Genomic DNA, 144179 nt, shown 5'->3' on the forward strand with positions numbered 1-144179 from the left:
TGTTCGAAGTTACAACAGTCTCCGGGACAAGTTTGCAATTCCGCTGAGTGCAAAAGTTGTCACCTTAATTTTTGGAGTTAAGTCAAAACAAAGTTGATAACTTGGTTGGTATTGGTTCCCTGATATTTGTCCTAAAATGTTTTGGATCTAGCACCACTGTTGAAAAAGTTATGCCCCTTTTTTCAACAATTTCCTCAGAGGAAAAGTACTTTTCCTCAAGGGAAATCAAATTTCCCTGAAGGAAAAAGATTTTTCCTCAAGGGAAATTGGTTTTTCCTCAAGGGAAAAAGATTTCCCTTAGGGAATTTGCTGCATAATTATTTCCTTTGAGGAAATTCTATTTCCTTAGAGGAAATTCTTTTTCCTTAGAGGAAATTCTTTTTCCTTTGAGGAAATTTGCAGCTTCAAATTTTCCTTGGAGGAAATACTTTTTCCTGTGAGGAAATTTGTAGCTTCAAATTTTCCTTGGAGGAAATACTTTTTCCTGTGAGGAAATTTTTGACAAACACTTTTCCTTGGAGGAAAATTCAAGACAACAAATTTCCTCTAGGGAAATCATTGATCTTCAAATTTCCTCTAAGGAAATTTCTGAAGATCAAATTTCCCTTAAGGAAATGTTTTCCCTTTTTTTACTTGTTGAACATTTCTTCACTACACCATGTATACAAACAGTATGAATATAATAATAACAAGACTGTATAATTGATGCAAATGATATTTAAAACTTTAATAAATGTTTGACTCAACATTTTAATGACATTGAAAATAATACAGTCTGACTGTTTAGATCTAGGTATTGTTTATACTTTTTTTATAAATTTAACTTTGATTTATAATTTTTTTTGGAGCAAATGCTTCTATTTTCTTTGTAATTGTTTCAATGCGATACATTAATAAGCAACCAATTTGAATGTCATACCATTTGTGGTGTTCTAAAGAATTTGTTTATATATTTGCAGATTAAATAATAAAATAAACACTTTTCGTGTTATTTTAAATTAGAATTTCTTCTGTTTCAGCTTGTGTACAGTTATTCAATCCACTACGTAAGAATTCAGTGAATACATTATTCCATTCACTAAACAATTCCCTTCAATTCTAAGAGAAATCATTTTTGAAAATTGTTCTTCAATGATCTTCTTCTGTATATTTGATATGAGGGAGCGATGTAAATGAGTGGATAAAACTGGTGTTCCTTTTTTCAACAACAAAATAGTATTTGTTCAGCATTCTCCTTTCTTTTGATTAAGATATGTTGTTGCTTTTATGCAATAGTGTTTTTGTGTATCTATGATAGAACTCCATTTTGTTTATGGTCATTATCATGTGATAATGTTGAAATTTCCTATTTCTTTTTTGCAGGAAAGCACACATTCCATTTCAAATTAATCCAATTATGCACTATGTAAATAAATTTCAACTATAAGTTTCCTCTTCAGTAATGACCTATTGATCATGAAAACCAAGATGTCTGATCACCTATAAATACACAAAATAAACAAATAAAATGTTATAAATGGAGAGAGAAACAGCAATAAATGTTTTTCATGTGTATCTTTCCTTATTAAAATACATTAAGTAAACTTGAACTCGAGAAAAATAAATAACTGCGATGTAGACTAGAAAGTATAAAATGCCAAATAAAGTATTCACGAAAAATTAGTTGATTTACAGAAGTCAAGTCCCTGTTTGCAGGAAATTTACATCATTGGTTGTCTGGTGGAGAGTTGTCTTATGGGCAATCATACCACATCTTATTTTTATATAACCTTGCCATATTCCTATTGTGCCTGTCCAAAGTTCAGAGCCTGTAGCTTTTGTCAGTTTAGTCTGACACTAAAATTTAGTGGTTGTTGTTGTTGTTTCATACCGGTCATATTTATTTTTTGTAATTTATTTTGTTATAAACTAGGCAATTACCATGATTAGTTTTACAGTTTGGATTGTTTCAATGTTTCATCTTTAGGTCTTTTATAGCTGCCTACTTTGACTATAGTATAGGGTATGGATTTTCTCATTATTGAAGGTCGTAACAGGCCTACAATTGCTTTCTCAAAGCCATGATAGTTTTCATATTTAATATACCACATCTTTTAATTTTTATAGTAATCATGATACTAGTAATCATCTTTCAAGTTCAATAACTTTTTTAAAATTAAAAGGTGCCTTACCATTTAGGTTTAGTTGGCTTCTGCAAATTTTACATTGCCTATCATTTCTGCTGTATATAATTTCTCTGTATCTTCTATAGTTCTAGTCCTATACATAAAAGAGTAAAAGTTGAATGACATCTTGCATCAATATTTTTTTCTGTTTAATGTACATTATGTATATTAATGTGTGTTTAATAAAAATCTAAACCATGAGTGCTTGATAAGCTTCTTGACCTTATAGCTGGTCTTTAAGCTTTAAATGAATTTTAATGATCGACTAAACAACTATGAGCACTGTGCAAATAAGACCCCTGCCCTCCAAAAAAAAAAACATGCACAAACAGTGGTATTTATTGACATAAAACATGTATATAATTTGGCTCCATTTATAGATATATATCTCAAGTGACTATAAGTTTAAGGCTGTGATTTTTTTTAACAAATCCATAAATTTCTAAAACCTTTCAAAGTTTTTGAAAATGGACAATTTTAAAATAACTTTGCAACAACTAAAGTTCCTTAACTCTGCATCTTATAAAAAAATATACATGATAAATAGGGAATGATACTCCAGCTTGCATATTATTCAAAGTTTTAAAAGAACGGTAAAAGTTTTACTACCAAAATTTGAAATTGATCTGATTAAAATTGTGATAAAAAGTATTTAAAAAAAAGTTTAATAAAATTTGGTTGAGGGAAACTTAAGTTAGAAGGCTGAAACATTTTTTTCCATTTTTAAAGAACATAACTATAGAATTTAGTAAAAGAGACACTACCAAAATTCAAACTTAATCTGTATTTTGTGATGATAAGCATTGTGTATTGATTTCATAACATTTGGTTGAGACAAACTAAATTTTAGAGAACAGGAAACCAAAAATTCAGCATATTTTCCCCATTTCTAAAGGGGCATAACTCTGATACTCTAGTACAGTAACACTGACATCACTAAAATTCAAACTTGATATGAGAATTGTGATAATAAGCTTTTGTAAAAGTTTAATTGAATTTGGTTGAGGCAAACTAAAGTACTGTAAGAGAACAAAAAACAACTTTGGGACAGACGGACAAACGATCTGACAAGTGTTAAACATTATGCCCCCTCCACTTTGGGTCATAACAATAAAAAGGGAGTTTGTCAAGATATAAAAACAATTCACCAAAGTTTCATAAAAATTTGTGAAAGCATTCTTGAGACTATCCTCATGATCCTAATCCCAAGTCATGATAGCACAATGACATAAATCAGATTTTTTTTTTAATTAAAAGGAAAATTATCATGTTTATGTTATACAAAAATAATTCACCAAGTTTCATGAAAATTGCTCAAAGCATTATTAATAGTATACGTACTGGAAAAATCCCCGCTTTTATGAATAAAATCCCTAACTTTAAATTAAAAATTTTAAATCCCTAAAAATTAAAAAGGAGCTTAATTATCATGATTATATCAATAGATAATTCACCAAAGTATTATGAAAATTTTATGATTAATGTATTCTAATTCCAAGACTATCTACGACATGGTTTGTTTGAATTAAAAAAGTTGGAATAAAGTACCTGCTAGAATTCAGGAGAATTAGACCAAATCAGGCTATCTTCTAGATTATCAGACAATTGACTGTACATAGAAAAGGAATTTTCTTTTTTCTTTTTTCTTATTTAGCTATTTGTTATCTCTGTCCTTAATATATACTGAACTAAGCCATTTTTTCACATATTTTTTTTGTTTTTTCTCTCTTGTGACTTGTTATTTAACATAACAAAAAAAACCAAAGGCAATGAAAGAGAAACTGACAATGCCGAGGCAAAACATAAGATGCAGAAAAGAAAAACAAAACAAAACACTAAGCAACACCAACATCACCAAAAAACTAGTGTTGAATTCATGTGCTCAGTCAGTCAGTGAGAGTTCGCAGATCCTGACCTACTATATCTATGCTTAAAAACCTAAAAATCATATAGTTTTAACATATTTTGTAAATTTATACTTGATTAAAATGTTGTCATAAATAGCATAGACACCTCTGAGTTTTGAGAACCACATGTGTTAATTGTGCGAGTATAATCATTGATAATCATGCACAAGATTGACTTTTAAAAGCCTATATATTGAAATTTTCTGAAAATATTGCATGCATTTATTAATATGACCAATTTCAAGAAATGCACAAAGATGTGAGATGATTTATATAATTGTAATTTCAGGAATTTACAGTAAAGGCTTTTATCCTCACTGCATTTTGCACTTTTCCTAATTCAGGAGCCAGAAGTGATGGCCTTTGTGACCTTTGTATGATTTTTATTTTAGTTTCTTTTTTTTATATTGAAGAGTTAAGTATGACGTCCATTATCACTCAACTAGTATACATTTTTGTTTAATGGCAAGCTAAAGCATGCCTCACAGGCACGGATCCAGGGGGGTGGGGGTAGCGCTGAAGGTTGGACATGTTGGAACCCCCTTTCTTTATTGGACGATCAATGCATTTGAATGGGGACATGTAGTTGGACACCCCCCCCCCCCCCCCAAAAAAAAAAAATTGTCCTGGGTTAGGAACCCCTCCTTTATATGACTAGATCCACCCCAGTCTCAGGTTGCGGGATTTTCTCGTTGCAATGAAGACCCATCGGTGACCTATGGCTGTTATCTGCTCTTTGGTCATGTTGTTATCTCTTTGATACATTCCCCATTTCCATTTTCTTTTCGGTTCTATTATAAATATTAGAAACGAGTTTGGCGCCTTTACAAAAATATAATTGTCTGTGCTGATAGGGGAGTATGTGTGCATACCAATATTTAAATTTTCTAGGCCTTCTTTTTGAATATTTTGTGCTTTTCTTGGTAAAATACTGTCAGACCTCGAGTGCTGTTGTTTTACAAAAACGGTCAAGTAATGTAGGGGAAAGAAACTAACTAAAAAGACCAAAATAAGCCACAACTAATGGGGGTCTCATTGGGGGTTCTGTTCACGGATCCCGCTTAGTTACTACTTATTTTTTTAGATTCTCGCATGACAGGGGCGGATCCAGCCATTTTAAAAAGGGGGGGTTCCCAACCCAGGATAAAGGGGGGTTTCCAACTATATGTCCCCATTCAAATGCATTGATCGGCCAAAAAAAAGGGGGGGGGGGGTTCCAACCCCCGGAACCCCCCCCTCTGGATCCGCCACTGCATGATGCCATCCCGCGTACACTATGTAAGTGAACAATTCTGCTATTTTTGTAATTTCCCATGTCCCGCTAAACTTCATTTCGCGTTTTCACGGCACAATAATTTGAGGGAGGATAGGACCTTTATCGGGACTGCGGGATCGGGTGTTTTTAAGCTCTGGATTTCGGGATTGACCCTTTCGGGATACGATAATTCTTTTTTCGAATTTCGGGACCTCTGGATTTCGTTTTTTAGGCTCGGGATTTCGTGTTTTTAAGCTCGGGATTTCGGGATCAGTACCCCTCCTACCCTCCCTCATAATTTGACTTTCATGTGTCACGTTTACAAAAAATACGCCTCGACAATCCCGAGTCCCGCTCAGACCCCCCTTATAGGTACATAATGAATAGTTTACTATGTAGTCAGTAGTCGGGTCAAATACACATGTATACACTTTAAGACGACCTTAGATTCATTTCACAGCGAAAATACTCATTTATATTGAACATTTTAGATCACTTTACATTTAGATTTTATAACTTTTAAAATAAAGACCATATAGATTTAAGATCATTTAATGTCTTTAATCGAAAGATTATAATTTGTCAATGCGCAACTGTAACCAGGTACTGATTTTTTTTTTGCATGCGTTAAGTTAAAAGTGCCGGGAATAGAAAAGCAAGTTAAACTTCTCATCTGGACTTTTTAATAAGTCTGTATACCGGACCTCTTCTCTATTTTGGGATTGAAAAAAAATCTAAAGTTAAAAATGCGGTTTTGAGCCTATTTCTTCTTTTTAATTTGGTAACACGTTAAGCCATTAGTGACACTAATATGGTATATTACCAATAATAAGGCCATATATTTCGGTGTGTAGAAATACCGCAAAAGACTTCTTAGTGCACTAAGAAGAAAGTTTTTGCATTAAGGACACTAAAACGATGTTTTAAGATCACAGCGAACATGAATATAAGAGGATATGATTAAATACCTCAAATCTATAAAGTTAGGTATCAATAGATTTTGTAATTTTGAAGTTAAATGACTTTTTAATCAACGCCTGCCACTCGCCACGTGACCAACGGTTTATTGCAGATTCCCGAATCATCATGTTCAATCAACCTAATCCAATAAACAATTGTCTTTTGATCGTTACTTATTGATTAATCAATGGTTGTTAACCTAACGGTTTAGCGTGGTATAAATTCAAGTTTATGAAAGAAAAATAAAAAATAAATTTTGTGTTTTAAAACTTTGCCTTTGTTATATATATTTAGTTTTTAAGGAAATTGCTATGCAAGCTTTTTTTTTTTATTTAAAGAACCCTATTTTGAGATAAAAATTGAGAAACAAATGCTTTTGATATTTCATTTCCTTACTAACAACACAAGAGTTTACATACTATCATTATTCCTTGAAAGACATTTGAGAGTATGTGGTGTCCATGGGGTTCTTCAAAATCCGATTACAGAAGTAACATATAGAAAAACTCCAAGAGGTAAAATTATATTACGTTTTAAAAAGAGAATTATAGAATAAATCATAACTGTCTTCTATGAACGATAACTTTAAACTGGTGTCAATGCTTTTTTTTTAACAATTCATCTTTATTTCAACAATTGAAGATGAATACCATTTTATTTTATAATGTAATAAGCACTATGGGCAGGCGCGGATCCAGAGCTTGAAGTGGGGGTTTGGGGGAGGGGTTATGTGAGAAATGTTTAAAACACTAGAGAAGTTTTCATGTTATACCAAACCATATGTTTTTCAATAAATGACACACTTTTTGTTCATCCGGCATATGGTTACTCTAAATAAAATTTTAAGTATTAATTTTATAAGGTTAATTATTTGATTACAGATCGTATCTACCCGTTTTGCAATTGTTGTATCACTCTAAGGGAGGCTAATAAAGATATTTATAATAAAATATAGAGATAGCAGCCTTGGATTGTCTTAATTAAACCTTTGGTCCTCTAATTATCAAGTTACCCTCTGGCCAATGTTATTATGACTTGTGTATATTTAAAGAAGTGTAGCGACAACGTGTCACCCTATTCAGTGCTAGATATTCAAATTATAGTAAAGATAACATTAAAACAAGAAATGGTTAATACAAAAAATATTTTAAGATTTTCAACCGGGGGTGGGGGGGGGGGGGGGGGCTCGCTTTAACCCCCTAAATCCGCTAATGATGTGGGAAAACTAAATCATTTAGTTAACTTAATCATATGACTCTTAAGCCCGTTCTGCCATTATTAAGAAACGCTAAAGAACGGAAATGTATGATTTTAAGATTTGGAAATAAATGAAATTGGTGTCACAAATGGTATGTCTGCTTGTATTTAAAATATTTTATAAATAGATATAATGCTCATATACATAATTATTAACGGTTGTTTTACTTCGCTTATTTATAGCATTTAACTTCGTATTCTTATTTTCGGCATCAAATAAAAATAATGGAATAAATATATAGGAAGTTCCAATCAATAGACAACGTACAGAACAGAGCAATTCGATATTACTTAGGCGTTCACAGATTTGCACCAATTCTAGCACTGTATGGGGATACTGGATGGATACCAAGTCAGTTTCGGCATTGGGTGAACATTATTCGATACTGGAATAGGCTTTTATCGTTTGAAGACGACCGATTAACGAAAGTGGTGTTCAATATGGATTATGATCGTTGCACAAACAATTGGTGTAGTGACACTAAAGATATTTTCACTAAACTTAATATGTTACATTATTACGAAAGTAGAACAATGGTGGATTTAAAATCTTTTGAACAAATTGTACGAACTTATTACAGTGATATATGGAGAGAGTCCTTGATAAATAAACCAAAGCTACGATCTTACTTAAACTTTAAAACATACTTCGAACTAGAGCACTATGTAAAACTAAATCTTACGAAACACGAGCGATCTGTGCTAGCCCAGTTTAGATGCGGATTATTACCGATCAGAATTGAGACTGGTAGATATATTGGGGAACCAGTAGAAAACAGACTATGCCGATTTTGTAATTCTCAAAATGTTGAAAGTGAGCTACATTTTCTTATAAACTGCACATTTTATAATGATATCAGACAAACTGTTTTTAGCGAGATATTAATGGTGCCTGACTTTACGCAACTAGATGAGCAGGGAAAATTAACATTTCTAATGGTGAACCATCCAAGGAAAATAGCTAAATACTTAGCAGCGTCACTTTTCCGTAGAAAACAAACAGTTTACTCTAGTTAACATTCTTAAACTTTTTCACAAACATTAGTTGAATAATATATGAACTTTTACAATCGTTAATTCTTAATCTATAATTATCTGTATTTAAATTTAAATTGGCAATTGACACGTGATATTAGAACATTTATATTGAACTAACAGTAAAAGGTGACTTATTGGTCCATTGGGCCGGGTGTATTATATATGTAATTATATTTTGTACAAATTTATGCTGATTTACACATGTCACTATAATAAACAATTTACTTACTTACTTTATATTTTAAAAGACAAGGAAAGTGAATTAAAAAATATATACAACAAAAATAAGCGAAAGGAGATGTGGTACGGCTGTCAATGAAACACCTATCCACAAAAGTTAAAAATGAAGAAGATGTCAGAAATAAATTGGTCATAATTTATTTACAGTCTAAAACATCGAAGGGACTAAACATCAACCTATACATATTTATACTTGTAATGCATTTGTATATAAACATCGAATCAGAAATATGTTCCTTTCCTAAACATGTTTAAAAACATTGCTGTGATAGTTATCAAAAGTACCAGGATTATAATTTAGTACGCCAGACGCGCGTTTCGTCTACACAAGACTCATCAGTAACGCTCAAATCGAAATATTGATAAATGGCATAGTTCTTAACATTAGAAAAATGAATGAAGTATTGGCAACTGGACGTTAAGCAACCAAATATCAATCCTCACTTTTCCGTGAAGTGTTCACAATTATTTGTCTTTTTAAAATTAAAAGGATGAAAAATCCCAAACTGAAAAGAGTTGAAAATACGCTATTAATTTAGAAGTAAAAAATATAGCAGACAGAATAAATACGGCAAAAACAAACAAATGAAAAAAAAATAGAGAACAATTTGAAATACCATATACATGTTTAATCATTATACTAGTAGATTATTCACGGGCCAAGGTTGAGCGAACATGAATTGCTATCGATTATACTAAAGGTGACAATCAACTTTTTGAGGCACGTGTCGAGAAAACATTAGAAAAAATATAATTTAAAATTATGAAAGGAGTAGGTCCTTAGTGCACATTTTTGTTCTTAGTGCACTAAGGAGGTCCTTTGCGGTGTTTCTACGGACCCCATATATTTGAAGCTGTTCAAAATTCTGTACATTATAGGTACGTGTATCAGATCGGACAATAATTTTCATATATATAAAAAGAATTACTGTATAAGTTATCTAGTATGAAATATGTCCACTGGACCGACCGTGTAAGTGCTATATATATTATATCATGTATATAGCCAGTCAAAAAGATGTGGTATGATTGCCAATGAGACAACTATCCACAAAAGACCAAAATGACACAAACATTAACAACTATAGGTCACACAAGGTCGTTAAAAACTTCCATTTGTTGTTGTCCACTGAAAATAAGCTCATAAAAGCACGAATCCCCGTTTACTCAATTCCACCTTTATTTGTTAATATTTCTTTATCTTTTTCTTTTGATTTTATCATATCTTTTTTGTGAAATATATTTTGTGTGGTCGAACATGAAATTGCCTCCGATGCTACAAAGAAAATTTGTTTAATGTCATCTGTTGCAATATATGCTAAGTACTACACGTGGACAGGATGTTCCTCAGAAAATAAGTTATACACACCCCGATATAACCCCGAGGGTACACGCTACTGTCATATGGAAAATTACTGGGTCACCTGTAAGATGGTAATCAGCCATGCAACTAATTAGGTTACTGACCATGTCACTTCAATTTAAAAAGTTTATCGTTAGATATCAAAATGATAAATTCATTTTAATTAAAAATTTAAGAACTAAAGGATTTATCATTAAAATGAAGTGAAATAATTCAACCAAATCGTATATAGATTATATACATATTTTTTTTTATCTATGCCGGAAAGAATTGAAAAACTGTAATTATAATTTTTGATTTGTTTTATAGAAATCTGTGTAGGTCTCATGAAATGGAACTCACGCAACGCATGCCTAATTAAGATTTATAAATTTATTGAAAAATATAACAAAAATTTAGTTTTGATATTAAATTAAAGTTACCTTTCCGCGCTGTAATTTATTTGATATGACATGAATCAAGCAATTTTTGTTGAGGGATTTATGGGTTTGTCCATACAACGTATAAAAAAAGAAGTGTATGTTATTAGTATTTCACATGCCTTGTTTTCGCCTTGAAGCTCATTATTCAGAGTGTTTCAGACAAGATGATGAAAATAACGTGCAAGATACTTTTTTCGATCATCGTGAAGAGACAATTTTAATTCCCATTCCTCGATGCACTCTTCCCCTGTTGAATTGTATATTTATAATTCCTCGTGCTTTTAATTAGCCCCCCCCCCCCTTTTCGTGGTTACCGTTATGCCAACAAATACCCGGGGCTTGATTTACATGTAAAATCATGGGCGGATCCAGCCATGATAAAGGGGGTTCCAACTACATGTCTCCATTAAATAAGGGGTGTCGTTGCCGCTGGTTTTCTACGGTTACCCCACCCTTTTCATATAATTTAGATTTCAAAAGTGTATACCTTATTCATATATTGTGTAGGTTAAAATGTTATCTTTTCCCATATTGTTTGCGTTTTGATTGGTGTGTAATGCAACAGTGCAATACCTAAGTGTCAAAAGAGAGTTTTTCCCGACCTATTCACATATTTTTAAGGTTCCTATATACAAGGTGATAGGACGTTCGGTTCCGTTGGAATAGGTTACCTTTTCACGCTATGCCTTAAAACTTTTCCTGATGCACAGGTAACCTATTCCAACGGAACGTCCTATCACCTTGTATATAGGAACTTGAGAGGATTCCCGAGATTATCATTTATGCAATGATTGCTCACAAAATGCTAGGGGAGGCCAACCCCGGATTCCATCCCCTTCGACCCGCCACAGAATACAGATATAATTGATAATTGTTATTTAAAAGTCATATACTATAGCCACTATAGTACTAGAACCGAACACCTGTTTTCGGATATATATATATATACATACACCACATCTTCCTATGTCTATATAGCTGATTTACCGTAAATAACTGCGAGAAAATGAATAATACACAAGTTGATAATTGTCTCTTCTCTGCTAATTTTAATGTGCATGCAATATTCACTCTGATTTACTTGTGAGACCACCGACACTAATAATAATTACCTACAAAATAATAGGTGCTCCTTTACTGGGAAGAACATTTCGGATCCGATCAATTTATTGGTTCCATTCCCCCATTCTACACTTCTCCTTAGAAAAAATGCCTTGCAATGCGTCATAATTATCTGGACTACTAACTTACTTCCATATAACTTCGAAAACAGACTATAATCTATTTCACTGGATGAGATTGGGCTCACGGATATTTTAATGGATTGGTAATTTTTATTTATAGCACAAGTTTACAAAGCAAGATTAATCACATTTTTCACCCGGCCTACAAATCAAATGGTTGCCTCCTTACTGACTTACACCTACACAAGCTAAAAAACATATTCATGGGGGGGGGGGGGGGGGGTTCAGATGGGGGATGCTTGCCTCAGTCATGTTTCTGTGATTCCCTATATAATCAACAAAATTTTTCACACAAAAAGGGGGGGGGGGGGGCAGGGATTTCTCCTTAATAAGAAGTCTCTATTTTCAGCATAAGCTCATATAAATTTGCCTTTTGAAGAACTGAAATAAATATGAGACGGCTAATGATTTTTCAGATGCTTTACATTAAAGAGGGTGGTAAAGGGGGGGTGCTTGCACGAAAAAAAACGTGAAATAAGACATAATTTCACGTTGAACGTGAAATAATTTCTGTAATGAACGTTGCACGAAAAATAAATACTTTTATTTGAACCTTTTGTGACCTTCTTGTATATATTAACTCTTTGTTTTACTTGATATTCCCGATTTAGTATACACATTTATGATATAATTGGTTTACGGCTTTTAAAAAAGTATTTCTTGACGATCCCTGCCAAGTGTTTGAATTTTATTTGAAAAATACCGAGCACGCAAAATAAGACTTTGAAAATCACGATGCACGTAAAATTAAATAAGCAGAACACGTTGAACGAGGCACCCGTCTTGCACGACTGTACGTCAAATAAAAAAGTAAAAGCACGTTGAACGTGAAATAAAAAACGGCGATCACGTTGCACGAAAATAACCCTTTACCACCCTCATTAAAATACATCCATGTGACATTCACAATTATATATAGATCCAAATTTAAAAAGCTATTTTTTTCAATATTTAAATAATGTAGGATCAAATCTTGATACATGTATGTAGTTGAAATTGTTAGCTTTAAACATGTTAAACATTAAAAAATGAACACCCAAAGTTTAAACCACGTTTAAACATAAGAATGACCATGTAGTCTTTATTAATGTATGCTATTGCTATGAAACTAGGTCATTGTAGGTAAACTGTCATCTATTCCCTTAAATCTTTGTTCCCAGTCACCCCAAGTTTGATTTAAATTAGTCAAGTATATCTACTCTATTAGGTCTCTAGTTTGGATAGTTAATAACTTGCAAATTACAAATGAATTAAAATCATACTCCTCCCAAATTTATTTCTTTAAATATTATGGATGAAATACATGTAGCAAGTAAGGGATGAAATTAAATTGGATGAAATGTGGCATTTTTTTTTTGATAAAGTAGTATGTCGTCTGATGTTGTCAAACTTAATAAAAGACCCTTAAGGGGCGGATCCAGTCATTTTAAAAAGGGGTTGGGGTGGGATTCTAACCCAGGACAAAAGGGGAAGGGGGGGGGGGGTCCAATTACATGTCCCTATTCAAATGCATTGATTATCCAAAAAAAGGGGGGTTCCAATCCCTTGAACCCCCTCTGGATCTGTGCCTGCCCTTTAAAAATAAAATTATCCTTATTTTGAGTTAAAGCTTATAGATTTTTCTATAATGCTTCTCAGCGCCATTTTAAAAGGGGGGTCCCAACCAAGAGCAAAGAGGGGTTCCAACTATATCTCCCATTCAAATGCATTGCTCGGTAAAAGAAAAGGATTCCAACCCTCAAATCTATGGTCAGGTTGTTGTCTCTTTGACACATTCCCTTTTTCCATTCTCAATTTTATCATGTAGTCGTCGTTGTCCCAGGACATTTAGTTTTCGCTTAATAACTTTAGTGCAAGTAATAGAAATCTATGAAATTCAAACACAAGGTTTGTGACCAGAGTTTTGTTCAGAGTTTAGGAATTACATGAATTAGGGGCCAATAGGGGCCAATATTAAACTTTGTTTGATTTTATAGAAAATTGAATTATTGGAGTTCTTTGATATGCCAAATCTAACTGTGTATTTAGATTCCTAGTTTTTTGGTCCTGTTTAAATTGGTCTACCTTAAGGTCCAAAGGGTTCAAAATTAAACTTATTTTGATTTTAACAATATTTAAATCCTTGGTGTTCAGATTAATATGCTGAATCTGAATATTTACTTAGATTTTTTTATTATGGGCCCAAATTCAAGTTGATCCAAATCGGGGTCCAAAATTTTACTTTGTTTGATTTCAACAAAAATTGATTATATGGGGCTCTTTCATATGCTGAATCTAACCATTCATTAAGATTTTTGATATTTTGACCCATTATCAAATTGGTCCACATTGAGCATGTTGAGTTCTAAAAGGTCAAAAATTTAACTTTATTTGATTTCACCAAAAAATGAATTATTGGGGTTCTTTGATCATGTTGATATGCTGCATCTAACCATGTATTGAGATTTTGAATATTGGACCATTTTAGAGGTTAATTGTCAATTTAAAATTTTTAAGTACTTGGACCGCATTCATTCTGTGTCAGAAACCTATGCTGCATCAACTATTGAATCACAATCCAAATTTAAAATTCAGAGTTGTATTGAGCTTGAATGTTGTGTCCATACTTGCCCCAACTGTTCTGGGTTCAACCTGTACGTTTGTATCAAGCTGAGCCATGCATAGCATTTTTATCTGATTTATATATTAATTTGAAATTTTGACAAGTGAGACACATACAGATTATACTGTTAACAATATTTCAGAGTTTAACGTAGTCAAGCGAAACAAATTTTAGAAGAATAGTTGAATCATGTCTTTGTTGTCAAATGAAAAATTAGTACGAACACAAAGAAAAAGTATGGGAATGTTTGTTTTTTAAACTATTGACCAGGGTGAAAGTCTTTGAAAGTCATGACTGGCAAAAAGTTTGTGAAATGAAAAAGCACAAATATTCCATTCTTTTTAAATATAACTGAATATAAAGAAAAACACAAACTGATGTTTTATAATAGTTTTTACCCTTTTTATGTTTTATAGGACAAAAAATATAGAAAAATGATGAAAAATATAAACAGTTACAATAGAAATGAGCGCAAAACAAGATAAACAGAATACAACAAGGCCTAAATGGTAAGACCACTTCTATATACTGTAAATTCAGATTTTTCAGGGAAGGGACAACTTATTGTGATTACAAAAAAAATCTGCATAAAGATCTATATAGTTACATGATATATATATATATATATATGTTTCTGTTATCAAAATATGATTTCTTATTTTTGCGATACTCACCCAGTCACATTATTCGCATTACTAAAAAGTTTCGATAATTTCTGAATTACAGTAATAAAAGAAATTGCCTTTGAATGATGACTCATATAAAAATAAGAAAATGTGGTATGGTAAATGAATGACTTATCCACCAGAGTTCAATGAAGCGGATGCAAGAAATTAAAGGCCAATCATGGGCCTGCCTTCAATAACGAGAAAACACTTCTTTTATAGGTCATCCATTAAAAATCTCAACATATAAAGATTTAAACAATCCAATTTAGTTCAACATGTTCAAAGTCAATAACAATTAATAAAAAAAAATCATGCCTAATATAAAATATTGTTTGTTTCTTCAATCCTGACCGACCCTGCAAAAATGGCCCTACTCATAAAATTTTATTGTAAAAACTAAGCCAAATATTATTTTATTCATTTCTGATTTTCGGGCTTGCCGGATCATCCGATAATATTCAGGCTTTTTGGAAAAATAAAATTATTTACCTACCTACCTACCCACACCTGGCTTGTCAGAATAGGGATTAGGGAAACAAACAATATATTAATTTAGGCCTCATGTCTGTGAGCACTCAACCTGACCATAATATAGGACAGTGGTTCAAATATTAACACAACATATGAACATTCTATAACAACTATTGCAAGTGGCTCAACTTTAAATATCACTGCAAGGCACTAAACAACAAATATTAAATCTTGGACACAAAGCACTGAAATAAGAGAACTCATAAGCATGACAAGTAAGAATATCAAATGAAAGTTTCTCAAAATGTTCATTAAAAAACATGATAAAATAAGCTTATTTATATTGCTGTTTTTTTCTCCATTTATAACATTTTTTTTTAATTTTGTGTATTTATAGGTCAGATATCTTGGTTTTTATGATCATCAACAGGTCCTGCAGGTCTATACTGAAGAGGAAACTTAATTGTTAATACTTTTCTACATAATGTGCTAATTGGATTATTAATGTGAAATGAACTCAACTGTGTGTTTTTCTGGAAAAAGAAATAGAAAAAATCCTACAAAATTGCTATAAACAAAATGGAGTACTATCAAAGAACACAATTGTGTAAAATGTAACAACCTACATTCATATTAACTGATGGATTATGGAGAAATTAAGAAAAAAAATAGTATCTTTGTCATGTTTGTTGTCGAAATAAACACCTGCTTTATCAATTCATGTACATGGCTCCATCATATCAAATATACAAAGAAGATGTTTGAAGAACATACGTTGCCAAAATTTATTCAACCAATTGAAGGAAGATGTCTTGTGGATTGAATTATTTATGCACTGAACTGTTATGTAGGGGGTCGAATACACAGCAGCTGAAACAGAAGACAAGTTAATTTGACATGAAACATGTGAAAAGTGTTTATTTTATTTAATATGCAAATATGAGCACAATATTAATAACATCACAAATGGTATGATATTCATAGCATTTTGCTTATTATTGTATTGTCTTAAACATGCTAAACAGTCAGCCTTTTGTTTTTGTATGTTTAATACTCACCATGAAAATTTGTATTACAGTATTAAAGTTTTAATTATCTTTTGTATCAATAATTCAGTCTAGGAGAAAATATATTAATACTGTTTGTACTGTTATGAAATTTCCATAGAGGAAAAACATTTCCTTAAGGGAAATTTGATGTTCAGAAATTTCCCTAGAGGAAATTTGAAGATCAATGATTTCCTTAGAGGAAATTTGTTGTCTTGAATTTTCCTCCAAGGAAAAGTGTTTGTCAAAAATTTCCTCACAGGAAAAAGTATTTCCTCCAAGGAAAATTTGAAGCTACAAATTTCCTCACAGGAAAAAGTATTTCCTCCAAGGAAAATTTGAAGCTGCAAATTTCCTCAAAGGAAAAAGAATTTCCTCTAAGGAAATAGAATTTCCTCAAAGGAAATAGAATTTCCTCAAAGGAAATAATTATGCAGCAAATTCCCTAAGGGAAATCTTTTTCCCTTGAGGAAAAAACAATTTCCCTTGAGGAAAAATCTTTTTCCTTCAGGGAAATTTGATTTCCCTTGAGGAAAAGTACTTTTCCTCTGAGGAAATTGTTGAAAAAAGGGGCATAACTTTTTCAACAGTGGTGCTAGATCCAAAAAATTTTAGGACAAATATCAGGGAACCAATACCAACCAAGTTATCAACTTTGTTTTGACTTAACTCCAAAAATTAAGGTGACAACTTTTGCACTCAGCGGAATTGCAAACTTGTCCCGGAGACTGTTTTACGTTTAAGAACACCAAGGAAAAAACAAGTTTGTATTGTTCATAATGATTTACCTAGAAGGATTCATTTGTTGTGAATAAGAAATATTTCGATTTATCAGTACCATTATTGCCTATATATTACAAAATGAGATTTCGTCTGAGGTATTTACACTGGTGGTAAGCGGATGGTCGTAACTAAAAGTTACGACCATCTGAATATGGGAGACAACTCTAGGGATAAGTTTTTCTTTTCCGATTTTCGTGCAGTAAAAGGTTCATTTGAGTCAAACCGCTTGTCTCATATACACATATCGTGAGTGCATTCTTATTGAAACCAAATTTGACACATAAAATCATTCCAATTTTCGTAAATTAGTCATTCAAAAATTCGAGCATGATGGTCGTAACTTTAACTTGTGATGGTCGTAATGTCAACTATAGTATTTTGGATGATGGTCGTAACCGACACAAGATGGTCGTAACTTTGAAAGATGACCGTAACTCAAGTATTTGGACGAACTTTTATCAAGCTATTTTAAAAGTACTGTGCACATGCATAACCATGTTAATAAACTCAGTTGTTATATAAACGGTTTACTACAAAAAATATTATTTCATTTGTTACTCTGATAATGGTATGCAGAAATTAAGTTAAAGAATTATCAATCATACATTTTTGATATGTTCCAAACGACCATCATTTAGGAGAAACAGTGAAAACTAATCAACTCGCATTAAGCCAAATAGTATGTTAGGGTGGAGTATTAATATATTTTTACTGTACGTTAAGGCATAAAATTGTTGAATATTTGCTTTCAGATTTTTTTTATTTACGACTTTTTATTTCCTGCAATCATGTCGGCAGATGAAATTATTGAACGTACAATTTTGAACAATCTTCTTTAATTTTTAATCAGCTATTGCAGTTTTTATAAACCATTGGCTTTCAAATATTCGGCTTTTGGTGAATCATGATTAATGAAAATCCACAAATGCCTGGTGTTTTTATCGTGTTGTCTTTATTTTTTATCGATTGCATGACGATCTTGCGGTATATCATTGATAATTGTTGTAAGTATTGGTTCAGAATAAAAACTTAATCCATGGTGTCGCAATGAACATTGTGTTAACCTAGAAAGTATGAATAAGGTTGAGATATTTTACAATGCTACACGCGTGAATTTAAGAGTAAGATCAAATATCAGTAGTTTGTAGACAGGCTTGTAGCTAGGATAATATTACAAGGTAGAACTAAATGTACTGCGGCAAATATTACATACATATTTGCAGGTATATATTTTAGAATGATACACGCTTTGAATTTAAGAGTAAGATCAAATATTAGTAGTTTATAGCCAGCCTTGTAGCTAAGATAATATTACAAGGTAGAACTAAATGTACTGCGGCAACTATCACATACATATGCAGGTTGAAAATAATATTTATGTTATATGTTTATATTGTATGAATGTACTCGGATTTAAAAGACCAGCACGCTGAGTTGACGCATAAAGATCTATCTTTTAAATATTATCCTGGCTACAAGCTATGTATGAATACTGTTTGCTGAAGTCCTTTTGCTGAAATTCAAAAAAAAAAAATACATTATCATCAGCATTTAGTAAACAATGTGAATTGCTGACCCCATATTCTTTAGAAAGAAGTTTAAGGATCCATACTGTGAAGGAATTTTTTTAACTCGTGTAGTAATTTTGACTCTAAATATGCCTCCTCTAGTAGTGTGAAAGATGATCCCAAATTGTCAAGCCTGTACCAGTATCTGATCATAGACTTTGCAATGACAAAATACAGAGTGAATCTACCGAGTTAAGAAAGATTGGCAAAATGTGTTTCTCTTTTGGTAACACCAAGTTAATGTTTACAAAATTCAATGCGTAGTCTTTCTGAAAGAATCTTGGGATAATCCTGATCTACATTTTTTTGCTGAAGTTGAAAAAATGGCAAGATCATCAGCATATGTATAGTAAAGAATAGGCTGGTCGTGAATAAACAACAGCTGGATCAGGGGAACTTTTAACACAATCAGGAAGTTCATTTATAAAAATTTTAAACAAATTTGGACTCAAATTGTCTCCCTGTTTTACTCCAACTTTAGTTCTAAAGAGATCTCTTACCATACTCTCTAACTATATTCAGTAGCTTAAGTTTTATCCCTGGGAGAATGACAGTATCAAAAGCCTTCTGGAAATCAACAAATCAGGCAAACATTCTACCTTCTTTTGTATTACAATACTTATTTATAATAGTTTTTAGAATGAACATATGGTCAGATGGTCGTTTTTTTTTTTTTTTGTTTTTTTTTTGGTAAACCACATTTGGCTCTCATCAATGATATGATATTTATCTAAGGATTTACAAAGACGTGTATCAAGTATCTTATTAAGGCTTCCCTAATGAATCAGCAATTGTAATTCCTCGATAGGTATTAAGATCGGATGCATCATTCCCTTTATGAACTGGTCCAGGTTCATGGTATTTTCCATAAGAAAGACAAAGATGTATAACGGATAGCATGGTACCAATAGGCGTATTCAGAATTTTCTAAAACCACGGGTAATAATTATACCTGAACTTCGAATTTGCACCTTATAATCAGCTTGACTATATACCAAATGACAATAAGACTTCTCAAAATCCAGGCTAAGAATAAGATGTATGTTGTTTAATTCGATTACGGACCTGCGAATTCGGGGATATGGTCTTGTCTCGATAACGATCCCCATAACATTATTTTGACTCCTTACTTATGCTCTTTCGACTTAAAGTATCGATTTTAAATTGTAGATTTTTCTTTTAAATTCCACCTAGTAGGTACATACTAGTTTTTAAAAAGTTTATCTTTTCAATACATGCAAAATATAAAGAAAATAAATCAGGATACTGTTATTTCATGTGATGTCAAATTTGTTAAAATCGCCTTTTCTTAATTCGTAAATAAGAATGATCATAACCAGAGCTGTGTGTTAAAATGAATTCTCCACTTTTGAGAATTTATATTGTTATTAAACTTAACAGCTTATAATTAGTTGCCTTTTGGTTGATTTTATACATTATATTTTAAGTAACAGTGACTGGTCATTTCATTTTGTATTGGTTTTTTTTTTTTTCGATTCGTTCCAATTTTCTTTCCTTTCGCACTTTACAGGTATCCCTCTCTTCACCTCTTTTAGTTTTTATCATTTAGTGAAATCAACTTCACAAATATATCATATAATATATTCATATAACAAAAGACACGTTTCAAACTATTGACTTGTCTTATTAGGTCCTATTTAATAAAGAGTTACCACCATCACAATTTTAAGTTACGATCATCCTGAACATTTTTGTTTTTTTTAGTTACGACCATCATGCTCGAATTATTGAATGATCATTTTACGAAAATTGGAATGTTTTTATGTATCAAATTTTGTTTCAATATCAACGCACTGACGATTAGTATGTATGAGACAAGCGGTTTTACTGAAACATTTTTTTACTGCACGAAAATCGGAAAAGAAAAATGTATCCCTAGAGTTGTCTCCCATCTTCGGATGGTCGTAACTTTAAGTTACGACCATCCGCCTACCACCAGTGATTTAATCGCTGAAAGTGCACGACTATCTTTTCACTGCGATTTTTCAATAAGAATTTGACAATGTCAATAAATTGCCAGAACATATTGGACAAAATTCCAATTCCGGCTATCAAATGTTTTCAAAGGGATTACGTTGCGTCCAATTCAGACAGGACAATTATTTAGAAAAGTGCAACTGTGCAAAAAAAGCTTAGTTCTAATGTGATATTTTTTTATAATTTCATTTTTTGTTAACTAATTCAGCTGTCAATACCTGTTATAAAATCTATCAAATTTCTGAGGTTGTCTCAGTTGAATTCTTCATATCGTCTAGACCTTCAATGATTGACGTTTGTCCGACAGACTAGTATTCAAATTCTAATTTTAATTTCCATCTTAGTATTTCTCTTATCTTAAGATAATCACGACCAACTAAGTCAAAATGGTTCTAACCTTTTATAAAATATAAAAAAGATTAAGGCAATAAAGTTATATACGGAACGGACCAAATCGATTGGAAACATAACAACCAGGAGAATCTTTGATCAAATGCAATACAAGTATCAAAGTCTTAGTCTGAATCGGAATTCAATCCAAAAGAACTATGACACAATACAGTCTGCAAATGACCAAACTTTTATAAATAAAAAAGACTTGTTTTCAATTCATTGAATGTTGAAACTGGGATCATTTTCTTTTTTAAAAATCCAAAGAAGTGTTTTCTTATGACGGACGAAGATGTCTGTTACATTTGCGATCTTTGTCTTCGTTAAAGTATTTTTGTGAAATAAGTTTATAACAAGAATGTGTCCATAGTACAGGGATGCCACACTCACACTATCATTTTTCCTGTTCAATGGACCGTGAAATGGCATTCAAAACTTTTATTTTGGCCTTTAATTTAGAAGATAATATCATAAGGAACATGTGTACTATGTTTCAAGTTGATTGGACTTCAACCTCATCAAAAATCCTTGAATGACAGACTTTAACCAAAAACTTTAACCTGAACTTTTTACTTTCATTTTCTATGTTCAATGGACCGTGACATTGGTGTCGAATCTTTAATTTGGCATTGAAAAAGACAAACTCGTATAATGGGGAACATGTGTACTAAGTTTCAAGTTAATTGGACTTCAACTTCATCGAAAACTACCTTAACCAAACACTTTAACCTGAGCCAGACGAACGAAAGGACGCACATACCAGCAAAAATACGTCATACACGCGTTTCATCTACAAAACACTCATCAATTACTGTACTGCTAAATCAAAAAATTTGCAAAAGCCAAATGAAATTCGAAGTGGAAGAGCATTTTGAGCCCTAAATTCCTAATGGTAAACAGGAGCAAAGCATTTCTATTAATATTCCCTGTTAGTCAAATTTTTATCCTTCACTTAGCGTAGATGAAAGCTCATAGAAAAGAAAAACGATCGATTCCGATTTTGAGATTAGAAGGTCATGGTCTCAATGCCATTTAAAAACCCGATAACCTTTATCAAACTTATACTAAATTCTCCCGACAAAGATTGATTGTTAGAAAACTGTTTCCCAGTTTCTAACAATGACGTTATTTTAGATAAATACATCTTTGGACATACAGCCGGTTTAAGACATACAATGACAAACTGGGTTTCGTAAAGACTCCTATTGATTTTGATTTCTATCAGGAATTGCTTTGAATATATACGCATATCCTTATTTGTATCAGGTATGTTTTGTCAAACATTTACAATTTAATTTCATGATTTATTAGATGAATGATTGTAAAGTGTACTTGTCCGTCTTGCAGGTAGCGTCTGACATTGACCTCGTATCAGTGTTCGTTGGTTAATATCAAATTTCATAGTTTCAGATTATAAAAATTTATGTTGTTTTGTTTCACCACATTCCCAATAAAGATGGTTTAGTCTGACTTATTTTTTATATGCGAGCATCCGTAATTTGGTTGTTGTCTATTATATGTGTTTTTTTTTCGTACATCCGTTCACTGGTATTCTCACTTTTATCATGATTAACTTTTATTGCTGAATATACGACATGCTTCCAATTCATTAGTTTCAAATGTAATCAAACCTATCGACTGTGAGGTACAACACTTTCTGTCAACATTTTTCTTTGAAAAAAGAGAAATTATGGCATTCTTAAACTTATTTAATAAAAGCAAAATTATTAGTATTTATACTCTGTATTATTGCTTTATCAAGTGTGTTTTCAATTGTTTAATCCCCATTCCCATGTTTGCCGCAGTAACATTCCATCTCTCCATCGTACGGCGTTTATATATATGATGATAGTTGACCGATCATCTTTACCCACTATGCACTTTGTTTATTTAAACATGTACTGACACTATACTTGCTCCAATACGGTTATAAGAAAGACAACTGGAATCGACATTGTAAACATTTTACAGTCACAATGACTAATTGATTGATCATTACCATGTGTGTGTGTGTTTCAACTTACAATGACACCTGCAACTCTAGTTTTTTAATTTTATTCAAAATATTTATGTATAAAAAAGCCAATTTGCCTAGAGTATTTTGACGAAAGAGATAAGCTTGAATGCGAAAAAGAACTCGTGAATAATAGCCTTGCACAACGTTTTGCTTAAAAAATGCAACCTTTGATTATGTAAATTAAAAAAAACAAAAATCCCAAATCACACGAACAATTAATGCTTTATCGAGTGATCCGCACGTCTCTTATAATTTAAAAGTCATCTTCCATGTGGCTGTACTCTGTAGAATCATCAACAACAACGGGTTTCTCTCTATCCGGTTCATGGGTTAGATCGTAGTTACTCTCGTCTTCTATTCCTTTTCCTTGCATTGTGTCATAATAACTTTCATTCGGACTCTGATTCTGACTTAATCGATGGTGGTCTGTGTGATCGTATGTTTCATCAGAATCAGACTGTCCGGGTGTACGTTTTCTACTTTGTTCCTGATTTGTTGGTGACTTGCTTGGCTTGTTTACAGTAGCGTATATTACTTCTTTGCCTGAATCTATTGGCACATGAACTGCATTCGATCCTCGTTTTCGTAATCTATATTGAATAATAAAAGTGAGTTAAATTATTTCCTTTAAGACTGAAAGGAAGGAACTTTAGTAAATATTGAAATAATGAGGTCATAAGATTCAACAATTGATATTCCGGCAAAAACACTTTCTAAATTTTTGGTGACATCATAGCAATACAACCTTTCCTTCGATATTTTTTTATCTGATCACGAAAATTAATTCCGACTTAAACATAAAAAACATCTCCATCCTTGAAGTTAAATGGTTTCTCTCTAATGTATTTAGCGCTAACGAAACTGTCATTGATTGCGCTTTTGTCTTTTCTTTTTTTCATCTTTCAATATTTGCGGTATTGTTATTACTATTATTATTTATTATTTATGTTATATAAATATTATGATTCATTTGATCAATATCTTAATAATAATTTTTCGAATGGAATAGAAAAGATAGGTTTGCATGTACCTCATATAAAGAACTATGATCATGGAAGCAACTACAACTGTCAACACTGATGTGATAACCAACACAGTAACCAGTAGTTCTGTGATAAACAAATGGTTTAAGATAACTACAAGACTATTCTCATTAAACTTGTGTTTAAACAAGAGATTGTTGTAAAATAAGGAGTTGTCGTTTTTGATTTAAGAAATAATTCATGGAAGCCCTAGAGTTGTTTTCATTTATATTCGATTATTTTACCTTGAGAGTTAGGAGATACAGTGAATAACAAAATGTCCTCCAAGATATGTTATCGTATGTAAATATATATGTTGTCAAATTGTTTTCTATTTAAAAAAAATCTATTGAATATTTTTATATTGGACATTTAATCGTATTTGTAGTTGACAAAATGTTAAAAGTATCAATATAGTGAATTATTGGGCGCATTGCCCAAAAAAAAAATTTGAAAAAAATCCAATTTTTCATTTGCGCCACATAATAAAAACTTCATTTGCGCCACTTTACAGGTAATACAGGTAATATATAACGCAAAAGTTAGATATTTATTGCTCTAAAAGGTTTGTTTTAAGTATTGAATTTCCCTCTGGATAATTCAGTGAGTTCATCTTTTTTTCTGATACAAAACTGAGAGTCACAAAGGTTTAAACTGAGTTATGTGTAGTGTTTACATGTTAGAGCAGTCAAGATAGAAATTGTCAATTTACCAGACATTAATACATCAGGACCGTCGCTTATGTTTTGTGACAGACTTATAACTTTACTATAGAATAAAGTGCTTAGCACTGTCTTATAATTTTACTCCAGTGTATAGTGCTTTCTTTTATGTTTTATGTTAGGTTTTATGATAACGTTGATTCATAAAAGATCTGAGTTTTAACCAAAAAAAAATTAACATAACTCGTATGGTTTTATGATGATTGATTTCTGAGGAATATTTTTATTTATGCCAAAAAAACTTTGCCTTTATTAATAAGTGTTTTTCAGGATTTTTTAATACTATTTACCTTATTTACCTGTATTTACATGTCATATTTGCACAAATGAAAGATTTCAGAATTTGCGCAAATGAAATATGGTTTGTGGCGCAAATGAAAGATTTTTTTGGCGCAAATGAAATGCCAATTGGCGCAAAAGCAAAGAGCCAGAGTTATTTATAGCTGTAAAATAGATAAAAGCATACACCACTTATTATTCAAATTAAGTTAAAATAAACAACTAACACTTCTGTTTCCTAATTACATGTATCTCACCTCTGGTAGTATCCCGGTTATCGACTTTAGTCCCTAAACACAAGACAGGTAAACGTGTTTTACAAGGACTAGGATATTGCTTGGTTTTACCGTTTTGTTGTACTTGTACTGCCATGCAAAATTCTGGATCTTTGGATAGTGAAAAATAATTCATGAGTAATTAAAATAAATTATATGTCGTAATTGTTTCTGTGTTCCGAATTATTCATATTGGTTTTATGAATGATTTCTTGATTTTAATGCATATTCATAAACAGATATTGGACCTCGATGAAACTATTTTACCACAAGCGTCATATTTGGCGAAATTTGAAATTCAGGCTCTAAGGGGTTGGAGGATTTTGAAAATACAGCGGGAGTTACATTTTGTACGACGTTGCAATTTGGTTATTGTATCTAGGGTTGACGTCAATGCAGGAAGTAGCAGTTCAGAATATTTATGAAGTAAACGTTATGGTTTGGTTTCTGCTTTTACATAACGATAGTTGATTCATCTCCGCCATTTATTTTCTGTCGTCTTTTTTTATATAATAAAACACGTATTAAGTGTTTCGGGGCAATAGTTGCACCTTGTGGACAATAAACTTAATATTCCAGTCAATAATTATACAATATATGCTTTTTTCATAGATAAATCAAATAAATATTATTAAACGATTCCCGATTGCTGCATTTCCATTAATGGTTCTTAACTCTCTTGCTGCCAGAGGTACACATGTATGTCAACACCGGATGTGTTGCAGGTACACATAATTATGGCAATGTTTTAATGTATGTAAGCTTCTCATCATTGTTTTATCTCTTTATAATAAAAGACAGAAGTAAAAACAGTGTTATATTTTTCTTCAATGGCTCCAAATACACCTAATCGCTATTAATTTCATTCCGGGTAAGTTCTTTAAAAATTACACAACTTTGTCATCCAGTTGAAGCTATCTGTAATCCTGTGTAAACAATGCATAATGCATGATACTTTATAATGATAGCTGTTTAAACGATCGTTAATACTTCAAACAAAAAATGTGTTACTATATTTTGAGTTTTGATCAAGTCGATCATAATTTATCAAAGTTTTCTAGTTATCGGTTTGTAAATTTGTCCCTCCCTCAGCTCGTAACTGATGACATTTGTTTTTTATTTTGCCTATTCACCCATACTGAAAGTTGTTATTTTTCGGATTGGACCAAACAGCGATAAGGTGAATTGTAACGGTCATTAGAGCGAGATATATTGAATGACGTCATTGTTAGGCAGGTGACGTCACAGATGTCGATATATCGTGTTTTTACGGCACACGAAATGCAACTTTGAATAGCTACTGGCAGCAAAAGGGCTACTATTTCTAGGTTCGACCATATTTTTTTAAAAATAAAAACAATTAATACAATTTACTCCAAGTTAAAATTTTTCACAACCGTTGATATATGGTAAGCAAATTGTTTGACTTCCAAATAACGTATAACATACCTTTTCGCACCGAATCGTGCGTCATAAATCGCCTTGTATTTGATAACCAGTAACTACCATTGATGTCCAGGGGCGTGTCATAGGGTATTTGACTATGCCGCGCTAGAAACGTTGGTGAACATTCAATGAATGATTCAATCCAAGTTTGTTTTTTAGTTCTTTGCGCATAGAAATCGTTGCGATATCTATCTAGAAAACAAAAATTACCAAATGGATTCATAGTTTAAGCAACATTAATTATGTTTTAAATAAAAGGGAAGGCGTCCGACATGTAAATGAAGAAAAAAAAAAAACAGTCCAATATTTCAAAAACAAATGTAAAAACAAAGTTATCGTAATAATATCATGTCAATTGAATAATGGGTACAAATGTATATATTGAAGAAATAAAAACAAATTTGTATCAATTGTATAATAATGCATAGTTGATCAATATCTTACTATCTCCTTCCGAACTAAAACTTCCTTGTTAGTACATCATTGACCGTAGACGGACATTTCATTACCAAGTTTTGTATAATAATAACTGTATTGAATATAAAAAAGAAGATGTGGTATGAGCCAACTCACCACTAGAGACCAAATGACAAAGAACAGTTGCTTCAATAAGCAAACCCCGTTCTGCCCGTGTCAGCTATAAAAAGGCCGGAAATGACAAATGTAAAACAAGTCAAACGAGAGAAATAACGCCTTATTTATGTATAAAATATGAACGAAAAACAAATATGTAACACATCAACAAACGACTGAATTACAGGACCCTGACTTGGGACAGGAAAACATACAGACAGAACATTGCGGGTTAAATATGTAAGCGGGATCACAACCCTCCCCCTAACCTAGGACAATTATGTAAAATTACAACATAAGAACGAACTATAAAAATCAGTTAAAATCTCACCAGATGGATACAAATAGAAATTCTACACAGAGTGCAGGTGGCCGGGTACTTGTTTATCCAATCAACAACACGAAGCTAAAAACAGGTCTGAGAGTACTCGCAATCACTGACAGCTAGTTCAAAGGCACAAACAACCTATAAAAATCACGCTTCTAAAACTAAAGTTTTAAATTGTGATACTGTAATATTGTTTACTTACCTTTTAAACATATAGGAAACAGTTCTGCCAAACAATCAAGTGCGGTATATCTTAAGAAAGGCACGCCCCTAGATACAGATAAACACTCTCCAATAGTTTGTGTTGTGATGCTAACTTAAAAAAAGTGTAGATTAGTTTCATAAAATGTGTCAATTTACCAATATATCTAAGTATGTCATGTATAAAATACTTTAAAAGATTATTTGCCACTTTATAATTTAAAAGAATATTCATATCATACTAGTAATTCCCAAAACTTGTTCTTACTTATTTTTCATTGGACACAAATGACGTCATTGGCAATTATTATTGCTTGTGCATTTTTCGCATTGAGAGGTTAAACATTACTGATAATTGGAAGCTTGTGACTTCGTCCTGTCCTCAGTTCATTACGTTTACCTGCAGCTTTTTCGTTTTATTTGCGCACATTATTTCACAGTTTACTAAGGTAAATACAGGTATAGTTTACTAGTCTAATTTATCTATTCTAGCTATTATTTTCGAAAAAAGAAAAGCCGTATAATAATGCACAAGCAATAAGTCCTGGAAACAGAAACTGATAACAATGTAAAAACATAGAAAACTAAAGAATTAAAGTTTTAATTTTATAAAGAAAAACTAATCTTAATTTTATATAATATAAAAAAAAGATGTGGCATGATTGCCAATGAGACAACTCTCCACAAGAGACCAAATGACACAGAAACCAACTATAGGTCATCGTAAGGCCTTCAACAATGAGCAAAGCCCATGTCGTTAAATCCTTTATAAAAGGACCCGAAATGTGTATATGCATATAACAATAATATAACAAAAATATTTAGTTTGCTTTTAATCTACTAATAACAAAATCAATCATAATACCAATAAAAATAACAATCAATTAACAAATCACTTTCCTTAAATGCTAACCTTTTAAAATAAGTTTATCTAAAAGATCGATAAGTTTATCAGAATCGTTTCTGAATGTCCGTTCACGGTAAACAACATCTCTGTAAAAATGTGGATGTGTTTTCCCATTTGAAATAGGTTTTCTACAGGTACAATCAAACTTCAAAACCAAATCTTCATTTTCATCCAGCAAATCCCTGGCTCAATAACTAATCAGTATTAATACAAAGTTAACGTTCGTTAGAGTTAAAAACGTCACAACAGAGACACGGATTGTAAATTATAAACACCGTAAGATAGTGCCAAAGGAACAACACCATTCAAAATGGGCAAATCAACAAACGGGAACGAAATCGTCCGTTTTGTCGTAATGATAGTGTGGAGTTTCCCGTATATAATTGAACTACTGAAATCCAGTAAAGGACAGTCATTATCGTTTACATTAGATTTATTCAAAGAAGGTTCCTTTGGGTTAATTTTGGTAGTATATTCAGAAAATTTCTGATTGTATAACGAAAAATATCATCAATAGAACGGTAACCATTGCTGGATTTATCAATTAAATGCAATTAAGACGGGTCTTTACTGATGTTGGTCATAAACTGTGATTAATAACAGTACACAAACAAAGCTGCTATTAAAGGGGCGCAATAAGTGCCCATTTGAAAACCTACAACCTGTCGATAAACTTTGTTGCCGAAACGTACATAAATATTATCAGGGAGATCATTAACAGCTTCAATCATCTCATCACACCGTAGAGTATTTACCTTTTTAATTTGAGAAAGAAGACTTTAAATGAGTTGCTGCAAATATATTTGCATTAAGATTTACCAAAACCCCTTTCAATTAAATAGGAACACCTTTTTTTATATACAATTGTGTGGAAGTGTAGTGAAAAAAAAAGTCAAAACTTTCAACAGAATCAAAAGAACCATCAAAAGCACGTTATTTATCTAAAACATCCAAAGAATGTTTCACACTCCGAAAATAGTTAATTCCAATATTTTCATAAACTTGTATTACAATAGTTTAAGATGAGTTCTTTGACAGCAGTTAATGAACTTGTTTCCAAGCACTGAATGATTATTTGTAGAACTCTAACTAGAGGCAGGAATGAAACGATATTCTGCTAATTTTTTTTGTGTATTGTAGGTAACAAATAAATAGTCAGGACCTTCGAACGTTCAAAATGAGCCTTCTGCTGTGTAATGGTTATGATATGTATGACACTCTATGGAGCGCTCGGACTTGAATGTAGATCAATTAAAAATTTTATTCTTAAGAACGTTAGTATAGTATTTACGGCAGACCACAAACACATTGTTGGTTGCTTTGTCAGCCGGTAAAAAAAAACCGCTGTGCAAGTTTTTGAAGTTTATTTCTTATTCTATATAGAAATCGGTTTATTTTGTACTCTTTTATTTATTTCTGATTTTTTTTTTTTCAAAATGTGCTATTCTGTTATCCACAACATTCATACATTTATTGAAATAAGAATCAAAAGATTTTGTATCAGATTTCCCCTTTTACACCAATTTTTACCAAAAAGAGGGAAGAGCGTCTTTAGTTACGTGACGCATTGTTTTCAATCTATTTTATATGGAGAACGTTAGTTTTTTTTTTTTCAAACAGTTTCTAACCCCTCTGTCCTGGTTGATATTGGGATTTCCCGTAATAACATAACTATAGGGATCATATCTTAACTTATCTGCAGGTCAAATATTTAGTTCCATACAATCAAAGAACACTTTGACGAATAATTTTCGTCTTCTATAATTGTTGTAAAGTTTTAAACTATTGGCAGATATGAAGTATTTTGCACGGAAGATGTTAACAAAACTCTTACTCGCAATTAAGGAAAACATCAACGATTTTTCAAACCAAAGGAATGTTAACGTTATTAGGACACACGGAGTCTATCGGTAACTACACCATGTTTCGACTTCTGCAAAGCAGGTAAAATACAAACCGAACGTACCATTTATTATCATTAAAAAATCGTAAATGTTTCAGCGGAACGACGCATACATGTATGTATATTGCCTTGGATTTTGAATGAAAATGTAAAACTGATATGTTACTATGTCAATTTAAGAATCACAAAAAACAAAATTTTGAAAATGGGATATCTTTCTTATGCAATTAAAATTGATAATGTTGAAGAAGCTTATATCCAAGTTTCATAGATTTGCAAACAAATTTATCATATTGATTGATGTGGAAGTCCATCTTTGAATAATTTCTGAAAAATGAAAAACAAATGGGAGGGGAGATATTTCTACATTTTGCTTATCTCTTTATTTTCATAGTTTCTGCCAAAATTTCAAAGAATAAATGCAATAATTGTTATTGGTGTCTTAATACAATAAACATCAGACTGTATTCTATAATTGTAACTTAAAAAATCGATGTTTTTTTCTCTGTAAAAAACTAAACATGCTAAACAAAGGAAAAACAGGTTACAAGTTTTGCTCTTAAAACTGATTTAATATGATCATATATGTTCAAAGATTCCTTTAATTCCACCAAGATTTGACAAAATTTGTGTTATCTAAACGAATGTAACCACATACTGACCGTTATGTTGACGCTCGACAAAAACAATATAAACTGTATGGATTCCTTTTTTTAAGTGAAAACGCATTTAACAACATTAGAATTGTAGCAATTTCCTTGATTAGTTGTTCTTTGGAATATGCCCAAAAATTTACAAAAAACAAACAAACAAGACTGTGTACCTAGTACAAGGATGACCCATCCGCACTGTTATTTTCTGCGTTCAATGGACCGTGAAAATGGGGGAAAATCTCTAATGTGGCATCAAAATTAGAAAGATCATATCATAGGGAACATGTGTACTTGTACTAAGTTTTAACTTGATTGTACTTCACCTTCATCAAAAACTACTTTAACCTAAAACTTTAACCTGAAACTTGCACTATCATTTTCTATGTTCAGTGGACCCTGAAAATGGGTGAAAATCTCTAATTTTGCATTACAATTAGAAAGATCATATCATAAGGAACATGGGTACTAAGTTTCAAGTTAATTGGACTTTAAATTCATCAAAAACTAAATGTATCTCGACCAAAAACTTTAACCTGAAGCGGAACAGACGAACGGACGGATAAACGAACAGACGGACGGACGAACGGACGCACAGTCCAGAAACGTAATGCCCATAAATGGGGCATAAAAAAGGTTGTATATTAGTACCTTTTTGGTAAACGGCATAATGATGTGTGTGTATATCAGTGTCCTCCGATGCGCAAAATGCTTGTCTGTCGTTGAGACATTTGTTTGCCATTTTTACTCCACATTCACGATTAACGCTAGATCCATCTAGTGAAATATTTTTTAAACAAGCACATCGCTTAACCTGAAAATAAAACCAATCATATTAAAGTTATTTAAACTGTTTGCATGCACATATTATGATATTATACACACAGCTTTGAATAAACAATGAGCCATAAAAAGAGTATTTTTTTACATGCTCTGCCCTTTTAATTTTGCGTACAAACAAATATTAAAATAGCCTCTAATGTATCTATCCTCATTAAGGAGTTTCGTCAGTGAATGTCTTATAATAGTATAATTATATTATAACTTGTCTTTTTTATAAGTAAATCGTGTATGACAGACATTCGACTGTCTTCATTACAATAATTATGTTCACAGTCTTAGGTTCGTGGTAATGCAAGGTATTTGCATATAGTGCATGCATTTGTTAACTGTTTTAACAGGGTTTTTTTCCATTATGATGTTTAAAGGTTCCAATGCAGCTCATCCCACAAATCTTTCGTCAATGTATTTACGCATTTCTATAAATAACATAGGACAGACAACTTTTAAATCACTAGTTTACAAATAGTACAATATCGAGCTAGAAAAGAATAGGTTACATGTTACAGTATCTAGTCTCAGCACTTTCTAGTGATCTTTAAATATTTCGTCACCGACCTTAATCATCATCGTTTTCCAGCATTTAAATCCCAATTTTTACATTTTTTTGTCATAATCTCTTAGGTTTAGATTTTGTCTGAAAATGTAATTGGATCGGCCTTTAAATTATTTAATTTCAGTCTCATGTTAACTGGATACCTACACGACTGGCAATGGCTGTCGTTGTGAGCAAAACTGAATATTCAAAAAAGTTATAACTGATATTTTAACATGTGTAACCGGATTAACCCTCTAATTTTTCAAAAGGTTGATTACGCTAGCATAACTTGATTGAACTAAGCAACTTATTTATGTCTCATATGCAGGTGGTCACGTTGGCACTCAAATTCAATGTTATTACCACAAAACCCCCTTTTCTTATTAAACCCAAACCTTTCTCATATATCTGAACAGTCGAGATAAAATACTACTCGACACTTCCTTGTTTACTGTTAACATATATCCGTTATGTGTGACAGCAAGAATAAGTAATTACGAAATTTACAAGTCATTCAAAAAAATGATCAGAAGACAAATGCAGATCCCTTATATTAAATCCATATCTCTAAAATAAACAATAAATGTAGAAAGTATGTGTATGCTGTATGTACGTAACAAAACATATTCAAATAATGAATACTTTAAACTGAAAAAAGTTCATACATTTAAAATTAAACAGGAGAAGTAGGAGATGAAAGTTACCAAGACACATGCTGATGTTATAACAGAAAAGGAAACAATTTCTCCATAAGAGAGGAGTTAATAGTTGTAATGGTGTACTTTAGTTTTTCAATTGATTCTTGTTTCCTTGTGCCTAAACTTATTAGTATTTTGGTCACATATTCGACTTCTTCAAATGCACATACTTACACACATTCAGAATTAAAGGCGAAGTCATTATGAGTACTTACCTACATGTAACTATGTTAATATACTCTTAACTTGAAAAGAATGTCATGCATACTAAGTGTATGAATATTGACGATTCCCTCTATTATTTTGCAAGTTCCAAATTTCTTCCGTCATAGATCCTATATATATATTATCTTTACAACTCAGGAAACTAGTTCAGTGGTTGTCGTTGGTTCTCTCAGTCATATTTGTTTTTTGTAAAAATAAAATCTATTAATTATGCCGTTAGTTTTCTCAATTGAATCGGTTCAAAAGGTTTCATGTGGGGTTCTTTAATAGCTGGCTATACGGTATTGTTTTTCTTATTGTTAAAGTCAGTACAGCGGCATATAATTGCTTACAACCACTTGTTGTCTCACTGGCAATCACATACCCCATCTCCTTTTTTTACATTTAGAAAATATTTGAACATCGTTATCAATATGCTACCTTTAGGGCGGCGTTAACACATTTTCGATTATGGATCCCGTTTGAGATAGGACAGTGCTAACACATAAAAAGTTACAAAGTCGGATTACTATCCTCATTGATCTTAAATGTCATAACAATGTCTAAAACGAGGTCGTTTACGTTCGTAACAGATGCATGTTACTACGGACAGGGGAATGATCCGGATAGGTCGTTGTAAAAATCTGAGACAAATCTCTGATTGATACAATCTTTGATTTTTTTATTCTTGAATTTACAAAATTTGGAAAACTATGACGAGGAATTAAAAAGAACAAAACTAACAATTATTGGAGGTGCACAAGTTTATTCTTTTATTGGAATTCAACTACGGTGTAAAATAAAATGTTATTAGTTACAAAATGTAATCCTCGGAGTTCAGTATTTTTGTGTTTTTACTTTTTTCATAATTAAATGAATTAATTACACAATGTTGGTATCGGTTTTTCGAAATTTTGCTAAAAGGGTTTTCATTGTCTGGTTAATTGCATAAAAAAGTACATTAGAAATTTGGCTGCAAAAGGGACGTATCAAGTCTAGTTACAATTTACCTGACGAAAATCCTTAGAAAATTCAATAAAAAAAATATTTCTCCCTGTTCGCCCTTTTTTTCCTTTCTATCCGCTAGTGCCAAATTTCCGGTCGCGATGATACACAGTGAAGAAGTTGATTACAAATTTGGAAGTCTTTAGCAAATTGTTGAATTATTTTTACTAATAAATGAGACCAAGTCCTTAAGAATTTAAAAAAAAATAGTCAAACATAGTTAGTCGAAATCAGACCAAAATATTGTTTCACAGTTTTACTTATTTCAATAAGATCAAAAAGTTATCAGCTGATTATTACAGGAACGACTTGAATAAATTAAAGATGAATCAGAACTGACATTATTTTGGACTGAATTAAGAAAACAATTTATTATATTTTTACCTGTAAACCGATGAAATGACAACCAGGACAGCTTTCTAAGCAATCCAATAACGTAGTCCCGCTGAGAAACAATTTCGAGGTATCTAATTTATCTTCTAGTACGTCAAAACAGCCTACAAAATATTTGATTTTTCCATCATAAAACTAAAAAACATTGGAACCAATTGTCATGCGTGTACTTTTTTTAAAATCTATAATGTATACGTTGTATATTAATCGTTCGTTTTAGGCCTCGATGGTTAAGTGGTGTAAAGAGTGGAACCTCTGTATCTAGCCTGTTACTACTAAGGTTATCAGTTCGATTCATGCACGTAACAGGTGCAATCGACCTCAATATCATTTCAATATGATTGCGAGTCTTCCTACTAAAGTCGGTGTTCTCTCCGATTTCCTCCGCAAATAAAAACTAGCCACCACAAAATAGCACACTAGTAGTGAAAGTGTCATGTTTTAAAAACACCAATTTTATCAATCAAAGATTCCTAATATATATGATTTGCATATCTATAAAACTTGATTAGACTGGTCAATTAGAATTTTTATTTGGTTTACATTTTGATAAACCATGTTTTCGAAACTACAGTCGTAACCTTCGTTTTGGATCTCTGAATGCGAATACACGATACACGTGCATGCATGGATCCCGGAATTTTAAAATTAAGATTGAAAAACAATTACATACAAAATGTAACATTTGTTTCTATTCTAATACATATATCACAAAAAGAAATAATGCATTAAAGCTTTTAAAATGTATAAAATTGAATGTAAATGAAATTTCATGAATGATAAATAAAATTTTCGTCATGGCAAAACACGACGTCTTACGAATGAAAACTTTTAAAAAAGAAAAATATTTTGTTACTTGCACGCTTCAAATTCGGATAATATTGCATTAAAGAAAAGTTTTCGAGATGGGTACTATATAACATTTTCATTTTAGATTCTGTTGCATTTAGCAAAGTTAACATTTATAGATTTTAAAAAATTGGTAATATTTGTTTTAACAGCTTTTCGACACTTACTACAAAAATATATGGAATTGAAACCTCACCCTTGGTTATTGCGACCTCCTGCAACTGAAACGTAAACACGCCAATTGATATTCGATTTAAAATACTTTTTCTTTTGTTCATACTACAAAAAGTTTCACAGTAATTGAATTAATTGTGTAGGTAAACATGCCACAAACTCTTTCACTTAGCCATTTCGCTTTGACTGACCCTAATTATGATTTATCACAAATAACGTAAAACACTCGAAAAGTCGTGTAGTATTAAGGTTACTGTCCTCTCAGACTTGTGGTTAAGAGTGCATTTCTTTCTAACACAAACGACGCAAACGGCTAAACTTGAACATGTTTTTGGTCATTTGTTGCTTACATACGTTTACAAAGTTTACATAAACTTTGACAAACTATGCACGCGCTACAACTGCGTCTACAGTGTGTTGTTCGTCATTTGTTACTTCAAACGCTACATTTGTTTTTATCTTCAACTTTTAATCAGTTATCTGCACGTTTTTTTTCTCGCTTAAAACAATGGAACAATGGAACAATCTGCAAAGAGACTTACAATGCAGTGAAATCTTCACCCATGTGTCTATCATAACATATCAACGTTACAAACGGATACCGTGCTAAATCAAGGCAATAGTTGAGAGACTTTTGAAAAGGACCCATGGTCCAAGTGCATGTAGTTATCGTCCCTTACGAATATAGTCCCTAGTGTAAACAGTGTATATTTTTTTCATACAATTTCCCAATGTATTTCTTGATACTTCATGCATGAAATATTAAGGAAGGGAATAGCATTACATGATGAAAAAATTGGGTGCTGAATCTTTATGCTAAGTTGTAGCTTGGTTAGTTTGAAAAGGTCTAAAATTTGTCTGAAACTGTCTAACTGAATTTTAGACCACCTTAATACAGAATTGTCAATATTTTGAGTTAGAGCTGGTAAATTTTAACAATTTGATATTATTTGTCCCAATAGTAGTACACTACACTGTAAAATTCTTTTTGAGATAGAACAGGTGCGATTTTTTTTAATTTTAATTTTATTTTTTATTGTCTTAAAGAAATGCACTACGAAATAACTGTGTTCTCGGGCCAAATGCTTTAATAGTAAAAACAAAAATCGCGACAAAAATTGTAAGTAATAGTTTATTCAAAGACAACACACTTTCATACATATGCAATAGAATAAACGGTCTTGAGATTTATTACGTATGTTAGTTGTAGGAATCGCATTTAATAATAACATTATCGAAAATTCAAACAGGGTCAGTAAACACTAATTAAACGATGCATTTGTTTCTACTTTTGTAGCGTTTAGCAAACGCCACACAACATTTACAAAATTTTGATTACAAAGAAATGTACTGTTAATCTCATGTTCGTAAACATATAGATAATTAAAAAACATTTATTTTTCACTCTATTCGGTCCAGCCTTTTTTTTTATTAGTTTATCCTGACTCTTTTTACATAAATTATCATTCTTCTTTTTTTGTTTTGCATCTCGTCTCATAATGCGTTTGATTAAAACTCATGTCTTTCATTTTTTCCTCTAGCCCCCTTTACATAAAAATCAAATGGTAGCTTACTATTAATGTTTAGCATCTGTCAAAATGTCTGCACTAAGTCAGGAATTCGACAGTTGTTATCCATTCGTATGATGGGTTTGAGCTTTTTATTTTGCCATTTGATTAGTGACTTTCCATTTTGAATATTCCTTATTCCTATATTTTTTGTCAGTTTTATAAATTGTATTTCTATTTCATTTGTGTATTACTCGTAAGAATCATCTTTTTCCCAGTGAAAGTAAGTTTTAAAACGTACTTACAATCAAAAACTTTGCAAATAATTGACATTAAAAAAAGTTTTTATTTTTGACGGATTTTTTTCTGCTGCGATATGTTTCTATTGATGAATTACGACACTTAAGCAACTACAACGCCCTTTATTCGTTATGGAGGCCGGTGTACAACTAATATCGACAGGATTACCTTATCCTTGTCAAAACATATCGTAGTAGTAAACATCATGCCATCGGCCTAAGACTTGACGACCAGCAGTCACTATAGATGAACAACCAGACCACAAAGGTCTCTCTCCTCTAACAATCTACATGTTTGTTTTAAAAAGATACGGTCTTTAATTTCATATAGAAACGATTTTTATACTTTGACTTTTATTTTCTGTTTTTATTCGAAAATATGTACAGCTATGTAATTCTTTTTAATTCCTAAGTAGAGTTATTCTTTTGAAAAATGTATGTTCTACGAATTTTTACACTTGGATTTCAATTAAACCATTTGTCAATTATGATCATAACATATCTATAGTGTAAACCATCTTATTTTCGCAAGCGATTTATTGCCGCAACGTCCGCTAATAAAAAAATATAGCGAAATTAGACCTTCGCGTATATGCTGGAAAATTGGATCTTGCCTTATATGATATATCTCGAAAATGAGAAGATCGCAAAACATAGTCACCGTGAAGTTACCATGTAGCTTCAAAGAATTTCACGCGACACTAAGTATGTGCGAATGTTTCTATGTTTAATTTATACTACCCAGATACTCAACCCAAGTAGAGTAAGTTCCTGTTACATCGACCCAGCTCCAGCCTGTATATGAGGACGATATGTTCCGTGTTTCTTCGAGAGAAGCCATTTGACAATTTTCTTTTCCCTCCAGCCAAGTGAATTTATCAGTAGATAAGTATGTTGATACGGTTCTTCCTGAAAATATAACATGATAATTTAGCTTTGGCTATTACGTATTACTTATCATGCTATTAGTCTGGTATCCGTATATAAGTACAAATGTACCACTGTGGTACATTTATTTTAAGTTTATATTAAGGTGGTACCAAACAAAATATAAATATTTGACAAAATATCTACTTTGACTATAATTGACAAAAACATAAAAATTTCAAAAAATAATGTTCAGCTGAATTTTCCACCGGTATCTTTCTGCAGTGTTATTAGTCCTGCATATTCGATCTTTTTCGTGAACATATACGTCAATGTTCATTCGAATGACAAACGCATATGTGAAGCCTTTATAAAAAAATTATGTCAAACTTTTGAGGTTAATTGAGTTTAGTAATCTCTTTCATATTTATAAATGTTCAGCATTTTTTTTTAACACATGGCACAGGCAAAAACTTTGTATTCTTACTGTGCCATGATCTGAATAAAGCCCAGCTAAAATCAAATATATGACATTAATACAAAATTTTCAAAATACTGTAGCAATTTATGAAAAAAGCCCAAAAGTTAAAACTTTAAAGTTGAGTTACCAACCTTTTACTACTTAAATGCGCAGTTTCCCCTTTATTTACTCTACATGAAAACTAGCGCAGGAGCCGTGTATTGATCGTCGTTCGGGTCAAACAGGGTGACCCGAGTGCGGATTCTTTTTTTCGTCTTAAGTCAGTCCGATTTGACTTGGTCCGAGTAATCTCCGGGGCAATTTATGACGCATTCGTCAAATTGCAACAGCAAATGAAATACGTCCAAACAATATTACCATAATATCATTTTCTATGTTCAGTGGACGGTAAAAATTTGGTAAAATTTCTAATTTGGCATTACAATTGGAAAGATCATATCATAGGGAACATGTTTACTAAGTTTTAAGTAAATTGGACTTCAACTTCATCAAAACTTACCTCGACCAAAACCTTTAACCTGAAGTAGGACAGACAAACGAACGGACGGACGAACGAACGGACCGATGAAAGAACGAACGGACGGACGGACGGACGAACTGACGTACAGACTAGAAAACATAATGCCCATAAATGGGGCATACAAATATTGCGAGTCTATATGTAAGTTTTAAACAAAGATCTTTTATTTTCAATTAATACATTTTTTTAATTTGAAACGTTTGACGTGCTATAGAATACCATACACTAGTCCGTATAGCTGACAAAACGAAAATAAAATGTCTATAGTTCCTATATTAATGTCTCATCACGCTTATTCTGCGACTTTAATACGATAATCACGATCTTATTCAGAACGACAATACATGCACGATTTATTCGATTGCAACACAATCTTTTGTTGATGTGATTCTTAAGTGTTTCTCGTTCTTTATATAGATTAGACCGTTGTTTTTTCCCGTTTGAATATTTTACACTAGTCATTTTCGGGACACTTTATAGCTTACTGTTTGGTGTTAACAAAGGCTCTGTGTTGAATACCGTACTTTGATCATTAATGGTTTTTATTTTAAAAATTGTGACTTAGAAGGTGAGCTGTCTGGGCTGTCTCACTGGCACTCATACCGCATCTTCTTATATCTAGAGAAACGTAAACAATCTTCACATTTGTAATTCATTTTAAACTGAAATGCCACCTCACATTCCAAATAATAGAAAATCTGTCTCAAAATGAACAAAGTAATCAGCAATATAAGTGTTGACAACATCAAACCTATTTTGACTAAACATTTATCAAATAAACCATTACTATAAAAATAAAAGACCACAGGAACAATTATACACCTAAATGTTCAAAACTTGTCTCCTAAAGACAATCTTATCTAATTCCACCAATCACTGACTCAAATGTCTGCTCAGTCCTGATTAGTTTTCCCAAAATAATGCATTTCAGTTAAAAACAGAAAAATTGTTGTAAAATTCAACATCAACCTCGCGGGACCAAAATTTAGCATGAGTAATTCTGATTGAGATTTGGAGATGAGGACCACAGCTTGTTCTAGGTGTAAACAGAGACGATGGATGCCAAATGTTAAAGCACTATTTGTATCTAAATGGCTAAGTAAAACAGTGAAAAAATTATATAATTCATTTTATACTGCACTCGTTCTATTTGAGCAGTCAAAATGTGTTGACCGTATATTTCTATGTCATATACAGTCACTGACATGATATCACTTTTCCTCATGAATATTTAAATAGAAATTGTCGAAATTATAATTAATCAATCATACGACCTATTCAACCTGTTCTTGTTTTCAATGTACACAACGACTCAAACATATTTCTTTGGCAATTTAAAAAAAAAAACATTCACTTATTAATATTTTTTGTCTGCAAATATAAATCATTATGTTTTATGCTTATTGTCATTCTCAAACAAACTCGTTCACCATCGATTGCGAATTTCAACAGGAATGTACATTTCATCGTGTTGTATATTTCTCCGCCTACATGATATGAGGCCTTTTAACAAAAGGGGTAAGTTTCCCAATATTTAAATCAAATAATAACATTAACACATTAAACAACAATTAAAAATGTTTTTTTTAGATTGCAGTATAAAGACAATAATAGTGCATTGACTTGACATATCACAGATATAAGGATTCGGCCCGAAACGGGGAAAAAGCTCGGTAGAGCCTCGTATTTCCCCGTTTCTAAGTGTCAAGTCAAGTCAATGCACTATTATTGTCTATTTATCTAGTTAAGAAATGGAGCATTCAATGACCTCCAAAATAAGCCGTATTTAGAAGGAATATTGCATATTCATCGACCTTATACAGGGAGACCTTTTCTAGGTTGTCAACGAGGGTATCACCAAACCCGTAGCCAGTGCACGAAAGAACGGAATTTTCTGTTAATAAATTTTTTTTTTACAATCAGGATTAACTCATTCGACTTCGGTTAGAGTATTTGTTGAGGGCTTTAAAGGGCATATGGTTATTGCTTTCAACTATACATATTCCTTTTTAAACGGCCACAACTGTTGCATATTTTTAAAAGCAAGATTATTTATGCTTTGGTCAACTAAATGGCAAATTGCTCAAATCTTATACTAAACGTACATTAACTTTTTAAAGTAGTTTACAAATGTGTTGCAACGATGCAAATACTAAACTTGGGAGTAAAAAATAAATATCTTTTAATATCAATGAATTCAACATACCAATATCTATAGATATATAGAGAATATTTAGTTAACCTGAATGTAAATAACATAATAGGGAAATATAAAATTCATGGTTTTAAACAAGGGAAATAACAATTGCATAGTAATCCTGCGCCACATCACAAAATTTTGCTGGTGCGTTGTTGTTCTATCTTTTCGGGTTATGGTAATAATTGTGTGTATACGGGTTCACACATACAGTAACACACATGTGTATTATATTTAAAGCATAAAAACAAAACTTATAAAGTGTAAACAATGAATGAAAAAATAATTTGATTTTCTATTTTTCAATATCTTTGATTAAAAAATTGAAAAATGCTCCTCACAAAAACATTTTTCCTTTTGAGAAAATTTTCTAAAGATGAAAATTCAACTAATACGGACATTTTTCATTTTTCAATATTTAAAAGCAAATTGAAAAATTCTCGACGTTGGAGCTTTTTCATTTTTCAATTTTTAAAGGTAAACTAAAAAATGTTCCAAGATTTAGCATTTTTCATTTTTCAATATTTTACGGCAAATTGAAAAATGCTTAAGGTTAGCAATTTCAATATTTTGTTCTTTAGAAGGAGATTGAATTTTTTTTTTTCTAAAACAATCAAATTCAAATGTTTTAATTTATTCAAACTGTTGACAAGATGAAATCTTTTAAAGACAAACTTATCATTACTTTTTATAATATCCTCGTGAAATCAAATAATGTAATCTCATGAAAATTACAAATTTCAAATCTCATAACGAAAATGATTTTTTAGAAGTGACTTCAACAGATTTGTGTTACATTTATCAAACCAATTAACTTTAGAATTTGTAGAGTATACTGTTTGTGGCTAGAACATTCGGATTAAACCTGATACTGGCATACAAACAAACACCATTGAAGGTACATCATTTATTACGTAACCGGAACTCAGCATATTATATATAATACAGTTCAAAGGGAGACAAGCAGTTCACATACATTGTTTCTTGTGTACAATTTGGAAATTAGTATGGCGTTCATTATCACTGAACTAGTATATATTTGTTTAGGGGCCAGCTGAAGGACGCCTCCGGGTGCGGGAATTTCTCGCTACATTGAAGACCTGTTGGTGACCTTCTGCTGTTGTTTTTTTTAATGGTCGGGTTGTTGTCTCTTTGGCACATTCCCCATTTCCATTCTCAATTTTATTCCAACATATAACAGAGTTATCTCTTTTTCTTTACTCATATACTAAAGCATACATAGCAAACACTAAATCTCTTCCTTCTTTTTAGATTTGAAAACATCTTGACATTTTTATTTTACAAATAAAAACTTCAAATAAAAATTGAACTACCCTATGTCAATTTTGTTTAAACATAAAAATTCAAATAAACAACATTGTCAATAATATGTCAACAACAAAAAAATAATTTGTTATTAATACTTTTATAACATAAATCATGTAACTTATAATTGTTCATAATGGTACATATTATTTCAAAACAAAATCGTCAAACTTTGATGGTAACCTTTTCAATCTGACTGGTCTATCTTTCATACTACAAGTTTCATCTTGATTAGAACTTAAACACTTATTTTCATCAAAATTGCTAGATTCATTTAAATTCTCATAATTATCTTTGTGATTAGAAATAATTTCAGACTCTGTATTAACTATATTTTTGTTTGCATCAGATTGTGAGCAAGACAAATCATTATTTTCTCTCTCAATAAATTTCTTTAAATGTGTCACATTTCTTCTGTATTGAACACCTTTATCAGATTCAACCAATACACTATTACCAATTTTCTCAACCACTTTAAAAGGGGATGGAACAAAAGGTGTAGACATTTTATTTCCTCGGTCTTTCCTGACTAGAACCTGATCGTCGACACGAATATCACTCTTGCACGCACCACGACGCTTATCATCATACATTTTTCCTTTTTCCTTTTGTTCGGCATCTCGGTCACGTACTTCAAAATCATTTATATTACTAGAACACACCCGTGATATCACGGGTCCGTGACTGAATTAAAGTATATAACTATGCGCAAGCCTTATTTTAGTATTAGTATTGTCATCTGATAAAGTCATGCCGATTATAAAACACTGTGCGGGACAAATTTGCAATTCCAGAATTGGCAAATCTGACTTTGTCGGTTTACAAGATATCAAAAATATTTTTGGCCAAAGTGATAGATAATCAAAAAAATTAAATTTCCCCATATGTCCCAACATGTCACCGTTGTCACTGTTGTCACCACAGCTGGTTAAAAGTACATTTCCCATGGGAAATTTTAAAATTCCCATGGGAATATTTGAAGTTCCCATGGGAAAAGTTAAAGTTCCCATGGGAAAAAGTACTTTTCCCATGGGAATTTTAAAATTCCCACTTTACAGTTCCCATGGGAAAAGAAGAATACAGAGTGTTCCCATGGGAATTTAACTTTTCCGATGGGAACAGTTTATCTTCCAATGGGAACAATTTTTCTTCCCATGGGAACAACTTTTCTTCCCATGGGAAAATTTGTCTACCTATGGGAACAATTTTTCTTCTCAATGAAACAGATGTTTTATGTATGGAACATGTTTTCCGCTCCTAGAAAAATAAAAATTTTGTTGAAAATGCAGGATTTATATTAAGTTATTGCAGTATGCAGGTTTTCAAGATGCAACTTCCATAAAAACTCTGATTATCCAGTTAAATATGAAGCAATGGCAAGTTAGTTTTAAATAAGTTGTGCGTGTGTGTTGTGAATACAAAATATTCTTTTTTGTATTATTGAACTTATTGGAAAATAGATACTAATTTAAATGCTTAACAACTTTTTGCTTAGAAATACCACAAATTTTTATTTTTTTTATTTTTTTTTACAAAATACAAGTTCCCATAAAACAAAACACTATGACTATAACCACGATAACATTGGGAGATAATATATTCATTTATAATCTGTATACACGTGCCTAATTAACAGGTTCTGGTTGAATGAACATGAATTTCGTTAAATCACACACAGATGACGATCAATAGAGTGTGGCACGTGTCGTTAAAACATCTACATTGTAAATACCAAAGATGTGATTATATAATTTGATATAATTTTTTTAATTTAAAAATAACATAGCTTCATATGGCACCTGTATCATCACATCACGTCCACATTGCGTATTATTGAGGTGGTCATTTGTGGTATTTCTAGGGACGTCTTTATTTCAATATTTTGATTCCTTTCGTATTATATTATTTATAGACAGTTTGTGTAGATGAATTACAAGAACAGAAAAAGTAAATTGAGGTCATATTATTAGTCTCCGTTGTATTGTTTAAAAAAAAAACTTAACATTTATTATGGATTAGTGATTTCTGTGACATATATTATACATGTACAAGTACCAAATGTACAAGTGTGTTACTTTGAGTATTTTGTTGTGTGACTTATCTCCGATTTTGTTTTGTTTTTTGTTTAAACACATTTTACTTTCAAAAGTAGCATATGGGTTTGAACACAAAATACATAAGATAACAAGAAGTAATTGTAACAGGATGCTGTTACGAAGTCTCCCAAACAAAGCTCCCATAACTCGCCATTTATATGGTCCCATGTTCATTTGATTTGATTTTTTGTCCAATACAAGAATATATATGGCTTACGGGTGGGGATCTCCACCATTTACAAGTATTCAAACAGGAGGGGGTGGTGGTAACCCCCAGAGACTTTACCTACATTTCATTTGATTTGTTTTATTGTCCCATACAAGAATATATGTGGTTTAGGGGTGGGGATGTTGACCGTTTACAAGTTTTCAAACAAGAGGGGGTGGGGTGACCCCCTCGGGACTTCCCTTTTATTTCATTTCATTTGTTTTATTGTCCCCTACAAGAATAAATATGGTTTAGGGGTGGGGATCTAGACCATTTACATAATAATAGCACATTCTCAAATTGAACGGGGTGGGGGCAACCCCCAGGAACTTCCCTTTAATTTCATTTGATTAGCTTTATTGTCCCATACAAGTATATATATGGTTTAGGGGTGGGGATGTTGACCGTTTACAAAGTTTTCAAACAAGAGGGGGTGGGGTGACTCCCTCGGGACTTCCCTTTTATTTCATTTCATTTGTTTTATTGTCCCCTACAAGAATATATATGGTTTGGGGGTGGGTATCTGGACCGTTTACAAGATAATAGTACAATCCTTAAATACAATCCTCAACAACATGGTTACAGCTGCATGCGGGATTTAGTTTAATAGTAACACAGATCTGCTTTCTTCTGAACCATGAATGATATTAAGTTTTCTAACACCTCAACCAAAGAAGAAAGGTGGCTGTTTTCATATTTCAGGAAGTCCATATGTCGGGATTTGAAATTCCATTCAATAGAAGTAGATGGGGAAAAAGATGTTTTAAATTGGTTATATCTAGTCTATGACGCGGGGTACTACATAGTTGTTATTCGTAATGACCAATAACTGTTAGCCTTAAATCGCAGAGATAATCAAGGGCAGTCTCTTTTATGTAAAAAATATAACACAATTAACTTTCTTGACTTTCTTCTGTATACTAGCAATTTCCGGCCTATTTCGAAATATGTAGCTTAACGACTGACATATATATATGCATATTCCATAATTAGGGTCCCGCCAAAGGCGGTCCCCTATAGTGATCCGTCTGTCCGTCCGTCCGTCCGTCCGTCCGTCTGTCCGTCCGTCCGTAACACTTTGTGTCCGCTCCATATCTAGAGAACCATTATGATTTCATACTTTATACTTTACATGTTTATTAACCACCACCAGAGGGCCTGTCATGATGTATGTACAACTTCCTAGGTCAAAGGTCAAGGTAAAAAAACTTTGGTTTCAGTTGACAACCCTGTGTCCTGTGGTGAAGATCGTGTCCGCTCTATATCTTGAGAACCGTTATGATTTCAAAGTTTATACTTGACATGTATATGAACCAACACCAGAGGGTGTGTCATAATTTATGAACGACTGCCTAGGGCATAGTTCAAGGTCAAAAACTTTGGTTTCAGTTGACAACCCCATGTCCTATGGTAAAGATTGTGTCCGCTCTATATCTTGAGAACCGTTATCATTTCAAAGTTTATACTTGACATGTACATAAACCAACACCAAAGGGTGTGTCATAATTTATGTGCAACTTCCTAGGTCAAAGGTCAAGGTCAAAAACTTTGGTTTCAGTTGACAACCCCATGTCCTATGGTAAAGATCGTGTCCGCTCTATATCTTGAGAACCTTTATCATTTCAAAGTTTATACTTGACATGTTTATAAACCAACACCAAAGGGTGTGTCATAATTTATTTACAACTTCATAGGTCAAAGGTCAAGGTCAAAAACTTTGATTTCAGTTGACAAACCCATGTCCTATGGTAAAGATACAATTTTTTAATGCACATTATTCACAGCGGGGCCCACAGAAATGGCTCCCATCTCAATGATATCTAGTTAGTATAATAAAAGTTAAGTTTATACGATCAAGTTCAATTCTCTATAATGCATATTTCAAGTTTTCAAGTAAATATTGGGGAATAATTGAGAGTTATTTCTTTTATGGATTATCTCACATATAGTTAGAAACCCTAATTAACTAGCGATGTTCCGTGTAAAACTGTTTCCAATTTTCTAATTTGTTCATAACTTTTTTTTTTATATGGGGCCAATATACATTTATAAAACTTTTTATGTCGAGTATTTATATAATATCTTTATTCAATTCCTTTACTTGACCATCAGCATGGTTAAAGAAATTATTGCCAGAGGCACTGTGAGGTGACACTTTCAGGTATTCAAGCGATTTCCTGTCGGGCTTCAAACTCTTATTATTACACGTAATGCAGGTTTACACACCGCACCGCCTGCTGAGCAGTGTACGCGTGGACGGTAATTTGGAACTTTATCTAAAAAAAAATTATCTTTTATAATATACATCATGTGAACATTGATATACCATATATATTACTAAACTCAAACGTGTAGTCAATTTTAAATACTACCAGTTGTTTATGAAATACACTTCTCGTGCAATGAATGATATTTAATTCCGACCAAAGATTTGAGGAATAAACAATTTTTTGAGATATTTGCCATCGGTAAAATTTGAGAATGTAAGTGTGTACTACTTGTCAATAATAATGGATATTTCAAAACATTTAAATATTGATTCACAATAATGAACGCACTTGTCGATCGTTGGTTTAGAAAGATAGAAAGATTCGGAACTAAAGATAGTCACATTTAAAGTATTTATTTTGAAAAAAGACAAAAACCGCAAGACCTTAACAGATCTGATTTAAATCCAGCGTCCGTATATGTGCACAATGGTACTTCAGTTAAGATTTGATCGGAACGGACGGATTTTTCTACATGTTCTACAATAAATCTGTACAACGATTGAATATTGTTAAATACATACATGTATACATGACCTATAGATCAAACTTGCTTTGCTTCGTCGAAAGTACGAATATAGAAAAATCACAGATTTATGTTTCAACAGCAGAGCTATAGAAAAAACAGTACATTAACGGGTGGTTCACGGACTCTTTTTAGATGATACACGGACTCTTTTTAGTTGTTACACGGACACTTTTTATAAATAGAATCACTCGTGCATCATCAGTGAGTTCATGGACACCTTAACTTTCAATTAGATTTGAACTTTTTGGTTTACCGACATATTTCCTTTCTTTTTTTTTAAATAAAATATTTACCTTAGCATCAATATTTTTTTCAAACAATTCCATTAAAAATACTATTTATATCAGTACAGTAAGGGATTAGCCATTTAACTTCAAAAAGGGGGGGGGGGTAAAAAAAATACTGTGGTCAAGCAGTTGACAAATTAATGTTCTGCATTATTCCTGATTTTTTTTATTCCCCATTCAAATGCATTGATCCTCCCAAAAAAAGGAGGATCCGCCCCCCTTTAATATTATATATATGTTTTTGGCAGCAAACGTGCGATTTTTACGTTTTTTTAAAGGGGGGAATGGGGAGGGGGGGGTGGAATGGCACATCCTGCATTTTTTCACCAAAATAAAGATCACAGCTGGTTTATTTTAAATTAATTTAGCCCTTCCCCTGTCCCTTTCCGTTTCCCCCATTACAATCAAAAGTTAGCTTACTAAAATATTTCTTTATTATATTACTTTTTTTCGAAGTTGCATTTAAAAGTCTCAAATGTGTACACCATTCATCTTTTACTTGAAATGATTCTTTTTTTTTTATCAAATTATTAGATTCCTGGTTTTTTTTCTGGAAAAAAAATTCTCGGGTTAGGGAAATGAAACAAACATGTGTTTCAACTATAACTTACATTTACTGCTTTATTATGGCCATTTAAGTTTCTCAAATGTTCAGTCTTGTAAAATGTGCTACTACTTTATTGAAACGTCGTACAAGTCAGATACAAAACAGAAGTAACAAAAAAACAGGCCGGAAACAACCTGCCGTATGGTTTTTCTGCACTTGTAGTCAGGTACCTGACTTCTCGTGCAGAAAAACTATCCGGCAACGGTTGTTACCGGCCTGTTTCTTTGTTACCAGTGTATGTATCTAATACTTATTATGTACATATAATTACATTAGATGTATGTTTCATTATGATACTTTATTCTGATTGGCTAACTGCACATCACGTGTTATTCCGTAAGCAATTACATTGCTCAATAAAACTTTTCATTCATGATAACACGTGGACCCACAATAAAGTGCACAGGTGAATTAAATAAAACAATAATAAAATTCGTGTTTTCATGATCATTGCTAAAAAAAAATGTAATTTTAAGTACTGAATGCTTCTTTTTGTAACTTCATAGGGTTGTAAAAGCGTTGACCGTGCGGACATTTTTAGTATGAAGCGCTTCCGCGCTTCATACAAAATGTACTTCTGTCAACGCTTTTACACCCCAATGAAGTTACAAAAAGAAGCATTCAATTCTTAAGTATAACTTTAATGCGAACCTTGTTAAATAGCACGTGAAATCGCAACTAAGCGTGAATTCTTTTGAAAAGCGACGGTTCTATTAATACCTATTGTCAATTTCTAGTTCTGTTTCGACATGCGTTGTAATATGTGTCACTGGACGTTAAAATTCCATCATTAATTTCGTCTTCGTCAAATATTGCTAGCTGTTGGTTTATCTTTTTTTTAATACATACTACGTCACAGTGTAGATACTATTCTGTACGCTATCCGGAAGTCGCGATTTTCGAAGCGAAAACTTTTTGGATCACATTTTAAATTTGATGGGTATACTGAATTAAACGGTAAGTTGATCATCTGTACATTGCTTAATGATTAATTCAGCTGACATAGATATTCTAAAATGGTTTAGAATTAAATTCCGCACATTCATTATTCGTATCTTTGCCTTATTCAAGAGATTTTCCAGTGCATCACTGAGAAAAATCAGTTGGCGAACCTAAAAACAATCTTTTTACCCTCTTAGTGTACAAATTAACGTAAAAACCTGACTTAATTAACTAAATGAAGTATATTTCAAGTGGTGGTAAAAGTTTCAACCAGATCTTTGAAGCCAGAAATAAGAAAATTACACTTGTTTGAATTTCTCACTGTACGATCAGTCTCGCTTGTATATTTTAAAACTGTATGATCAGTCTTTATGTCACTGTATTCTAGTAGTGATTTCAAAGTTATTTACGATACATTAGAAGGTGGCATTTTTCTAAATAACACAAATATATTTCAATGCATTCACATCCTGAAAACTTATGAAACATGTTTTAGCTTGATAGGGTGTACTCGACTTACTACATTAAGTATAAGGATGTTTAAATGTTGCTAAAATAAGAGGAAGGTTTGATGTATACTAGTATATAAGTTTCAGAAATGTCCTCCGTTATTCTTAAAATTGTACAAACACACAGATTTAGTTGTTATATAAAACTGCATGTATTTACACACATTTGAGGCCGTACTGTAGCCTATAATTGAACACAGTTCTTTCACTTTGTTTAAGATGTAGAGCTGTCCGTTTGACACTCAATTGTACACCACTTTGTCAAGCGGGGGGAGGGGGGGGGGGGGGTTATAGTGATAAAGAAGTCCGTCTTTCCGTTCGTCCGTTGGACCGGTACAATATGTTTTGCCGGTTTTGTAAGCGCATCTCCTCATAAACCACTTTAAATATACATTGGGGGTTCCGGCCATTTTTAAATGGAGAGGGGGTCCAATCCAGGAGAAAAGGGGATTCCAAATATATGTTCCCATACAAATGCATTGATAGTTAAAAAAGGTTTCAAACTGCCGGATCCCCTTTTTTTGAATCCGTCACTGATATAACTATTAATTAATCTTATTCGGTTTCCTTATCATAAATGATAATGACTATTGTGCACCGTCTATTTCGAATTTTAGTAAAAATCTTTTATGGGGTTACTTTATATAAGATACGGACTTGAACATTGCATTATATGGAGGCATCCATCAGGTATTTCCAACACCTCCTAAACCAATCATTAAAGTTTTCTGAAATTGTTCCATTTTTACTCGATTAATGCATTATGGACCTTCTATTTCTGTAAACTTACCAAAATTATATCACATGAATTATCCCCCTACGCAAAGCTGTCTTTATCCATTTTTTGTTATTTTAAAAGAGACGAGCTTGATTTATGTTATCATCAATTGGTCAACGGCGGACGGTGTAAATAATCTTTAAAAATGTAATAGCTAAACAGATAACTGTAACGATTCACTATTACAAAGTCCACAAATCGAATCATGTATTACTTTTAAGGCATTTGATTTTAAAAAGACTGATGGAACAAAAATACAATTATTTTGCCGTCCAAAAAATTCATCAGAAATATATTTGTATTGTCTGATGAAAGTAATTACACGTTATAGTTCCCTGGATAGTTCATAATATCACATATACACGTATATACCTTCAAATTGCTGTTGCTTTTTCTTCAAAATCACGACTGGTCATACAGTCAAAAAATCTGAAATCGCTTCTAGAATACAGACAGTTCTAGACTGATCGTACAGTAATTTATTTTGGGATCCTCAAGGAAAACATATTTTTTATGGGAAATACGAATATTCTACTTAAATACGAAAAGAATATTGAAACAGTATATCTTTAGCTGTAAACTGATGCAAATATTTGCAATAAAAGATTATTTGCTTTGTACTACGAGAGCAAAATTGTCCATCGATTTCACTTTTTTCTACCAAGTTGATGTGATGCACACGTATATTTTATATTCTAATGCATGTTTTTGTTACAGTTACTCATATTTATGATGCTATATATACCTTGAAGATGTTCAAAGCACTTTGTAGATATAGGAGTAAACAAATGATGAGAAAAGTTACCGTAGGCAAAACCGTCCTGTTAGCCAGTTGGAAATCACCGCTTCGAAAATCGCGACTTCCGGATAGCGTACAGAATAGTATCTACACTGTGTACGTAGTATACATGAATACACCACAAGTTATTCCTATGTAATCTCATTTAGATATTTAATGCAAAGTAAATTTTAAAGATAAAAGTCGTATAAATTCGATAATGCTTCAAACTAAATAAACTGAGAATACATGTATAACTGCCATATTCCGAATCCCTGACATTCATTTGTGTAAATGAAGAAAAGATAACAATGATCAATATATCTGATTGAATCTACGTCTCAATCAAGCTTCATAAAGATATAACAGAATATTCAAGATTTACAACTTTTCTTGAATATGATTGCCAATGAAATAAACTATGCAGGAGATTTCAAATTAGCCCAATCAATATGTTTGAAACTGAAACCGTAATTCTGCTGTAGTTCACGTCGATCGTATCTGTAACAGGAAGGCGTATGGTAACTATACTACCTTACTTAGTTCAAAAGTACATAACAACCCTTTCTTTGTGCATTATACGCTCAGGAACATTCATCTTACTATTTTGCATCGATTGGTAGTAAATGTTACTTTTTCAACTGTAGTCCTTAACCAAAAGCTTTTTTTTTTCTCCATCTGACAGGCTTAATTTTGGATCAAGTGATCATACAAGTACGGATGCTAGTATTTATAATTCGGCTAGTCTGGATGACTTTGTGCAATACCCGCGCTCCGTATTAATTATACGGTTTAAACATACATAATTTATTTACGAATACAAAGAAAAAGCAAGTCTGCCCAAAAATGATTGATATTCAGTCAAAGAAACATGTATAGTGTGTTCATTATAAACGTAAACCAGAAAGCGTATAGATGTCTCTACTTATAACAGTCACAAATCACTTCTACTATTATAAATCAGCGATTTACCATTCATGCAATAATATTTTGTCGAAGGTGATCGAGATGCCCTTATTAGGTAATTCAAATTCTCGGACATTTAATTTTTTTCCAGAACACGTTATTCTTAATATCTGAGCCATATAATACATATGTCGTAAATTTATATCTTGGACTACAATACTTTAATAGTATAATAGTCCCTGATTATATTCTCTGTTAATATGCATCCTTCTTTTATTATTAAAAGTCTTGTGTTTCCTTACTATACAAATCCTTGGTGTTTCTTAAACACTTAAAATACACCGTGTATCGGCACTGCTAATAATCTTTCAAAAGGCAAATTTAAGTTTCAACCTTTAAAACGTGCATGTCAGATAATTTGACCACATGACAAGAAATTATACAATAAACATTGGTCACGCACGACAGATTCCGATGTAAGATACGTGCCGTTACAATAGCCAGTTTACACGCATCAGCGCACACAGGTTTGTCGAATAGGCCAGTTGATTGGAGGAAAGTTACCGAAAACCACGCCTACTTTAACTAATACCCAATCAAATGCCTTTACAGAGATTTGTTGCGTATCCAATATTTGAAAAAGTTTAGACTCTTAATTCAAACTTAGAAGTATAGAAGTATAGAATATGCCCGTAATGCAATTTTTCAATAAATTTTATACATTATTTCACGTACCTAGTGAGGAAAAAATACAAATTTAAAAGATTTGCAAATTACAAATATTTCGAAATCTTTGATAATGCTAACAACGGAATAGAAACTAAGTGGATATCATTTATGAAAAATGTTTTTGATAATTACGGTCTGATCTACGGTATGATTTAGTCTAATATTATAATGCACAGTTTGAGATAAATGGGTGTCAAAATGTATCAAACAAAAACCCAAAGACCACTGAGTTTCAACAAGAATGCTTTGCTGTTATTACAGAATTGCATTAAACTTAATGTTGTCGTTTTTCTAAAAAGAATTAATAATTTGATGACTGCTTTTCATAATGACATATTTACCTTACTAAATTCATTTATATATTATGCACATATAGATGTGGTAGTCAGTCGCCACTTGCCGATTGAATCTGGAAGGTGGCAGGATTTAAAGAGAGAAAACATAATCTGCCGTCTCTGTGACACAAACAACATTGGTGACGAGTACCATTACAAATATGAATTGTAGAACATTTTACCTATAGAAAGAAGGAATTTTTACGGAACTACTGTTAGTCAAACCCTAATATCTTTAAAGTTGATCAACAGTTAAACTCATCAAATAATTTCTTTAAACTATAAATTACACCAAGGATTTGTACTATACAAATCCTTGATTACACGAAGAAAGCCTACGAGTAATATACAAGTGAATATAGCAGAAAGATTATATTTAATCCTGATTCGTCCTTGGAAATGGAAAACTCTGGATTCTCTTTGATATTTACCCGAGAGATCATAAAAAAAAATCTAACAAGACTTACAAAAGTTTGTCAAAAATGAATAGAAAATAAAAGATTTTTGTGTAGACGAGTAACAACATTGCATTAGAATGATTAGTAAATTTGACCAAATGAATGAAATAAACTTTTAAAAAATAAGTGCACTTCTAGTGACGAAAACCACGCATATTGAGTTACGTCGACGAAAGAGAATAAGTACATTAATAATAATTATGATGTCAATTTCATGAAATTATAGGGTTTTAATTAGAAAATAATCTTAATCACGATTCGTGATTCCCCATGTATATAGATTAAAACAGAATTATAATTTTTATTCTTAAATTAAATTCTGAAATACAAAAGCATGGCTCTGATTCTTGACAGTTCAGCGAACAATATTACATGAAATACACGATGCTATTGACCGAACACAAAGGTGAGAGATTCAAATTGTAAAATCAGCCGCTGGACGGTAGAATTTCTATCAATCATTCAACGATAATAAAAGACTTTTTTAATGTGTAAAAGAATGATATAAATACTTTTAATTTGTTGAAATAACACCATTTTATCAAATGGAATGCTTGTTAAACTGTTCCAGTCATTATTACTAGTGACTGTCAGTCCATTGCGATATTTCACAGCTCTTTTACAAATTCTGAAAAAGGAAAAAATTTAAAAAAAATGTTCCAATGGGAAAAATATATCTTCCCATGGGAAGAATTTTAGTTCCCATGGGAAAAATAACTGTTCCCAAGGGAAAAAGGTGTTCCCATGGGAAGAAAAATTAGTTCCCATGGGAAGAAAAATTCCCTTGGGAAATTTAGAATTTCCCATGGGAAGAAACTATCTACCAATGTTCCCATGGGAAATTGTAGTTCCGATGGGAACTTTAAAATTCCCATGGGAAAATTACTTTTTCCCATGAGAACGTTTACTTTTCCCATGGGAACTTTCAATATTCCCATGGGAATTTTTAAATTTCCCATGGGAAATGTACTTTTAATCAGCTGTGGTGACAACAGTGACAACGGCGACATGTTGGGACATATGGGGAAATTTAATATTTTTGATTATCTATCACTTGGACAAAAAATATTTTTGATATCTTGTAAACCGACAAAGTCAGATTTGGCAATCCTAGAATGGCAAATTTGTCCCGCACAGTGTTCTAAGATACACAGTTTTTCTCTGCTTTCAAGTTTTTCTGTTTGAACCCGTCAAACTGGAACTTATCAATTATTGGTAATATTAATTATTTGGAAAGCAAAAGGTCCTGGAATGGAGTATTTTTGAATCAACAGCATTGTTCTATATAAGTTATAAGTAAAGTTGAATTCTTTGCTGCTGTTTTACGTCATGACCACTAACAAATTGAAAACTGTACCTATACGCCTTATTTTTAGTCCAGATTTTTAGTATTCGTATTGTTATCTTAGAAAGTCTAACTGATTAGAATACGACAATAGGTAACAATTTGACAATTTAGTAGTGTCAACCCTGTGGTTATGACCCGTGTATATAGCATATTAATCCCGAATACAACGTTTGGTGGTGCGCCTGTCAGATGCGGAACGTACAGATAAGGTAATAGGTAACAGGTGAATATACTATTGGTATCGGTAGCGGACTCGACCCGGAACTTCTTAATTATTGGCAATATTAATTACGTGGAAAACAAAAGGGCCTGGAGTGGTGTAATTTTTAATCTACACCTTTGTACTATATTAGTTATATATAAAGTTGAATTCTGTGATTCGTCGTTTTTACGTGATGACGGCTGACAAATTGGACCTCGTAATTTTAGTATTATAGATAATCAATCAACTCAGGTAACTTTGTTCTGATTTTTCGACCAAAAAGTAATTCGGACGGACTTACACCTGTGGTAGAATGAGCAGTACTACGGTACATGATTAGAAATTTATTCAATTCTAATTTCCAGTCGCGACCTTCGGCTTGCGCAATTTTGACACGCTTCATTATCGAACGATTTTGGCGCTCTACTTCGCCATTATCCTGTGACCATAACGGAGTTGTTCTATGATGGACTATACCACATAAAGTTCTTAAAATGTTGACTAACAAACTGGGGTCCATTATCGGTGTGAATTGATAACGGCAATCCATGAGTCAAGCAAAATTTTGAAATCAACGACGTAATATTTTCCGATGAAATATTCTTAGTAACAGCGACTTCAAAATAGCGGCTATAATAATAAACTAATACAAACATATAATGATTGCTCGGTAACGGTCCTAACAGATCAGCAGCTAAGTGTTGCCACGGCGCAGAGGGCGGCTCTGTACGTTTTAACGGTTCGGGTTTACTAGGCTGACTTACCAATTGACAACCGTAACAGCTTCGACAAAACTTCTCAATACTTTATCTATCCCTGGCAACCAGACCTTACTTCGTAAACGCGTTTTCATGACAACAATGCCAAAGGGGCTTTCATGAGCAAGCTGAAGTACCTGTTCCCGTAAACTAATAGGTATCACGATACGAGTACCCCGAAGTACTAATTGACCAATAGCGCATAGTTCACTTCGAATCGGTAGATATTCTTTAAACTCGATACGGTGCCACTGACTGTGAACAAGACATTCTCGGACAGCCTTTAATTCAGGATCATTCTCGGAAGCTCTTTTGATTTCGCGTGTTGCCATCGCAACCGGTGTTGATTTTTGAGCTACAAATTTAACGTATTCCTGAGTTACATTTTCCCGATTGTCACGTGTTTTTCCTTCTTTGATCAAACGTGATAGCGAGTCGGCTATATTTTCCGGTCCGGGAATATACCGTACAGTATATGTATATGGTTGCATACGGAGAAACCAGCGTTCAATTTGAGCACATACTTTCGACTTTGTAGAGTAAATACACTCAAGAGGTTTATGGTCCGTTAAGAGCTCGAACTGGCTTCCATAGATATAAACATGAAACCTTTCACACGCCCATACCAAGGCTAAAGCCTCCTCTTCGGTCTGCGAATATCTGCGTTCCGTATCGCTTAAAGTCCTACTCGTGTAAGAAATAATGCGCAACTCACCGTTTTGTTCTTGTATGAGCACGTCTCCGAGTCCAACTGGACTAGCATCTGCGATTACCTTAGTCAGTGCCGACTTGTCATAATAACCTAAAGTTTCCGCATTTGAAAGACTACATTTAGCTTATCGAATGACCTTTGTTCATCTTTACCCCATGTGAACGTGGCATCTTTACGAGTAAGTGCACGCAGCGGAGCTGAATTAGTAGCCAAGTCAGAAATAAATCTAGCACTATAATTAACAAGACCTAAGAAACTACGAACTTCTGCTGAATTTCTTGGCTCACGTGCTTCAACGTGATTTGACTTTGATATCTCCTGGCCCAATACCCCGACCAGACAAAACATGACCCATAAATACTACTTTGGACATATTAAATTCACATTTATCATTGTTTAAAGTAATACCTTTGTCTCGCAGTACCCTAACAACATTTTCAAGACATTTATCATGTTCAACCTGGTTACTAACATGTACAATACAAGGCCGTCGGAAGGGGAGGTGCGTCGGGTGCGGTCGCACCCCCTCTTTCAAAAAAAAAAATTAAAAAAATTAGAAGAATTTTCAGGCACGGATGAGCAGTTGTCCTCCACGCTGACGGGTTACCGTGGTTTTTCTGTCACAGAATAGGACACCTCTGATACAGTTTGAGAGATCATCATTAGTATGACGTTCATTATTACTGACTGACTAGCATATATATTTCGTGATTTGTTTAGGGACCAGCTGAAGGACGCTTCCGGTTGCGGGAATTTCTCGCTGTATTGAAGACCTATGGTTGGCCTTCTACTGTAGTCTGTTGAACTCTGTTCTATGGTCGGGTTGTTGTTTCTTTGACACATTCCCCATTTCCATTCTCATTTCATTATCTATAAAATTGGCAAATTACATTAAATCTACCAACTCATATTTGCAATCTAAAAAGAAGTACGTATGGTAGTTTTGTAGTAAAGATTCTCCTAATCTCAAAATTGTTTATTGGGGTCAAGGAATTGTATATTTAAAAGGAATTGAAACGCGGCTCGAGATCAATCGGGATTTTCACAGAGCACCCGTAGAGCTATAATCCATGTCTGACTCGTTATATAAAGAATATATAAAGAATCATGACGGAGGTCCATTTCCTGTCATATACAGTGGAGATCACTTCTAACCTCTCATTAGAACTGTCAGAATATTCTGTCATAGAACTCTTCTAACCTGTCCTAGAACAGTTCTAGCTAGAACAGTTCTACCCTAGAACTGTTCTAGGTAGAACTGTCAGGATCAGTTCTAGGGTAGAACTGTCTAAAACTGTTCTAGGTAGAACTGACCAAATCAGTTCTAACCGTAGAACTGTCAGCAGAACTGACTAAATCAGTCAGGACTGTAGAACAGTTCTAAATGACGTCCCTACAGAAAGGGCAATTTAGAATTTAGAAGAAAAAATCAGTTCCAATTACTTTACTATATATAATAGCAGATGTTTCTATATTTTTTACTGATCAAAATTTACATGTACAAATATCGAAGTGGATAGGAGGTTATCCAACTCATCGGAGAAATATTTTTATGAGATTGCAAATGAAACATCATTGTTTACGTTTCTTCGTTCCCCGTTTTTAACAGTCTCTTCGTAAATATAACTCTGCATTTAATTCAAGTAAATTTAATCTTAATTTACCTTGTTTGCCTTGGATTTACATTCATGATTTAAGATTCTGTTTTGACAAATGCTCAAACGAAAATTGTACAGTGGATGAATTATGGGATATCATAGTAATGAACACAGTGTTGTTATTAAACGCAAGAAAACTATGTACATTTGCACTGAGGTCTCAGATTTGCATTATCTCGTTGCCAAACTTATCCATAACGATAATGGATAATATCTGGGAGTCTGGAACGTCAGAAAAATATACTCGATCTGATTAGAACATGAATGAAATATTTGCCACTGGACGTAAGACTACAAACAAAACCAATCATTTTCCTTCTTCAAATATTAACAGTATAGACGGTATACCTTTCCAAGAAGAGAACTTCTCATATGATCTCATATATGTACTTTTCATTTTAAAATAAAGTATATGAATCAGTGATGTGAGTGTTGGATGATGCCGTTAAATAGTTCTATTTAAAAAAAAACCATCATGAACTACTGACTAAATAAAAAGTCATTTTTTGTGACGGTTCATTATTTAATAATTTAAGTTTGGATGTAACGGGTCTTCTAGCTGTCGTTATTGTGTTATCAGCGCCCATAGACATAAGTTAGTCATGTTTGTTCAATTTCCAATATTGCAGTTATTTATATATACTACAGTAAAAAAAATATAACTGAAGTAATGTTCAACTATATAGACTCACATAAAAAAAAGCAAATATGGTCAGTTTTGGTTGATGCGGTCAAAAGATTTTATTATACAACTCAGTCTGAAGTATGAAAACTACTGATATTTGTTTACGATTCAATACTTTGAATAAAAAGAGGACATGCTGGCACTATAAATTCATGCGAACAAAATTTTGAGGTCATTGTTATCCAATATTGCTATAGCTTGTATATATTACAGTCCCTCTTGACCTAAAATTATAACTGAATTACTGTACAGCTATATAGATTTGCAAAAAGAAAGAGCAAATAAGTTCAGTTTAGATTGATGCGGTCAAAAGATTTTATTACACGACTCAGTCTGAAGTATGAAAACTACTGGTATTTGTTTACGATTCAATACTTTGAATAAAAAGAGGACATGCTGGCACTATAAATTCATGTGAACAAAATTTTTAGGTCATTGTTTTCCAATATTGCTGTAACTTGTATATTACAGTCCCTCTTGACCTAAAATTATAACTGAATTGCTGTACAGCTATATAGATTTGCAGAAAGAAAGAGCAAATATGGTCAGTTTAGATTGATGCGGTCAAAAGATTTTATTACACGACTCAGTCTGAAGTATGAAAACTACTGATATTTGTTTACGATTCAATACTTTGAATAAAAAGAGGACATGCTGGCACTATAAATTCATGCGTACAAAATTTTGAGGTCATTGTTTTCCAATATTGCTATAACTTGTATATATTACAGTCCCTCTTGACCTAAAATTATAACTGAATTGCTGTACAGCTATATAGATCTGCAGAAAGAAAGAGCAAATAAGGTCAGTTTAGATTGATGCGGTCAAAAGATTTTATTACACGACTAAGTCTGAAGTATGAAAACTACTGATATTTGTTTACGATTCAATACTTTGAATAAAAAGAGGATATGCTGGCGCTATAAATTCATGCGAACAAAATTTTGAGGTCATTCTTTTCCAATATTGCTATAACTTGTATATATTACAGTCCCTCTTGACCTAAAATTATAACTGAATTACTGTACAGCTATATAGATTTGCAGAACGAAAGAACAAATAAGGTCAGTTTAGATTGATGCGGTCAAAAGATTTTATCACACGACTCAGTCTGAAGTATGAAAACTACTGATATTTGTTTACGATTCAATACTTTGAATAAAAAGAGGACATGCTGGCACTATAAATTCATGCGTACAAAATTTTGAGGTCATTGTTTTCCAATATTGCTATAACTTGTATATATTACAGTCCCTCTTGACCTAAAACTATAACTGAATTACTGTACAGCACCCTTTTTATGGAAGATCAATGCATTTGAATGAGGACAATAAATTTTAGTTGCACCCCCCCCCCCCTTTTTTTTAAACTGCTGGATCCGTCCCTGGTGGTTTGGGCCGGAATAACGTATTACATTAAGGTCAGATAATTTTGTTATGTAAAACGAGTCATCCTGACTCCCGTATGACAAATGTAAAATAAATGAAATAATAATGCCCCCCCCCCCCCCAATATTAACGGCTTAATTTATGTTCAAAAAATGAAAGAAAAACAACACATCAACAAAAGAAAATCACTGAATAACAGGCTCCTGACTTGGAACAGGCACATACATGCAGAATATGGCGAGGTTAATCATGTTCTCTTGCCGATTATAAATCTGAAATAAAACCGGCAAAATAGCAAAACTCTATATAATATTAATCGCTATTTTGCCGAAGCCTTTATATTAAGACAAATATTTCTTAAAACTTATAAATCAACTAGAACACACCCGTGATATCGCGGGTCCGTGACTGAATTAAAGTATATAACTATGCGCACGCCTTATTTTAGTATTAGTACTGTCATCTGATAAAGTCATGCCGATTATAAGATACACAATTTTCTCTGCTTTCAAATCTTTCTGTTTGAACCCGTCGAACTGGAACTTAACAGTTATTGGTAATATTAATTATTTGGAAAACAAAAGGTCCTGGAATGGAGTATTTTTTTAATCAACAGCATTGTCCTATATTAGTTATAAATAAAGTTGAATTCTTTGATTCGCTGTTTTACGTCATGCCCGCTAACAAATTGAAACTTATTTTTAGTCCAGATTTTTAGTATTCGTATTGTTATCTTAGAAAGTATTACGGATTAAAATACTACAATAGACCTGTAACAATTTGACAATTTAGTAGTGTCAGCCCTGTGATTATGACCCGTGTATATAGCATATTTATCCTGAATACACCGTTTGGTGGTGCGCCTGTCAGATGGGGAACGTACAGATAAGGTAATAGGTAACAGGTGATTATACTATTGGTATCGGTATCGGACTCGACCCGGAACTTCCTAATTATTGGCAATATTAATTACGTGGAAAACAAAAGGGCCTGGAGTGGTGTAATTTTTAATCTACACCTTTGTACTATATTAGTTGTATATAAATTTGAATTCTTTGATTCGTCGTTTTTACGTGATGACGGCTGATAAATTGGACCTCGTAATTTTAGTATTATAGATTCTAGCCGTAGAATTTATAAATCAATTTTAGCCGTAGAATTTATAAATTAATTCTGGCCGTAGAATTTATAAATCAATTCTAGCCGTAGAATTTGAAATCAATTCTAACCGTAGAACTGTTCTAGAAGTAGAACTGACCAAATATCTGGTCAGTTCTAGCTAGAACTGTCAGGATCAGTTCTAGGGTAGAACTGTCAGGATCAGTTCTAGCTAGAACTGTCCAAATCAGTTCTAGGTAGAACTGACCAAATCAGTTCTAGCTAGAACAGTTCTAACCTAGAACTGACTAAAAGGTGTCAGGCTGACAGTTCTACATACTGTTCTAGAACAGTTCTCCTGACAGATTCTGACAGAATTTATGAGAGGTTAGAACTGATCTCCACTGTAGATCGATCTTTTAAATTCACGGGGTCATCTTGCTTGAGAAGATATAAAGGAGAGAGAAGCCCAAAATCAAGAATAAACGACTATTCCGTGAAACGACAAGGACTTAGGAATCATTTTAATGCCTCATCAAACATATGTTTGTAATATTCATCATGCAAATTTTTATCAGTATAGACCTCGGTCTTGAACCTTGATTGAGTTCCATCCGGATTGCAAAACAAAAAATACAGTGTTATGATTTTGTTTCTTAAAACAACGAAGTTCAAACCAAAATAGTTGATATCATTATGAAGCTGAAATCTTATACTAGCATTAAGCACTTTTTTTCTAGTTTCTGGTAACATTTCTGAATTTTCTACGACTTTTCGAAATTTCAGTTTTTAATTTCAACATTCCGTCAAAACATGTCTTTCAATTTGGGAGTGTAAAACGATTTATTTTGTATATTGGAAAGCAGAAAGAACAAAGCGAGAAAATGATATATTATTTTAAAGAAGGAATATTTTCCTACAGTTTGGTCTAAATTATGACTGCTAAATGTTATTGGTACAATGTAAATGATATTTTTTTTTCATTCAACATGTTGGCACATGTTTAAACATATGTTGAAATTTTAAGTAATGCGTCAATAAATACACCAACACGCCGTATTCTCGTTAGGGTTAAATATATAATAGATGTGGCATTGGCATACAATTTAATAGTTTAATCTTTTTTCTATCACATAGAACGTGTTGGTTTTATGAAAAAAGACCCAATATGACACGAAGACAGTCACAATCCCCTATCTACTAAATGTAACACAAAAAAGTAAGTTAAAACTGGCAACGTAAACTACTTTTCAAAAGAGCAGGAACTATTACTTACAGCTCTGTATGTCAAATAAAACAATAACTGTAAAACCCAAAAGGTTAATCCTTAACCTTAAAGCACAGCATAATTTCCTAAATTCTTATTAAAAACGCTTAGAACTTGTATCGTTGGTATTCCTCTTCCAAAGCTTATAACAAAAAAATAAATGCTTCGCCAATGACCAAAATACTCCTGACTTGGGACAGGCGCATACATGTAAATGCAACCGATGATGGCGTTTAAATGAGATTTGTAGGATTAGAATCGCCCCTAGCCAAGCTTATCATGTATCCGTCAAAGGATAAAATCTTAAATTGAGAAATTTTCAGAGAGAATCAACTATGTTTTTTTTAAGGATTTTAATAGATGCTTATTAAGCTGCTTGTTTTTTTTATAATCCATCATATTGTAATAAGATACACGTACGTCATTCATGGAATTCGTCTTATTACGTTTACTTTTATTATGAACACATTATGTGTTCATAATAAAAGTAAGCTTGAAAGACATGAAGCCTTGTTGTCTTTAAAATCTCTAAATAGATCATGATAAAATGCCAGTAGGTTTATGTTTATATAAGAATGATATATTTTATCCGAAATAATTACGGAACAAAAGTGATGTGTGTAATCCATTGTTTTTATCATATATATGAAATTGTAATGTTAACTTTGAAAGGTACCACTGTTATATTGATTTACACCCAATTTACAATAACCTTGACAAATCTCACTACTAGTCTTGTTAATAGACTGTTCGACTATCTTCTCTGCTACTTGATTGTCTATTATTGTCATTTGTGTCCCAATGAATTCTTTAGAAAACTATTTAGTAACGCTTCGAATACCAGATGATTAGTTGGCTTGGTCGTATAAACTTGTCATTGAGTTGATAAGTCATTGTTATATCATAAAAAGCCTACAGCTAAATTTCATTTGTCTAACGGGACAGGGCATGATATTGGTATTCATTTTATGTCCGAATTATAAATAAACAATCATTTGAGTTGAATGAAGAAGATGTGGTATGATTGCTAACGAGATAACTCTTCACAAGAGACAAAATGACACAGAAATTAACGACTATAGATGACCATACAGCCCTCAACAATGAGCTAATTCTATACCGCATAGTCAGCTATAACCAGTAGAAAAAGGTTTTTTTCAGTATTATACTTTCAATATATCTGTTTACCCCACCCCTTAATGTTTACACAACATAAAAGAATTACACGAACGAATTTTATTGAATTATCATAGAGATATGTATATAATATACTAAATAAGTGTTTTTACAAATAACCACATCCACGAAATATAGAAATAGACTTAGAAGCGGATACTTGTCCTAGACCGTCACATATAGCCATCTCAGTCAATTCACGTGCGTAGGTCGTATGTTTACGCAAATAGTCTTTCATTACTTTAAAGCATACTTCACACGTATTCAAGTCTGGGTGATATGGTGGTTGATATAATAAGTCTATCTGACGGTGTCCCAAAAAAAATCTAAGTGTATTTTCGGCGAATATACCGTGGTGGAAGCCACAATTGTCCATAACAAAAGTGTCCCCGGGACGTAAGCAATAATTTCCAAATCGATCTAATTCCTGTAAAGCATCAGAAAAAAGTCAACGAGATGAAATCCATTTGAAGGTCCATCTAAAACATTAAAATAATCAATTCCAAATTGCCCATGCAGGAGGTTTACCGTGTGGGTAGCATTGGAAGCATATTTTTGTACCTCTATAGCCTTTTCTCCTACTGTTGCATGTCCATAAAGTCTATGTCCAGTTGTTTTTATGACAGATGATTCGTCAAAGAAATGTAAAGAATAAGGATTAATTGCAGAGATAGTATTTACATATTCGTCAAATCGTCGTTGGTTCACAGCACTTAAAGCTTCCTTAGCACATACTTTTAACTTTTTGTGTGACATTTGGCAGTCAATTCTCAAAATTTTTGAAATTGTAGACAGACTTGGCAAACGATCATTTGTCGTTACTCCATCAGACAATAACTTACTTTGAATTTCTTTCCCATAAATTGACGGCTGACGAAATTTATAGTATCTTATAGACTGAACAATGTCTTCGGAACTTTTAAGCCTTGTTGCACCATGTTGATATTTTACCGGAGATACAGAACCATCTAATTGATATTTATCAATGACATTGCGAACCGTATTGTGTGAAACGGCACAGGGTTTTGAAATAAATGCACAAGTATGGTTTCCTGATAAATACATGTCTAGAATAGTCTTTCTTGTTACAACATTAGTAGCCTTTCCAACTTCATAGTATCTTCCAAATGAATTTTGCTTGATCATATTACATGTACTGTGATGGAATATGTACAACTGTTCACCTTTTTACTTTGAGAACCGCTATATTTGAAAACAGGTTTTTTTTAACTTACAAGTACATGCATATTCATCATTACATGTATATGTATATTCATCGATTTATGTTTTAGAAAGTACTCACATTTAATTTGTTCTTGCGTCCGGAGCGCTTTTCTGGGTTTACCTCCATCAGGAACGCTCAAAGCCAAACAATTGAAATCCGAAAATTTATAAGTACCGAAACCGTTGGAGAGCTATATGTAAATAAATATCCAAATTCCCCCCAACACCTGAATATAAAGTGATCGTCCCCAGACAAACCGAGTCAAAATAAAGCTTATTACTGCATTAACAAATACTTACAACTTTTCGTCCAATCAAATTGCTTGAATTTGCCTTTAATTTTCATAGTACATACTTTTTCCGTGTACTAAGTAACTACGCATGAATGACCACAAGGGTAAGATTTCATTGTATTGTAATCAAGATATTAGAACAAAAATTGCTACTGGCTATTTTGAAATAAATGATGTGTTCCAAATTTAACTAAATAGTTTGTAATTAGTTTTCAAAAAGATTTTTAACATCCTACTAATCAATCTTTTGATCTAAATTTTGTTTTGACAATTAAAAAAGTTTCTTTCATTTAAATAAAGAGTAATAATAATGGTGCTTTATACCTTGATTAAAGTACAACTCAATCTAAAATTTGTAATCCTTTATCTTCCATGCAATTACTTTGTACACAAAAAGAGTCAACCATGAATCGTTTGAAGGGAAATTATCAATAAAGCAATTTGATATATTTAGTCATAAATTGGTCGATAATTGGTTGCCTAATGTCCAGTGACAAATATTTCATGCATATGAACTATCCACTGACTACCTATGGGTACATACCAGGGGCAGATCCAGCCATTTTTAAAAGGTGTTTCAACCAAAGATGTGGGAGGGGGATCCAACTGTTTGTATTAAGATAGTTTTAGGTTTTATGTGAAATTAAAAAAATGTTTTCAAGAATGTAAAGCTTTCACTGCAATTTAAGAATTGTCTGCTCTTGGTCAATTAATTTTGTCATCTTACCATGTAAATAAGTACATGTATAGTAAAACAATGCTTCTTTCATATCAATAAACATACTTCCACCAGCAGCTACCTTCTTTACATTCTAAAGTCAAGGGCCTTTGAAATCCCATTTTTACAATGATATTATAGTGAGTAGATTTACAAAACTACGTAAATGAGCTACATCCAGTCAGCCAAAACATATCAATAGACTAATTACAGGATTACTCAAGTTGTAAATATGTGCTAAATTGGATATTGTATAGAAAGGTATATACTATGAAAATAAGAGCTTCAAACGAAAAAATCAACGCGAAACAAACATGCCTTATGGGTTACATGTTAACCATTAGCAAACTAGATTAGGCAACAAAGAGTAATCAAGTAATTGAAGAACTTTAAACACCAAGCCAACTAATTATCTGGTATTCGAAGCGTTACTAAATAGTTTTCTAAAGAATTCATTGGGACACAAATGACAATAATAGAAAATCAAGTAGTAATGAAGATAGTCGAGCAGTCTATTAACAAGACTAGTAGTGAGATTTGTCACGGTTATTGTAAATTGGGTGTAATATGTTGAAATAAAAAGTACCTTCAGTACTAGTGCGATCAACGGTTTATACGCTTTCTTCAATTAAATATCTCCCTATTAACCGTTTAAAAGCTTATTGGAAGAGTATGGATAATCATATATTTAACGTTCTGAGAACACATTTAACCCTGAAATTGGCTTACCCATTTTAAAAAAAAAATCTAAGCTGTAGGAGGGGAGTGCCCCTCCCACACCCACCCCTTCGCACCCCCTCTTGACAAAACCTTCCTACGGCCCTGCAATACTATCATCCATAATGTTATGAACACCCTCACAGCCCTGAAGGACTTGTTTTATGATATTTTGATATAATTCAGGGCACAGCTAATACCAAACATAAGGCGCTTATACCTACAGTGGAGATCACTTCTAACCTCTCATTAAATCTGTCAGGAGAACTGTTCTAGAACAGTACGTAGAACTGTCAGCCTGACACCTTTTAGTCAGTTCTAGGTTAGAACTGTTCTAGCTAGAACTGATTTGGTCAGTTCTACCTACAACTGATTTGGACAGTTCTACCTAGAACTGATCCTGACAGTTCTACCCAAGAACTGATCCTGACAGTTCTAGCTAGAACTGACCAGATATTTGGTCAGTTCTACTTCTAGAACAGTTCTACTGTTAGAATTGATTTCTAATTCTACGGCTAGAATTGATTTTTATAAATTCTACGGCCAAAATTAATTTATAAATTCTACGGCTAAAATTGATTTATAAATTCTACGGCTAAAATTGATTTATAAATTCTACGGCTAAAATTGATTTTAAATTTTACGGCCAGAATTGATTTATAAATTCTACGGCTAAAATTGATTTATAAATTCTGCGGCTAAAATTGATTTATAAATTCTACGGCTAGAGTTGATTTATCAGTTTTAAGAACACTTTGCCTTAATATAAAGGGTTGGGTAAAAAAGCGATTTAAATTATATAGAGTTTGCTATTTTGCCGGTTTTATTTCAGATTTATAATCGGCAAGACTTGGGCAGCAACCATTTGATTTTCCGGGGGGGGGGGGGGGGGGGTATGGTTTTTTTTGGACCCTGAGAAAAAAAAATTGTTTGTTTCATCCTCAGCTGCCACTATATGTAATGCTAAAATTGAAAGAAAAAAATAGTTTTCGGTTTGTCGCTAAAAACAGATTGTTCTTCGCTAGTGTCGAAAAAAAAAGTTCGTACAGAAAAAAAAAAACATAGCCCCCCCCTCCCCCCCCCCCCCCCAGAAAATCAAATGGTTGCTGACTTAGAGAGCATGTGTAACCTGTTAACCCCGCCATATTCTGCATATATGTGCCTGTTCCAAGTCAGGAGCATGTAATTCAGTGATTTTCTTTTGTTGATGTGTTACATAAATTTTTGTTTTTCTCTCAAATTTTTGTACATAAATTAGGCTGTTAGTATTAGGGGGGGGGGGCATTATTATTTGAATTGTTTTACATTTGTTATTCCGGGAGTCAGGATGGCTCATTATCACATAACAAAATTTTCGGACCTCAATAACCAATATAATATCTGTTTACGAGTAGTTTTCATACCTCGGACGACCTGTTTAACAAAAATCTTTTGACCGCATCAATCTAAACTGCCTTTATTTGCTTTTTCTTTCTGCAAATCTATATAGGTGCACAGTACTTCAGTTTTAATTTTAGGTCTAGAGGGACTGTAATCTACAAGTAACAGCAATTTTTGAAAAAAATGTAATTGTTCACATCAATTTATAGTGCCAGCATGCAGGGGCAGCTAGATCCAGGCTGGGGGTCCAACTATATGCTCCCATTCATATGCATTGATGTTAAAAAAAAAAGTGGGGTTCCATATTTGACAGCATCAACCAAAACTGACCATATTTGACCACATCAACCAAAACTGACCATATATATTTGCTCTTTTTTATACAACTCTTATAGTCGCATAGTAAATCTGTAATATTTTTATGTAAGGATGGAGTGTATAATCATTATAATACAAATGATCTATATTATAGGGTTATTGCATGAATATTGGGGAATATTGTTCCGGGTAGAATTTTATATTGCGCGTGCTTATATTTTTATATCAGGATGGATTGTTAAATATAAACATGATAAAGGAAAGCAACATTGGAAAACAAAATTATGCTCACATCAGTTGAAAGTGCCAGCATGTCCTCTTTTTAATCAAAATTTTGAATCGTAAACTAATTTCAGTAGTTTTGATATCTCAGACTGACTCATGGATATAACAAAATTATTTGTCCGCATCAACCAAAACCATGAAAACTTATATATATATATATATATATATATTAAGATTTACATTATAAAGTGTAAATATGGTCAGTTTTGGTTGATGCAGTCAAATATAGTCAGTTTTCATGGTTTTGGTTGATGCGGACAAATAATTTTGTTATATCCATGAGTCAGTCTGAGATATCAAAACTACTGAAACTATGCGGCTATATATATATATATATATATATAGCCGCATAGTAAATCACTTATACATGTAGTTACATATCACGATGGATTGTATATTAATTCAAATGGCAGCAATATTGTAACACATTGGCTAAAAAAAAAATTTTCACATCAATTTAGAGTACCGGCAATTTTCTGCAAGTCCTCTTTTTATTCAAAATATTGAATTGTAAACAAATTTCAGTAGTTTCGATATACAAATGTACATGTATCAGACTGAGTCGTTTTAACAAAATTATTTGACCATATCAACCAAAACTGAACTTATTTACACTTATCATGTAAATATATATGGCCTCATTGTAAACCAATAATATTTCTATGTCAGGACGGATCGTATGATAAAAATGACACCAACTTTGGAACACAATACACCTATATTGCTAATCCTGGCTGACCCGGCCTCTTGAACTTTTGAAGCATACAACAATCACTTTTCCATTGTGGCGTCAGATATTTTGTTTTATGATGTCAAATTTTTACGGGAACCTGTGGGATATCCAGTAATGGCAGACAAATAGCGGTAAGGTGTATTTATACCATATCTAAAAATTTAGCGCACCCTTATTTTCTCTCTGTATCCATTATAATAAACCGTCACTAAAGTGACTTTTTAAGTCAGTTAGTTTGTGATGTTTTTTTTTTTTAAACAAAACTATTTTATGGCATTATCCAACACTCACATGACTGATTCATATACTTTATTTTAAAATAAAAAGTACATGTATGGGAAGTTCTCTTCTTGGAATAGTATACTGTTAATATAATTTGAAGACAAATGGAAGAAGGCAAAGAAAAATGCATGATTTTGTTTGTAGCCGAACGTCCAGTGGCAAATGCTTCATTCATGTTCAGATGAGTATATTTTTTCTGAGTTTCAGACTCCCAGATATCATTTATAATCGTTATGGACAAGTCTGACGAGATGGTGCAAATGTATATAGTTTTTTTAGTTATACTACAACACTTTTATCATTAATATCCCATAATTCATCCACTGTACAATTTTCGTATGAACATTTGTCAAAACAGAATCTTAAATGAATGTAAATCCAAGGCAAACAAGGTAAATTGAGCCAGTCCATGCGAAAAGGTACAAAAACGAAAAATTTACGAAATTCTAAAAAGTGTGCATAATTATTGGTAGTAGACTTGTGATTTATAAAACACATTTACTTTCCCTCATATCATCAAGCTGTGAGCTACACGCACCTGCGAGTGTTGAGACCCCCCCCCCCCCCTAGTTTTATCAAGATTTTTAGTGAATTATTTCATATATTTCAATCATTTTCAAAGTACAGTTTAAATGGCTTGATTTGCCAATCGATAACGTTAAACCTGGTAGCAGTGGGGATAAGGCTCTCGCTTACGATGCGGATATCAATGCAATCAAACCGGGCAACGGTTCGAATCCCGTGCAACTAAGGTTGATTTATATAATATTAAATAACTTAACTTAACTTAAATTTCAATTTCTAAAACACAAGATGTCATAGTTTTTGCATTTTCCCTCATGTTTTAATGTTGTCTTTCTTTCTTTAAACCTGTAGATCTGACGGAAATTATTGACTTTTGTCTCTGTAGTGTCATAATTTTTTGTAGTTTCTGGTCGGTATAGCATTAGTCCGGGGAACAAATGATTTTACACTTGCTCAAATACCAAAAATTCAGATATTTCTACGTCTTTTTCGGTTTTAGTTGACAAATTCGGGATAGAATTGACAATCTTATGAATGTTTACATTAATGTAATTTTTTTTCGGATAAAATCGTTTTTCAAAAATACTATAACAAACTTTGATAACGTGTCCTGTAAAGTTTACCAAAAGGACTTTTTGTACCTTTTCGCATGGACTGGCTCATATCATTTTCAAAATCACAAAAAAAACAAAAAAATCGAAATTGCCAAAAAGCAATGAAATATCGAAATACTTATAATACTTCATATTTAACGTTATAATTTAATGCAAATATTGACATATAATTATCCCTAGCAACTAAAATTCTCCCCTTAGCAACCGTACACCAATCAGCAAAAAGTCCATATTCCAAATATTTTAGCAACGATTTGAAGTTTCAAATGGATTCGGCATCTATCAAAACATCTAGTTTGCAAAAAACACATCTAAAATATGTAGATTTTTTAAAAAGTTAGGGCGAAATCACTCTTTTACTATACATAGGCTTTGCTTGGTACTTTCGCCGATATCACCTATATGAGCCAGTCCATGCGAAAAGGTACAAAAACGAAAAATTTACGAAATTCTAAAAAGTGTGCATAATTATTGGTAGTAGACTTGTGATTTATAAAACACATTTACTTTCCCTCATATCATCAAGCTGTGAGCTACACGCACCTGCGAGTGTTGAGACCCCCCCCCCCCCCCTAGTTTTATCAAGATTTTTAGTGAATTATTTCATATATTTCAATCATTTTCAAAGTACAGTTTAAATGGCTTGATTTGCCAATCGATAACGTTAAACCTGGTAGCAGTGGGGATAAGGCTCTCGCTTACGATGCGGATATCAATGCAATCAAACCGGGCAACGGTTCGAATCCCGTGCAACTAAGGTTGATTTATATAATATTAAATAACTTAACTTAACTTAAATTTCAATTTCTAAAACACAAGATGTCATAGTTTTTGCATTTTCCCTCATGTTTTAATGTTGTCTTTCTTTCTTTAAACCTGTAGATCTGACGGAAATTATTGACTTTTGTCTCTGTAGTGTCATAATTTTTTGTAGTTTCTGGTCGGTATAGCATTAGTCCGGGGAACAAATGATTTTACACTTGCTCAAATACCAAAAATTCAGATATTTCTACGTCTTTTTCGGTTTTAGTTGACAAATTCGGGATAGAATTGACAATCTTATGAATGTTTACATTAATGTAATTTTTTTTCGGATAAAATCGTTTTTCAAAAATACTATAACAAACTTTGATAACGTGTCCTGTAAAGTTTACCAAAAGGACTTTTTGTACCTTTTCGCATGGACTGGCTCATATCATTTTCAAAATCACAAAAAAAACAAAAAAATCGAAATTGCCAAAAAGCAATGAAATATCGAAATACTTATAATACTTCATATTTAACGTTATAATTTAATGCAAATATTGACATATAATTATCCCTAGCAACTAAAATTCTCCCCTTAGCAACCGTACACCAATCAGCAAAAAGTCCATATTCCAAATATTTTAGCAACGATTTGAAGTTTCAAATGGATTCGGCATCTATCAAAACATCTAGTTTGCAAAAAACACATCTAAAATATGTAGATTTTTTAAAAAGTTAGGGCGAAATCACTCTTTTACTATACATAGGCTTTGCTTGGTACTTTCGCCGATATCACCTATATGAGCCAGTCCATGCGAAAAGGTACAAAAACGAAAAATTTACGAAATTCTAAAAAGTGTGCATAATTATTGGTAGTAGACTTGTGATTTATAAAACACATTTACTTTCCCTCATATCATCAAGCTGTGAGCTACACGCACCTGCGAGTGTTGAGACCCCCCCCCCCCTAGTTTTATCAAGATTTTTAGTGAATTATTTCATATATTTCAATCATTTTCAAAGTACAGTTTAAATGGCTTGATTTGCCAATCGATAACGTTAAACCTGGTAGCAGTGGGGATAAGGCTCTCGCTTACGATGCGGATATCAATGCAATCAAACCGGGCAACGGTTCGAATCCCGTGCAACTAAGGTTGATTTATATAATATTAAATAACTTAACTTAACTTAAATTTCAATTTCTAAAACACAAGATGTCATAGTTTTTGCATTTTCCCTCATGTTTTAATGTTGTCTTTCTTTCTTTAAACCTGTAGATCTGACGGAAATTATTGACTTTTGTCTCTGTAGTGTCATAATTTTTTGTAGTTTCTGGTCGGTATAGCATTAGTCCGGGGAACAAATGATTTTACACTTGCTCAAATACCAAAAATTCAGATATTTCTACGTCTTTTTCGGTTTTAGTTGACAAATTCGGGATAGAATTGACAATCTTATGAATGTTTACATTAATGTAATTTTTTTTCGGATAAAATCGTTTTTCAAAAATACTATAACAAACTTTGATAACGTGTCCTGTAAAGTTTACCAAAAGGACTTTTTGTACCTTTTCGCATGGACTGGCTCAATTACGATTAAAATTCCATGAATTCAATGCAGAGATATATTTATGACATGTATGAAGAGACTGTTAAAAACGGGTAACGAAGAAACGTAAACAATGATGTTTCCTATGCAATCTTATAAAAATATTTCTCCGATGAGTTGGATAACCTCCTATTCACTTCGATATTTGTACATGTAACGTATGATCAGAAAGAAATATAGAAAATCTGCTATTATATAGCAAAGTAATTGGAAGTGATTTATTTCTTCTAAATTCTAAAGTGCCCTTACTGCAGTGACGTCAGTTTAGAACTGTTCTACAGTCCTGACTGATTTAGTCAGTTCTGCTGACAGTTCTACGGTTAGAACTGATTTGGACAGTTCTACCTAGAACTGATTTAGACAGTTCTACCCTAGAACTGATCCTGACAGTTCTACCTAGAACTGATTTAGTCAGTTCTACCTAGAACAGTTCTAGGGTAGAACTGTTCTAGGACAGGTTAGAACAGTTCTATGACAGTTCTCCTGACAGTTCTAATCAGAGGTTAGAAGTGATCTCCACTGTAAACAACCCTTTATGAGTTACAAAAGTAGTTATTTCCCTAGACTCTGGTTTTAACTCAATTTGGTGATAGGCCCAAGTTACATAAAGCTTACTAAACACTTTACTAGAGTTCATATCTTGCAATAGTTCATCTATTGTAGGAATCGGATGTCGTACTCGTTTCACAGCTGTATTAGCCTGGCGCATGTCAACACATAGTCTGATGTCATCACCTGAACGTTTTGGCAGGACTACTACTGGAGAAACCCATTCACTTGGTTCATTGACATGTTCAATTATATCTAAATCTAAAAGTTCATCTAACTTCTTGCCAAGTTTATCGCGCAGATTAAACGGTACCCTCCTCATAGGCTGAATAACGGTTTCAACATCTGAGTCGATAGGTATCTGTAACTGAAATGATTTCAATTTACCAACTCCTGTAAAACATTCTGGATACTTGTCCTTAATTGTTTAAGGTTCACTAACACTGTGAACAAGCTGCAGCACACCTAACTGTTCTGATGTATTACGAGTCAACAAAGCCTGCACATTGCTTTCAATAACAACAAATTCAATAGCATTTAAAGTTCTGTTGTTACATTGTACAGTAGCTGTAAATATTCCAGCGATTTTCAATGGTTCCTCACTGCCATATGCGAATAAGTTCTTTGTAGACTTGGACGAAACACATTTCACACGATTATCTTTTAAATAATTCCATAAATTTATTCCCATGATGTTACATGATGCTCTAGAATCAATTATCATTTTCAAATTCACATTCCCTATATTGACAACAATATTTTCACACACAGAATTTATCTGATTCACACCGATCATGCTGAATACATATTCCTCATCATCCGTGTTATTCTGTGGTTGTTCAACAACTTGACAAATCTTTCCGTGCTTTGACATATCCTTAGTTTTACAAACTTTATCAAAATGGCCAACATTTTTACACTTCCTGCATTTCTTCCCCCGAGCCGGACAGCTTGTCAGTCCTAATGTGACCTTCACGCCCACAATTGTAGCATGTTGCTGCACATGTAGACTTGTTACCCGAATTAAAACTGTTGTTACCAGAATTAAAACTGTTCTTTCCATACTGTTTACCTTTTGACTGTATCATGATGACTTGACCTTGACCTTCAATTGATTTAGCTTGGCGTTCTGAGTCTTCCATAGCTTTTGCAATACTTCTAAATTTTTAAAGTAAGTGTCCTACCTTTCTCAAGCAATTTACGTCTGAGATGGTGACTTAAACATTTATCAATAATTTGATCACGTATTCTTTCATCAATTGCATTTTGATTGACGAAATCAAATCTATCAGCTCTCTGTCGAAGACGCGTTATATATTGTACAATTGTCTCTGAAGAAGACTGAATCATAGATCCAAGGCCGTCGGAAGGGGAGGTGCGTCGGGTGCGGTCGCACCCCCTCTTTCAAAAAAAAAATTAAAAAAATTAGAAGAATTTTCAGGCACGGATGAGCAGTTGTCCTCCACGCTGACGGGTTACCGTGGTTTTTCTGTCACAGAATAGGACACCTCTGATACAGTTTGAGAGATCATCATTAGTATGACGTTCATTATTACTGACTGACTAGCATATATATTTCGTGATTTGTTTAGGGACCAGCTGAAGGACGCTTCCGGTTGCGGGAATTTCTCGCTGTATTGAAGACCTATGGTTGGCCTTCTACTGTAGTCTGTTGAACTCTGTTCTATGGTCGGGTTGTTGTTTCTTTGACACATTCCCCATTTCCATTCTCAATTTCATTATCTATAAAATTGGCAAATTACATTAAATCTACCAACTCATATTTGCAATCTAAAAAGAAGTACGTATGGTAGTTTTGTAGTAAAGATTCTCCTAATCTCAAAATTGTTTATTGGGGTCAAGGAATTGTATATTTAAAAGGAATTGAAACGCGGCTCGAGATCAATCGGGATTTTCACAGAGCACCCGTAGAGCTATAATCCATGTCTGACTCGTTATATAAAGAATATATAAAGAATCATGACGGAGGTCCATTTCCTGTCATATAGATCGATCTTTTAAATTCACGGGGTCATCTTGCTTGAGAAGATATAAAGGAGAGAGAAGCCCAAAATCAAGAATAAACGACTATTCCGTGAAACGACAAGGACTTAGGAATCATTTTAATGCCTCATCAAACATATGTTTGTAATATTCATCATGCAAATTTTTATCAGTATAGACCTCGGTCTTGAACCTTGATTGAGTTCCATCCGGATTGCAAAACAAAAAATACAGTGTTATGATTTTGTTTCTTAAAACAACGAAGTTCAAACCAAAATAATTGATATCATTATGAAGCTGAAATCTTATACTAGCATTAAGCACTTTTTTTCTAGTTTCTGGTAACATTTCTGAATTTTCTACGACTTTTCGAAATTTCAGTTTTTAATTTCAACATTCCGTCAAAACATGTCTTTCAATTTGGGAGTGTAAAACGATTTATTTTGTATATTGGAAAGCAGTTCTAAAGAACAAAGCGAGAAAATGATATATTATTTTAAAGAAGGAATATTTTCCTACAGTTTGGTCTAAATTATGACTGCTAAATGTTATTGGTACAATGTAAATGATATTTTTTTTTTCATTCAACATGTTGGCACATGTTTAAACATATGTTGGAAATTTTAAGTAATGCGTCAATAAATACACCAACACGCCGTATTCTCGTTAGGGTTAAATATATAATAGATGTGGCATTGGCATACAATTTAATAGCTTAATCTTTTTTCTATCACATAGAACGTGTTGGTTTTATGAAAAAAGACCCAATATGACACGAAGACAGTCACAATCCCCTATCTACTAAATGTAACACAAAAAAGTAAGTTAAAACTGGCAACGTAAACTACTTTTCAAAAGAGCAGGAACTATTACTTACAGCTCTGTATGTCAAATAAAACAATAACTGTAAAACCCAAAAGGTTAATCCTTAACCTTAAAGCACAGCATAATTTCCTAAATTCTTATTAAAAACGCTTAGAACTTGTATCGTTGGTATTCCTCTTCCAAAGCTTATAAAAAAATAAATGCTTCGCCAATGACCAAAATACTCCTGACTTGGGACAGGCGCATGTAAATGCAACCGATGATGGCGTTTAAATGAGATTTGTAGGATTAGAATCGCCCCTAGCCAAGCTTATCATGTATCCGTCAAAGGATAAAATCTTAAATTGAGAAATTTTCAGAGAGAATCAACTATGTTTTTTTTAAGGATTTTAATAGATGCTTATTAAGCTGCTTGTTTTTTTTATAATCCATCATATTGTAATAAGATACACGTACGTCATTCATGGAATTCGTCTTATTACGTTTACTTTTATTATGAACACATTATGTGTTCATAATAAAAGTAAGCTTGAAAGACATGAAGCCTTGTTGTCTTTAAAATCTCTAAATAGATCATGATAAAATGCCAGTAGGTTTATGTTTATATAAGAATGATATATTTTATCCGAAATAATTACGGAACAAAAGTGATGTGTGTAATCCATTGTTTTTATCATATATATGAAATTGTAATGTTAACTTTGAAAGGTACCACTGTTATATTGATTTACACCCAATTTACAATAACCTTGACAAATCTCACTACTAGTCTTGTTAATAGACTGTTCGACTATCTTCTCTGCTACTTGATTGTCTATTATTGTCATTTGTGTCCCAATGAATTCTTTAGAAAACTATTTAGTAACGCTTCGAATACCAGATGATTAGTTGGCTTGGTCGTATAAACTTGTCATTGAGTTGATAAGTCATTGTTATATCATAAAAAGCCTACAGCTAAATTTCATTTGTCTAACGGGACAGGGCATGATATTGGTATTCATTTTATGTCCGAATTATAAATAAACAATCATTTGAGTTGAATGAAGAAGATGTGGTATGATTGCTAACGAGATAACTCTTCACAAGAGACAAAATGACACAGAAATTAACGACTATAGATGACCATACAGCCCTCAACAATGAGCTAATTCTATACCGCATAGTCAGCTATAACCAGTAGAAAAAGGTTTTTTTCAGTATTATACTTTCAATATATCTGTTTACCCCACCCCTTAATGTTTACACAACATAAAAGAATTACACGAACGAATTTTATTGAATTATCATAGAGATATGTATATAATATACTAAATAAGTGTTTTTACAAATAACCACATCCACGAAATATAGAAATAGACTTAGAAGCGGATACTTGTCCTAGACCGTCACATATAGCCATCTCAGTCAATTCACGTGCGTAGGTCGTATGTTTACGCAAATAGTCTTTCATTACTTTAAAGCATACTTCACACGTATTCAAGTCTGGGTGATATGGTGGTTGATATAATAAGTCTATCTGACGGTGTCCCAAAAAAAATCTAAGTGTATTTTCGGCGAATCTACCGTGGTGGAAGCCACAATTGTCCATAACAAAAGTGTCCCCGGGACGTAAGCAATAATTTCCAAATCGATCTAATTCCTGTAAAGCATCAGAAAAAAGTCAACGAGATGAAATCCATTTGAAGGTCCATCTAAAACATTAAAATAATCAATTCCAAATTGCCCATGCAGGAGGTTTACCGTGTGGGTAGCATTGGACGCATATTTTTGTACCTCTATAGCCTTTTCTCCTACTGTTGCATGTCCATAAAGTCTATGTCCAGTTGTTTTTATGACAGATGATTCGTCAAAGAAATGTAAAGAATAAGGATTAATTGCAGAGATAGTATTTACATATTCGTCAAATCGTCGTTGGTTCACAGCACTTAAAGCTTCCTTAGCACATACTTTTAACTTTTTGTGTGACATTTGGCAGTCAATTCTCAAAATTTTTGAAATTGTAGACAGACTTGGCAAACGATCATTTGTCGTTACTCCATCAGACAATAACTTACTTTGAATTTCTTTCCCATAAATTGACGGCTGACGAAATTTATAGTATCTTATAGACTGAACAATGTCTTCGGAACTTTTAAGCCTTGTTGCACCATGTTGATATTTTACCGGAGATACAGAACCATCTAATTGATATTTATCAATGACATTGCGAACCGTATTGTGTGAAACGGCACAGGGTTTTGAAATAAATGCACAAGTATGGTTTCCTGATAAATACATGTCTAGAATAGTCTTTCTTGTTACAACATTAGTAGCCTTTCCAACTTCATAGTATCTTCCAAATGAATTTTGCTTGATCATATTACATGTACTGTGATGGAATATGTACAACTGTTCACCTTTTTACTTTGAGAACCGCTATATTTGAAAACAGGTTTTTTTTAACTTACAAGTACATGCATATTCATCATTACATGTATATGTATATTCATCGATTTATGTTTCAGAAAGTACTCACATTTAATTTGTTCTTGCGTCCGGAGCGCTTTTCTGGGTTTACCTCCATCAGGAACGCTCAAAGCCAAACAATTGAAATCCGAAAATTTATAAGTACCGAAACCGTTGGAGAGCTATATGTAAATAAATATCCAAATTCCCCCCAACACCTGAATATAAAGTGATCGTCCCCAGACAAACCGAGTCAAAATAAAGCTTATTACTGCATTAACAAATACTTACAACTTTTCGTCCAATCAAATTGCTTGAATTTGCCTTTAATTTTCATAGTACATACTTTTTCCGTGTACTAAGTAACTACGCATGAATGACCACAAGGGTAAGATTTCATTGTATTGTAATCAAGATATTAGAACAAAAATTGCTACTGGCTATTTTGAAATAAATGATGTGTTCCAAATTTAACTAAATAGTTTGTAATTAGTTTTCAAAAAGATTTTTAACATCCTACTAATCAATCTTTTGATCTAAATTTTGTTTTGACAATTAAAAAAGTTTCTTTCATTTAAATAAAGAGTAATAATAATGGTGCTTTATACCTTGATTAAAGTACAACTCAATCTAAAATTTGTAATCCTTTATCTTCCATGCAATTACTTTGTACACAAAAAGAGTCAACCATGAATCGTTTGAAGGGAAATTATCAATAAAGCAATTTGATATATTTAGTCATAAATTGGTCGATAATTGGTTGCCTAATGTCCAGTGACAAATATTTCATGCATATGAACTATCCACTGACTACCTATGGGTACATACCAGGGGAGATCCAGCCATTTTTAAAAGGTGTTTCAACCAAAGATGTGGGAGGGGGATCCAACTGTTTGTATTAAGATAGTTTTAGGTTTTATGTGAAATTAAAAAAATGTTTTCAAGAATGTAAAGCTTTCACTGCAATTTAAGAATTGTCTGCTCTTGGTCAATTAATTTTGTCATCTTACCATGTAAATAAGTACATGTATAGTAAAACAATGCTTCTTTCATATCAATAAACATACTTCCACCAGCAGCTACCTTCTTTACATTCTAAAGTCAAGGGCCTTTGAAATCCCATTTTTACAATGATATTATAGTGAGTAGATTTACAAAACTACGTAAATGAGCTACATCCAGTCAGCCAAAACATATCAATAGACTAATTACAGGATTACTCAAGTTGTAAATATGTGCTAAATTGGATATTGTATAGAAAGGTATATACTATGAAAATAAGAGCTTCAAACGAAAAAATCAACGCGAAACAAACATGCCTTATGGGTTACATGTTAACCATTAGCAAACTAGATTAGGCAACAAAGAGTAATCAAGTAATTGAAGAACTTTAAACACCAAGCCAACTAATTATCTGGTATTCGAAGCGTTACTAAATAGTTTTCTAAAGAATTCATTGGGACACAAATGACAATAATAGAAAATCAAGTAGTAATGAAGATAGTCGAGCAGTCTGTTAACAAGACTAGTAGTGAGATTTGTCACGGTTATTGTAAATTGGGTGTAATATGTTGAAATAAAAAGTACCTTCAGTACTAGTGCGATCAACGGTTTATACGCTTTCTTCAATTAAATATCTCCCTATTAACCGTTTAAAAGCTTATTGGAAGAGTATGGATAATCATATATTTAACGTTCTGAGAACACATTTAACCCTGAAATTGGCTTACCCATTTTAAAAAAAAAATCTAAGCTGTAGGAGGGGAGTGCCCCTCCCACACCCACCCCTTCGCACCCCCTCTTGACAAAACCTTCCTACGGCCCTGAGATCGAAAAATTGATCGTTCATAAGGGGCATTTGAAAGTGGTGTGAAATAAGCATCTAGCGCACTTACCGCCTTCTCATATGCACCTTCTCCGGCACCTTCCGGCAATGTGAAGAAAATGTCCTGAACATTCATTCCGGCTGTGTGCAATAATAATGCATATTTTTATATCTACATCTGTAACCCCTTTTTCTGCGGCAAATAGTTGAAACGCGCGAAGCCATCGTTTCCAACGTGCAGACAGTCCTGTCGAGTTAGAAATGTCAAAGTTCTGAATACCCCTAACATCTGGTAGTAAAACTGATCCCATTTTGTAATACAACCTTTGATTATCCTCGTCGCCAATTTAAATATACTGTTTGTGGCTAGAACATTCGGGTTAAACCTGATACTGGCATACAAACAAACACAATTGAAGGTACATCATTTATATTACGTAACCGGAACTCAGCATATTATATATGATACAGTACGAAGGGAGACAAGCAGTTCACATACATTGTTCCAACATATAACAGAGTTATCTCTCTTTCTGAACTCATATACTAAAGCATAAAATTGAGAATGGAAATGGGGAATGTGCCAAAGAGACAACAACCCGACCATAGAAAAAAAACAACAGCAGAAGGTCACCAACAGGTCTTCAATGTAGCGAGAAATTCCCGCACCCGGAGGCGTCCTTCAGCTGGCCCCTAAACAAATATATACCAGTTCAGTGATAATGAACGCCATACTAATTTCCAAATTGTACACAAGAAACTAAAATTTAAATAATACAAGACTTACAAAGGCCAGAGGCTCCTGACTTGGGACAGGCGCAAAAATGCGGCGGGGTTAAACATGTTTATGAGATCTCAACCCTCCCCCTATACCACTAGCCAATGTAGAAAAGTTAACGCATAACAATACATACATAGCAAACACTACATAGAGTATTTTGCAAAATCTATTTTTTCAGCTTAAAATGAAAAATGTTTGGCGTAAATATACACGGTCTAGTGACCATGTTAGTTATTCGCGCCATTGTTCCGATACTATTGAGATGATCCAGTTTAATGCAAATGTGCTTACTATTTAATGAGCTAACTAAACATCGACAGTCGGTTTGATGAAATAAAGAAATAGTACAAACGTCTAATGTATATATTCTGTATATCTTATTACCACGTTAAAACCCGTGACCCTTAAAATGCTAAAACATACAACATATTTTTCCATAATCAAAATTCGTATTTTAATTCATAGTTTGTGGCAAGTCGAGTGTGGGAAATGTTAACATCTTATACCAAAAATGAAAGTAAGAAAAGTAGATGACACAATTTACCTTCTAATTGTAAAGTCCATGCAAATAATGAAGCAGCAAAATAGAGAAAGTTTTGGTAACAAATCATTCTTCCAACTATCCAAATTTACATTATATATAATCAATGAATGTATTTACGACCATCGTCCGGAAATTATGTTGACACATGAAGATCTTGAATATCTGATAACTTATTTCCGCAATTTTATATGATACTTGAAATTGTATTAAAACGGCAAGTGGAGTGTATTTAGTTTAAACATATTACTCTGTATATATACATCGCACTTGTCATATTAGTTACATAGTGTGCTAGTGACCTAATACGGGGTCAGTACATTCCATATGGGTTGAAAGTGAGTCCCATGTGGAATTTAATGACCCCATATATATCGCATCGGTTCACTAGCACACTGTGTACCGAATTTATCTTACATAATATCGTAACATGTGGCATTTAGACAAGTTGCCTATCAAAATGACCAAGTCATCACTTTCTTTGGTCTTTGCACAAAAAATAAATGCCAACAATGACATCTTGTTAGCTATTAATGTTGTTTTTGTGTTTATTTCAATCGCCCATCGCCAATTTCCTCGACTGTTGAAACGTTTCAGATTGGTCCTTGGTGTCTTTTAAAAGGGACGTTACACCACTACTACATGTAACCATGTAGCAAAAAAGTCATGCCTTCTAACACCTTCTGAAATATACACGATCTTCACACTGACGCTTATAACCAATGATTTTCGTAGGAATGTATTGAGGGTAAGATAACAATATGTACATGCACGTATTTTGTATAATCTAATGTTTATCAGTATATTACTGTACATGTACTTTATCACTTTGGTAAAATAGTACGTCCAATATAAATGACCATAGCTTTAAGGTGTAAAGGCAGATTGCTTCCCTAAGAAACGCACTGCCATTGGAGCCAATTTTTACCATCTACATTTATCTAATCAACAAGTAAAAAGTGTAATTTAGCATGAGGTATATGAAAAAAGAACAGAAATAATCTGTGTTTTAAAAATGATTTTTTTGTCATCAATACAGTTTTATCTTTCTAGTACTTTATTAGAGCAAATTGAAAATAACCATGAAAGGAATTAAAACAATCAAATTTTCGGCATTTTTTTTCTGTTTACAAGCTTCAGTAAGCATGTCATCTCACGTTTCCAAAATATCTTATATAAACACATATTATGTAAAAAAGAATGTGATTGAAACCATCAAAATATACATGTACACGTAGAACTCAAAAAATAAATCTCCAATAAAATGCAGAGTTAAATTTTGCTGAATTAAAAGCAACATTGTTTTCCCTTCATCTGTATAAAAACGGATGTGACGTACCATTTTTTGTACCGTACATGTATTACAAAGTGTCATCTTAACATTGTTGACTGAAGAATAATTTATCCAAGAATAATAATATAAAAAACAAATAATCAATAACTGACTGAATCATACAGTACTTAGCGAAATTACCATTGCTGGTCGGTTTCAATTTGAAATTGTTTTATACTTAAATTCTTGGCGTAGTTGTTCTTTTTGTCTTATTGACCACTGACCATTTAAATGCACGGAACTATATCTTTTTCTACGTAATCGCTATTCCTATGCTGGACCATCACCACACAATGTCTGGCAACACCTATTGTCGTATTACGTCAGAGGATTGAAATTATCAGCTTTATTTCACATTTAAATTGGTTTTTTTAACAAGCACAATATTTAATGGTTCTCCTTTAAACACACACAGTACATTTTTATTTTCAAATGTGCAAACCAGGTCAACTTGACGCTAAATTTGATCAATCTGCTTCATCATTTAAGTAGTTTTTAAGGGTTACATGTAAAAGCAGCGGACATGGCTTTTTCAATGTATATGTGTTTAACCTTATTTCCTTGTTTCAACGAAACTCAAAGCATATACACATAAATAGAAGGAAATTTTAGAGATGGGGGAAAATATTTTCTTTGCTATTTCTTACATCTTTTATATTAACACAGTTTTGCTAAACGTATTTGTTATCAATTCAAAAGGTAAGTCAGTATATACATCTTTTTAAGCTGAGTTAATAATCTAATTTTATACTTAAGGATCTTTTCTATATCCTAATAAAAAAGGCATTAATTGTTATAATGCAACCTAGTTAAGATGCCATTTACTGAATTACATAATGTGTTCACCCATTGCAATACAATACAATTCGTTCACACTGATGCCTCTACTTTAAACTTTTAAATACACATATATCCACTACTATCTGACTTCAACCATCTCAAAATATTTCCTCTTCCTCGTACACAATTTATTAAGTGTTTCTTAATGGACGTTATGTAAAATCAAACGAGTTTGTGTTCATAACTTGTGAGGAATTTACCTTGTTTCGTCGCTCATTGTAATGAAGCGACATCTGATAATATATATTCATGGTTCAATTTTAAAAGAAGGTTGTAAACAACAGATTTAAAAAAAAAGCAGTTTTGATTTTACTTCTCGACTATTGTTAACTGTATTTGCATCCTTGATTAAAATTGTAAAAAATGATAATGATCCAAAAAATTCTCGTTAACACAGTTTCCATTATGGAGAAACTAATCCAAGAATTCAAATTTAGAAAACAATAACCAACAAATGACAAAACAACACCGTGTATGTGTTGTTCAGTCACAAGTTGAATATTTGTCGATACTTGAATAATTCTGTAATATCGTATGATGTTAGTTATAACTATAAAGGAGTGTAATTCCCGATTGAAACTACCTGTTTTTATTTTACTATAAAAACCACGGTGTGGTAATGCAACTGATGTGGTAATGGAGAAGGGGACTGTGGTGTTTTCACATATTACCAAAACCACCAATACAATTAGTCGACATCGATCCCCTTCTCCTAAAAATAAATAAAAAAAAAACACAGACAAGCGACAACGAACAACACATGATCAAGATACATTTACAATAGCTGCTTTTCCATAATGCCAAGTTGTCCTCCCTATATGAATTTCCTATATATATACTTCATAGTATGGCCATATAGTATTGCATATATATTTCGTCTTTTCTAAAAATGATTTATTCCTGAAATGCTAACAATAGCTTTTTTTAGGGGGGGAGGCTTGGGTTACATAAAAGAATTTTTAGGTACAAATTGTGTTTGTTTGATTGACATGTATGCGGCACTAGAAAGGTTTGTGGTTCTGAAAGTGAGATTGGACCCTGTATTGTTTAACAGGGGTGCCGGTTGCATTCGAAAATATACCCTGATTCATTTATAATTAACTGGGTCCAAAAATTTATTTATTCGTATGGCTTATATGAAAGTGTTTTCCTATTGATGATTACTAAGGATGATGAAATGCTACTGTAGAATTAAAACTTTCACAGCAGGAATGCATTCATTTAATATTCATTTAGATATTTTGACCAATTGATATACTGTCAAATAAAATTGCCACACATTGATATATGATAAGCTAAAATAATCCATCCATTTATATACTAGTATTTAATATATTAAAAAACGAGCATTGATATATAACTTACATGTATTTAGGGGATTTACCCTTTACGGAACATTTAATGTTGTGTTTGTGAAGTCGTCTAGCAGTGTCCATTGGCGTGTGCATTCCACTTAGTAGAGTGAATTCGTCACATATCGGAATATCTGAGTACATTTCGTCATGTCCACTTGTCTGTCTACATTTCCATTAGTCTGTCGTCCGCTGCAGTAGTCTGTTTACATGTCCAGTAGTTCGTTAATATTGTCTAAACATATGTGTATATATCATGTATATGTCCTGAAATGTGTTTACACGTTCACTAAAATGTGTAACACTCCACAGTCTGACGACCTGTCTACAAGTCTTCTACATATCCACTAGTCTGTATGTCTGCACAAGTGTCACTAAATGTTCGTCAGTCCTTCTGCAGATGAAAACCTGTCATTTTAAATGTTCACCAATCTAGCAATATATGTGCCTGAAAGTCTGTCCACATTTTCAACCTTCGATCTAGTTATGTGTAAAATAGGTTGTCGACATGTCGCCAAGTCTGTATATGAATGAACTAGTCTGTTAACATGTCCATATACAACCTGTCTACACATCCAACAATCTTTGTGTGTCTACTAATTTGTCTATGGGTCTACAGTCCATCAATATGATCACTGTTTGCTGTTAGTTTGGAAAAGCTTGACTATCCTTTAATGAATACTCAATTTCCAACTGACGTCGCCGACATTACCCAAAAGGGAATACACGAGCTTCTCGTGTTACTATGGGTAAAGAATACGCATGCATCTGGTTCCCCTAATCACGCTAAGGAGGAAAAATCGGATGAAGCCAATTTTCCTGTATCAAGTGCTTCACCCCCTCATCTCGAAAAAAATTCAGCATCGGAAAATAATGGCTTTAGGACACATGATATTGACTTGGAACAGGTACATTAGTAAAGTGAAATCCTTAATACAATAATAAAGAATTCTCTTTAAATGATTTGAGCTCTAGACAACTATCCATCTGAGTTCAAATGACTTTAATAAAATTAACTATAGTCACATTTTGGCATTCAACAATGAAAAACAAACAACATATATCTATTAGTTATTAACCATTGTATGTGCAGTCAAATATCCCTAAACTTTATACAGTACTATTACATAATAACAAAGGAAGGTTTAGATGATCAGTTACAGTAGCAACTTTAATTTCTATTCAAGCTAATAATATGTAAAATTTATCAAATTTTTGCAAACCGAAAACGTCTATTTCCGACGTAAGGAACCCATAATCTAAAACGTACAACCTTATTAACCTCTGTACAATTATGTTAGTTCAACCTACTCATAGACATATATTTTCAAACTAGATATATTGTATAGTTCACCGTTGATTTACAGCAGATATTGTAAATGGTTGTGTATTAATTTATTCAATTATATGATGTAAGAGTGCGAGATAGTAATTATTTTTCTAGAGCTAAGTTAACGCATTTGATATTTAGAAATCAATCAATTATTCAATCATTTAAGCAATTAAGAGATTGGATGCAAAAGTCTATCTTAATATTGGCCCTTTAGTCGTTAGAAAGTGGGGCTTGTTTTCTGGACTTTCCGTTTTAAAATGTTTTTTCAGTATTATTGTGATTTTACTTTTGAATTGTTCACAAGCAAGACAAATACATTGAAATAAATTAAATTTCCATTCTCAATTTTCATTATTATTTCTAAAGCCTTTATTACTTTTATTTCATTAAAATTCACCATAAAGTATCATGTTATTAATGTCACTTATTCATTTATTTTGTCCTAAATCAAAAATAAAATTCTGCCTTAAAATATCTTCCATTTAAACGTGTATGTCCTCCGAGAAAAGCAGAATATTTTTCTGCTGTTCTACGAAAAAAACTAGAAAAATAACATGCATGCTCACTTTCTTTTAAATTCAAAGAATTTACAGTCCCATGAAACTGTGCATTTTAATGCATACATGTGTAGATTCTAATAGAAATTTCAAAATCTCTTTGTTTAACATTTGAGTATAAATGAAAATACTGTGGGGATGGTTACGGGATGCATCGTCGACATCACAAGTTATGCTGATAAACATGATAAACGAACACGCATAATCATAGCTCTTAGTGTATACAATTGAAATGAATTCACAATTAATCTACTTTCATTCGTCATGATCTAATCTACATCCACCGTAAATGGTACATGTACATTGTAGACATCAATTTTATTATGCAAACTGGTTGAAATGTCATTTATTGTGTTCACCAACTACGATACAATAATATTCTTTAACGTTGAAGCATCGACTAATTTGAATATTTAAAAACGCATATAATCATTACTATCTCACTTCAACCATTTCAAAATATGTTCTCTTCCTCATACACAATTAATCAAGTGTTTTTTTTAATTGACGGAGTGTCATAAAATCAAGTCTGAATTCATAACTTGTGAAGAATTTTCTAGTTTTAATCCCTAATTGCAATAAGAATCGACTTCTGAGAATATGTTTGTTTTTGTCTATAGAGTTTGTTAACAACGGATTGTATAAAAGTAGTAATATGATTTCACTTCTCGACTGTTGTTTTCTTCATTTACCTCCTCAAATATAATAAAAGATAGAGATAAACTGTAAACAGCAATAATGAACAACAAACTAAGATCTACAAATAACTAAAATGGACAAAATTGTCAGTCGACCCCTTTAGGAGTTATTGTCCTGTATAGTCAATTTTTAACATTTTTTTCTAATGTTTTGTAATCTTTTGCAAACACCTTCTTCTCTGAAACTACTGAGACAAATTTAACCATTCTTGGCCATAATTATTATTAGGGTGTCTAGTTTAAAAATGTTTGCGCTGAACCAGCCTTTTAACGATGATGGCCGACATATGGTGAAAATAGAACATGGGTAAAATGCAGTTTTCGATTTATATCTCTGAAACTAAAGCATTTAGAGCAAATCTGACAGGGGCAAAATGTTCATCAGATTTAGATTTATCTGCTCTGAAATTTTCGGACAAATCCGACAACCCGTTGATTGGTTGCTGTCCATGAGTTAGTAATTTTACAGACATTTTGCAGTTTTTTGATATTATCTTTGATATCATTATTAATGTCTTATATCTAATACTATTGATTATGATTGGAACATTGTTTTACATGATTTCCAAAGCATCAGTACATACAGATGAGCGACGCAGGCTCTTTAGAGCCTCTAGTTTTATATAAACTGAATGCTTATGATATTAAATGGTGCTCGAGCTTGAAAATAACATTATACGAGCACCATTAAGACTCGCATTATAGTTATTGAACTCCTTATTCTTTGTTGCAAAGGTAAAACTATTCGATAACCCGTATCATTTCTTGCTTTTAATTAAAAGTTAAGTGTTATGTTGAGAAATAATTTGAAAAGATAGGTCAATACTCTCAGGTCATTTTTTATTTTATTTTAAGTCTTATTGTTGAATTATCAGTGAAATATGTATAACACGTCTGTTAATTTTATAAACTAGGAATGTACATGGATTATTTGCAAATATATCTCTTTTATAAATATATTTTCTATCCCAGGCATAGATTACCTTAGCTGTAATTGGCACAACTTTTTTGACATTTTGGATCCTCAATGCACTTCATCTTAAATCTTGTTTGGTGTTCTAACTATTTTGAACTGAGCGTCACTGATGAGTCTTATATAGATGATGAGCGCGCCTGGCGTGTCAAATTATAAGCCTAGTGCCTTTGATAACTATAACACCACTGGGTATCACTTCCCAAGTAGTCAGCACTTCGGTGTTGACATAGATATCAATTACAGGGTCATTTTTATAATTTTCTGCTTGCAAGAGTATTAATCATTCGAAATACACATGATTTTCTTACCCCAGGCATATATTTCCCTAACCGTATTTGGCACAATATTTTGGAATTGTTAGATCCTAAATGGTCTTCTTCTTTATTCTTGGTAGGCTTTCTTGCGATTGTAAATTTCTTTTTTTTTATTATAGACATTTTCTTATAACTGGTAAACATCTTAACGTCGTGTACCGCTGTAATTACGTAACAGTATAATCGACGTCGCTACTTAGCGATGATAGTGTGATCATATGTAGTATAGATACAGATTTCGTTATGTGATGACCTTCTTAACTATTTCGTTAGAATGTATGTCAAACTAACTTTTTTTTTAATCTAAGCGTCATTGATGAGTCTTATGTAGACGAAACGCGCGTCTAATTTGTCATATTATAAGCCTGGTACCCTTGATAACTATCATAGTTCTTTGATTTGTTTTTAGCACAAATACCGACTGGATATTTCACGAATGGTAACGTTACATGGAAAGAGGCAAAAGAAAGTTGTACAATGATTGGGTTATTGGATAAAGTACAAGTTTCTAATAATGCATATCAAGTAGGATGGGTAGATGCGTCAGTAGAATATACCCCATGGGTTGAATATCTAAGTGAGTATAACTATAATACTTTTGTATACATACCTTAAGATATACGTTAACACCATACAAGACTTATCATATGACGTGTTATTGTTCCGATACCTTTTTTTTATTTTTCTATATCATAATTCACACGCTTCAAACATTGTGAATTTGTACCAGAATGAAAACCCTATAACTATAGATACTATATTGACGAAGATTCACTTATAGTATGACCTACTATTGAGATACTAGCAATAATGACTAACGTTTATAACGGGTTATCATGTATGCATCATCATAATTTATTTGTACCTCCTTATTGGAAGAAACCCCAATCCATAAATAAACCTAGATAATATATCGACCTTCACTGAGGTCATAACACAGAATGAACGTCTCAGGAACTTATACATCCCGAAAACAAAAAGACACGAAACACAAATCTAACAGTAACTGACAGTTTTTTCAAAGACAATAACAACTAATAAAACAAATAATGCATCTGAGCCTAAAATATCAATCAGTAAACATCCAACATTTATCTGACCGAATAACAATGACTGTGATTCAAAACAGTACAGGAACATTCAAGTCTGCTAATCAATGGGCAAAATCGGTGTCTTTAGGAATACATACAATCTGTCATACATGTTTTCAAAGAGAAAATGTATAGCTGTAATCATCTTATCACCTTCAGTAAGTAAATACTAGTAAAAAATTTACCTTTCTCATTACAGAAGAAGGCCATATATGAGTTGTTGCAAATTAAATTGAAACTAGATTTATCAAACGACCATTTGATTTAATATGAAAACTTTTGATTAATAAGATGTTATGGAAGTGTAGAAAGTTAACGAAGGCTAATCCCTAACAGTAAGGTCAAATCTCTTTTACAATGGAAACATTTTCACTATTTACAATTTTTTTTTAAGTATAATAGTTTTTGGGATATCCCATAAAAAAGACGTGAGGTCAAAGGTAAAGGTCAACTTTCAAAAGGTCTCAAACACAACTAAAATTCTTTAAATAAGGTCAAAACACATAATTCGCTTTCTGGGACATGAACTTGACCTTTGACCTTGTGACCTTTGTCAGGGTATTTTATTCATAATGTCATTGCTGAAGACCTTAAGGGTCTAGGACCTTTGGGTAATAGTTAAAGATTTTCCGAAATCTAAAACAGGTGTTTTGCTCCTTACAGAAAGGTCAAATCTCTTTGGTTTAAATCACAAAGTTGCGACTTAATGAGCCAAACATTTTCAACTATTCAAAACGTCTGTTTTTTAGCTCACCTGGCCCAATGGGCCAAGTGAGCTTTTCTCATCACTTGGCGTCTGGCGTCCATCGTCGTCGTCGTCCGTCGTTAACTTTTACAAAAATCTTCTCCTCTGATACTACTGGGCCAAATTATCCCTAACTTGGCCAAAGTCATCATTGGGGTATCTGGTTTAAAAAATGTGTCCGGTGACCCGGCCAACCAACCAAGATGGCCACCATGGCTAAAAATAAAACATAGGGGTAAAATGCAGGTTTTGGCTTATAACTCAAAACCAAAGCATTTAGAGCATATCTGACGGTATAAAATTGTTAAGCAGGTCAAAATCTATCTGCCCTGAAATTTTCAGATGAATTGGACAACCCTTTGTTGGGTTGCTGCCCCTGAATTGGTAATTTTAAGGAAATTTTGCTGTTTTGGGTTATTTTCTTGAATATTATTATAGATAGAAATAAACTGTAAACAGAAATAATGTTCAGCAAAGTAAGATTTACCAATAAGTCATCATGACCGAAGTAACCATCTTTTCGTAAATGTGTTGTTTGAAAAATGTGTCCGGTGACCTGGCCATCCAACCAAGATGGCCGCTACGGCTAAAAATAGAACATAGCGGTAAAATGCAGTTTTTGGCTTATATTTAAAAAACCAAAGCATTTAGAGCAGATCTGACATGGGGTAAAATTGTTTATCAGGTCTAGATCTATCTGCCCTGAAATTTTCAAATGAATCGGACAAACTGTTGTTGGGTTGCTGCCCCTGAATTGGTAATTTTAATGAAAGTTTGCTGTTCTATGTTATTATCTTGAATATTATTATAAATAGAGTTAAACCGAAAACAGCAATATTGTTCACCGAAGTAAGATTTACAAATAAGTCAACATGACCGCAATGGTCAATTGAACCCCTAAGGAGTTATTGCCCTTTATAGTCAATTTTTAACAATTTTCATAAAATTTGTAAACTTTTACTAACATTTTCCACTGAAACTACTGGGCCAAGTTCATTATAGATAGAGATAATTGTAAGCAGCAAGAATGTTCAGTAAAGTAAGATGTACAAACACATCACCATCACCAAAACACAATTTTGTCATGAATCCATCTGCTTCCTTTGTTTAATATTCACATAGACCAAGGTGAGCGACACAGGCTTTTTAGAGCCCCTAGTTTAAAATAATGGTTGCTGAGATTATCCCATAACAAGGTTTTGGGTTAAAGGTTAAGGTCAGCATACATATTTGACCTTGATTTTTTTTCAAAGTCACATGAATTGATGATCATTGGTGAAGCTCCTAGGTGAATACGACTTACCGTTTCTCATTTTTAAAAACGACACGGTTAATTTTCAAAGGAGCATAACCTTACCAATGCGCCGTTGAATCTTTTCGATCAAAATGAAACGATGAACCAGTGTCTGGTCCTGAAAAAAAAATCCACCTTTCGTTATTTCTGTATCTATTAATTACGGGAACTGTGTTTGAATGATAGCAATGCTTTAAAGGTTTTGGAGAACTAACTCTGGACCGACAAAATTTACTACATTCAGGGTGAGTTACGGATAGGTATTTATGACACCGATACAAAGCTTGAACTTTAAAGCGACACGTCTTACGGTAAAGACTGCTTACTTCGTCAAAATTGTTGCGGGAAAAGAATAATAAAATAATTAAAAAACAATTGTATCGTCAAACTATAGCTTATTGAATGTTGATTTAAAAATATATGGTTCAAGACATTTGTATTCGAAGAAGCGAGATAGTTTGTTACTTTTTGTTTAAAAAATATCACTCTCGGTATTATTTGATACTAACTAAAAAAACACTTACATTGTAAAGTACATTTTTAAAACGTACAAAACTAGCTACTTTCGGTTTACGCTAAGTTAATTTCAGTTTACTTTCAAGGGTCATGTGGCTGTAACCTAGTGCAAAAAATCCCATGGCTTTATCGTGTATACATATGAAGTAAAACCTTCGAACTTGACCTCAATTTTCCAAAAGGACCAACGACTTCATACCAAAAGATGTAGGCCTCTCAACATTGAATGTATAAAATTCAATATATCACCTATGTATATTTTTCAAAGGGATAAAAATCCCATTATAAGTCATCCGATCACATCAGTTAAGGTAGCACAATACAAAGATTTTTTTACTTCCAATCACTAACCTTTGAAATGCTGAAACTTTTTTACGAATGCATAGAAAATAATAAAAGAGTTATATATAGATAGACAAAAGATTAATCTTTTAAATGAATGCAATATTTTTATTATGCAATCATTATGTAATCAATTATAATGTAATTAGTGGCAAAATCTGGGTAGGTTTCCTTGAATGAATTTAGCTCTATAATCTCTTTAACTATACAGAAAATTTTAACGAAATCTTAATCAACACATCATGGTCTTCAAAAGGGTAGCTCAGATTGTCTCTATGGTATTCCATTCTCTCATAAATCTCTAATTAGTGTAAACATCCTAACCACATAAAAGAAGATAATATTTAATAAGGTGTAAAATTTGTTCTTTACATTCTATCTGAAATCTGAGACACCATTTTGTAGATAATGGCCATATGAACAACATATAATAAAAATCAACCCTCTATGGATACCTATGCAGAAGCTAATTTCATTTGAAATTGGAAATTTGGTGAAAAATATTTTAAACACAGTTAACATTATAATTGGTTACATAATTGTAGCATATTACTAAAATTGCAATAATTGGAAAGAGTCATCTGCTAGCTATTCAAAACTACCATTTTTATAAATTTTCAAGCATTATTAAGAAAGTTACAGCATTTAAAAACTTGGGAGTTGGAGTTATAAAATCTTTGTATTGTGCTACCTTAAACTTAACCAAAACATTCTTTAGAGAAAACAAACTATTTAGTTATACAGTTTGTTGAAATATTTTTCGGTTTTAGACAAATAAAAATAACAAGAAAAAAGTGATGCGCGGAGATAACTTCTATAAGAATAAGACTTAGTGTTCGGTTACACAGGGCGGGTTTTGATATCCCCACCACTGTACGATATCAGTGGCCAAAAATCCTTTCGATATATTGTAAAACAAAAAAGGCATCTCAGACAGCATAAGAAAAAAGGCATCTCAGAAAGCAAAAGAAGAAAAAAGAGCAAAAGCCAAGGACTTTCTACGAAAAATGGTAGGACCTAGTATTCAAAAGAAATAAAGTAAGGTTTTTCCTTTTTAATAATCTGAACAAAAGCGACAGGTCTTTCCATGGAACCCCGGCAAAGAGGAAAGACATAATAATAAATAGAACAAAACCAATAGGTTTTTCTACAGAAAAGTGAACAAACCGAAATATGCAAAATGATATTACGAATAACAAGAGGTAGAGCATGTACTGTTATCATTTTCAAAAAAAATTGTACAAAGCAATGCATTGGATTTTTTATCAATTTGTTATGAGTTGTTATTGGCATTAAACTAGGTGTCATTATCTGCGAGTATGTGTTGTTCTTTTTGCAAAAGTACCGGCCGGCTATTCGGTGATCTAAAATTGTTAATTTCTGTATAATTTGTTCTCTTGCGAAGAGTGGTCTCATTGGCAATCATACAACATTTTCTTTATTATATATACGATGGTTTTGTCTACGATGGTCTGCTCATACCTTGACCTCAACTACAATCTAAAAAACAAAGAAGTAAATGTTTATTTTATTTCAGATTGCTACGTTGTAAGACCAGAATATATAGCGACACAGATAACTGTTTCATATGGCAATCAGTTGTTGCAATGCTTGCAATCTTGGAAAAACTTTGACTTTATTGGATTACAGGTAGATTCATTATTCTTAGTACAAACTGAAAAGTATATGTATCGGATATTTTAAAACCTGTCTAAATTACAATGTTGTGTTTATAAATTCTAATTAATTATTCAGAAGTAAGTTATATGATATGTATTCATGATATTTATGACCTAAAAAAAAATATATATAACGTCGATATTGCAATATTTTGTTTTTAAATGGATGGACAGCACATGATTAGATATTAAAGATGAACATGATTGTAAGACAAAAACTCGTCTATAACCAGATTACATCAATATTTCGGCTCAACAGTGACAACGCGTGATGCATTTTATTAGTTCAACGCTTATTAAAACCGTTGGCCCAAAGCATAAGTGTAAAGTATTGTAATGCTGGCACAACATGATGGCTCAAAGTTGGCCTAACGTTGTAAGGTTGTATCTAATACAGAAATTAACCGTTGGCCCATTGATGGAATAACGCAGACTATGTTTAATATATGTATGGCTAAACGTTTACGTTGGATCTGTTTTGTTTCAACGTATAAACCGTTTAGATCATATTAATGTTGTTGCATTATAATCAAAGATAAAAAAAAAAGATTGTAGAATATAACTAGTCATCCCATGAAAAAGCAACAATAAAACTTCGAAGGAGGCATGTTTTATTTTCAATCAGAAACCGCGAACAAATTTGTTCAGTTTTTTTATACGATCAATCAGATTATTTTTATTCCAAAACTAAACGCTATAAGATATGTGGTTAATTAGCATTTATAATAAAAAAAAATGAAATCTGATTGATGAAAGATAGATGAAAGGTATTTAATTCTTGAAATCTGCCGAGAATGTTTGTAAATGATGAAATGCAACTGTACATGTTCACTGCTGAAAAAAATCATTTTGTCTAAGGGAGATAGTTCTGATTTTGCATACGATTTTAAACATTTATTTACCGTGCCCTCAGAGCTATGTCCGATGGAAATGCAATTTCTTCAGGGTGAGCAAATCTTCATATCTCCCAAAGCCAAGGAAAATGAATGTTGTATTCCACTGCTTATGTTTTGTTTACTATCTAAACAGCAAATATTGCTTTAGTTTGCATACATTTAATTTCTTATCCGCTTGTTTTTATAACTAAACACAAGATACACATTAATTAATAGTACGGATCAAAAATTTATTAGTTGTCTTTCTGTTTTATCGTCTGAAATAAGTTTGAATTGATGATGATGATGTTTGCTATCGCTGTTTAAAAAATAAGAAGTTCAAAACGTTATGTACATTAACCGCGCGTAACGTCGCACTACATTTTAAAGGGAAATATGATACTCAGAGGGGAATATTATACATTTATTTCCTGTGTCTGAGGAAGATATGAAGATTTGTTCACCCAAGAAAATTCATATTTCCCGAGGGCCTCCCCCGAGTTATATCTCCCAGAGTTAATGTAATGAATGTTTTATTCCACTGCCTATGCTTTGTTTACTATATGAACAGCAAATACTGCTTAAGTTTGCATACATTTAATTTCTTATCCGCTTGTTTTTATAACTAAACACAACATAAACATTAATAATAGTACGGATCAAAAATTAATTATTTGTCTTTCTGTTTTATCGTCTGAAAAAGATTTGAATGAATGATGAGGTTTGCTATCGCTGTTATAAGAAGTTCAAAACGTTATGTGCCTTAATCGCGTGTAACGTCGCACTACATTTTAGAGGGAAATATGATACATTTACTCAGAGGGGAATATTATAATTTATTTCCTGTGTCTGTCTGTACTGTAAATGAATGTTTTATTCCACTGCCTATACTTTGTTTAAAGAGGTTTGCTACTCAGTTTCAAAATAACAAGCTTTTCATAACACTAGTATATACTGATAAGGGATTATCAAAAGAACCAAAAGAGCCAAAAACATATATAGGTCAATGTGCTATGTGCCTTAACATAAAGTATTCATTTACATACATTCATTTCCGAACCGCTTGTTTTCATTAAAAAAAACACGACATATTTGAAAACAGTTTCGATTTAAAAGATAATTATGTAATTATTTCGTTTTGATTTAACGTCTGAAATATCTTTTAACAAAATAGTGACTTATACACTATCGAAAATGATTTTAAAATCTTTCAAAATGCTACTTCAATATACCGCGCGTAACGTCGCACAGAAAAGTCCCAATCATGTTCAGAGGGGAATATGATACTCAGAGGGGAATATGATTCTCAGAGGGGTATATGAAGTTTTGTTCAATGTAATGTGGAATGGTCTCAACCAATCAGAAACTGAATAAACTATTAAATTTTACATACAGTGGAATAAAAATATGACACGTGTGATAGTCTTAACAAATCAAATATTGATTAAACTCTCTATTTGAATAAACAGTTGAATAAAACACATTATTATAAAACATATGTGCAAAATATATTGTAAAATGGAACTTATATTTATTTTTTTCATCAATTTTGTACCTCTAAAGTGTAACTTAAATTGTTTTTTCAATCTTGATACAAAACTGATTTTTCTCATTTACCCCATGCTTCCTCCAACAATATACTCAGTGCATCCTTGACAGCTGCAGTTAAACATATAATTAGTATGGAAAATAACTTTAACTGGTCCCAAAAAGCTTCCATTGCATTAATGTTTACAGGAAATGAGATGTGCAATTATTTTGTGGCCTTGAAATGGTTAAATGGTTAAGTCCATATTTCCCAATAGGGGTAAATTCAGTAGAAAAATCTCCTTTCAGTGGCGGATCCAGAACTTTTCCTAAGGGGAGGCCCGCTCCAGTCATGCTTCAATGATTCCCTATATAATTAACCAAAATTTTCCCACAAAAGTGGGGGCGGCCCCAAGGGCCCCCCTGGATCCGCCTATGCCTATTGACTTAAATTCAAATATATTTTTGAATTAAATCAATTTCCAGATTTACCGTTAGAAATAAGCTTATATATTATGCATTAAAGTACAAATGTAGCCCCATTTTCTGAAACAATAAACACATAGATATAGGGTCATGTGGCATTTTGGGGGCATTCGCATAGCCTTTTTACGAATATTGTTGGTACACACTTATTTACTGCCCCCATTACTTTTTAACCATGCAGTAAGAATAATTAAGTGAATTAAGCATTCATTCTTTTTGTGTTTTTTTTAACTTGAGTTTTGTACCATTTATCCAAAAACAAAATTACAAACATTATCTACCAATCAAAGTGTATAGGACTTTGTTAGGTTGGTTTTCTAGGTACTTAAGGAGGCTCGAGGGTACAAAAATTTCAGAAAAAAATTAAACATTATTTGTTTCATTATAAATCTTATTTATAACACTATCAATTATTTTTTTATGATATGGTACAAAAATCAACAACACACTCGTCTTCGCCCCACATGACTTTTAAAATGTTTATATCATGGAAAAACTTTAAATTATCTGCCTTTGGTGCAAAATTGCCATTTATTTTATTTAAATTTGAAATATCTTTTTTTACTCATTGGTGACCTATATTTTTTATTATTATTTTCAAATAATTTGTACTTACACTAAACAATTATAAAATTTTGGCTATTTCTGTAATTTCTTTCTTTTTTATTTCAATATTACTTTTATTTCTCCTTTTAGTTTAACAGAAAAAAGTATTTTAACAAAAATGCATGTGTTTGTCGAAGGCAGATTGTGAGCTTAAATGAACGGTGACCCCATTTTTTTATTTTACACTTGTATTAAGTATATGATAAAGAAATAAAGATATAGAAAAAAAATAGCGAAATCCTATATTTAAAAAAGAAATCGATTTATACCCGCGAGTCCTCTTAATATATAAGCATAATATTTTATTTATATTCATTATCTTATATCGTAATTAAAAATGTCGGTATGAAAAAAGTAAGAAAAAACTGAATTACATTTCATAATTTTTCAATTTCCTTGTGGCATGATATATATGTTTTTCCAGCAAACCACATGTGCCTGTTTGAGACTTCTCAAAATAAGTAATACCACAATTAAACACATCTGCGCAAAGAAAGAGGCCACTACGTGCATAGAAGACCAATATGCATACTGTGCAAACAGTTTAATAGCTCATGTTATCTACAAAAAAGGTACATGTATATCTTATATTTATACGTCTTGTCTCAAATCTGTGTACTCTTCCAGCTCAAATTTGTATCTATTGATGTCAAGACATTGAAACATATTGCCGTTTCTCCAGCCTTAAATCTATGTCCTTTCCATCTGAATCTCGTGATGACCTAACACTCAATGAATTGTCCTAAGATTATTATAATCCGTGTCACTTTAATATAGATGACTGTCAGTAAAAGAGGGACGGAAGATACCAGAGGGACAGTCATACTCATAAATCGAAAATAAACAGACATCGCCGTGGCTAAAAATAGAATTGACAAACAGACAAACAATAGTACACGTGACACAACATAGAAAACTAAAGAAGAAGCAACACAAACCCCACCCAAAACTAGGGGTAATCTCAGGTACTAGGGGTAATCTCAGGCGCTCCGGAAGGTAAGCAGATCCTGCTCCGCATGTGGCACCCGTCAGTATTGTGACTTGACTTTAACATGTACAAAATGAATCCATCGTGATGAAAGCACTTAAAACTAAACTAACATCACATCATTAGAGAAAACTTTTAAAGTAATAGTGAGTTTGATAAGACTGGGCTCTTAACATGCATCGACTTCGATCAAAGTACAAAATGCAGTTATCATAAAGTCGAAAAGAAGTCCATAAACGTTTTAGTCTTCAAGGCTACGTTTCTATTAATTTACGATCCAAAAAAAAAGAGTTTATGATTTATGTGTCTATATTGACAGAAAGAAATATGTATCCGGCCTAATTTCACTTCTATTTCTGTATAAAAAAATGTAATCCAAACAGAGTATCTAGCTAATAACTGTCTAAACAACTATAAGTATACACATAAATAATTTCACCTGCTAGACATTGTAAGTTTGTCATGAACTTCATCGTCAATTACTTTACTAAAATGTATTTCAAATAGAGCATTTGCATTATTCACGTTACGCGTACTAGAATACTCTCATCGCAAATACCCGGGTGATCCGGAATTTACACCCAATTTACGATAACATTGACAAATCTCACTACTAGTCTTATTTGTACTCTGCTCGACTGTCTTCTCTACTACTTGCTTGTCTTTTATTGTACTTTGTATCCCAATGAGTTTTTTTAGAAATTTAGTTATTAACTCTTCGAATACCAGATAATTAGCTGACTTGACCGTATAAACTCATCAATGGGTTGGTAAGTAATTATTATTAAATGGCTACACTTTCGAAACTTTGGACTCGGAATTTGACGGAATTTTAAAATTTATGGATTAAAATAAGATCTAAAACAGATTTTTAAGTTTATGCATTGCGATATGTTACCTACCCCCCCCCCCCCCAAGCAACTATAAGTAATCATACGGCCTACACCATTATTAGCAAACCAGATACCTTGTAGTCAGTCAGAAAGGACCCGACATGCCAAAATGTGAAACAATTCAAACGAAAAATACAACTAATTCTCGAGACAAACTTGCCTTCCCAGTTACATGTGATCCATTAGAAAACTTGATTAGGCAACAAAGAGTAATCAAGTAATTGATGAGCGATATACACCAAACAAAGTAAGTTCCCGGTATACGAAGCGTTACTAAATGAATTTCTAAAAATCTAAAAATTCATTGGGATACAAAGAACAATAATAGACACTCAGGTAGTAGAGAAGACAGTCGAGGAGACTACAAACAAGACTAGTAGTGAGATTTGTCAAGGTTATTGTAAATTGGGTGTAAAAATACCGTATCCGCTTCTTTGTGTAAACCCCATGAATCTATCCTGAGTAGAAATCACCCAGGTAAGAATTAGTTTAAATGTTGCGTTTAATTGATAATATAAAGTATCAATCATACAACACAATAAATCTATGAAGGGGTGGAGGTGGATTCAGGCAAGCATATCTAACATATATATTCACATAACATCTCTTCTTCATATATAACATTATCCATTTTATGTGAATAAGTTAAATATACTTGCCTGATACATTTACATTTTAAAATACTCACTGATTACAAAGCAGTGAATGGTCTTCGGAAGGTGGATAAATTATTTCTGTAAAATTCATCAGCAATAACATCATAACACCAAAAACAGTAACTAAACATATATACAGATGGTATTTACAACTGTACTTATCAACATATTGAAATAAAACATATATATTTTATTCTAAAAATGTGTAGGTATCTAGATCCCTCAAACAAATATGACACAGTAACGGTCAAGTGATTGTTTACTATAAACCCCTGTTTGTGTTTATGCTATAGTGCCTAACAAGATTTTGTGAGGTAGACGAAATTGATCTCAAAACGATCGTATTGACTTTTGATGTCAAAAATAGGCAGATCGGACATATTTTGACCTTTTTTTACTGAATACATACGTTTGGGATTAATTATATTCCAAAGAATCTGGAAAATGCTGGCGTATCAGTGCGTGACATGCATTTCGGCATTTCAATGGAATAAAACGTCTTTTTTGTAAACCTTCTCTTTTTTCTCCACAATAGGCATTTAGAAAATAAAAATATTTACGGCATATCACAACATTGTTGGCTGCATTGTCGGCCGGTACAATTGTCCAACAGTTGAAACTTCATTTAGTTAAATGTCATAATCAACTACTATTATATTATCTAATGGTCTATGACCGTAAACACGTGTTGTTTAGGAGTTAAAGCGCGAGGGGAATATTCTAGTCAACGTTTTATTCTATTATCAACCACAACCATGTTGAACTTAAATGGCACTTACTCTAATATAACCGACTTATCTTGTTATTATGACATCCCTAGGGATTTGTAAAGCACTTAACTTAAATATTTAGCTTTGAGTGTTCCGATGAAGGTAAATTAAGAAAAGCGCTTCGGACGCAAGAAGTTATCAAACGTGTTGTTTCTAAAAAAAATTACTAAATATATTTTTAACACTGTATTATAGCTGTTTGTGGAAATACGTCTTTAAATAGAAGGTGTCGTTTTATTTTCATTCAGTGAATATCAGTGAGCAGGTACATTTTGGAAATTGCTTAAGTGTTTCTGGAGGCAGAGACAAGCATTTTGCGACACTACCATGTAACACACCCGCATCACCACTTTGTACAGGTAAACCATTATATTGTATGAAATATAGTCAATAAGAACGTCATATTGCATATTTCTATTAGATAAATTAATTTAAATGTGTTTTATTGAACCGTTTTCTCGTACAATATATTGATTCTGATGTAACAGGAAAATTGATATATATTTGACATAATAATTAAAATTGATCTAATTATTCGGTGATAAAAAAAAAAAACTTTGTGTCTATATACTGCTCGGAGGGGCCACTAAAAACTTGATTTTAAAGTCATAAGAAACCTTAAACTAAAAAAAATAATGCATATGTTTTTTTATAACTCAATGGACATGATGGATAGTTTTCATTACAAAACTTATGTACATATACTTTTTTCTGAAGAAAATTCTTTAAAATTTTGTCATATTAAGAAGAAGTTTACTTTATTTTAATTGCTTCCGTATGCAAAGTGACCGAAGTGTGACCAATCGCGTAAAAATCCGGTGATCGCAATACGCATGGATGTCCTTAAAATAGACTATTATCTGCTTGTAAATGTTAAACACGTGCTCAATATCAATGCCTTTTTGTTGATTGTTGACAAACAGGTGACAATCGTGAAACTTCGGCTTAAAAATACGAACTTTAATTACCTGCCATATTTTCACAACAACACTGTCCGATTGGAAAAAACATCGACGATTATACGAAATTTATGCAAAAAAATGATAAAATCGTGCACAGAAGACTAAGTTTATGATGTTTGTATGCATTGGTTCAGAATTGGAATAACATTATTTTTCACCGGTCACTCGTATCTTATGACTTAAAGATATTATGCATGTTTTGTGCACTTGATATTTAAAAAATAAAGATAAAGAATATGCAAAAAAAGAAAATTCATAACGTAATATCTGCAGTAAATTGATGTGTGTGGCCTAATACACAAATTCTGTTTTTCCTGTATGATTATCATAATTTTATTTATCTATAAACATTCTTACAACTGCGTGATGAACTCTTATTTAGTAATATAAATCTGTTTCAGACTTACACGTTGTCAGTAATAAGGTATCTTGGATTAATTCAATTACACAATGTCTGCCTAGTGCTCCAGTCTCATATATTTCGTACAAACAGTCATACACATGGCGTGTCGGTCAGTTATGGCTGGCTAATATTAGGAGACCAATATTCCAACAGCCGCCAGGTATGTATCGTATTTGTGTTGTAATCTGTTTCCTGTAATGGTTATTGTGTCTTTTTTTCTTCCTATCTTTTTTTTTTTAAATTAAAACGACAAAACAAATTAAAAGCCTTAAAACAAATTATTAGATATTTACACTAACGACTCTTGTTTATAAATATTATGTCTTTATATATTTCAGTAATTTGTTTTACCGTTTTGTTTTGTATACTGTTGTATTTTTTCGCTTCTTCTTTGTCTGTTTATGCCAAGACATTTTCAGTTTATAATCGGCAAATGCGTTCTAATGACCATTCTGTATTAAGTCTTTCCTTTTTAATAAACTAGAAGATATATGTACATGAACGACCTAGTTTTGACTACATGCAACGAGTGTCAAACACCATGTACACCTTTACACTTATCCGAGAACAAGAATTTGCCAATAATTCGCTCCTACATACTTTTATTCTGAAAATTTCAATTGTATGAAGTAAAAATGTCTAAAAGTATCAAGAAGATTTTTTTTTATAAGTTGCTATAAATCATATTGATAGTGAGTTAACATTTTTTATGTATTTTTCTTAAATATACTCATAAATAAAATCAGAAGAAATAAGGAATTAAAACTATACACTACTTGCTGATAAGAGAATCATTATGATACATGCATTTAAAACTTTAATAGAATAAATCAATTACACGACAGTCTCAAATAAGTTCACTTGATGGAATCAAAATCGTCTGGAGCAGTGATTTAAATCTTAAATACATAATCTCAGTTCCAAACACTATTACTGTACAACTATACGAACATAGTCGCAAAATTTATTATCACAGCATAAATCAAAGTTGTCAAATATTATTTAAACCACAACTCTCAATCCCATTCTTTTGTTGTTATCTATCTAAATAATACGTGTGTGCAACTAAACCAAATACATCTGTTCAATTCTGTCATTGCTAATTTGAATTTAAACAATTTAAAATGAAGAAAGGGCTATTAACGACCTAATAATCAAGCATCGCGTTTTAAACATAAAGGTAGACAAGCCGTATACAACTTCTTAAATTGTACTATAAAATGTTTGTCATCTTAATTACGCGATATAGTGTTCCTTTTATTAGTCCTTGTACATTGTTAAGTCACTTTTTGGGTAATATACTTATGGCGTGGCTCGATACTCATAAATCCCGCGATTGTGTTGTTGTACTATGGTCAATTTTGTATTTTTGTTTTTTACGTTTGCTAATTTACTTTGGAAGGAAAATATAAAGTGTCTAAATGTCATTTTGTTATTCTTTTTAGAAATATATATTTGTTTAAATAGTAATTGAGATTACATAACAACGTTTGATGAAGAACCATGAGTTTTGACATGTTTACTTAGTATAATGTCTGTTTGTTTTGCTCAATTATTGATGTCAATATAATAAAATGACATTCGATTGTCATACAAATCGGATGTATAGCTTGCTTTAAAAAGAATTTTAATCCACCATTTTTATACATTGGAAGTTGCGTGTACAGATGTATGGCAGTTTAATTCGTTTGATTTGTTTGAGCTTTTGAGTTTGCCTATTTCGAAAAAGGCTGTCGGTTTTGATTTTCTCCCATGGAGTACTGTTAGGGACATGCAAAGAAACAAATATATATTGTGCGCTCAAAATAATATTCTGTGCGCACAACATAATTTATTTTGCTTACAATTTAAGTATATTGTGCACATATCATACAAAATTGTGCCCACAGTTTAAATATATATTTCGCGCACAATTTGAGTATAACAGTTTTCAATTGACCATGACCTCATTTCATGGAACATTGAAAAGGGTTACGTTTTCGTGGCTAAGTCAACAACTCAGATGCCATATGCAATAGTTCTTCTGCATTTGGTTGTATTGGACGATTTAGATGTCTATATGTACAACTGGTGAGTGTATGGCCTGAAAGGGTTTATCTCACGTTGACATCATGAACATTGAACATTAAATCTAAATATTATTTTAATTTAATGCTTGGGATATAAAATATCGTTTTTTACTTTCAACATAAATTCGATTATGAACCCAAGAACAGGCCAGACGTGTTTGTGTGTCCCCTCGTGTTGTTTAGTATATATATGCCAACTTATTTATTATAAAATTGAGAATGGAAATGGGGACTTTGTCAAATTTAAAGAGAAATCAATTGGATGTGTTTTATTGATATTATCCTATTAGACCATAGACAATAATTTCCCTTTTTGAAATTGAATGTAATCAAATTTCCAAATCTCGAACAGCGGTACCTAATTGTTTTTATTTATAAGTTTTGTGTCTTTTCTTCATTTGAATACACCCATGTTTAATAATTTTTACAAGTTATTTCTTTTTGTGACGTGTCAGCTTTGTCACTGTTTTGTAGATGATTGCTCGTTTATAAACGTGTTTAAACTATGACAGTTTATGTTTGCCTGTTTCAAGTCAAGAGTCCGTAATTCAAAGCTTGCATCGATACCCGTCTGTCAAATTTGTTTTGTTGATTGTTTCATTGTATGAGCTATTGTTTATATTTAGTTGTCTCATTGACAATCGTACCGATCGCGACCAATAGGTCTACAAGTGTATTTGAATAATTGATACACCAAAACGGACCATATTTGGAACAATGAATCATACTTGCTTCGTTGGTTTTCAAAATATTCCACTGAGTTATACATTTTAATTGACTATTCCTAAATTGCATAGAAATATTTCAATTTCATAATGTAAACGAACAACATTATGTTAAATTTTATAATAAAATCGATCAAAACACGATACTTTTGACCAGAATGAAACTTAAACTTAACGTGATTGTCGTTTATTGCTGTGGTTCACAGATGTTTATCGTTTTGTAATAGTCATTTTTGTGGCTTTTATAGTATGCAGTTTGGTGTGAACCAACGCTCCGTGATAAAGACTGTACTATTGTACTTTAACCTATAATAATTCTTAAGGACCTCCGTGTAGTATTTACATTATACAATTACAGCATTGATGCCTGCTTTGTTAAAGTTTCTAATTACGTGTATTTGTTAACGTTATACCTGTCTATTATTCCGTATTTGTATACACCTGGCAAACCCATGTATGGGTATATATCACTTTTTAGTATTTAAAAATTATAATATGAGCAGTTTAAAAAAATGTTAGAAACACATTTTTTGTGACATTTGTGGACAGACAGGAGACACTATTACAGCCAACTCCTGAATATTAACTAGGGGTGTATATTCGAAATTGCAGCGCTGCTGGAATGTTTTTCCATAGAGATGACGAGATTATAATAAGGTAGCTTTAACACATCACTTTTGTCATAATGTTTTTTTAAGTAGGAATCATATCTTTCATCGTAAACCCGTGTCCAACTGACACTCATTGTGACTTTATAGACATTACTCTTAATATTTAAGGTATAGTTATCAGACCTTATATTTTGCCTTATATATGGTTTGCTTCATTGCTAGTTATATGGGATAGAAGTGATCAATACAGAGAGTATTTATCAAAGAATTCTGTGATCAAGCATCATGTATATTATAGCTTAATTTGAACTGGATTAACTTTCATCAGGAACGTTTTAAGGCCACATTTTTGAAGGCTAATTATGGTTAGGAACCGTGACAGTTGACGCACAAAATTTACATAGCTACCGAGCTCTTAGCTCTTAAATTTAAAACTTTAACTTTGATAAACACACAACTCACAAAAGGAAACAAAAATACTTTGTATTCCTGACTTGACATACTTTTTTAAAATTGTTATTTGGAGAGAGAGTTGTCTCATAAGAACTCACACCACATCTTCCTATATCTATTGATACAAGCATTTGCTTCTGTAGAAAATGATAAATTAAACCTGGTTTTACAGCTAGCCGAAATTTAAGCCAATAACAAAACACAATAAAATACAAAATGCCAAATCCCTCAGGGACTCGCTTTGCTTGATGCAGTTAAAACATAATTTATAATGTTGACCCCTTTTACCACTTTTGGAGAAATCCTTAATGATAGGGGAGAAGTACTTGGTTCTCTACAAGCCATTCCCCCTGACTCTGGAATGCATAGAATACAAACAAGGGTTCATTCAGAAAATTTCTTTCTACTTGACTGGTCATAAATGTTAGCTAATTTTCACTGTCAGAATAAGAAGACAAGTGGATAACAATTCTGTATCAAAAACAGGCAAATATCATCTGAAATATATAGTAAACAATAACTTAATTTATAGAGTTGAATCCAGAATATTGCGTCGCCTTGGTAGTGCGTAACGAGGATCATAAAGTACAAAAATATGTGTTGCCATGTACTAGGAAATTGCCAGCTTTATGTATACGTAGTAATACGAAAATGACATCTATCGAAGAAAACACATCAACAATTGCGGATGAAACTTCTCCTGGTTTGGATTCAAAAGAACGAACGGGTTCGAGTAGTAAGTCTTTTACTACATAAGTTTATAGTATTTTCGGTTCTATTTCAATCTCATATTACTGTTAACTATATATATATATAATTAGTTACGTTATATCAACTACAACAAATAAGATCTTCTAAATATATAACGAGAACATTGCAAAACAAATCATTATTCCGTTCTGTGGGTTTCCAATGTTGCAATGTGGTTTATAACTAGATTAGCTTTTCCATATGCTCCACAAACTTCCAGAATACCTATTTTATCCCTTTTGTTTGTTTGACTTTGTGGTGTGATCAAAACTCTTCTTTTAGTTTTTATTCATAATAGTTTGTTATTGTTGTGTATATTTTTGGTCATGTAATTGTTATTCTTATTTCACGCAAAATATTGCTCCTTTTATTTTGTATCCTCTACTTTTATCACCAATAGATTTATGTCACCCACGGTTAGTGGATATTTCCTGTTGACATCAGACATGGGTTAATGAAAATCTGCTATTGCAATTGACTCTAATTGATTACAATTTCTCAAGTAACTAAATAGTATCTGTAATTAATAAATTGAGCATTTTTTTTTTCAATTACAAGTTTAAAATAATGAACTACATAGCCAAAATTGTCTGCAATTGACAATTACATTACACTCACAGTTTAATTACTTTTAAAAATTGAATTTGATAAAATGAATCTTGCACTTTAAAAAAAAGATAAAAAGCCATGACTTTAGTAAAAGTTGTCAGCTGACACAGCACAGCTAGCACAGTTTTTTTTTTTTTTTAGTATAACCATAAGAGATGGGTTTTTTTATTGAATGAACCAAAAAGAAAAAAAAAAGAAAAATTGAAGTTCATAGAAACATGTCTTAATTTTTGTTTTAAAAACCCATTTCCTAGTAACTATCTTAAATCGTAATAAACTTGTCACTTACATGTATATTCAGCTAAATATTGTTAGACATTGATTTAACATAATATAATATCTGGATATTTGTGTTATTGTTAACTTAATAATTACCGTTTTTCCCACAGTTATATTTGCGTTTTCAGAAGGAAAAGGTATTGTGATCAAAAAGGAAAGCGCTTAAATTATAGGACGTGTATCTTTCTTATTGTATAATTCTTAATGAAATACATTATATTAAGTATAAGATTTTAATGGATAATAACTACAAAATATTTATTTTTTATCATTTTGAGTATTTAATCAAACAAGACCCCTAGTACTAACGATACCTGATGGACAAAGTATTATGTGCACTTAGGATTTATCTGAAGATCTTATTTGTTATAGTTAATATAACGGAACTAATTATATGTACAAAGTGATTGGAAGGCAATTAAATACATTGGTAAAAAAGTTGAATATTAATCGTAATTTAATTGAAAAATGTTTTATTGTAATTGAATGTAATTAATTACTTTAGAAAGTAATTGACCCATGTCTGATTGACATCATATGTCAGTTTTGCCAGTAATAAAAGAAATTTGCAAGACGAAGACCTAAGATACTGCCAAGTAGAAAAAAAGACCCGACTAAGCACTATTTAATTTTGATAAATATTGAAAATAAAAAGGAACAGTACATGCACAGTTTGATTCATATCGTTACCTTAGTCGAAAAGTAGTCATTGCGGATCGGTTTGAACTCCATTTTGCGACAACAGAAATAGCATCACCTATCACATTGAAAAATCCATGATTTTGCCAAGGCCTGCATATTGCAAAACTCTGATTGTGGCCCTATTTTACTCCATGATTTTTCTTCAGAAACACTAAGATTAAATTTTGGTTTGTGACATATCTTATTTTATTCCATACTTTCTTAGTAATGTTATGTCATCATTTTCTTTAGTTATTGTCTTTATTTCATTCTCTTTATGAACACTCAATGAACACTCGATTGTAGTGGACGTCTTGTTATACCTCCCTTTGATTTGTATGTCTTTTATTTCTTTCAATGTTCCCCATACAGTCTAGATAAATATTTATAAACAAAGATACTATGACTAGTTAAAAATGCTGCAAGATGCTAATGGAACGAAAAAAAAACGAAAGACGAAGAAAAGAAAAAAATAATACACGGAAAACTAAAAACATAGCGACACGAACCCTACCGAATTATGGGTAGTTTAAAGTGTACATAATACAGTGATATCATTATTGGTTGATAAGCAGCAGTAGATTTTGAATATTTAATGGATAAAATCAACACTTACATTAGCAAAAAATGATTTATACCTTTATATGCTTTTAGATATTCTACTGATAGTGCTGATTATAACAGCCGTTCTTGCTGTTGCAGTTCTTATTTTAGTGATCGTGTTATGTATAAGGTATAATTTTTGTATGCATGATTATCAAATAAAATGCTAACTGTACACATAGGGTCTAAAAGAACGCATGATAAGACCAACTGTAATGACAATTAGTATAGAAGCATGTAATACATAGTTATTAGGTTATATTACGGATTACAAATGTGCCGGGGTTTGCGATTGGATAACAACAAAGAGATGTCAGTATATATTTAGGAAACTGCCGGGGTATTTACGACGATTTTATCCCCAATTGGAACATCCAAAACGTCATCATAACACGGGTAACTTTTTGACTTAGTCAAATGTTATACAAAACAATAAGGAATGTCATGAATGTCAGAGACTCACAGATGGAAAGTAATGACGTACATCAGTCAATAATACATTTTCAATTCAAAATCACGCAATTTACACTTTAAATAATCAAATTTAATGATAAAAGTGTTATTATAAATTATTACATACAGGATAAAATTATTTTTACAGCAAATTACAAATCCTTCACGTATGCCGAACATATCAGGTTGGGTTTCGCAATGTGTGTTGTAAAACACAAAGCCACACACACATACAAACACAAAATATGAAATGTAAAACGTTATTGAAAATTTTTCCCAGTTAAGATAAAAAAAAAAGGTGAATTTATAAATGGATTACTCAAAATATTAAGTAACAATAAACATGATGTAATGAATATACATGCTGCAAAATGAATGTTTAACAAATAGGCATACCTGCACTGGAAAAAATATTAAGACAGAGGTAATGCAGCATGTATATTCATATTCATATTTTGTATGTGTGGGTGGCTTTGTGGAAAGACCTTCGATTTTCTCTGGATATTTGGTTTTAATTTTTATTAATAATGTTCTTGATACCCTGATGGAGTAATTGCTCCTGAATGTAACGCATTCAATTTAATTTATCGTTTCTTGAATAAAGTACATGATAAATCCAAATATGTTTTTTGCTGAATATTGGGTACCATATTATGACCTTGATAAACGTCAACTGAATTTGATCGCGCGTTTATAAAAATAGTAGCCATTTTTGCCAAAAATGGGAGCGCTTATAATCTTTCGTACTTTAGGTAGAAGTATATAAAATAGTGTTGTTTTAATCAGTGTGTACAAAGCTTTTATAAAAGACTGGACGTGCCCTTAGATATATAGAAACCATATATTTTTGAATTTGTAGAAATAAACCTATGATTAGGCCCATTCGTAACTTAGAGTATAATTTTTAAATTTGATGTAAAAATACCTTCAACTGTTCTCTGGAAAATAGGTGTTGAACTGTTATTTTATTTTGTTATGCCTTGACCAAAATATTTAAAAAAAGGCACTAGCTGTCAAAATCCAGTTGACCGATTTGACTAAAGATATCATATTTGATTTATTACAATGTCAAACATTTATACAAATTATAAAATGTCGAAAATAAACCATTTCCAAGACATCTGCTGGTTTAAATCGTCATTTTGTGTGTATGTTAGTCTATACGCCATCTAATTATTACCGAGTTGTCCTCCGAAGTTCATATAAGCGATATAAACATAAACATATATATACATGTAGATAGACAGAAACACGGTCAATTAATTTTCTCTAGGTTGGTCTAATTTCGTTTTATTGATTAAAAACATATGTTAATCATCGTTTTTACCTGTATAAGAATGATTTTGTTGTGAATCGAATGAGTCATTCAAATGATGTACTTTTATTTCACTTTAATTATTGACATGCTTTTCCTTTAAATAACTCATTATATTAACTGATCACACACCATTCATGCATTACTTTAGGGATTAAATTGAGTTCACATTCATACGGGTTCCACGAGGTCGAATTATTCACTTGCAAGTGATTATTTCTTCTTCAATGTTTCTTAGCTTATTTTGACAAAATTGACCGTACTGGCTGCTAAAAGCGAATTATTATATCGCTATTTTAATTTCGTGTGTGATTGATCAAAGAACATCACATATAAGATTATTGTATTATATATCGTATAGCTAGTGCCACTTTGATGGCCGTAATAAGTGATTTGTTTGATTTCGTCATCTATGCGTTCGAGTTTACCTTTCTTACCGTTCTGTACAAACTACAACTTCCTTTTGAATTACAGTCATATGTGCATTTAGTGTGTAAATCATGAACAACTGCCTATACTGTACAGAGATATTTGATAAAAATTATCTCATTTCAAATTTAAATACAAGTACTAGTATATAAACCGGGATGTGGTATTCAGTACGTAGGTGAAACTGGCCGATAATAGATGGTGACGTTCCCTTGTCCCCATCTAACGGTGTTTATATATCTCAACTTGTACGATTCGCTCGTGTATGCAACAATGTTTTAGATTTTAACGAGCGAAATTTATTAAGTATTAAGTATTAAGTATTACTGAAAAATTATTACACCAGGGTTTTGATATCACAAACTAGTCAACACATTTACTAAATTTTATCATCGGTATAAGGACATCATTCGTAAATATAGCTCAACATGCAGACTTCTTATACGTTCAGGTATTTCACATCCAATTTTTTATGGAAATATTCTTTATAAAGCACAAAAATGTCAGTATTCACCTCAGAAACTAACAAAACCTTGAAATAGACTTTTCAAGAAGGGATATAGTTACGATACTGTTGTCAGGTCATTAAAGATTGCTTATTTTGGCGTTAATATTGATTCACTTATAGGGTCTTTGCATCGGAACTAAACACATTTATTCAAAAAACAGTTATTGGCATGACACGGGTTATGTACTTCTCATATATGTTATGATGGTATGATACTAAACCCCAAACGGAAAGGAGTGTGCCTGATATTCATATTATGAAATCATAATCTTTCAATCAGTTTAACTGAAGTCTGGAGCTGGCATGTCAGTTAACTGCTAGTAGTCTGTTGTTTTTTATGCATTATTTCATTTTGTTTATTTTATGCATTATTTCATTTTGTTTATTTTATTTGGTTACATCTCCTGACATCAGACTCGGACTTCTCTTGAATTGAATTTTAAATGTGCGTATTGTTATGCATTTACTTTTCTACATTGGCTAGAGGTATAGGGGGAGGGTTGAGATCTCATAAACATGTTTAACCCCGCCGCATTTTTGCGCCTGTCCCAAGTCAGGAGACTCTGGCCTTTGTTAGTCTTGTATTTTTTTGTTTTAGTTTCTTGTGTACAATTTGGAAATAAGTATGGCGTTCATTATCACTGAACTAGACGTACGTATTTGTTTAGGGGCCAGCTGAAGGACGCCTCCGGGTGCGGGAATTTCTTGCTACATTGAAGACCTGTTGGTGACCTTCTGCTGTTGTTTTTGTATATGGTCGGGTTGTTGTCTCTTTGACACATTCCCCATTTCCATTCTCAATTTTATTAATTGTGACTCTTGGTTTTGTGAATTTTTGTCACTTTAGATTTACGACTTTCTGTCGTGTCATTTTTTTCCAGTAACGTTCTTACCGTTTACCAATATTAAACACGACAAACTTTACACAGATACAAACATGTGCACAATGCCTACTAGAGGACCTGAAAATAAAATTAAGTGACAATAATTCATTAGTTATCATTAAGCAATAAATGCTCATATTTTGCCCATTACAAAAGGGCGAATAAATCGTCGTTCTTGCCTCACCCCGTCATAATGGCAAACAACAAATAGACGGTCGAGTGATTTCATCTTTATAACATGATCAAGATACTAGTAAGTAATTAAAAGCTTACTAGCTAATTCATGTACTTAAATTTACAAAGTATTTAGTACAGGTTCCAACTCCCTGAGCCAAGGTTTAACGTTTAAATCATGTAACGTCACAGTATTCAAATTCCATCTACTACCCAAATTGCACCTATTTAGCACAAATAGCAGCGAAAATATTACAAAGTTTCGTCGAGCCTAAACAGTTTGTACTTTTATGATTTGATACTTCATGTATGCACGTCTTTCAACTAAGGTTAAAATACTGAAATATCCACAAATTTTGTTGTAAATATCAGCAGATCTAGTAGTCACTAAAAAAAGGACAATATATGGAAACGTCGTATTCGACGTCCACAAAAAAGATTTTTTTAGGAAATGAGAATATAAAATATTTTGGAAGCATAAACTTCGTATAAAAATTAATTAAAGTAAAAATATCTTTCAAACGTTTTCAATAAAAACACGAAACATGTGTTTTTCGATTTTTAAGAATATGAAACTCCTGAAACAGAATCATGGATCGTTTGGAGGCTGCTTCAAGCCCATTTTCTATGACGTAATATGGATTCAAAATTCAATAGTAGGAACTATATACATGTAGTAAATAAGGATACATTTTAATACAAAACAAACACAGAATGCTGGGGTTATATTGATCTTGATCAATAAATACAGAAAACGCGATTTGAATGTTATACATCATAATCACCATGTTAATACAATTGTACTGCTGTATGATTGTTATAATGTCAAAACATCTATTGTATGATAATGTTCTTTATTGCTTTGTATTCAGACAGAAATCATTGCGGTCTGGACCTCGCTCATTGATTGTTCCGAACAATGAAGTAACATACGCTCAGGTCAACAAGCCTACAAAAGAGAAAACACCTGTCCATGCTGAAGAACCGACTAGAAACAACACAGCCGACGAGACCTATGATCACATGGAACGTCATCGACTCAGTCAGAATCAGGTTCCATCTGAGAGTAATTATGATACCATGCAGTCTGTTGGAAATGGAGAATTGGAAAATGACTATGATGTCACAAGTGGAACAGACAGACCAAGGCAAATTGTCGTTGATGACAATGCAGAATATAGCCACATGGAAGGTGAAGTTGAATATCAGGAAATAAAAGTTGTGACGACATAAGGACATTACTTTGTAATACACGAGTACTGCGTTTGCATTTCGGCAGTACTGGTATTATTGCTTTTTTATATAATAATCATCACTATAGAATTGTGTCAAATAGCTTTGCTAATTTCATTTTTATGATACAAAATTTAAGAGACTAAATTTTTTTTTTTTAATGTGCGGTTTATGTTTTCAAAGGATGTTTGTTGTAAGACGTTCAATTTGTGTGACCAGATATTGTTATTAGATGTATTAGTGTCATCAATATAAGAGTTGGTTTGTATAAAGGAATATTTATCTAGTGAGTTTTAGTATGAAAAAATTAAATCTCACATCTAAAATACTTATTTTTCGTATTTTATATTCACCGATTTGCAAATGTATATATTAGACCGTTGGTTTTCCCGTTTGAATGGTTTTACACTAGTAATTTTGGGGCCCTTTATAGCTTGTTGTTCGGTGTGAGCTAAGGCTCCGTGTTGAAGGCCGTACTTTAACCTATAATGGTTTACTTTTTAAATTGTTATTTGTATGGAGAGTTGTCTCATTGGCACTCACACCACATCTTCCTATATCTATATTAATATGTGTCTAGTATGTAAAAGTGGGCACTCTTAAACTTTCTCTAACCGTTATGTTGAGATTAAAAACTGCATGGATAGTACACCGAGTGTATGACAACTGAACCACGCTCTATGCACGTTACAGAAGTTTGCATCATTCTGTGAGAGGTCTTACATATGGCTGTTATGATGGAATCGATGTTTATCCTGGCAAGTCCGCGCTTTCCAGTCAAAAGGTTTTAGTGATTAGTGACACGCACATACATTTCCCATTCTAATGTGTTGTAACGCAAGAAGGATGTGTTATTTACATTATAAGTGCATATTAGCAGTCCGAAGTCACTGCATGGTATTTAACAAAGAGATAAACGAGAACCGTAAACATGTATATAGATTTGAACAGTGGTGTAGAAAACATCACAAACAAGTGAAAAAATCAGTCAGGAATCGCTTGGCTCGTGTTTACTTGGTTCAGTCCTGAGATCTTAAAAACATGTTTGATCCCGCCGCAATTTAGCGCCTGTCCAAAGTCATGGGCCTCTGTCCATTGTTAGTCTGGTATGATTTTTAATTTTAGTTTCTTGTTTTTCATTCAAAGTTTAGTATGACGTCCATTCTCACTGAACTAGTATGCATATTTGTTAAGGGGCCATCTGAATGACGCATCCGGGTGCGGAAGTTTCTCGCTACATTGAAGACCCATTGGTGGCCTTCGGCTGTTGTCTGCTCTATGGTCGGGTTGTTCTTAATTTTGATAAATAAGCAAAAAATGATTATCACTTGATTTTAGGCACACGTCAAGATATCATGAATAGTATTTTTTATTCTGACGTACTGTTTCACTATTGGCACATGTTAGTGTAAGGATTTTGCGTCAACACGCATGGTTAACCCCGCCTTATTATGTATTTGCCTTTCCTAAGTTATGAACCAGCAGTTAAAAGGTAGTCGTTTTTTGTTATACATCATATTTGTTTTCATATTTTGTTTGAATCATAACTTATGTGGTAAGTTTTCTCATTTAAATTGTTGTACATTTGTCATTTTGAGGGCTGCCACATTTTGTATGTGTCTGTTCTTGGTCAAAAGCCTTTAATTCAGTTGTAGCCGTTTGTTGTTTTGATATATTTGTTTTTGTTCATTGTTTTGATCATAAATCGGGCCGTTGTTTTTTTCATTTAAAGTGCATGTTTTACATTTGTCATTTCGAGGACTAATTTTGTGGTATTGGTTTTGATAAATGTCGAAGGCGTAACGGTGACTTATTTTGTATAACAGTTGTTAACTTCTATGCCATTCATTCTCTGTTGGAGAGTTGTATCATTGGCAATCATACCGTATCTTCTTATTTTATATTTAGTCTTACCAGGGTCTTTTTTCATTTCATTTGTAACAGTTTAAGAAAACATAATAAAAATAAAAACATCATAATTTTTGCAATCATTAAATATACAGTATGAGTGTGTTTTCCTTACAATCTAAAGGTCGTATAACATTGTCATTCTGTATAAAGTATACATGGACAAGGGAAACTCAATTTTGTTTAATTAAAAAAGACAGCATTTTAAGATATATTCGAGAACATATGTTGCTCTGACTTATACTAGGCTTTCAGAATTAAATTAGGTGTATGTTTTGTATTTATAACAGTGTTATACTTACACTGTAGATATAACGTGCATCAGTCAAATCAATAAATTCCCACTGTGATATTGCTTCTTTTTTTATTTGTTGTTACTTGTATACCGAAAAGTGGTATATACGTTGTAAGAAAAAATCTGTTTATCCTGCAATCAGCCTACTATTGAACAAAACAGGTACACAAATGTGCATTTTTTTCGACATACATAACAATGTACATATTGTAATGCATATTATATATTTGATATGTATTCAAACATAAAATGTTGTATACTCGAGTATGAGCGAGTCTCTTTTCTCATCTTGTTTCTGAATCGTGCACAATTTAATTTATACTTTTTGACAAAGTGCATATATTTGTTTATGTATTTGATATGTGTTTCTAAGATTAAATGCTGTATACTATTTGGTATGTTCGATGGTTTTTGTTATACCCTGTCATTGTCCTAATGTATGTGTAACCATTTTCTGAAGGTCTTTGTACTCCTAAACACACAGATAGAGATAAAACATACGTTATCAGTATCATTATATCACACTGCAAACAGAAAACAAACTCAACTCTTTTCTTTGGAGTGAGTAGAAACAAATAATGATAATTTTGGACGCCCGACGGTACAGAAATATTTTAAATCACGCAAGAAAATTCAATCTGTTCGATGTTTTTAAACTCAAATAACTCTCTTAGACTTATTTGTATACAGTGATGGACCAGTTAGCTAGAAATTCAATTGAATAAACGATTTGTATAGATTTAATCGCATTTTTATCACTAATTTTTACTCTGAAATTTAATCTTAAAATTGTGTATCTCCCTATCAAAATATACAGAGGGATACACTATACATTATTTTTTTCATGAATAACCAAACTTCCAAAATTGCTAAAGGTGAAGCTAAATAGATAAACACCTTTTATGCTTTTGTTATTATTACAAGGTAAAACGTATGTCTATGAGCTGGATTTCGTTCAATATCGTAGCGGCTACATTGGGCTACGTAGATGTATGACTATTGACCGTGTAGCTAGCTTAGCTGCTACATATATATTGATAGCAGCTAGGCTTGCTTTTCGTTCAGTAGATAAACAACTACGTGACACTACGTAGCCGCTACGATATTGAACGCAACCCAGATAAACCAAAAAAAGTCAGATAATCAGAAGACGTGTTACATCCACAATTATTGTTTTTAGGAATATAATCGTCTTATTTCTTGTTTTTCCTTCATCGAAAGAAACACAACAGATACCCCTTCCTCAATTACCAATACCCATTACGCAAACAAGTTGACTGCACAACATATTACAATCATCAGTAACATCCAACTCCCCAGAATACCAAAATATAAAAACAGACAACATACAACAAATATATCTAATTCAGGTACACAACGCATTGAGCATTAATAGTTTTAACATGCTCACAAACCTTCGCGTTTATATATATAAAGCACCTCAAAACATTGCATGACCTGTACTTCGCCAATATCAACAGGATAACATGATGATGAAAATCAATAACTGCCCGGTACATAATTTGAAACCAGGATCAAAACCACTGGGGTAAAGCTGATGACCGTAACTGCATTCACGGTCATCCCAAGATGTCGGATGAAATTTTAGGTCAGTATTTGTATTGTCTGTTTAAGTGTTTCTAAAGCATTTTCGTTACAAAGCATACATTGGTACGATGTAAATTTGTAAAAGATTCACACGGAATCAACAAATTTCTACCAAGAAATGTGTATGAAACAGGATCAGCGATTCATAACAAGGCTGACCGTAATTGGCTAAAAGATGACCGTAATTTGTGAAGGATGCCCGTAACTTTTAAAGGATGACGGTCAATTTAAAAAAATATTCATATTTGTATTCATAACTGTTTGTTGAGTTTGTCTCAATAGTGGCTCGTTTAGCGGTTATACATATATTGTCTCAATTTCTTTTCAACTATTTGCCGTTTATAGATTATGACAATGATAGTAAATTGAATATTTCTCGTAAATTTATTTTTATTGATAACAACGTTAAAATTTTATTACAAATCAAATATTTTTTTTTCCAATCAGGGTCCCAAAGCGGATATTTACAATTACCAATAATGATAGTATATGCAACAAATATTGTACATTTTATAACGTGACTGATATTGCAAATGACAAATGCAAATAGCATAAATAACAAAAATACATTAAAAGTACTCCCCCATCCTTCCTTATTATCATTATTATTACTATGTGCAGCAATACACAACAAAAAAAAAAAAAACACACAAAAAGTAAAGTTTGAACAGACTTACATTATTATTCATAAAGATGGAAATTGGTTCATCTGTAGGAGGAAGAAAGTCATACCATGACGATTTATACTGAAAACATAGAGATTTGAATGCTGGTATGCATCTTGTAATAAAGGAAATTAGTTTAATTTTTCTAGTCTAAGCCAATAACTCAAAATAGACCTCGCTAATTAAAAGTACAGTGGAAACAGACCAAGTTCAGATAAGGCTGCAAAATATGTGTTTTTATTTGTGCACACCCAAAATGAATTTACAAAATTTACTGTGTAGCTTTTCACAAGTTAAATTTGAAAAAAAATTATCCATGCAAATTAGTTGTTTTCCATATCTTAATTTTGCTATCAAGAGATTGAATGAGCTCCAAATTTCACTTCCATAGAAAAGAACAAGCTTAATAGCATGATCCAAAACATGCATAAAGTACTAGTTTTTAAGGATTTAGAGATAATATTATTTGCATGGTCTAGAGATTTTTCCAAATAGTTAGGAAAATCTTAAACAGGTTAGGACTAAGGTTATCTCCTTGTATAACTCCCAACTGTATAGGCCCGGAAGAATATAATACAAATTGACAGCGATACGTCGAAAAGTTGAAGAAAAAACCCATTGATTACACATACGATTATCCAGCGGAATCAGATTAAAATCTTTACATCTGCTATTAATACATAAACAGTCCCTTGACAACACCGATTCCAATGGAACTTCAAAATCTATTCTGAATTCAGTTGGTTTGACTGAGATTCAACATTCCGACATTTAGTAACAAATGAAAAGCAACATGTTCAGTAAATATTCCATTAGATAAGGATTTCAATACGGAAATGAAATCTCTGTATCGCCCTATCTTTTTAGTTTTGCTTCAATGTTTGGCAATAGTTCATAAATATAAAAAAAAAAGAGATGTGGTATAATTGCCAATTAGACAACTCTCTAAACACAAATGCTAAAAGACAACTCTCCACTGGAGACCAAAATGACACAGAAATCAACAACTATAGGTCACCGGACGGTCTTCAACAATGAGTAAAGTACATGTTTCATACACATTTATCGGTAATAATATGTGATTTCCGTGTGATTCTTTTATACATTTACATCGTACCAATGTATGCTGTGTAAAGAAAATGCTGTAGAAACACTTAAACCGACAATACAAATACTGACCTAATTTTTCATCCGACATCTTGGGATGACCGTGAATGCAGTTACGGTCATCAGCTTTACCCCAGTGAAAACGAGCTCGTTACATTAACAGGTATTTACATGGTCATATTCTCATTGGACTTTATTCTTCTTCTTAATGTTTGCATGTATAATTTTTATCAACTCTTGAAAGTAGTATTCAAATTTCTAAACTTTTAATTTGTAATGTTTGTCGCTGGACCGATTAAACTTATTGAACGAGAATTAACTGTACAATTAAGGGACATTCAAGAAAGTGTGACACGATAAGTCGGTAATGACTGCACGCAAAAACATGTAGGAGAGGCAGAAAAACACCAACTCGTGAAATAAATAGACTACTAGACCATGTATATTCTGCGACACATTCTTAAGAGTAAAGGCTAAATTGCTGAAATATTTGCACCTTAAATTTAATAGCAAAACTTATATTTAGCTTTTTTTTTTCAATATAAAAAATGCTCCCTTTATTTCAACCTATTATAAATGCACACAAAACTTTATGAATCAACATAATTATCATTGACTTTACTGAAACCTTTTTATTCAATTTATTGACTACCTAGAAACTAACGATTTTACCTGTTTAAACAAGTTCACGGTTTAAATCGTAAACAAGAAAACAAACATACAATTGAAAATCGAATTAACATTTAGATATTTGGTAATTGATGATTGTTGACAGTGTATCATTATTTTCAATGTATTATTATAATAACAGATTAAACTGCAATATGACTACACAGCTCTGCAATGAGTTGAAGGCATATTACGTTACAAGTCTCATAACGAGAGAAACACATATCGATCAGAATCTTGAGCGGCCTATAAAAATAAGTATCATAAAATAAGTTGATTTTATGTTTAATTATTAAATTCCTGTAAATCAACATCGTTATATAATAATAATACTGAACCACCCCCCAAGCACACCATATCATTTACTGTCACAGTTTCTTTGGAATAACGATAACAATCAAAATTCTAAATTGAGAACATGACCTTGACCTTCGACCTTGACCTCAATTTCCTTCAAATAGACCATTGACTTCATTTTAAAACACTGTAGGCCTCTACGACTTATAACCTATGAATGTATCCAACAAATCGCCTATCTTAAATTTCAAAGGGAAATAACTCCCATTAGATGTCTTCCGATCACTCAAGTCAAAATCTACCAAATCATTTTAAGAGTAGACGAACAATTTGGTGAAAACAGTTTGCCTAAATCTTTTACAGTTTTAGAGATATAGCGATACAAGAAAAAGGGGAGACGGGGAGATAACTCCTATAAGAATAAGTGTTCGGTCACACAGGATGAGTTTTGAAAATCCATTACTGTACAACATCATTGGCAAAAAATCCATTCGATATGTTGGAAGACAAAAAAGCATCTCAGACGGCAGAAGAAAAAAATAAATAATTAAAAACCAATTGTTCAGAGAATAGTTGAAGGTCTTTCAACCAATAAGGATCTATTTTGATATGAAAATATTAAGATTCAGTTGAAAATGTCAGTTCCTATGGCTTTATGATGTATAAATATGAATTTTAAGCAAAGGTCAAAATCTAGAACGTCCCATTAACCTAGGACTTTGAACGCAATTTCAAGGTCACAGACTAAACATCTCAAAACAAAAAAAACACTAGTTCCTTAATACGTATGGTTCATGAGTCATATAACTTTACCCATAATTCTAAATATAAGAGGGGCGAACACTCCCATTTATTGTCTACGCACCCTTGCAACCAAAATTTATAAGTTACGACATGTCGCAACTAACAATTTAGTAAAAATAATTTGTCGATATCTTATAAGGTTAAAGAAAATAGGTAAAAACAAGCCAAAAATCTAAATTTAGACCTTGACCTAATTTTCATTTTCTTGGACCAAGGATCTTAAATTTAAAGACCTTAGGTCTCTATCACTTATGGTTTTCCAGTTTGAAATACATTTCAAAATTTCAAATAAAAAAGGGAAATAACTCTCATATGGAATTTCTATACGGCTTCGGTCAAAATGAAAGAGAACATTCTGAGGATATAACGAGCAATTTGGAAAAATAAATTTGTCGGTTTCTTATACGGTTGCAAAGCCTTAGTGATAACAAGAAAAACAGTGTTGTGGAGATAACTCTTTTATGGGAAAGTATTTGGTTAAGCAGAGTTGGTTTCAAAAGCGTAAAACTGTTCGATAGTATATTCCAAATTTCTAAGCGACATCTTGCGAAACAGAAAAACAGCGAAGGAAAAAAATTAGGGGGAAGAAAAAAATAAAATAAATAATAATAATAATCAGAACAAAACCAATACTCTTTCAACCGAAAAGTTTGAAAGACCTAATAATCAAAAGAAAAACAAAAGGTCTTTTATGTATATAGAAAAATAACAAAAAAGTAACAAATCCATACAGTACGTCGAATATTTATCATTGATGTTCGGTTGCAAATTGAGATTTTTTTATACTTGAATTCAAGGCGTAGTTATTCATTTTATCTCATTGACCATTAAATGCGAAGAACTTTATTTTTTCAACGTCGCTTTTCTTATGCTGCAACATCATCCCACATGTGCGATGTCTGGCAACACCCATTGTCGTATTACGTCAGAGAAGTGAAATTATCAGATGTATTTCACATTTTATTTTTGTTTTTCATTTAATCAGCCAGGTTTAGTCTTAGTCCTGAATATTTTTTTAATATCCCAGCAAGAAAAAGGGTTATCAAAAAAGTTTTAGAATAGGGGAAAACTTTATGAAATTCTTAACACACATAACTTTTAGGGGTTTGGACTATAAATCAAAAACACAACCTTTTTATTTTCAAATGTGCATACCAGGTCATAGGATTGTTCCTGATATTTATAAATACACTTGATCGCGCTGGTATAAGTAGTTCTGAAGGCTTACATGTAAAAAAAACGGAAATCGCTATTTAAATTTGCTTTCGATGAATCTTTTTTCGCTGTTTAACGAAATTAAAAACATATAAACATAAATGCAGGGACAAATTAGAAATGGGAAAACAAATTTCCTATGCTATTTCTTAATATATACATAAGTTAAGTGACGGGCGTATTATAAGAGTAAGGAAACCTCGTATATTTCACAACGAGACATCGGAGTTAAAATAACGTAGATGAAATCAATTATAGGTCACTGTTCGGCATTCGACAATGTTGTGCATTGAAAAGATACGAACTATACACTGGAGTGTCCCATAGAAATTTCAAAATATCTTTGTTTAATATAGGCAACAGTAGTATACCGTTGTACAAAGGTCACAAATCGATAAGCATATCTTTTGGCCCCTACTCAGGTTCTTGGCACAGGTTACACATCGCTGATATCACAAATTATGATGATAAACGAACACGCATAATCACATAATCATAGTTTCTTAATAATTAGAAACTAAGGTTTCAACTCCATCAGGCAAAACTGGCTTTAGATGAATTTGGCTATTTATTTTAGGTATTTGTTACACATAGCTTTTCTACGGTTTCGGTACTTATCCATCTCCGGATTTCAAATGTTTGGCTTTGAGCGTTCCTGATGAAGGTTAATCCAGAAAAGCGCTTCGGACGCAAGAAATTATTACACGTGCTGTTTTCAATATTTGACCTCACTGGGTCGATACCTCTGCTGGTGGACTATCAGTCCCGAGGGTATCATCACCGCAGTAGTCCATACTTCTTTCTTCGGTGCTGACATGATTTAACAAACATCATTAAAATTTTCCGTTATAAATTTAGAAATTATTAAGAAACTAAGGTTTCAACTCCCTCAGGCAAAGTTGGCTTTAGATAAATTTGGCTATTCATTTTAGGTATTTTTTTACATATAGCTCTTCAACGGTTTCGGTACTTATCCATCTTCGGATTTCAAATGTTTGGCTTTGAGCGTTCCTGATGAAGGTAAATCCAGAAAAGCGCTTCAGACGCAAGAAATTATTTAACGTGCTGTTTTCAATTTTTAATGTATACACTTAAAATGACTTCAACATCTTATTCTAATTTTATTCATCAGGGTTTAATCTATATCCACCTTAAAAGGTACATGCAGAGACCAATTGTGTAATGCAAACCGTGAAATGTGATTTACAACAATAAATAATATGTCAAATTTTATGATACTATTGCAATATCCTTTATAATCATTACGTCATCTGATCTTTTAATTACCGAACGTGACTTATTCCCGATAGTGACTGTTTTGCTGAGTGTGTATTTGCATTGCTATAAGACGTGTCATGGTACGTTTCATCCAAAAGTTATGTATTTAGTTTTAATGTTATATTTGTTATTCTCATCGGATGTTGTCAAATGTCTTATTTTGTTTGTAATTGTAAATCTTACTATGTTTCTGTTGTATTCGCATGTTATGATACAGATATTTAATCAACCAGTTCATATATTAGACTTTTGTTTGGAAATTAATACGATACATTTGGTTTACAGTTTGATTTAGTAGAAACATTGGCATAGCTAGATAATACAATTAATTATCTAATTACCACCACAATTTTATATTTATAAGTATTGCAATTTTCATTGTTATTAATAAATTGTATATCAGTTTTACATACCTTATCTTGAATTCTATCCTTTTTCTATCCTATTATTTGAATCTTTTATAAAGTTGCTGTTTTCAAAAGTATGAATTATTCTTAATACTAAGGATGTTCTTATTCCAGGCAAACACTTAAGCTGTATTAGGCACAACATTTTTTGAAGTTTGGTCCGCAATGCTCTTTAACTTTGAACTTGTTTTGGCTTTCGATCTTTTTAATCTGGACGTCACTGGTTAGTCTAAGGTAGATGTAACACTTGTCTGGCGTATTGAACTATACATATGGTACCTTTGTATATATATTATTCGTGTGTTTTTCTGTCCTATATGTTCTCATATTCTATTTGTATTGTAGTCCTGTCATGTAATGTTGTCACTTACATGTTATATTTAACATTGCCATAAAAGCCGGAGGTATGACTAGCCACCAAACAAGGTTCAACCCACCATGCTTTTTTTTTCTAAAAATGTCCTGTACCAAGTCAGAAACATGACCTTTTTATATTTTAGTTCGTTTCTGTGTGTTTTACATTTTAGTGTTGTATTTCTGTTGTGTCGTAGTTCTCTTCTTGTATTTGATGTATTTCCCTCAGTTTAAGTTTGTAATCAGGTTTTAGCGAATTACCTGTCTATTTATATTTTAAAAGTAACGTCTTTAAAGTTGACATTGATATTTTATTGTTTTCTAGCAATGTGTAGTTTACTATCCATATCTGTATAGTGAAAAATCCTAAAGGGATCTTAGTCGCCATTTTAAATAGCCTACTCTTGTTTGAATAACTAATATTTAAATTTCACGGCAAAAGCAACGTAACTGGCAAACGTGTCGTTTTTTCAAAAAAAATGTTTTCTTTTTTTCTGCGGTAATTTTTCCGCATTGGAGCACCCGTGTTATTCGGTAGTTAACTCTAAAGCCCTTTCTTTAAAAGATTAAAATTCACATTAATATCAAAGAAAAGGTGGCAGGGGCAACTGAAAAATAACCAAAAATGTAAGTGGTATTGAAAAATCGGGGTCAGTTTGGTCCAGTTCTGTCGGAAAAAGCTCAAACATCATAATTGGGGCTTGTAACTAATGTGAAAGTCAATAATGGGAACATCATTCCCTATTCATTCAACTTTTGACTCTTGGTAATGCATCTTCTAATAGCTATCAAAGGTACCAGGTTTATAACTTGATACGCCAGACTTGCGTTTCTTTACATCAGACTCATCGGTAACGCTCAGATCAAAACTGTTGTCAGTTATGAAACGCATAAACGAAACAAGTAAATCAGTAGGAAACCCTATTTTTTATTACTAATTCGTTCCACAAAATAATTTTTCTTATCAGCTACAACGAATAATCAAAACTATAAACAGAGCAGAAAACAAACCAAAGCCACAAATTGGTCTTCAACACAGCGAGAAGACGGTCTTCAGATGTCAAAAAGTGACGTCACACGTAACTCTGAGACATATAAATGAACCAAACTAATTTAAATGAAAAACTTTTCAATTTACAAACGATTCCGACAGGCACAAAAATGCAGCTGGGTAAAACAGGTTTTATAAGATATTAAACCACAGCTAGAACATTCTGACACACATTAAATGCTTAATGCATTGGTTAATAAACCACTTTCACGTTATGTCCTTCTCCGGAAAACGCAGTCAACTATGCGCATTAACGTCTCCAATTACCAGATATAGCGCTTCGCCAGTATCCATTACTTAATCAGAAAGCAATACTAGTATATGGAATTTGTATTTGCTTAATAATTCGTATAATATAGCATAATACTTTTTTCAAAAACTCGATCAACATGGTAACGGGAAAGATGATGCCCCTAAACGCACGAATGATGTTCACTCAAATCAAAAGACAGAAATTCAACGAACTCGAAAGTGGTATATTGGTTTGTGTGAATTTTTGTAAATTATACACTCCACGATAAGTTAAGCACCACCAAATTTAATTTCGAAATAATTATTTTCTAAATTATTTTTTTTATAAAAGTAATACTATATTTTAAACCTGTAAACAATAGGTAACTTTTAAATACAGGTAAAAGTCAATCGATTACATTTTGATTGTTCAAAGCCAGTTTTAACAACCTGTCTTGTGTGTTTTTTACGCGTTACTGTTTTTGACTAAACACAAATGATTTTAGCACGTGCATTTCGCACTTGAATTAGCCATTGATATCAAACTTTTAAGATGGCAAGACGAAAACTGAGTATTGCGGAATGCTGGCAAGTTGAAGGTATGGCAAATACAGGTCTAAGTGGCCGTAGAATAGCGGTCCATTTTGGTGTTATCCACACTGTGATTATCAGGCTCGTGCAGAGAAACCGACAGACAGGGTTTGTTGAAGACCACCCTAGAGCAGGCAGACCACGTAAAACTACTCTTAGAGAAGACAGAAATCTTTCCCGGTAAGCAAGATTGAAACCTTTCTCGTCTGCTGATCAGCTTCGTAGACTTTGGCCTATTGGGGGTAGAGTAAGTGTGCGGACTGTGATACGTAGGTTGCATAGTTTCCGTCTAAGGGCTCGGAGGCCAAAAAAGCGCCCGGAATAAACTTTAAGACACCGTAGAGCAAGACTACAGTGAGCTAGGAACCATCGCCGATGGACTTTACGCAGCTGGAGAAGAATTCACTGGTCCGATGAAAGTAGTTTCTTGCTGAAGCCGGTCGACGACAGAACACGTGTTTGGAGGGAAAGAAACACCGCATATCGGGACAATATCATTCTTGGTACAACAGCTTTCGGTGGCGGCGGTGTAACAGTATGGGGATGTTTTTCCCATGACTGTAAGCTTGATATGCATGTTCTTCACGGTACCCTGAATGGACAAAGGTACCGAGATGACATCCTGAACATCATTGTATCGCCTCATTTTGACAATCACGAGTAAGCTGATAGACCGGTCTTTTAAGATGACAATGCGATACCTCACCGCGCACGAATTGTCAACGCATACCTGACGTCGGAATCAATAGACATTTTACCTTGGCCAGCCATGTCACCTGACATGAACCCAATTGAACATGTATGGGACTTTATCGGCCGTAAACTTAACCAGAGACAACCAAAATATGCAACAATACCAGAATTGAGGGTCGCTTTGGTTCAGGAATGGCAGAGATTTCCACAGTATAGGCTACGACGACTTGTGCAAGGAATGAGGAGACGTGTATTGAATCTCTACCGGAAGCGCAGAAGCTATACACGATATTGACTTTATGAACCTTAATTGACAGTAAATGTATACTTGACTGTTTTCCAAAAAGTTCAAAACTGTATCACTATTTGAAGGTAATGAAAAGGATCAACAAATTAAAACATTTTATAGGGATTTTAACTTGTTGTTTTTAACGTAAAATTGAAAGTTCCCTTCACACAGCAGAAAGCATAAAAAACCCTAACTTTTATTTGTTTTATACTGCACAACATTTACATTTTATTGAACCAATGTCAACACGATTAACTCTTATTCAAAAATATTGAATTTTTCGATTTGAAAATTTCTTATTGATAAAAATATGGGTGGTGCTTAACTTATGGCGGAGTGTATAGATATACTGTTTAGGATTTTATTAGTAAAATATGTGAATGTCAGTCAAATAATTGTTTAGGAATATGACAGCTTATACCCCTGTAATTAAAGCAAATGAGTGAAAACGAGTAAACATTCTTGCTTAGATAAAGCATATTTGTGTTCTGTTGTAAATATCTGCCAAATAGTATTTATTTTGCAAAATAGCAGTGTGACTTAATACACTAATAACACCAACATTCTTGTTCTGGTCGTTGAAAGTTAAAAAGTTATCAAAGATACCAGGCTTATAGTTTGATACGCCAGACGCGCGTTTCGTCTATATAAGACTCACAAGTGACGCTCATATCAAAATATTTAGAGAACCAAAACCAGTACAAAGTTGACGAGCATTGAGGACTTCAAATTCTAAGAGGTTGTGCTCAATACGGTTAAATTAATCTAAGCCTGCTATAAGAAAATCCTTAGTAATTCGAATAATTTATACTTTTGCAAACAATATTTTTTTTAAAATGACCATATAATTGATATCATGTCAATACCGAATTGCTACTGAGCGGGTGAGGCATTCGTGGAAAAAACGTTCACCATCAGAGGCATCGACCCAGTAGTGTACACAGTTCTCAAAGGTACCAGGCTTATAATTCAATACGTCAGACGCGCGTTTCGTCTACATAAGACGCATCAGTGACACTGATTAAAATAGTTAAAAAGCGGTCTGCGATCTCGTTGTGAGTTTGGCGTCGAATGCTCGTTTCCAGGTGTCGCATCGTTACGTTCTTCTTGGTGTCCTTGGCGATCAAATGTGTCGATGTCATCATCTATCTCATACAGTTCATTGTCGATATAGACTCGGTCGCAAACAAGTTTCACATTTCTTCTATTGTACATTGCTTCCTTCATGATTAGGTACAATTTTGTCCTTCTGTCTTCTATTTCTTTCGGAAACTGCTGTTTGATACCATATATAGTATTGTGTAACCTGTAAGCATTTTCTAGCACATACTGCAAATCGGCTTGGTATAGAAATCGTGCGACGATTGGTCTCATACCACGCTGACTTCGTCCAAAACGATGGACATTACCAAATTCAATTTTGTAATCAATACCAATTTCATTATGGAGAAAACCTCGGAGAAGTTCTTCGGTGTTTTCATCTCTTACCCCATAAAGACCAGTAAAGATGAGATTGTTCTTCATAGACCGACAAGATAAGTCAAGCACTCTTTCCTTGAGATTCTCTAGTTCATCTTTGCAATTACATTCAGTGGAAGTTCTACCTTGTGATTTTATTTCAGAAATGTCCTTAAAAACCTTATTTATGCTTGGTTTGGTTTTGTCAATTTCACTGGAATTCTTGTCATTGAGGCTTTTGTTTTTATCACATTGAGATTTTAGGTTATCGAATAAATTTCCTACTCCTTGTATGTTGTTTTCAAGTTCGATTATTTTGCCTTGACATGTCTGTAAGCCTTTTTCGTTTGTAATAACTCTACTTGTCAGAGATGTAATAATATTTTTTATTTCTCCAAATTTGTCAATGCCTTTTTCAACCGACTGTAATCTTTTATCAATGCTTGATACTAGGTTTATAAAGGTGTTTAAAAGTAGGGGTACGCTTTGGTTCTCCCAATTTTCTTCTACACTCTTTCTACTCTCCTCCAAGAGCTGACGTGTTCACTAAGTGGCATTATGTATATGGGTTTTAGAATTATAGATGAACGTATGGTCAAGTGGTTAACAAGGTCCAAAGTCCAATTTCGATGACCGATTGTAACACCTCACACATTAAATTACAACGTTCGACTCATTATACGTATTAAATGCAACTAGCTGATTATTTGTTATTGAATTCTCTCAAAATCGTTCAAGGTGAATTCCAAGTATTCTCTGATCGGGTAAAGTCCGTGAAACCTGAATAAAAATCAGGTTAACAAGATAGATGACATCAAATCGTTTTGTATATTTCTTTCTCCAATAATGAATTTCAAGCGGCACAATTTTTATTTTTTTCGCAAAGTGCGCAAATGACGACCGCCGGCAGAAACCCTGGAGATTTAACTGTGATGCTTGTGGTTTGAAACTGGTGAGATAGGTTGATTTGAGAGCAGACAAGTCACTCTATTTTTTAACAGTTTAAAATTAGTATATTATATAAGCTACAGTTTTTATAAACGATACTTAGATAATGAATCCGAATTTGAACCATACTTTTTTAAATCATCCTTTGACATTACATAATTACTTAAACAGGGTCAAATTATATGCAGAAAAATTACCAACAAGATAAGCTTTACGAGATAGCTTGAACTGCCGTCTGTTAATACAGTTCGTTAAGTGTAAGCATATGCATGCAAGAGCGTAGATTAATAACTTTGATAGGTAAACGTCTTATAATGTACGAAACGGAATGAAACGCTGAGAAATGGAAAGATTATATCATAGCTGTCGTCATAGATTCGAATTTGAAGTCGTCCATTTGGGTCACTATTAAATAAAGAAATATGATATGAAGCGAAATTTCTACTTTGGATTATCCGTCTACAAATAAAACACAACAATTGTATTTACTAATGGATATACTTGGCGTATTAGACACACACATTTTCGATTTATAATTATATCAACGGTTTGATGTGAATAATGTTGAAGGATTGATTGTCAAAACAAAGGAAAAGAGTAATTCAAATAACATTAGTTGAAACTATTTCCTTGTTTCAACGAAGATAGAATTATGTACAAATAATAAAAAGGACACTTTGGATATGGAAATAAATATTTCCAGCCCTGTTTGTTACATGTCTTTTATTTGCACATCACTACTAAACGTATTAGTTATCCATTCTAAAGGTAAGTAAGAATGTCTGTACATTTTGTTGATAGACTGCTATTAACTTCTTTTTTTTTTCGAACAATTTTATATCTAAATTATTTAGTTTAAAACTAGAACTTTGTATGAGATCCTTGTATTGAAGTACGTGCTCATTTCCACAACAAAACACGAATGTGTCCATAGTACATGGATGCCTCACTCGCACTATCACTTTCTATATTCAATGGACCGTGAAATTGGAGTCAAAAATCTAATTTGGCATTAAAATAAGATCATATTATAGGAAACATCTGTACTATGTTTTAAGTTTATTGGACTTCGATTTCATCAAAAACTACCTTAATTAAACATAGAACAAAATATAAGTCCACATACATTTGCTATCATAACTAACCTATCCTCTTTTCATCCGCATATTTCACATAAATTTGTATACTTTTTAACCGTCAAATATGATAATGGAGGTGGATCAGCTTCACGACAGTGAGATACAGTGTTTACAGTGAGATATTGACAAGCACCAGTTATCTAAATATTGATTTGTTTATTTAAATGGTTTTTTTTTTCTTAATTTAAAGCACTGATTGCTTAGCAACAACCATCATTTACGTCGAGCCTACGAAAAAGACATAGACAGAAGCTTATTTTTTGTATATGGCCAAGACCACAATAAATGATCCCGCTTTTCGTTGTCCCCTATAGTTCCCTTTAATTATAGTGGGGTTTTTTCTTTATCTTTTTACTTTCCCTTTCTCATACATTTCTTAGTTTTTCTGGGGTGGAAATGAAAGAAGAGAGCTGAAATAAACTTTTGGATGTTTTATTTTAACTGATTTTGATATGGAATGCGTGATTAGGCCAGGTGCAAAAAGGTGATACTTACAGTTTTCGGAACATCTCTTGACTTGTCCATAGGGGTATTTATGTGTATTGGCCAAATTTGTAAAATACAGCAGAGCAATCTTTCTGAATGTTGGATATATTTTTGGATTAGAACTGTTCTTTACACACTCAAAAAATTTGGCAAAAAGATTAGGTGCATTTTCTTAATGAAATAAAACGTTATAAAGAACTAATAGAGAATTTAATTGTGGTCTGTGGCCTAAGAGGTGAATTACAGGAAATATTGAGTTTGTACTATATACCGCAAAAACGGAAACCGACGAGAAGACAAACAGCAGTCCACATAACATAGAAAACTTAAACTTAGCAACACATAACCTAACAAAACCTGGGATTGAATCTGTTCTGGAAGGGAAAAAATCCTGCAATTTTGGCGCCGGCGGATTTTTTAAATATGAAAGTAATTGTGCAATAACATTTAAAATTAGACAGCTGATGACAAACTTATCATTCCAAATTGGTTTATAAGAAAATCATGATTATATTTTACATGTTTTATGGGCTATTTTCTGTTTTGTCTGTCCGTATTTTCCGTTTGTCCACAGAAATGTTTGTAGTATAAAAAAAAAAAGAAGTGGTGGTACAATTGCCAATGAGAACGCTCTTCACATAACACTAAATGACACAGAAATTAATAATAACAACAAAAGGTCACCTTACTGTCAACTTTTTTTCATTCGAACTTTCTGACGTAATTTCACACAAAAAGGATTCAAAAGACAAATATTTTTTTTTATTTGGAGCGAATTTCTTTCTAACACTAACAATACAAACAGTTCAGCGAGCACACATTTTAATCAATTGTTTCTAACATATTTTTGCAAAGTTTGCATAAACTTTGACAAACTATACACTCGCTACAAATGCGTCTGTACAGTTTGTTGTTCGTCGTTTTGCTAGTTCAAACGATGCATTTCTTTAACTCTTTAACTTTAACATTAAATCAATTATCTAAACGTGTTCTTACTTGTCATAACTCAAAACAATGTCTAAACTTACTCAAATAAAGGTATTTACTTCCTTTCTTTCATTTAAATAACCGCTATGCAATAAAGGAGGGTAATACTTAAATTTGAGTAATTTTAGACAATATTTTGAGTTATGACAAGCAAGAACATACCTCTTAAAAAAGGCTTTATCATCACTATCTTCATACATTCATCTGATTAAGATGAAGAACTGCCAATAAAATAAAATTTGCATAGAGGAGCGATGTCCTCTGTATCTATAACAGGGTGAGCAAACTCTGATTAAACGATGTATTTGTTTCTACTTATGTAACGCATAACAAATGGCACACAACGTTTGTTTAGAAAGAAATGCACTCTTGATCTCTTGATAGATATATGTAAAGTTGTAAACAGTTTTAGAAAAGGTATCTCCCCAGGGGACGGAAATTCTACTTTGGGTCAAATTTTGGGGAAATATGTGACATCTTTGCTCTCTTTTTGCAATATTTTTAAGCAAATGCATACAGGTTGTTGCCATAAAGCAAAATGAAAATAAATATCTTTAACCATTCAACTACTGGATATCCAAGCTATGAAAAATACTGATTACATACTTGTGCACATACCGGTTTATGACACAAACAATACGATTTATTTGTAAGAAAGCAAGGAAAATGGGATGGTAAAGTTTATGTATATTGCTATCTAACATAAGTACTTATCCAGTGACGAATCTCATTTTGTGGTGTAATTTCCAAAAAAGAGTAATTAAACTACCATTACATATCAGTGTCCCCTATAAGGAAGTTTTTATAAGCATTGGGTTCCTCTTTGTTGAGTTAGTGCAAGTCTCTCATAATGCCCACACAGTGGTCGTCGTGTCAGCCATTGTCTCACCTAGATTTCTCGGCGCCCGTTGCTGTCTACACCATCTTGTACGTCTTCTATGAACTCTGTAAGCTCTGTCACAGCTATTAACCCGTCTCTCTGAGCTCTTACCATCTTGCTCACAAATCCAATTGCTTTATTTCTATTTAGATATTTTAAATGTATGATTTTACTCGGACCTTCTACTGAATATTACCAAATAAACGGAGAATGTGTCCATGGGACACTGATAATACACCAGCTAGCATATATAACACTATAAAGGGTCATTACTCAAGAATGGCCACCCAAATTTGCATTTGATCTGTGTTTTATGGTAATAAGCATTGTGTATACGGAGTTTCGTAAAATTTGGTTGATGCAAAATTAGAGAACGGAAACTAATATTTTTGGGACGTACGGACGGACAAGGGTAACACGTAATGCCCATTCCGAAGCGGCGGGGAATAAAAGTTTTGTACGTTTTTATACTAAAATTGTGCATACCCGACTAATTCCCGATTATCCCTACGACCCATATACGATCAGGTTGATCTGGTCTGGTCGAGATCAGGCTGAGATCGTCAATAGTTGATTTGGTCTAGCTAGTCCAGTAAAGATCGTGTAAAGATCGTGAATTGATCGGAATTATCGAATAAGTATTCATTTTGTTGTCGGGATGGAGTCGTAATGGAGTCGTGAATTGTCGAGTTAAGGTCGTGTACAGTCGCACGGCGGTCGGGTAGAAGTCGTAAACAGGCCCGATCAAGAATTTGGTTAAGCTTGGTCGTCGAAATTTGAACAATCGGAATCATCGAGTTGATCTGATCGGCAGTGTGAACCTAGCTTAAAGCACGATGTTGAAGAGCATTGAGGAAATGTTAGTTTTGTCTATTATTGTGTTTACCGTTATAAATAGAGGAAATATTCATTGCGAATTATTGTTCACAATGTTGAGCTCTTCTAATTTTCAAAATCGTCAGTTGACTCCTTATTGAAGTTATTGCCCTTTGATGAGGATTTTGTACAATTTATTTGTTTGCATTTTTGTCTTATATCTTAATACTTATAAAAGATGGAAGGACACTTGAATGAACAAAAATGATCAACAAGACAATATCAACAATTAAGACAGATGGCGGAAATTGCCCGACGACTCCTTATTGGAGTAATTGCCATTCATTACGATTTTTACAATTTGTTTTGCGTTATGACTTTTATTATAAAAATGAAATAGATCATAGAAAAAAAACTTAAATTATCAAAAATCATAAGCAAGACAAGACCTACTAAAAAGTCAGATTTTGCCGACTGTTCTTCTTGATTTAAGTTATTGTCCTTAAATTAGGACATATTTTTGGCTCACTTTTGTGTTTTGAGCAAAAGCTCAATAAAATAGAGAGAAACTAAACAGACTTCAATGATCAGCAATATATATTCATTAATTATATTCTTGTCTACAATGTTGGAGAGTGTCCTTTGTTGAATATTCATAATTACCACGGTAAACGACACAGGTTTTTTAGAGCCTCTTGTTAAATCAACATTACACTTTTCTGCTGACAGACACAATCGCAGGCGAGACTATATGATCCTCGGAAATCCAAACGAATGTTTTAATCCATCGTTGTTGCAAATTTTCTGTAGGAAGTTTTGGTCCTCAATGCTATTCACTTTCGTATTTTATTTTTATAAGTCTGATAAGTAGTCTTACTAGAGCTCTGATTCAGAACCTGACAGCTATTGCTATGTCTCTGAAAAATCCTTATCATTTAGTTTTAAAACGCGAAAATTCTGTAAAGGGCTTATACAAAGGACAAGGTACGATAAGGCCCGTTTTTGGCCCCCCTATTTTCTCATTTTCTAAATTTTGTTTTTGAAACATGCTTATCACGTTAAAATATTCCCTTAGGTTTGAAGTTTGTTTTGATGAATTTCAAAACCATCAATTTCAAAAAAATGGGTGAGGTTAGGGGCATCAAAAACGTCACAAGAAGGAAAAATAACGTTTTTTGGCCATTGATTCTTAAAATTTAATACCGTGCGCCTTCGTGAACCGGAAAAAATAATGGCGATTTAGACAAAAAAAATAGTTCTCATGACATTGGAATAAAAAAATTCCTGGTTCACTTTGGCGCAAGCACTAAAAAAATAACAAGTTGTTGTAAAATCACCTACAAATGAATAATAATTAAAATATTTGACAAATAACAGAAAGTTAACCCCTCTCACCTCACCCAGTTGCGACAATTAGAGGTTTAGAGGTTAATCCAAACAAACTTCAAACCTCAGGGAATTTTTTAACATAATAAGTAGCTTTACAAAACAGAATTTGAAAAATGAGAAAATAGGGGGGGCCAAAACAGGCCTTATCGTACCTTGTTCTTTCTTTATGACAAACAGAAATAATTCTTATCATATGAAAGCTTCAGACGAATTGTCCACGTTAACAGTTTAATTTGTAAACTTGAAAGATATTTGGCATGCTAGAGAAAATAGAAATCTTTAAATTCCTGCTTATCTTGATAACTGTGTGAGTGTTCAAAGTCGTTGCGTTTTTTTAACGAACTCATTAACGTAGTACGTCATCATGTTCATTGAAAAACAATATTACTGAAATGTTTGTCACCTGGCCAATTTAAGAAAAGACACGATTAGTTAAGTCTATAGTATAGCAGCCATACATTTGTACCTTAACGCTTCTTTAAATTTTATGGTCATGAAGTTATCAACATCCCATGAAAGCTTTATCGGAAAGCAGTTTCTGTTTTACCTGCGGCATTCACCGTGTTGCTCAAGAAAGTACGCATTTGGTAATTTTCATATGCAATTAGATGATAACGGGATTGTGGTTAAATTGTGTACAACAATTGAGGCATATCCCTGGTCTTCTGTGACACTTTGATTTCATTTATTACAATTTTGATTTTTTTAGTAAGACAATATCATCGAAAATGAACCTTCCTCTTTTAATCTGTTCATATGTTGTGCTATTGTTTATTTCAGCAGAAATATCAACTGGATATTTCTCCAATCGTAATTATTCATGGAAAGCGGCAAAAGGTCACTGTAAAATGATAGGGTTACTTAATAAAATTCAAGTCAAAGATAGTGAAAGACGATTGGGATGGGTAGATGCGTCTGCAGAATATTCTTCATGGGTTGAATATCAAAGTAAGTGATCATTGACGCAGGTTAAGAGTTATTTCTTACAATTATATAAAAGAGAGGCCAAAGATGCCAGAGGGACATCCAACATGAAAAAATACAGACTAAGCAACACGAAACACACTACAAACTGGATACTCCATATGCGGTCGCTGCTCGAATATTGCTTCTGTACATAGAAATGGAAAGTTCACAACTAAGAAACTAAAATAATCTCTTTTGTCGTTAAGTTTTGTTTGTTTTCAACTAAAACCATTGTCAATGTTTGATGTAAGATATGAGACGGACTGAACTGTATCTGTTGTATCCTTTATCTCTAGTTCGATTGTGCATATGCTTTCAACTTTCCGTATCTTTATATCTAGAAATATTATTATAGATGTCATCTAAACAAATGAATGCTTATTAAATTATAGATTGCCTATATGTTAGGCCAGAGTTCATTGATAAACATACACGTGTTTCATATGGTGATCAGTTGCAGCAGTGCTTGCACTGTTGTAAAGATTATAACTTCATCGGATTACAGGTACGCTCATTATCCATGGTATTATATATGTTTGGTTTGGAAGAGTTCAAAGTCAGTTTGTATAAGCACGATAATAGTTCAAGGGTAATAACCAGATTTAATTGTTATTTGTATCTACGTAAACACAACGGCGATATCGCGGGTTCGAAATTGAACTAAACCTTATTGTCAGCTTGTCTTTTGAGTATTCCTATCAACTTAAAAAGGAGTAGGTCCGGTAAGGGCCGATATTGGCCTCAAATTTCAGGTTCATCTGACGAAATTTTTTGGACACTTTTTAAACACTTAAATAAGTGTCTATTTCAATTGATTCGATCAGTTTATGTGAAAATTTTAATTGATTTAGTCATTGAAAACGCTCTGATTCAAGCTTAAATATGAATAATCTATCAAATATGCTAAAAAACGTCACTTTTCAGATGATTTTGTCAAAAATGAAAGTGGCCGCATCCGTGTTCATCCTCAACCTTTATATATGTGTTGTATTATCATCAAATACAACTTACATTTCAATATTATAAATGAACACGAATGCGGCCACTTTCAGTAATTTAGCATGACTTAATGATGCTAGAATGCAATATATGTGCCTTGTATTGTCAAAATCAGCTCATATTTTTGTAGCAGAAGCATTTTACTTTTCAAAATATAGCTCAAAGATTACATTTTCACAAATTTCTAACACTGCTATATTTATGGACCAAAAAGGGGTCTTACTGAACCTACTCCTTTGATAATGTCTTGCTTGTTATAAGGTGCAAAATTATATCGACTTTCGATTCTGTCTGTAGGAATCAATCTCGGTGTTTTGTACATCAAGCATTCATAGATTTATCTTTGATTTTTCTTTTATGTTTTCAGTTGGCTAATGTGTTAGTCCAAATAATTATAAAATTATCTTTCCATACCATCATTGTTATGAATATTGTAAAATAATTGTATAGAATTCGATATTGCATGTTAGTTACGTACGCGCATCACTGTTTTTTATATATCCTATGGTCGTTGAAGGAATAATTTCGTCGTTGTCCTGCTGATAGCATGTTGTGTCGACTATTACAGCATTTGTTTGTACATTTCTCTGTTATGAATGTTCTTGCGTGTGTCATGTTGTTTTTCTGTTTTATCAATGTCATAAATTAAGAGGTTTGACATGTGTTCTTGTTGTTCCTTTGTTTTCCCTCAGTTTTGATTTGTAACTCGTATTTGATTTTTCTCAATCGATTAATGACTTTTGAACACAGGTATATTACAGTTGTATTTACTTATTACATTCAGTTTTCATATATACATTTGTGTTCAATAGTTGAAATTAGTATTGACAATATATTACGAATTCAATACGACAGTATGACCAGTGTATATATCAAATCCCAATAACACTGTTTGGTGGTGCGCTTGATAAAGACGGAAAGTACAGAAAAGGTAACAGGCTCTAATTGGTCTCGGTTGCGGATTCGACCCGGAACTCGTTAAAACATTGGTAATAGTACCATTACTAATTACGTGGAAGACAAAAGGAACTGGAATGGTGTAATTGTTATTCAATATCGTTGTCTTATATCATTTATATGTAAAGTTTAATTTCTTTGATTCGTCGTTTCTACACCACGCCGGCTTACAGATTGGACCTCGATATTTCAGAAGTATAGCTATGAATGTCATGTGTTCAAATTGAACCTTACACTTGAAAGTGAAACCGTCAAAAACGGAAACTAAAATTAAGACACAAAACATTGAAAGACAATCAACGCAAAACCTTTCAGTACGTACCTTATTCTACAGCATGTGTATTGTGTTTTGTATTTTTCATTTATCTGTCATCGATCATTAATGAAAAAATATTAGTTTATGAAATACCAATCGACAATATTGACATTGTTGCCTTTCAAAGTAAAAAGATTTGAGCTTACGCCTTATACGTAAATGACGTTTTGTTAAACTATGTATTTTACACAAATAATAATGAGGATAAATTGCATCATGGCGTTTGGACTTGTGCCATATTTAAATTGAGCAAAAAGTACCATTGTTAGTCTAGTATTGTGCTTTGTCAGATTGTGGGGATATATTTATGTTACACGTATGTTACGGCCAGAAATCGCCTTTAAATTGTAGCCAACAAAAGACACAAATCAATACTAAAAGAGGTAGGGCCAATATGCCGAGGATTTTTTTCACAGAAGGGCCAATTTCAAAAAGTGCCAACAGAGTAAAATTTCCTATAAAAACCAAAAATAAAAATGCTTTTTGATCAATATCTCGATTTACATATAGTATGATATGTGTGATCAATAGTTAATTTAACCCTAAAAAAGGATGAAAGTCCAATGTCCGGATTTTCGGGTATTTTTATGTGGAAAAAACAGGGAATCCCCCAAGAAGGACATTTCAAACCAAAGAAAAGTTATGCTTTTTATGACTGTTGTTATTCATACTACTTTTTACTTCAAAAATGAAATTGGTTTAGTGTGTCCTTATTACATAAAAAACAACTTTTTAAAGAAAAAATTGTAACATCGATAAATTGTACCAATATAGCTTCTAAATAAGAGACATAATGATAAGAACCGCCGTAGCTCCACCAGTAGAGCACAGAACTACTAATAAGTGACGGTTTTGAAGAAAGGATTCGAACCTCGCTCAGAACTTTTTGTATTTTTTTGTGTTGTTATATTAGATTTTAAAGTTTCTATCATATTTTTCGGTTGTTTGCTTGATTCATAGAGTCATTTTGGTTCATTTTGACTATTAAATAATTTTACGTGTATCAAAGAAAAAACAATGTATCGCTTATTGTGTGCAATCCTATGACTGTCTTGAATTACTTTCTATTCATGTGTTTACGTTATTACATATATCCAAGGGACAACTGCCGTCAAACTGATGTAGGTGCCTGTACATAACCAATAACACGAGAATTAATTCTATAGAAATTAAGCCTACATGTTGCGGGTGTAATATACACATAACTTAAAATAAGGCCATTGTATACAATTTTCATAACAACAAAACACATTTCGTCGAAACCTTTTTTGAACATGGTATTATATGTAACAAATGCAGTCAACAACAATTTTGTCGCCAAATCACAAACTGTAAAGATACTAGTACTGAAATTTTTACCACCGTCTATACACGGGTACATAACTCATCAGAAAAGTAAAACAACATAACAGAACAAATCAATTACACTACAAATCGTGATTGTAGGTAAAACATCAAGAAGCTGTTGCATCTGTATCACAACGAAGGGCCGATTTGTTAAAATTACAGAAAAGCTAATACAACATGAAGTAATAACACAGGGTGATCTATGACCAACTGATGTAAGATGTTCTCCGGTTAAAATATATACATGTACATGTATTTTCTTGTCTAATCTTATAGACGATAAAACCTTAAAAGACCAGGACAAATACTGTGTAACAGATAAACATATTCAGAATGAGAAAATCACGATTTGAATTACTTCGATATTATTTGGCTCCTTGAGAAGTTACATGGTATGGCACCTTGCATAAAGGATGTTAATAATAAAATAAAATCAATATTAAAAAATCAATAGTCATGGCCTTGTTTTTGTAGGAATACCTGTTCAAGGTATGAAAATAAATGATGTGACGTATTTTTATGTACTATAAATAGCATCTATCGGGCTATTTAAAACATGATTTACCTATCTTATCGAATGAAACAAATTGCCGACAATTTGTCCCTACCTCTTTAACAATATTTATTATACAAAAATTTACAAGAAGTATTTTACAAATATTACTGATAACTTAACTGTCAAAATACGAGTCCACTCTTTTATCTGTATCTGTATCCGGAAATCTTTTGGAATCCAATCTGAATATTATGTTCACTACTAAGGTCACAATCCAGTATGATGTTGTTTGTAGAATAAAAGTGTCAATCCAAATGCCGTGAATCTTAATGTCTATCAATGTCTAAGTATAAGTCTAATTCTAATTATGAGAGTTTTACTTTAGTGTCTGTATATATATATATAGTTGTCACGGAAATCTCTAGAACATTCTATAAATGGAAAGTTCTAGAGAAGTATAACGGAAGTTTCTGGAAAAATGTAGAAGTTAAAATTACGCATCTTTTATAAGGATCATTCTAGAATCGTCAAATAGAAAGTTCCAATCATTCCATAAGTATCTGTGATTGTTCCAGTGATTTCTAAAACTGCACAGTTGTAAGATTATTTGGTAAACAACTATCAGGCCATACAACACAAATTAGGCCAACATAAATAAACATATAATTACAATATCATAACACCTCCCTCTTAAAAGAAGTTTTAGTGTAACAAAAACTTGTCATGAATAATATGAACAAAAAAATATAATATATTCAAATTGACTTAATAAGCTCTAGACAAAGCA

At 32.6% G+C, this 144179-nt stretch overlaps 2 protein-coding genes and 3 long non-coding RNA genes across 5 annotated transcripts; 3 read left to right on the plus strand and 2 right to left on the minus strand.

Moving 5' to 3' along the window:
* Positions 1-699: 699 nt before the first annotated feature.
* Positions 700-2745, minus strand: LOC143083231 (uncharacterized). The gene is made up of 2 exons (XR_012980596.1): positions 2172-2745; positions 700-1479 (listed from the first exon to the last, which is right to left on the minus strand). It is a non-coding gene; the product is annotated as an uncharacterized LOC143083231 (long non-coding RNA).
* A 12123-nt stretch (positions 2746-14868) lies between these two features.
* Positions 14869-16689, plus strand: LOC143083232 (uncharacterized). The gene is made up of 2 exons (XR_012980597.1): positions 14869-14962; positions 15990-16689. It is a non-coding gene; the product is annotated as an uncharacterized LOC143083232 (long non-coding RNA).
* Positions 16690-23416: 6727 nt separating this feature from the next.
* On the minus strand, positions 23417-83876 carry LOC143083233 (uncharacterized). The gene is made up of 9 exons (XM_076259481.1): positions 83738-83876; positions 38950-39117; positions 35370-35482; positions 32352-32514; positions 28242-28355; positions 27142-27330; positions 25675-25803; positions 24425-24503; positions 23417-23984 (listed from the first exon to the last, which is right to left on the minus strand). Exons 1-9 carry the CDS (start codon positions 83802-83804, stop codon positions 23648-23650), a joined length of 1359 nt encoding a protein of 452 aa, XP_076115596.1. The 5' UTR covers positions 83805-83876; the 3' UTR covers positions 23417-23647.
* Positions 83877-85618: 1742 nt separating this feature from the next.
* Positions 85619-96775, plus strand: LOC143081748 (uncharacterized). Its single transcript, XR_012980068.1, has 3 exons — positions 85619-85766; positions 91547-91714; positions 96663-96775. It is a non-coding gene; the product is annotated as an uncharacterized LOC143081748 (long non-coding RNA).
* An 8206-nt stretch (positions 96776-104981) lies between these two features.
* LOC143081750 (uncharacterized) lies at positions 104982-116888 on the plus strand. The gene is made up of 4 exons (XM_076257469.1): positions 104982-105130; positions 109361-109564; positions 111802-111880; positions 116386-116888. The coding sequence occupies exons 2-4, from the start codon at positions 109480-109482 to the stop codon at positions 116744-116746; spliced, it is 525 nt and encodes a 174-aa protein (XP_076113584.1). The 5' UTR covers positions 104982-105130; positions 109361-109479; the 3' UTR covers positions 116747-116888.
* Positions 116889-144179: the final 27291 nt, after the last annotated feature.

The sequence above is a fragment of the Mytilus galloprovincialis genome, chromosome 7 (genome assembly GCF_965363235.1).
Source record: "Mytilus galloprovincialis chromosome 7, xbMytGall1.hap1.1, whole genome shotgun sequence".
NCBI classification, from domain to species: domain Eukaryota; kingdom Metazoa; phylum Mollusca; class Bivalvia; order Mytilida; family Mytilidae; genus Mytilus; species Mytilus galloprovincialis.

What these genes read in the sequence shown, in the direction of transcription:
- LOC143083233 (XM_076259481.1), bottom strand. Translation starts at nt 83,804, where the DNA reads ATGATTTGTTACCAAAACTTTCTCTATTTTGCTGCTTCATTATTTGCA. An exon ending in GTCATTTCATCGGTTTACAG is followed by an intron (nt 32,515 to 35,369) that starts GTAAAAATATAA and finishes TTTTATTTTCAG; the next exon opens with GTTAAGCGATGTGCTTGTTT. An exon ending in GCACGATTCGGTGCGAAAAG is followed by an intron (nt 25,804 to 27,141) that starts GTATGTTATACG and finishes CACTATCCAAAG; the next exon opens with ATCCAGAATTTTGCATGGCA.
- LOC143081750 (XM_076257469.1), top strand. Translation starts at nt 109,480, where the DNA reads ATGACATCTATCGAAGAAAACACATCAACAATTGCGGATGAAACTTCT. An exon ending in AGAACGAACGGGTTCGAGTA is followed by an intron (nt 109,565 to 111,801) that starts GTAAGTCTTTTA and finishes ATATGCTTTTAG; the next exon opens with ATATTCTACTGATAGTGCTG. An exon ending in GTGATCGTGTTATGTATAAG is followed by an intron (nt 111,881 to 116,385) that starts GTATAATTTTTG and finishes CTTTGTATTCAG; the next exon opens with ACAGAAATCATTGCGGTCTG.